Genomic DNA, 144,179 nt, shown 5'->3' with positions numbered 1-144,179 from the left:
ACCTTAGAAATACAGAGGTTTTCCTTAGGTTCACTGCTAACCAGCTCCTTCTCAGGCTGGACTCTGGTGACGTTCTCCCAGAAATCCTCCTTATCAGAGATAGTCGACTCAGTCCCCAAAGACAGCTGTGGATTGAGGTTGTACCGCCTTGAGGTTGGCTCCAGGCATCCAAGAAATCCCTGTGCCTGAATTTTAGCATGGTGGTCCTGCTGAGACCTCATGAACCTTAGAAACAAACAGTCCTTCCCCCAGGTGGGGTGACATTGGCGTGGACCAGAGGCCACGCATCCATTGGACACTGACAGCTCTTCTGTAGCTCATCTGCTTCTCACTTTTAAGATTCTATAGAATCAAGTGTTCAGTACGCTTTTTTGTATTGTAGTGGGACATCCAAGGCAACTGTACTGATGAAACATAATTGCAGGTTTCTGGCTAGGGAGAGCAGAAATGATCCTCTCTTGCAATAAAAGGTGTAGTTATTGTGCGGTTTGCCATCTTTCTGGAATAAGCACCCATGATTGTATGTGTGGTGTTGCAGTCACTCCTTGGAGCATGCATACCGCCGAATGCACAGATTGAACAATGTTATGGGTGGCAGTGGACAGAGCAAGAGTTTTTGAGACCAACATTTGAAGAATATCAGTGACATTTGACCTTGGGCAGGGGACCTATCCCTTTTGAACTTCAGGTTTCTCTCCTCCTTCCCTCCCTCCCTCCCTCCCTCTCTTCCTTCCTTCCTTCCTTCCTTCTATTAATATGTGAATGAGATTAGCAGTAGTAAAGATTAAAAACACTAAGTGTAAAGTATATCTTGCAGCATTTGGCACATAATATAAGAAAACATGGTAGCTATTATTTTTTAAAGTATGAGTTCATGCATCTGTGTTTAAGTTGAATTAAATATGAACAACTCTGGAAATGTGTGACTATCATGATCCAGGTAACAATTTTGTGATTTACTTTAAAAAAAAAGTGATATGGAGGATCAATTTCCATTGGTTACGAAGGATGCTCCCAAGGCTCTTCTCCTGGTGACTTATCAGGAAGTCTTGTGAGGAAATAAAGTAATTCAAATATAAGTTTCACTCCAGCACAACCGTAGAGGCAAATATGTCTATTAAATAAAGCACTTGATGTCTTAAGAAGCTGCCTTTTAGACAGGTTCTTTCTGAACTAACCCCTCTTTGGCCCCAGGCTCTGGTGTGTGTCGCTGGACTTGTGCGGGGCTGAATCTCAAGAGTGAGTGTACAACTGTCACGCACAGTCTGCGTGTGAGCGACAGAGCACTGGCCAATCTTCTGCAGCTGGGAGCAGCAATTAGCCGCTTGGTGAATTAGGGTCTTGTTTACACTGTTGTCCAAGATAATCATTTGCTTGTTTTAACTAAGATGCTCTATCTTCCTCAGAGGCATCAATCCTCATATTTAAATGATAAGTTCTTTAAATCTCACAAATCATGTTTGGGTTTCACAGGAGGAACCCTGTCACAGCCTGTATTTTCTCTCCCTGATTGGGGAATCAAGGCATGAGTTACAGGTATATTTCAAATTATTCTTCAAACAGTTATAAAAACATTATGTGGTCTAGTCCAGCAACTTTTTGGACACAGACCTTTTTTTTTTTTTTTTTTTTTTGCAGTACACGGGCCTCTCACTGTTGTGGCCTCTCCCGTTGCAGAGCACAGACTCCGGACGCGCAGGCTCAGCGGCCATGGCTCACGGGCCCAGCCGCTCCACGGCATGTGGGATCCTCCCAGACCAGGGCATGAACCCATGTCCCCTGCATTGGCAGGCGGACTCTCAACCACTGTGCCACCAGGGAAGCCCAGACCTATTTTTAAAAATGCCTTTTATGTGAACTCGCAGAAAACATCTATATGTACACGTGCACAGACACGTCCCCTCCCCCCAACCCCAGCACACAAACACCTGCACACACAGATGCGAAATTCGAGTTTACAAAATAAGGCATAGCCTTCCCTAGGGTATCGTACTCTAATTCTTAGCTATTCTATTCTAGTGCATCTCATTTCACTCCATTCATTCTGCTCCATTCTATGTTCTGTTTACTTCCTTTACAAAATTCAAGTTATAACCAATGATTTGACTTTCTGATTTACTAACATGTCACAACCTGAAGTTTGAAAAGCATTAATCTACATATAAATTTACTTTGGATTCTATCTGCTCTCCAAGTATTTGCAGAAAGGAGTGCATCTGGCATTACTATGTCTTTTTGCTCTTCGGCTATGTGTGATCACAATACAATGATCCAAATAGGTCCAGATTTACTCTACCGAATAAATGCCAGTTAGTACCCCTTTAAGACAATAATGACCTCTAGTCACTCAGTATGTAGTTATTGATGAGTCAGATAAGTTATTTTGGAGATCATGAGCATGAGTCACTATCTACTATATCCGGTTTTTCCAGAAGAGGGACTTCCTGAACAAAGTGTCTGTGTATTCCTAGGAAATGTTTGCTGGTCTGAGTTGTGTTCTTTATGCAGCCACAGCACACAAAGTCAGGTTTTTTAAAGACATAAGTCTTAAAGACACATTTTAAAATTTTATACCATGAATATAATATAAACAGTTAATATTTTAAACAATTGAAAAATTAATACAGCTTTCCTGGTTAAGATGATTAGAAGACATTTGCAGAGACATTTATCTTTTTTAGAAACCATGGTTAATTTCCTGTTATGTTCCAGATACCTTCGTGGTTCCTGGAGGCCCAGAGATGAGTAAGACATAGCCCCTGTTCTAGAGGCACTAACAGCCTGACTCTCAGATAACTTCAGGACCCTCTGTTAAGTGCTGGAATGGAGATGTGTCCTCTGATGGAGGTCAGTGTGAGCACAGAGGAGGAATAGACCATGGGGAATGGGGACAGAGCTAGGGGACAAGGTGACTTTTGAATCTCATCTTGCTGGTTAATATATAGGTTTAAAGCAGTGATCCTTCACATGTTGTAAAATGAGTTTCTCCTTTGGAGAGTGGAGGTGGCTGGGGTCACCTTCCCCCCATACACACAACTGATGGAGGGGCTTTCTGCTTTATCCCCAAAGCCCTATACCCTTCCAGAGCAGCCCAACCAAGAAACACATGGGTACACAATGACCATGAGGCCTGGATGTGTGAAGTTCGTGTTAGTTCTTGTAACAAAAACATCGGAGAGCTGTTTTGTGACAGGTGTCACAGGTGTGCATTGCACCATCTGCTGGCACTGGAAGAATATGAGAAGCATTGCCAAGGGCCGGATTGAAGTTCTGGCCCTGACAGGCCTTACTGGCATCCTTCACAGGGTTCTCAGGTTATATGGACTTTGACTTCTTTCCCGTTTTGACTGGGTTCAAGGCCAGAGGTGGTTTAATAAATAATATAAGGTATCTCTTCTAAATTAGTGAAGATTCTTTTAAATGTGTACATTTAAATGGTTCTTTTCAGTTTCTCCAGTGGGACACGGGGTGGGGCTAGTATATCCACACACTGAGCAACGAGCAAGATGATCTTTAGACCTGAAAGGGGGGGGCCCAGCCATCAAAGGACCACTTACTGTGTGTTTGCTTGTGACTTCGGCTGCTTATTCTGCTCTAATCCGTCCATTGTGAGCAGTGGAACTCTGCCTCTGCCCCGCCTCCTGCATCCACACCCGAGGTGCGCATCCCCACTTTGACCTTGCTCCTCAGCCTCTTCGAATCATCCTGGCCACCGGCTGTTACCTTTGCCCTCCTGTCTCATCTCTGCTGCCCCATCCTTGGAGAAAGGCCTGGGCTCTCAAGGAGGGCAAGAGGGAAGCTGCTCCCAACTCTTCAGTGTGTGGAGCCACGGGTTCAGATAATGACCGGCTTCATTCTTAAAGTTCACGACTTGGCGAATAATTGTCAGACTCAAAAGGAGAAGTATTTTTAACTCTTGACTGAGGACTTTGAGTAAATATTTCCTTTCTTACTGGGAGGATACTACTTTCTTCATTTCATTGGATGAGAGGATGTTTTCTTCAAAATCATAGATTAGTCTAATCTGTTATCCTTGAAGCTTAGTGAACTACCCGGTAAGGATTCATTTGGAATTCATTGTTTAGCATACTCGCTGAAAAACAGAGAAGGTAAGTCCTTGAAACGCTAAGTTGAATAACTCCTCGTTTTTAGCAGACTGTAAATTTCCTGAAGGCAGGGGCTGGACCATATCAATCTTTGCACGGCTCACTATTCCTAGCAGACTGGATTGTACCTAGTAGGAGCTGAGTAAATAATTGTTTATCCATGTCACTAGCATTAACAGCCCTGATTACACACATGATCACCCACACGGATTGTCTGGACAATTAAAGTGGGGTCCTCCAAGAGACTAAATATTTTACCTAGACTGATTTAAGTACACATCTTCTCAGCCTTGTAAAACATCAAATGCTGAATACAACTTAGTATTCTCATATTGACTCATTGTCATAGTATGAAAATCAGTTATTGAGCTGTGTTTGTGGGAATAACGATTCATGCTGTTACAGCTTCACCTCCCCCCAGGCCTATCCACAAAGAGAAGTGGGGAAGGATGCCACATAAAGAGGGAAAGAGATAAAGTGACTCTGTGGGTTGTCACTGGTAAAGTTTATAGAATGCTGCTCAGCCTATAGGACCACAGTGAAAGCATTAGCTGCTATTATAATTGTTTAGACTGCTCCTTTAGTAGTGTCTTTGAAGTGCTAACGTACTTGCTCTGCATAGGGTAGCACGGGGAAATCAGAACACTTATAAATTTCCTATGGCCAGCTATAAAAATTTTTAAATCAACAATATTCAGTTCTAATTTACCTTATTATGTCCTGCCTATTCCTCCAAAGAGTACTTTAGATAGACAACAATAATAAATGTTTCCTGTGGTGAAAGGCATGGTCAACACTTTCTAACTTGTATAATCTTGGGCAATTTTCTTGGCCTACTGAGTCTCAGTTATCCCATCTGTATAATGGAAACTCTGACAGCTAACTATTAGCGATTCTGACAGAGTAAATGAGATCATGTGTATAAGCCGCTTATCATGATATTTTTAGTGCCTACTGTGTATCAGGCATGGTGTTAGCCGCTGGTGGTCTTGAAATGACATCTAGGAATGTCACTTTCAGAGGTGCCTGCAAGTAGATGTGTGCTAGATTTGAGGTTAGAGGACTGTGTAACCTAATAGTGGCCTCTGAGAATTGGAAGTTAAAAATAGGATCAGATTTTATGTTTAGATGAAAATTCATAACTTTGGGGAGAGTTATAGATTTTTTTTAATTGACCAGAATTAAATATGGGGTCACATAAGAAGCAGTTACTTGGAAGTACAGATTGATATACAAATACACATAGTATGTACAAGTTTCAGTCCCTTTACACGTATTGCAAGATTTGGATCAGTAGTGAGGTGTCCAGGGTTAGAGAAGGTGCATTTTGTTACCACCACGATGCGACTTCAGCCTTCCAGAGGGAAGTCCTGAGGTGTGGCAGGTAGGGTCCCCAGAAGCAGCCTCTGAGATGGAGTTCAGTGTGCAGGAGGTTTACTCAGGATGGTTCTTGGGACCAACACCAAGACAGGGACAGGGAAGGGAGCAGGAGTGGACAGAGGGAGCGGTGAGCCACAGTTGAGGCCTGAGGATGAGATCAGCCTTGGCCAGCTCCGGGGATGCTTGCTCTGCAGCTAGGATGGCCCTGAGTGTCAGCCTCGGCTGGAGATGGCTATGCTTACCTTTCCACGTCAATCACTTATTGGATATGGACTGTCCTAGGAAGCATGTGGCATTGGAGCCTCAGACTCTGAAGTTGAAATAACCCCTCAAGAGGCAACGAGTCCTTCCTTGAAGAGGATTCTGTCTCTACCACCAAGGTTGACCAGAAAGATAAAAAAATGACCACCACAGTGCCCTAGAACAAGTGTATTTTAATGTGTACCCCAGTGTTGTATAAAACTTGTATCACTCCTTGGGAAAAAAAGCCTTAACTAGATATGGGTGAGTTTTTTTCAAAGAAGCTGTGGATCTAAGAGATTTTCAGACCTCTCCCATTCTCCCTGGAAATAATCATCAGTCATCTATGAATCAGAGTCTCTCCCATCTGGACTGAAGCCCCGTTTGGGTGCACAGTACTTCTACGTGATATTATTATATTATTTAATCCCAGAGGAATTTATTATGAAAATCTTTAAAACATGCACAAAAAATAACAATAATTGAGTACCAACCCCCCATGTATGCATCAGGGAGTGAGTGTCCACATTTCCCCTTCTCCTTCCGGAGGGATTTCTAATGCATAAAGCACAGTCTCCCGTGTTCATCTGAAACAGATCCTGACGGGTGTGTCCTCAGAGCAGGGTGAGATTTCACAATGTTTGAAGTCACTAATGTTTCTTAATAGCACTGACGTGAACGCAGTTGGAGTTGTCAGATCCGTGGTTCCGGGAAGCGACCTGCTCACCCCCCCAGATCTTCAAAGCAGTGCCCCGCCAGCCACTCACATTTCCACTGTCCTGCCTCTGCAGCTCAGCTGTGGGAATTAGATTTGGGCCTGGAATGAGGGCTGATGCCTGAGGCTGTCTCAACAACGTTCATGGCACCCAGGAAGCCCACACCGGGAGTCACAGGCCGAGAAAGGTGCATGGAACTCTTGTGCTTCAGTTTTGTAATGCTGTTGTGTGGAGGGGCCTCCTGAAAATTGATGGACACGGAAGTGACCTGCCAGCCTGCTGTGCTCTTGGCAATATTTCAGCCCAATGTAACATCAAAATCAAAATTTCAGTTTAGGAAAGGAGCATCGTAGGGAAGTCGTACAGAGACTATCTAGAGCCAAATCGGGGATCTGATTAGAACCCGTGACCTGAAGATCCAAGACCATTTCTGATTCCCTAGCAAGTTCAAGTCCCCAGGTGGGTCTGCCACGGTGTCCAGGATGAGGCCCCAAGCCTTAGGCTGTGCTGGGCCCGGCTCTGTCCTGAGCGGAGCAGCCCTGGCCTGCCAGGGAGTGAGTCAGCAGTCCCCTCTGCCCCCGCGGATGCAGTGGGGACTTGGTGGCTGTTTGGCCCCAGCGCAGGTGGCAGCGGGGGTGGCGGCGGTTGCATTTCCTCTTTGAGGTGGGGACTCAGCTGTTTCCTTGGTCACGCGCCCCTCCTAAGCGCTTGGAAGAGGCAGGAGGCCAAGAATACAGCTGAGACTTGAGCTGCAGCCAACTCCCAGCAGCTGCTACTCTGTTCTCTGAGCTGGAATCAACTCCAGGCTGCAGTGTGGCCTGATCTGGCATTTGGGGAGGGGCCCGGGAGGGGTGTCACTTGCACATTCTGAGTGACTTAACCCACCTGCTGTTTGTGTGTGTGTGTGTGTGTGTGTGTGTGGCTTAATTTAAGTGACACTTCTCTAATATCCCAGTTACATGAAAAAAAAATGTAGCTCAGTGAAAAAAGGAGAAGGCGTTCACTTTTTGGGGGTCAGTGGATTTGTAGATCTTAAAGGAATGACTTTAAAACATAAAGCTGAGGGTACCATCCTAACTCAGAACGTATGTGTTTAATACAAGCATGTTTTGGTCTACATTTTCGTCTCTATATATGCACAGAAGCAGCTTGACAAGGATATTGCACCAGGAGCAAGAAGTACTGAGTCCTAGTGATTGTGTGGCCTTTACAAAGATAGGTATGTGGTTCTGGACACCAACTTTGTTCTCAGCCTAGGCTGTTTGTTTGTTTGTTTAATATGCTAACTGAAGACAATAAATCTCTCAGATCAAATTATGAGTGTTTTTTGGAGAAGCAAAACAATTAAAGAAAGTGGAAAGTTTTGGGCAAAATGCCAAAAAATCAAATTTTAAAAGTCTACATAACCAAAATGTGTACATAGTTAACACACACACACTCTCTCTCTCTCCTATGTATCTATTTCTTTTTTTCCCCTTTATTTATTTATTTATATTGAAGTATAGTTGATTTACAACGTTGTGTTAGTTTCAGGTGTACAGCAAGGTGATTCAGTTATACACACATACATTTTTTTTCAGATTCTTTTCCCTTGCAGGTTATTACAAAATATTGAGTCTAGTTCCTTGTGCTGTACAGTAGATCCTTGTTGGTTATCTATTTTATATATAATAGTGTGTATTTTTGTATCTGTTTCTACACAGCAATAGTTGATTGGTCTTTAAAATGGCTTAGCATAGAGCTGTTTTATGTAATGTAAGCATATCCATTTGGAGGTAAGAGATCCTACCAAACATTTAGGATTTTGTTACTGCCTATATTTGAGAAACCAGAAAAAAAATTATCTGCGTAAACATCGCATGAGTTCCTGAATCTGTCCTCCTATTTGAAAGCATTGCTGTTGACAAAGAGCCACCTTTAATGAACTCTACCTGCTTTTTTAAGCAATTAATACAAAATCCTCCACAAGTCTGGGTCCTCCAGAGGGTGCGGTGTATTCTAGTCATCTTTGGACCCCCTGTTCCTATCAAGGTGCTTGTTAAAAGTATGTAGAAGAAATGAAAAGGCATTCAGTTTATCCTGTTCATTATGCTTTTGAAAGGAAATATGATGATGATGATGATGGTGTGTGTTGTTGTGGTTTTAAAAATACCCAGATCATCGCTCACCGTGTAACAGCTCCTCTGGTCTTTACCCTTCTTCCCAGACCCTTGGCTCCAACCTGCTCCTCAAAGAAGAGTGGCTGCAGACAGGAGATGTTTAAAAGTGACAAACTTACAGGTGGCTGCTGAGTAAAAGGGGACTACAGATGGTATAGATGGAGAATGCTATAAATGATGACAGATGTCACCCAGGCACCATTCCCTGAATCCAAACCTACAAAGCAGAAGGGAAACACATTTCTTTTAATGAAGTTACAGGGTTTCCCCACAAACAGTCCATTTTCATTGAAAACTTTTGCTTGATTCCTTGTAGAAGCAAGTAAGCTCAGAACCCAATATTCATGTCAATGGCTCCATATAAAAATATCCTTGAATTCTTAAGACATTTAAGTTCAGTCTGACTTGTAATTGTTTTTGACTTTGTTTTTAATGCATTTGAGTTGTTTTGATTTTAATATTTATTCCAAGAATAAAACATTTTATGATAATTTAAATGTTTATCTAACTCGTATTGAGATTCTTTTGGCACTACTAAAATAGTTCTAAAAAATTTTATTAAACAATTTGGTTCATGTGTAGGGTATTTTTCTTTAGTTTTATCTTTGATGTTTATTTATTTATTTTATTTTATTTTATTTTATTTTATTTATTTAGGCTGCACCGGGTCTTGGTTGCGGCACGTGGGATCTTCGTTGAGGCATGTGGGATATTTCATTGTGGTGCGCGGGCTTCTCTCTAGTTGTGGCGTGTGGGTTTTCTCTCTCTAGTTTTGGCATTCAGGCTCCAGAGCACCGGGGCTCTGCAGTTTTTGCGACATGCAGGCTCTCTAGTCGAGGCGCACGAGCTGAGTAGTTGTGGCACGTGGGCTTAGTTGCCCCACCAGGGATTGAACCCACGTCCCCTGCATTGGAAGGTGTGATTCTTTATCACTGGACCACCAGGGAAGTCCCTGACGTTTATTTAAAACATGCCTTTCATAGACTAATTCCTTTCACTGTGCATTTGATTAGATGGACTTATTCTCTACTTTTGGTTTTGTTAACAATTGCATTGTCTTTACTTTCATGTTTTCTAATTGAATGGGTAATTACATGGCAACCAAAAAGGGGTTCACTGTGCAATTAACACTGCAAGTAGCCTATTTGAACTCATTCAGTATTTTTTGGTGTCTTCTCAATCTTTACTTTTTCTGATTGTAAAGCTAAAATAGGTTCATTTGAGAAAATTCAGAAAGACTGGGGTAAGCATGTACCCTCAGATATCCTGTGGTTTCATCCCATGGATTCCAAAGCATCACTTTGGCTGCCTTGGTTACTTATTATCAGGCATGTGGTGATTGTTGTTCTCACTCATTTGAAAGTGTTGGGGTTGAAGTTGAAGTCCTGTGGCCAGTCTGTCAGGATCTGAACTCTAACACCACCTTGTCTTAGAACAAAATCTTAGCTATGATACTTAATGTCTCTGTAGCTGTTTCCTCCATTCAAAAATAGGACATTTGAGGGTGAATCCTTTTATCCTATATTTTTTAATCGAAATAATGTCAGGCACACAGTGAGCATCCAATAGATATATTGAAATTGTTGTCAATCGGCTCTGTTTACATTAGCATTAAACTTTCTTTTTATGTAAAATCTCTAATTGTATGATAGTAAAAGTCATTTTCTTTACAATGTGATTTATGGCAGTGATAATGATAATGAGGAAATAATTGCTAGTTTTGAAGTGGGACCTCAGCGGTTTTGCATTATGACTAGGTACCATAATCTCATGACTTGTTAAATTTATGTATTCATTCACTAATTCATTAAATAAGTACGTCATCAAACCATTACTGAACACCAGATGTTTCCATACAATAAAAGTAAAGATAGTCCCAGTTTTTAAAGAACTTATGTGAGAGTGAGAGAGATAAGAATCTGTTACTTCTCTCTCTCTCTCTCTCTCACAGAAGACTCTACAGATTCTTTCTGAATCTTGACAGTCTTTTTTTCAATGTCCATTGGAAGCTGGGCTCCATTTGGCTTACTTTTTTTTTTTTTTTTTTTTTTTGTGGTACGCAGGCCTCTCACTGTTGTGGCCTCTCCCGTTGCGGAGCACAGGCTCCGGACGCGCAGGCTCAGCGGCCATGGCTCACGGGCCCAGCCGCTCCGCGGCATGTGGGATCTTCCCGGACCGGGGCACGAGCCCGTGTCTCCTGCATCGGCAGGCAGACTCTCAACCACTGTGCCACTAGGGAAGCCCGTAGGTTTTTTTTAAAGTTAATTAAAGGAAAATATCTAATCTGAAATGGGAACTTATAATGCACAAAAACGTAATTTATAATGAAATTTCTCCTAAATAATGCACTCTGAAAACTAACAATGGAACAGGCATCTTGACAGCATATACGTTCTTGAGTAGACACTGATTTTAAAAAGGAGGACCTTTACATACTGATAGTATAGTGGCTGGGTACCAGTAGTGGTGACTGGAGCATCCCTGTACCATCTCTGAATTTGTTTTTATCCATTTGGGGTGAGGAGTAGTCTTAAATATAGAAGTGTTCATTTTTGCCTGAGCATATCTATACTAAAAAAAGGGGGGGGGAAAGAGAACCTAAAAGCCTTTTTTAGGGGTGAAACTGTAAATATTACTTCTAATAAATATTGTGTTTATTGCATTCTTCATATATAGCCCAGATGTGAGTGAGTGAGTGTGTGTGTGTGTGTGTGTGTTTCTGTGTATATGAATGTGTATCTTTAGAGAGGTTAAGATGTGTAGAGACTACACTTCATATAGACCATGGTGAATACAGTATCAATAGCTTATTATTGCTGGTCAGAAAACAGACTTTTGCTCCAGTGTTTATTTAAAGGCTGCAATTGTCTTTCAAAATCCACTAAGAAAACTGCCCCCCAAATTCAGTTATGATGTTTTAAAGAGAAAAGAAAAACAGTGAACAGAAAAAATTTACTCCTAATTTGCATACATAACTTTTGACAAAATAAAATATGTGAAAATGCTGCATCGTAATACGTGTTAAGAGAACGATTCCTAAATTTTCTACCAGTTTTTAAGAATGTTGCCAGGACACAAAATCTGCAGTAAAGCCCAGGCCACTCAATTAGGTTCTGTCTAGAGAAAGCCAGGAAATAAGGGTAGGTTTGGCTTATAACCAGAGCATTTTTTTTTAAACAAAAGTTTTCCAGAATTGACCAACTGAATTCATGTATACACGATACAGCAGGCCAGGAGGATTTAGACAGGCAGCTCTTCTTTTCAGTTTTTCACAGTCTCCTGAAGTTTGGCTTCTTGGTGAGCCAGTGGATGGCCTGTGGAGGGAATAGCTAGTGGTTTCTGTCCCTGTGTCACTCTCCCCTTTCTCCTTCTGGAGTCTCTGAAGTTGAGAAAAATTATGGCCTCACCTGGAATTGGCATCTGCAGGTGTGACCAGGCCCCCCATAGGAATGATCAGGCCACAGAGTTTCCAGCAGAAACACTCCCAGACAAGTTATAAGGAGAGTTTCAGACCAGAAGGGATTTCAAAGACCTGGCATTGTACAAATCACACATGTGTGTTCTCTCTCTGTGTATATATGTATACATATATACACATAGATACACATACATATACACACACACATATATATATTAAATCTTAATATTTAAATTAGGATACTAATAATACCTTTTGAGGGTAAAAGTAATCATATATGTTAACATGCTTAGAATCCATTGGTACTAACAGATTCAGATTACCTTTCTTATCATTATGTACGTGATTTGTGAGGCAACAGGATCCAGTCATGTTCTTTACACATCTTTTTCTTTTCAGTGAAATTACGTAATTGTTTGAAGTGTAGAACCCTTTTTTGTATATACCATACTTCAACAAATACAGAAAAATGCTCTCCTAACATACTATTTCTCTATAATACTGAACCATCCTGTCTTTGCTTAGATGCTAGTAATAATGAGTGAATGACTCTTTTTGTCTTCCTAGTTTTCAGTCTATTTGTGAAAATTAAAATTTGTTTCAGGCTTCATCATGAATTCCTCCAAATATTCCATGTTCTACTTTCACATATTCATTTTGGATGAGTTTTTCTGACCGTTGGGCTGGCCTGCCAGCCTTCCTCCTTTTTTTCTTTCCCCCCTTCCTCCTGCCCTTCCTCCCTTCCTTCCTTCCTTCGTTATGAGTAAAAAAAGTTATGTTTTTTTTCCCCTCTGTATAGTTTTCCCCATGTTTACGACTTGGACTTTTTATTAAGGAGATTGTATCTAACAAAAATGTTTCCACTTCTGAGCATGCCTTGCTATATATTATGATGCAACTATTGACTTCTCTTATCTATGTTTAAAATCTTGAAGGTATCACAGATAAGCCAGTGGCTCAAAAGCTGAATATTACACATTACATAAGACTGACAGATGTTTCATTTCTACAGTAGATCAAATCCTAAATTTGATTCTTTCGCAGATAATCTCAGCCTGGCCATTTCCACATCGGAGGCTTGGAGGTACAGTCTTGCAAACTTTTAAACAGCTGTTGTTTAAAAGTTGTTTTCGTCCGTTTCACTTGTTTTCGTTCTTTGATCTAGCACCAGATTTCCAGCCCCCATTTCAGGAATCCTGTTGTCCTACTGTGTTGCAGGGATACTACATCCCATCTGACTTTTAATTTCAAGGTTGCACCTTAGAGATATCAAAGTGCACGCATTAGCCTCATGTCTTTCTTCCTAAAGTGTCCGTTTAAACTAGGTCCACCCACAGTCCCCTTTTTTTGAAGTCTCTGAAAATCAAGTGTGTTTCAAGGCTATTTTGTTCTAATCATACGACACATGTTCCAAGCTAATAGCCCCTTCCCGACCCTTAGCTTAAGCATTATACACCACACCCCATGAATAGAATGACCCCCAATCTTCAACTTCACCATCAGGAATCCTCAAAGAATTTTTACATACAGCTTAACCCTGTTCTTCCAGTAGTCATGGGACCCTTCAGCCCTGGGATCTCAGGCCCACATCTCTCATCACCTGGGTTGAAACTGACCATGTGTCTCCTGAATTTCATCAGTAATTTCTGCCAGTTCCCTTATATAGATGGTTTGATAACCTGTTTTTTCCCACGACAGGTAACTCTAGCAGGTTCTAATAACTCACAGAGCTTACAGCAGCACATAGTTTTGTAAGATTATCCAAATGTATTAGATATTTTAAAATATAGAGAATTTTAAAAAGCACACACCTGTTTTCCCTGGGCTTCTCTGGATCGAAGGGACTTGTTGGAAGGTTTGAACAGGGAGCATCCCAATAGGAGAGTCCATCAAAGTAGAAGGCATTCACCTGCAAAATACTACAGTCTCAAATGCAACTAACTCTCTAACAGTCCCTTAAAGCAAGAATGTTTTCTTTAAAAAAAAAAGTTTTGAGGTCAGGCTTGAGGCAGGGAGCGGGGGAGAGGTCATGGGTATCTGGCCAAGCTTTTGAGGTACACAGTGGTCATGTGATTGCAGTTGTGACATTGAATGGGGGCACACAGGCCAACTTTAAACGGCAGCCCCTATCTTTCAAGTGACCGACCACAGCTCCCTGTAGGCGACTTTGCAAGCAGGGCATCTCGGGTTTAATCAGCATTGCCGTAGATGGCCCCAGACCTGGGGGAGCACGCACATGCACATTCATATGTCTTAAGTAGGAAATTACCTGCCGGGTGAGTCCTGGGATACCTGGCAAAGAAACAGATTCTGTTCCACCAATGTGTTGTAAGTTTCCTGAAAATGTTTCCCTCCCAGGGATATATCCATTTCTCCTCCCGGCAAATTGGTACAGATTGTGTTATTGCTGTGTGTGAGGCGTTATCCATGGTCCCAGAGACACTGGTCCAAGAGCCCTCTGTCCAGGGAATTTAGAGTCATTCTCCCACCCATGTTTACCACCTGGAATGCTTTAGATGGTTTATATTTAAAGCAGGATCCTAAAACAAGCCAGACCCTTGATGGCTTAGAAGTAAAGGCTTTGAGACACCATATTGCATATTTGCCTTCTTTTCCTAGACATTTGTTCTCCCTGAGTCTCTGTAAGTCCTGTCTCTGAAGCCACAGAGGTTTCACTCCCTGCCTGCTTCCCTTCTCTTCGAGGAAAGGAAGCATCGCAGGAAATGTTTTCCCATCACTTTCTGCAGCACTTGAGGTCCCAAATGCAGACTCTTTTCCTGAAGAGCATTCCTGAACATCCTTTGGTGGTTTTGTTGTTAACTTACTCTCCCACATCTACAATTTAAATAGTCTTTCTAGAGATTTCACTGTGGTGAGGGAAAATTCCAACACCGTGTTGCTAGCCATTAAAACCAAAAACATGCGGATGTCAAATGAATTCATGTATCCTACATTTCAAGTGCCTTTTCTCCCAGGAAGTCTGAGGATAGTAGGAATTATTTATTGAACACTTAGGTTCTTCTCTAGCAAATCTGTTGATCTCAGCCCAGTGGCTTTCTGGTTTTCATGACTGTGTTTGCAGGGGTGTCAGTATGGAATTTTGTGTCGTGCTGTACTAGGCAGCGTAGAGAAAGCGGAAAAACAAAAGAGGAAAAAAGTTCCCCACATTCAAGAAGGGGCAGAGATGGCCGGTAGGATGTAGATGTATTATCCTCCTCTATGTGGGCTGAGCACCATTGCACTGCAGTGGGGGCATGTCATCCTGAGGGGCCAGATGACACAGGTGAGGGGCCTGATGAAGTGAGCACTGGACAAGACTCAATGGAAGAAACTCGATGTAATAACTGAAAAAATGTAGTTTAGAAGGAATGAGAGGCACTACTTCTGTATTTGTTTTTAGTCTGGAAATGTGAGCAAGGCCTAAATGTCTGGCCAGTTTAATTGTAATCATACATTTGTTGGATGCCATCATTTTCATGAAACTCAGACACTATCAAGGCCCTAAAGAAACTCACCTGCATGTGAGTCTTCAGTTCAGGGTTTCCATGCTTTCCTTTTATCTAATGAAAACGTCTCCCCATTGTTTTCTGTCACTTATACCTATTAGTTCCCTTAAGATTGCATTCAAATTAGCCTTTGTGAATAGAAGACTTTGAGGTTGACAGTGGTGTGCATTTTTGTATTGTATGCTTTAGTCCTCTGGATGGGATTGCTTTGCTCTCAAATCCCTTTGTCCGCTGAATTCTCTAGTTGGGTTGTTAGCTGTCCCCGGGGACAAGCACCATCTCTTTCCTTTCTCTAGTGTCCTATCCAAAAGGCCACACAAGTGTAGGTGCTCTCTAGGTAAGCTTGGACTCTTTCTCTGAATGGACTGCCCATTATCACAGATACACAGAGCTCAGTCAGACCAAAGCCCTCTTGAGACCCTGCCATCCAGAAGCATGTCATGGTTTTGCCCTATTAGTGGCTGTTGGGTGTTTTCCCTTAACCTTGCCACAATGGTTAATAGGTCTCTGGATGGTTAGATGCCTTGGCTTTTGGGGGTTGGAGGAAGCAGAAAAAATAGTACAGTGACAACAAGTCCTGCTGTGTGTCAGGCACTGTTCTCAACACTGAGTTAATACAGAGGTAAACTAACCAGGCACAAATCTCCGTCGTTGTGTAGCTTATGTAATAGTGGGGGGAGAATGATTTTTACTACTTGGTTCAAATATTGAGCCTTGTTAAAAAGTGACTTATCTGAGTGTCTAAGATCTGGGGATTTCAGTGATCAAAGTAGCCAATAGCCAGCTGCCCTAACACTAAAGAGACAAGATAAGTAGGCGTGTTGTCTTGCCCACTATAGATTAGCAACAAATAGTGCAGTTGATATGAGGATAAAATGTAATAATCTATGGAAAACACTCATTCCAAAATCACCCATGTGGAAGTAAATACTAAAAACATTTATTGGTGTGGTTGTTGGATCTTGTAGAAAGAGCTTGCTATCAATATAGTAACACAATTATAGCCCAGAGTCACCCGACAGAACTAAAACTCCCTTTGTTCCTGAATCTCCTGAAATTCCCCCTGCTGTACTTGGGATGGCAGCAGACATCCGCTTCTGGTAAATCTCTCTCTCCTGCCTCTCTCCCTCCCTTTTGGGTGTAGAACTCGCCTCCTGCGGTCATAGACCCTTAAGACCCACACTTGAGCTTTTTATTTTGGGGGAACATCCTTCAATTCCTTTGCTCCTCTTGAAAATCCTTCCATACTTCTGCTGTTGTAGGGGGGTGGAAGGGGGTAGAGCTGAGGTCCTGGGTGGGTAATTTAAACTTCTATGTTGATTCACTTTGATTACATTTAGTGATGGTGTTAGCTAGTAATAATTCTGAAGAGGCAACCTTAAGGCGTGAAATATTCACAGGCTGTGGCACCAAGTAACACCCCTTGACGTAAGGGAGAACAAAGACATCGTGGCCGTGAAAACCTCTTATTTTTCCCAGTTTATATATGGATAGAACACGAATCTTATCGTCATTTCAAAAACGGACAGAAGAACAATTTATCGATTTATCTCTGCTTTTACTCATTTTATCTAAACGTCTCTTCCTTCTTTTCTGCAAGAAAGGTTTTAATGACACACACATTTAGCTCACCCTGTGGCACCTATAACTGCCTCACATTTGTTAAGTTTCATTGCTTTTGAAATGACAGATTCTTCTTTCACTTCTTGTAGGAATAAAGGACAAAGAGTTCACATCAGATGCACTGAATAAAATTAGTATTTCTCCCCACCCTTTTTTTTAAGTGCCTTTTCTCTTCATGATGAATTTTTATAGTTTTGAATTCTTTAAGCCAGAGTTGAAAATATGCATTTGTGATAAATCCTTGTTCCATAACAAGGTGTCTCCAGTATACATAACTGAACATAAATAATAGATTATATTCTTGGCATCCAGATTCTCTGAAAGAGGACATCTTAAAATACTGCCTTGAACTGAATTGAACTGAGTTGAGAATACAGAAGTTCTGACGTCTGTGAGATTAATAATGCTCAAGCAAAAGTATCATTTCAATTGATCATCCCCCCTCCCTTCTCTGAAATAGTGTTGTTTGTCCCAGGAAATCATGGTACAGTGATACCGAGGGAAAGATTTAGGATAAGTGTGTAAGTTGGTGAGATTCCTGGAAGATCTAACTATTTAGAAACATTTTTGTTTGAACAGAGTTATATGGTATCATCAGCAACAAGATCCCAGCAGTGTTATTTACTTTCCCGGAAAATTTGTTTTAGTTACACTTGGAATAAAAAAGCAACTTCCCAAGTCGGAGATTCTGGCTCTTTGCTTAAACATTAGGGAGACACTCATTTCTAAATGTTACATGTGTTCTGGCACCAGTAAATTCAAATTCATTGTTCCACATTAAAAAAAAAAAGTATAATGCTTTCTGAAAACCCTGGGCACACTTTATCTGGGAATCTTGCAGGCATGTGATTTTCTCTATGGCTTCTGGAAAGACAGGTACCATGAGTTCTAGAAGTGAAGGAGGAAACTGGGCAGATAACTAGCAGATATCTTGAGGTCATTCTGATGACTATGGCTTATGGGCTTTCAGGAGTTTCAAAGAAAAAGACGAAGCACAATGTCTAGAAACCCACATGTGTCCATAAAATATTAGGGATAAAATCGGGAAAGAAACACACATACCATTATCAGACAAACTGTTCATGAAGTTTCTGGGCAGTATTTGCTGGCTCATGCGACAGGAAGGGCAATAGTGGTCTAAGGAAAAACAATGTGTAGGTGTTTCTTGCAATATCCCGGGAACTAATTGCACAGATTAGATAAGCCTCGTCTATATTTCTAATAGAGCTCCAAGTCACTAGAGGAACACGGAGTTTTAAAAAAAGCTCTGATCCCCAGTTAAAATGACAATGTTTTTTACCCAGTTCTGCCACTATCTGTTTGTGGATCTTCTCCAAGTCACTGGATTTAATATCAGCTAGACTAGCTGATTTCAAGGTTCTTTGCAGGGCTGTGGTTCTCTGGGTACTTTTTTTTTTTTTGAGTTTGCACATGGCTGGAGGTTGGTGATGCTACCCTGTGTATGGCTAAATCATACCTAGACTCTTAACAGATTGAGGTAGGAAACATACGGTGGTGATTAGCCTGCATGGCTTATGAAAGTTGAGGCTATTTTAAAATCCTGGGACTGGTCCCAGGGGTCACCCAGTCAAACCCAAACAAGCCTCAGTGCTTTCTCAGTCTCGGATTGTTTTCTAACATGGTAGCGGGGCCACTGGCCCTGTTCTCTCTGGCATTAATTGTGGTCAGAAAACTCTCCTTATCTGCAATAAAAAAATATGCAGGACTTCCCTGGTGGCGCAGTGGTTGAGAGTCTGCCTGCCGATGCAGGGGACATGGGTTCGTGCCCCGGTCCGGGAAGATCCCACATGCCGCGGAGCGGCTGGGCCCGTGAGCCATGGCCGCTGAGCCTGCGCGTCCAGAGCCTGTGCTCCGCAACGGGAGAGGCCACGACAGTGAGAGGCCCGCGTACCGCAAAAAAAAAAAAACATGCAAAATTACTGAGTCAGTGATGTGACAAAGCTGCTGATCAGCTGCCCCATTACCTGCAGCTCTCTCATTCAGATGATTGACGGCTGATGTTTGTATTGCACTAAGATGCGCCCAGAGTTGTCTTGTGCAGTTAGAAGTGGTTTCTGTTACCTTTTGTGGATGAGGACACATTGGCCAAACATGCACTGATTCTAGTAGAGGTGCAGCAGAAAATTCTCTGCACATCACTGCATCCTAACCTTTTATTCTTGCAGTGTCCACATTGGATGGTTAAATAGCAGAGCTTATCTTGCCAAAGATGAGACTGCTAAGATGATGAGGAGGAGGAGGAGGATGGTCCCATTTATTGGGTACCTGTTTGAATCAGTACAAACCAAGGCAGGTTACATCCACCACACTTGTCTTTCTATGTATGTGTTATCAATACACCAGAAGCATTTTGTAAACTAGGCCAGTTCCTCTCTTGTACTATCATTTTCTGCCTTTGATCTGTTTGTATGTATATTGATTTGTCTATTTTTCATTTATATCATATTCAAGAAGAAAAAAGTTTTTTAGATTCTTTTATTGTGACAAAATATACATAATACAATATTTATCATGTTAGCCATTCTGAAGTGTACAATTAAGTGGCATTAAACTGTGTAACCATCACATCTGTGCCCACAACTTTTTCATCATCCCCAACAAAAACCAATTAAACAACAACTCCTTTCTTCCTTACCTCCAGCTCCTGGTAGCCTCCCTTCTACTTTCTGTCTCTATAAATTTGCCTGTTCTAGGTACTTCATGTAAGCAGAATCATACCATCTTTGCTCTTCTGTGTCTGACTTATTTTACTAAGAATAATATTTTTAAAGTCCATACATGTTGTAACATGTATCAGAATTCCATTCATTTATAAGGCTGAATACTATTCCATTGTATGTATATACCACATTTTGTTTATTCATTCATCTGCTGATGGATACCTTTTGGCCATTGTGAATAATGCTGCCATGAACATTGGTGTACAAATATATGTTCTAGTCCCTGCTTTCCATTCTTTTGGATGTATATTTTGGAGTTGAATTACTGGGTCATATGGTAGTTCTATGTTTAGAAAGGTAGGTTCTTATTTTTTTTCCTAGTGCTAACTTTTGAAGCAACACCAAGTAAGGCCAATTCCTTGTTCTCTGAATATGTTTTAAAATAGCATTAGAAAATAGCTATGTTGTCCTCCCTAAGTCTTCTCTTGTTTAAACTAAAAATTGCAAATTATGCAACTATTTTTTAGAACTCAAATGTAAGATCTTTTGTCCATCCCTGCTACATTTCACTTTATTACTTTCATCAATTAGTTCACTCTATGGGGATATCCAAATATTTATTATGGGACCCAGTACATTATTTACTTCTCCCAAGTTTATGTCTTTCTTTGAAATACACTGAGAAAACATTTAAGAAGTATAAAAGCAGAAGTCATCTTTATTTTCCAGTTCATGAATCATCAAGAAAAGGATGATGAAGATAAAATTGTTTAACCCATCTTTAAAATTTTTCATGTGGATCCATTAGAAGTATTTAACTTTTAGCTTATTTTACTTTTTTGAAAAAAAAAGGATTTTTTGAGATTGTGTTAGAGCATCCTTGCAGGTGGTAGAGATTCCGTAAACAGTTGTTATAAAAGTGAAGAATTGAAACATTGGCCTTTTTCCTTCAGATGTTTTTCCCGAGATCAGACCTTTCTTATTTTTAAAGACACTTGTGATTATTGTGGGGCTGTTCTTATATCTAAAGCTTTGACATCAGTTTTTTCCATTACTGAAGTCTGCCAAATGTTGATGTAGGTTATGTTTGTGTCCAATTTGCTATAATAATAAAGAAGAAAAAGTGATATTCTACGTATGAGCTACTGTATGTTTATAAACTGCCTAGCTATCAAAGTTGAAATAAGAATATTCATGTAAAATACTTCTACCTTTAAACCCCTAGTATGAAAATTCCTTTTCTTAAATATCCTCCTAGGTTCTTCCTCCAAAACAGTTGTCTGATCACTTTGGCATTTGCATGGTGGTTCAAGAATTTTACAGAATGCCTGTGCATTGAGTTGACCAAAAAGAGTTTAATGAAAGGGTAGAACTCCTGGTTGAGTATTTCTTATACATGTATTGAAGAAGACATTTTTCTTTGGAAAGTAAACTTATGTGAAATTCTCTTATTGATGTTTTTCTTTCTTTCTTTCTTTCTTTCTTTCTTTCCTTCCTTCCTTCCTTCCTTTCTTTCTGGCTGCATTTTGGGTCTTTGTTGCTGCGTGCAGGCTTTCTCTAGTTGTGGCGAGCGGGGGCTACTCTTCACTGCAGTGCGCAGGCTTCTCATTCCGGTGGCCTCTCTTGTTGCAGAGCCACTAGGGAAGCCCTCCAATTACTTTTCTTCTCTCTTTTTTTTGTTTTTTAAGTCTTTAAACTTAATCTTACACGTTCAAACTAACTCTTTTTACTTTAACAGAATAACTGCTTTGAGACTAGGATGTGTCTTTGGTTGATAAGGGGTTGCAGCATTTAAATACCTTATGCAGCAAATTGACAGATCACTAATATCACAGTTTGCTAGTGGCTTACATTTGCAGAACTGTGACTAGCTAAAAGAAGAAGGAACAGTGCATAAGGGAAAAACATTTCAATTGTTCAAATAAGTAAATCTTGATTGTGTTGTCTCATCATAAAGTACCTATACTGATTGAGGGTAAAATTAGTCATCCTCTGCTAATTTTGAGTAGAAGGATTGTGACAAAAGTGACTAATAAAGTGGCCCTCCCAACTTGCTAATAGAATTTCATGTCTCATTTTAGATATCCTCTGAGAACTAAATCACTGCTGGAATTTGAATTAAACCCCAAGCTTTCTTTCTCCACATGACAGCCCAGTGATTAATATATGTAACACACACACACACATGTGCACACACAATTAGGACATGCCTATTTTGTTGGTGATGATGAAAGACAGAATATTTGGTCTTTTGCACGGTGGTTCTCTCCTCTCACCCTCTCTTTCTCATCCCCACAAACCCAGTTGCTACTACATGCAACTCTAAAGTCAACCAAAAAAATAAGACACAACATAATCTAAAATGGTCATTATTTTACTCATTTTCCTCACTGTAAATAGCTGACGACACCATTGATCAATTTCCTATAGCTTACTTATTGCCTGCCTTTCCTCAATATCACCCCCTAAACTGTGGTTAAAATATTATTTCCACTGAAAGAACTGCAGTGACTTTTATTTTGTGCATTTGTATAGAGTCTCCTTTTTCTCCCTCCCCACCTCCAACCATAACAATTGACACTTGGCCAGGATATCTATTAACCAAATGTTGGATAAAACATATTTGTTAGACATGATTTTGCTTCTTTGTGAAAAATGGGAGAAATTGGGACAAATGAAGATTAAATAGCAGTGGAAGAGTCAGGTTCGTTTGGGGAACAGAAAGCTGGACAAGGGTTGATTTCCTGGCACTGCTTTCTTAGCAAAGAGAACAGTTTTAATCAGTTACAAAAATATTTGTGATCCATATGTTCCTCCCTGCTCGCTCCCATATGCCCATATTCTCTTTTATCTTGGTGGATGATGACTTTATGATTCAGGGATGCAAGAATAATACCTCGCTGGCTTTAGAGCACAGTGCTATTTCCAAACGTGTCCTGGTAATTACGCACGCACATATATCCAGGCTGTTCATGCTTTGAGATGGTTACGTGAATATCAGTTTGTTCTTTCTTCGTGGAAAGAATTATATCTTGCATCCACCTACTGGGGCTGGAATAAGGCATCTAAGGCTTAGATTTGAAAACTGCATGGCCATTTCACTTGCTGGATTAACCACCACTGTACAAATAGGAGCATCAGGAAAAGGAGACAGGAAGGCTGCGGTGATCGTTGATAACTTCATTTTCTTTGGGAAAAGGAAAACAGAATCCAAAAACCATTTGGTAAATCCATCCATCACGGGTGCCTATTCTAAGACTTGTTAGATATTGAGCTGGTCACTTAAATAGATCCTAATTTTAAGGCATGTTGACTTCTATTTAGTAACAAGTTTTCATTATGTGAAACTGATAAAAATTGAGAAATTAAAATTACTGTTGATGAGCAATGCATTTGATCCCTAAATTCATGTTTCCTTCGCAATAGTTATATAATTTTTAACGACAAAAGAAACACTTTTTACAGCCAAAGTATCCATTTTAATAAGACATAAATAAAGCTAGAAATGATTGACTGTATAAGTGATTGAATTTTCAACAGTTGTTTTCCTCTTACACAACAAATGGTGTCGTAACCCAATAGGCTGTTAATAAAGCTGCGGTAAAATCCGATGAGGAGCCAGCTGTGCTCATGTCAACTTGGGAGGGGGCAGCGACGGGGAGGCAGAGAGGGTTTCTAAACTTCAGAGTAAATAACTGAGATGCATTTAGTGTTTTCAAAGTCGGGTATATGGTGGAACACGTGCACAAGCTGTTGGATTTAGCAGATGTGCGCCAGGGTAGAGTTGCAGCAAAGGGAGAGAGATACAGCTTGGTTTTGGCAAACGTTATTAGGAATCCGTCTCTCTCTTTGCATTCAAGCTGTATTTGCCGCTGCTCCTGTAGGAGTTGTAAGAAAAAGAAAGTACAGGTTATAGCAGGGATTGTTTTCAACAGGCTCAAAGTTTGCAAATCTGTTGAATCCCTCTGACAGTGTTGCTTTGGTTTCAAACAGAATGCCCAGCTGACGGTGGCAGTCCTGATTGGGAGGGGCCAGTAGGTGGCGGGTAAATGATGCTCACACAGCAAAGAGAATATTCGGAATTCTTCTTCTCAGACTGTCAGTGGAGAGGAAAGAGCTCTCTCAACAATACCACCGTGAAAGTTTTCTTTTTTCTTTCTTTGTTTTTTTTCACTTTTATAGCTAATGCCTCATTAAGTCAAAAATCTTTCAGCCTTCTTAGGATAACTTTCAGAAGAAAAGAGTCACAGGAACAGCACTCAAGTAGATTATATTGATCTATAATTAAGACAAAAGCTTTTGTTAAAAACGGAGGCAAGACTTTTGCTCAGAGGTGATCTGGATTGCCATTGAGGCAAACACACAAGCTTGTTTTTTTTTTTTTTAATATAAAGTGCGAGATTTCACTAAAAAAGGTTAAAATTGAAGTGAGTAATCTTCGGTGCATAATGCAATTGTTAATTTTAGCTCGTTGCGTGGGTGCCGCTCTGACTTGAACAGCCGGCTGTAGCCTTCATTAGAGAAGAAGCAGGCAGCTCGGGACAGGTGGAGTGGATCAAGCCGTGAACGTGATTTGCTGGAGGCCGGTCATTAGTGTTAGAAACTCAGTCTTGTTTATTTCGTCCCTCACCCTTACCATGGTTATTGCAATTATTGTGACTGTTGACTTTTCGTCTTTTTTCAGGTGGATGATGTGTCAGGCTGTGTAAGGGAATCGCACGGAGATGGGCGTTTTGAACTGTTAATGGGGACATGGGACTCCCGCTGTCTCTGATCCCTCGTGTGGATTTTCCCGGCGTAGAAGGACAGAAGCCGCTCGTAAGTCACCAAGACCGACAGCAGAAATTCTGCGCAAAAGGTAAAGGGCTATCATCAGATGGCTGTCATCTCATCTGTATATTTTTCTCATTCTATAAATATGCCTGTTTGCATAAAACGGTTCATGAAAGGCAACCAAAACAGACAGGATCTGTATCAGGGATTCATCTGCCTTAGTGTTTGTAAAATTAGAACTCAATTTGTTCTTTTTTTTTTTTTTTTTAAAGCTGGCCACAATCTGTTTTTTATTGAAACCCTCTGGAAAAAAAGTTAGGGCAACAGAAGTCCCATCTCCTCCCCCCCACTCAGTACATTGAGAAACAAACTGTTTGCTACTGGGAAACAGAACTTTTTGTTTGGTTAACTACACACATCCCCGGTGTCACTGAAATACAAGAGATCTGTCAGCTACACTGAATGGATATCCTCAAACCTCCCCAAACATAAGAGCCTTGCTCACCAGGCCCTCACAGACTCCCAAGTACCATCCTTGAGGAAAACTTCCTTTTCCATTCCCACAATCCTTTGTCAAGTGAGCTTGTCCTGTCATGGTAGGTCTTAGCAAATTTGCAACAGATATTACTGCGTTTTAGATTTTTCTCGTGCTTCCTATGTCCAGTTGGAAATAAAGTTACTGAACTAGTAAATGATAAACACTCCAGAGAAACATATCAAGACACTGATTTGTCCAGTAATAGTTACCATTGTAACGACTAGGAGCAGGGCAGTCATTACTTGGGAATTTTTGTGAAAAAACTGACTTTCTAGTCTACAAGGTCTTTCTCTATTTTTCTTTCTCCTTCCTTCATCTTTTCTTCTTTCTTTTCCTCCTTCCTTCTTGTTTTTCTTTAAAAAAAATGGAGGAGGAAGTAAATGCTAAATTATTCAGGAGCCCCCTTTGACAGCACATCAGAAGGGGAAGTGTCAGGGCTTCATGGAAGAAGGGAGAAAAAAGTACTAATAACAGGCTTACACTTTGAAAAGCCATTTCCAGTGTCTGTGTAGTCGTCTCTTGTGAGCCTGGAGCATCGGAGTTCAGTTGTGATAGCTTCTTCTGCAGAATCTCTGCAACATCAGCCACCGACAGGGCTTGGGGAGGGCTTCTGCTTTTAATAATGTCACTGTCACTTTGAAGCCTGAAACTGTTGTCCCTGAAAGGTTTATTTCCAAATTTAGATCCTATATGTATACTGAATTATTACCTCTTACATTGACTTCTGCCCCTTGGAGAGTGTACTGAATCCTTTATACCCAGGAAGGTATGTCTGTGGTTGAAATTTGCAAATGATTTATGAGTCATCTTAGAGATGCTGCAGAACCCAGTACCACCTCCCGACTCAGAAGTGGAGGAAGAGTTGGAGAGATACTCTCCTTTTGCTTCTACTTTGTAGAGGAGCATAGGGACCGGGAGACGTGTGGGACTTTCATGTCTCATTTTAAGATGTATTGACCCACCTTGACAGCAAGGTGCATTCACAAGAGCATGTGTATGTGTTTGGAGGGGCGTGGACAGGGCAACTGAATCTGCCTTTTGTGTTTGTCTTGGGTACTTGATTTGATCTTGTTTTATTCTCCTTTTGTGTAAAATTGTCAGGGAGGCTGGAGTTGCTTATTTGAATTTGAGTACAAAGGGAGAAATTGAATATCTCAAGAATAATGGTCAAGACTTCACCCTGTGCTGACATTACTTTCTGATGTCTTAACCTTGTAGGGTGTCAAATCTTGTTATTTTAATTTGCATCTGGGAGAATGTCTGAGCCAGGAGACCTGAGTCAGACCATAGTGGAGGAAGGCGGGCCTGAGCAGGAGACGGCCACTCCAGAGAATGGCGTGGTTAAATCCGAAAGTCTGGACGAGGAGGAGAAACTGGAATTACAGGTGAGCCTGGAGAAATCCCATTTCTCATACCACTGTGTGCATCCCTTTCTTTCATTTTGAAGATACTCTGAAGGTTTGAGGTTTTTTTTGCTTGTAAAGAGTTTGACTAGTAAAATAAATAGGAAATCCATAAAACGAATCTTCTCCTTTCCCAATTATTAGTCTTCTTTTTTTTTTTTTTCTGACCAAACAGTGCGTTCTGGTCAAAATGCCCTTTGAAATGAAAAAAAAAAAAAAAAATCCGAAGAACATATTTAATGACTGAATTTGCCCACAGCTTCTCCATATTAATTTCCAGATCACCTCAAGGAGTTTGTGGAGGACTTCTCCTGAGGCAGCTTTACACTAGCTGAGTTATAAAGATGGGTTTGTAGTCCATGGAATACAGCTCATGACAGACTAAGAAAAATCAAAGACATGAGCTCTGTTGACCTTCCTGGGAAGGCTAAGCTTCAATTCTTATTAGCAGAAAAGCCTAGAATTCCCAGCCAGAGAGAGAGAGAGAAAGAATGCTCTAGAAGGGGTAGGGGGAAGTTTGGGAGTGATTGACGGTACTGAAAAAGTGTTATGATTAAATACTCATGATTTATGAGAGAAGGAGGTTTGGTAGAAGGAAAACAAACTGTACTTGCAAATAACCTGTATCGATTTTCTCTAAACCAAACTACAAAAGTGTTAACTCTTTTTATGTAAAAAGGGAATAGAGGCTGATAACAGCGTAATGGCCAAAAGCCTTCAAGGCCGGCTTTTCCCCTCCCCAGGAACTGCTGTAAGGAGGGAATGAGAAAAGCTAAATGGTCAAAAGTTTGGGGAAGCAAGAGCTGGGGGAGCCCTCCCTGATGGTTATAATACCTTGTTGATGTTGTTATTGATTTTTCAACTCTGGTGACATCTTTTTCTCTCCTTCTCCCCTGTCCCCTCTCCTGGTTGTTGGTGGACTGTTTGTTTCTTTGTTTGTTTGCTTTATTTTGTTTCTAACATACAGAGGCAACTGGCGGCTCAGAACCAAGAGAGAAGAAAATCCAAGGTAGGGTTCTGGAATTCTACATTGACCTGATATCATGGTTGCATGTGGATTCACATCAGGGTTAGAGGATTTGCCAACGATTCACATGGCTGTATGTGGATCTTGGCTGCACCAGTGCTGCCTGCATTTAATGGGGTCGTGTTGATGTCTCTCTTTCTTTCCCGCTCTATGTGCTTTTTTTTTTTTTTTTTTTTGATGTGGACCATTTTTAAAGTCTTTATTGAATTCTGTTTTATGTTTTGGTTTTTTGGCCACAAGGTATGTGGGATCTTAGCTCCCTGACCAGGGAACGAACCTGCACCCCCTACATTGGAAGGTGAAGACTTAACCACTGGACTGCCAGGGAAGTCCCTCTATAGGCTTTTTAATTAGAGCATTTAGGGTTCACATAGCTGCAGTGTATATATTTGATCCTGGCAGACTTGACAGTGCTTTACAAACAAATAGCTGCTTGTTTTCTTTTCATTTTAAATCAAGTTTGGGGGAAATGTTTTAGTCTGTCTAATTAGTTTCTGCCTTGAAGTAAACAGGTTCTGGTGTTTAGCACACAATCTTCAACTTTTAAAACATCTTCTCAGTCAAATCACTTCCAAACCCAGTTTTAGTAGAAATTAATTTGTGTTGTCTTTTTCTCCTTGTACTTTCGTGAAAAGGCAGCAATTCGTTCTTTGTACGTTTCCAGTGTGATGGGCACAGTTTGCTAGGCATGTTCCTTAAATTCATCCTTCCACATTCTCCTCCACCTGCATCTCCATCAACACAGGGGTCTGATGCTTTAAGCCAGTGTAGACACTGCATCCCCATCAACACAGGGGTGTGATGCTTGGAGCCATTGTAGACAGCACTGAGCAGTGGATTTGAAGCTTGCTTTTAAAACTCTGATTTGAGAATGTCCAGAGAAAGTGGAGATGATTCGACAGCCTGAGGATATTACCTGGGTTTTTTTTCTTTATTTTCCTTTCCTTCTCGTTTCTTTTCCCTTCCCAGTCAGGAGCAGGGAAAGGTAAACTGACTCGCAGCCTTGCTGTCTGTGAAGAATCCTCAGCCAGACCAGGAGGGGAAAGTCTTCAGGACCAGGTATACCCCCTGTCATTATGGATCATTGCATGAACGGGATCTACCTTTGTGTGCATGAGTATTAATTTGGCATTAAATAGTGTTTGGGGGAGCAAAAAACAGTTCAAGAAGGAGAAAGTCTTCTGGCTTCATCCTCTGTTTCTGAGACATTCTATATTAGTTGAACAGTTTGTCACAAAGTATTACATTTGTTTTTTTCCAGACCCTCTGAAAACTGCAAATGGAAAGGAATTCAAAAGAATTTAGATTAAAACTTAAAATGTAAGCACAGTCGTGCTGATATTCCTCAAAGGCTCTCTCTTGATAAAACTGAACCAAATATAGTTCCAAGTATCCCATCTCCTTCCTTATTGGAGATTCTTACCTCCCCAAAATGCACTTGCCTATAAAAACACAAATCTTGGCTTTTATGAAACTTCAGAAATAGTGAATAAGGTGCATTGAGCTTTGGAGACATACTTTTATGGCCTTTGGTGGAGATTTCTCACTACTGGAAAAATTGTCCAGAAATAAATCTGAGATGATGGTGAATTTGAGTTAATATTATTAATACATTGCTGCATATCCTTATACCTATTTTTGCTCCTTATAGCAAGACTATTAAGCTCTAAAATTTCAAATTCCAACAAAACCCTTCTGTGACAAAATGGGAAACTTCACATCATATTTATTTTTGTTTGCCTTTCAGGCATCATATTCATTTTTATAAAAAATGGTCTTGCTGCTAAAAAATTTTCCTTATTTTATCAGAGCCTGAGAGCAGTCAAGACAAGTAAAATGATTTATCTGAGCCCAGAGGAGGAAAAATTGATTAAGATAGCATTATTTTTGTTGGGCCTTGTTTTGCTTTGCTCTTTTTACTTTAATTAAAATAGTCTAAATTCTCCTCATGGGTACAGAGAGCATTGAGCGCACTTTCTTTAAAAGGACCAAAAATAAATTCCTTATGGATTTTGTCCTAAGAGTATTTTTTTTCCCTAGCCTCATTTCCTTAATATGCTGCCCATGTCGTAAGGCATGGTCAGGCTAGCTTTCAGTAGCCATCCCTATGTTTCATACACAGGCTTTATTTTACTTGGGCTCTGAGAAATATGTGGCTTTTGTTCAGCATTTTATTTGTGCTTCTTCTTTTAAGGGAGATTGAAAAGGGGGAATAATGTGAATATCACAGCTTATATTATTCAACATTGATTGATGGCTTGTGATGTAATGCACACAATATATGTTAACTCTGCAGAATGACAGACTCTGGGAGAAGTAATGCCCCAGTGGTCCCCCACTTCTAAGGCCAGGCAGAGGAGGACAGCCTTTATAGATTTCATCTGCTTTTTATCCTATTTGACAAGTACCAGGAGGAAATTTTTTAAGAGATCATCTGTATCATTGTGCCCATCCTGGACCTAAGTCTAGGTTCTCCATACAATTGGTGCAGAGAAATAATGAGGCAAACGGTGCTTTGTTCCTGCTGGTTCCAAGCTGAGTAACTAAGACTAGCTTTGTAGAAATTAGAGCTTGCAAGCCTCTCTTTGGACTGGCTGAGGTGTGGTGGAAGCAGGGGGGCTGATAGACACACAAATAAGCGAGTGGCCGTGCTACTTTTTTTTAGAAAATAAAGAAGCAGACCTTTGAGCTTGAATGCAATGCCTTCATTAGGTACTACCGGCACTTAAACAAAATGTGGGAACTGAATCCCTGAGAACACTGGCCGAAGTATACAGTATACGGATTGTATTGCTTCCCCAATGTTTGTATATTCACAGTATTTGGAAAACTGCCTTCATTTTCCTGCGTGGGAAAAACTCTTGCTACCTGTATTACTTGATCTCAGACCCATAGCTGATGGTTCAGCCTGTCCTTAAGTTAAAGGAGTTTTGCTTTTCTAATGTTATACTATTTACCTATCAGTGTATTACTGCAACTTGAATCATTCTTTTCCTGTTGTTGGATATAAACTTATCCTGTACCGATGTATTTATTAATACTTGTATTTTATTATTGAGCATATCAATAAAAATATTAAAAAAGAACAGATTGTTTTTTACCAACTCTATAGCACTTTTGTGTGTTCTTTCAACACCAGAATGTGTAGAAAAGACAGATATTTTTCTGAGTATGGGATTTGTCAACACACGGCATGAGTTTGTACATTTTTTTTGGTAAATGATGTCCTTTAGCCTGTGCTCTTACATTTATATTTCCAAGCCTCTTTGATTTTAGATTCAAACTTACCGAGGCTGGATGGTTCAATCGGTTTTGAAGAAGCAATGAGACCACTGCCATGGCCTGGTACCATCACTTTCCTCCCCTGATCCACTGTCGAATCGCTTCTTCCCCACTCAGAGCCAGAAATGTTCCAGCTGTTTCCTTAACAAGTGGAAGCAAACCGTAACCCCAAAGTCTGCCTGAATCTTTGCAGACTGAGACATTTCTGTCCCAAGTCCGGTGATAAAAGACCTTACAATCAAATTACACTCAGTTTTACATAATTTGTATATGTCCATCCCGAGGATAAACATGTGGATATCAGGAAACCCAGCTAAGATAAATATTTACCATGAGAAGTTGTTTTATTTCATCCTCTGTATCATGCATCTTTCCAAACATGGTGACTTTTTATTCCAGCCTGGAATACACAATGGAGCCCCTCCCAAAAAAGAAATTTGGCTTTGGAGGACTTTTGTTTTCTGCTTGTTAGATTAGCTAGATTTACCAAGAACCATTAAGAATCCCAGATTGACCATAATTTGAGGATGTAGGGGCATAGTTTAGTCACATGTAGAGGAGCATTAGTTTAGTTATCAGTGAGAAACACTATTAGTCATTGGGATTTTTTTTCCTACATCATAAATGTTAATGTCGCTAGTAGAAGAAAGCTTTCCTATCAAATCATCTCTTACATAAGAGCCAGTGGGCTTAATGTTGGCTCATTTGTCATAGTTTTAATCATAGTGTAGTTTTTTCATAAAACTGAAGAACATAATTTGGCTCATTCTTCTTCAAAACAGTGAACATACTATCAACCAAATGGCTGATATATGAGTTAATACAAAATGATCTGTTTTCAGTGAAAAAATAAATATAAAAGTGGATCCAGTCCCAATACTGTAAATGGTCAACCAAGCATCAGTTCAAGAGAATCTTACATCTTGGAAAGGATTAACTGATGCTAGAATTAAAATAATATTAAATATGTATATATAACTGATGGAAAATATAGTCCTATTTTCTACCTTTTCTAAAAGGCAGTGCTTATTGTAACCATATATTACGATGATTTGTTAATAGCCTTTGTAAACAATGTATGATAATAACCCATACCTAGGATTCCTGCAATTCTATATCTTGAGTTTTCATAGTGATAGAAATCATTATTGATATGGTTCTAAAACAGATTTTTAATTGTAAGTTGGCTGTCATGGCCTTTATTTATGTCTGTTTTCTCTGTAATTATGATTCATAGTATCTGTCTTTCTGTGTTTGTGCCAATTTTTCCTTACAAGGAATTATAGAAAAGAACTGCAGAAGCCTCTTTTTTTTGAGACATAACAGGAGCTGTGATGCAAGCTTATTGATAAAGAAATTTTTTCCTAGGTGTTTAAAAATAAACCTGTAGAGAAAATAAATGTTGTTATCTACGGGAATTTAACTTGCTTATGGTTAATATTCATGAGGCAAAGTTTTAGTACTATATACTTCTCATGACCTTCCATTGACTTCTGAAGTTTAATTCACCTTAAAGGGCAATTATTTTTCTGACAGGTTTAATTTTTTACCATTTAAGAAAAAAAAATCTGCACCTGGCTTTCATTTTCCTGTTCTTAATAATCTCTATGCAAAATGGAAACCAGACAGAGATTCTTAAATCTGGCCCTAAATTATTATATTTTTTCCCCAACAGGAATCAATTCATTTACAGCTTTCCAGTTTTCCCAGCCTGCAAGAGGATGATAAATCTAGGAAAGATGACTCTGAAAGAGAAAAAGAAAAGGATAAAAACAAAGATAAAACCTGTGAAAAACCCAAGATCAGAATGTTATCAAAAGGTGAATGTGAAAATGTTTCCTTAACTTAATTTGGACGCATAAATAGTCACAGAATACATTATAGATTTTACACACATGTCACCTCCCACCAAATTCTGCATATAATTTTATATGTGTACGTATGTGTGTGTGTAAAAGGTGATGTGACCTTGATTTTTTTTTTCTGTTCATGGTGTCATTTTTGTGTATCTAGAAAGGTTATTTTTAGGATCACATATTTCTTTGGATATTCGTTTGGATATCCTATTTTCAATGAGAAGTTTGTACAGGGGAGTGAATATAAATATGTTCTTAATTCAGGTTTATTAGTCCAGTTAACTCAAACTGATGAACAGTAATAGTACCCAGTTTTATATCTTAACTTTCATGTTTATATTAAAAGACAGATAGTGGATTAGCAATTCTCAGTCAATAAGTGGTAAGTGTTGTTATCCCCAAAACACAGATGTATATACCAATGTCAATGGAACACATATTAATATTTTATCTGGCACAGGTAAATTTGGTCTCTGCAACCCATATACTGCTCCATAATGTCTCATTTAAAATATACACACTTCTACTTCAATAAAAATTCTTCCCCAAAAGTTATTCCTTCTAAAACCCCAAATCTACAATCCGGGCTTTTCAAATTGTTGCCTTACATATAATTGTACAAAACTAAAACCAAAAAAAGAGAGAGAGAGAGAGACAAACAAAACTAAGTTGAAATGAAGAATACCATGAATAAATAGCTTGGCAGTAGACTATTTTTTTAAAAAATAACTGAGAGAGCATAGGGCATCTGATCAGTTGAGAAATGACAACTACTTCTCATATTATGCTCTATAACCACATATCTGCCTATAATGATTATCTCTGCTGCTGAATATCTAAAATCGAGGTGTATCCAAGAGTAAAGAAGTACAGCTTCCTAAGATGGCTTTAGAAATTAAGCTTTAGCCAGCATCAAAAGACTTGAAAGACTTGGAAATATTTAGTGCCCTCCTATACTTTGTATTGATTATTATTTAGACAGTCTTATAACAGAACTTTCAGTTTTTGCCTTCTCTGTTTTAAGAGAGAGTTCCATGGTATCTCAAACTCTTGAGAGCTTTCTCTGTGGGTTGGGATTACCCCTCACTGTCACGGGGAGGTCGTGCCCTTGCTGATTGACAGCACAGAATGAACACATGACATTTGACTCCACCCACCCACCCAGACTGTGCCCACTTCCTCTCCTATGACAGTTGGGTCTTTCCACACTGGGAATTTACTGGGTGTTCTCAATCCCCAAATCTAATTTTCATCCTGATGTAATATTACCAGGTTGCTAGTTTTGTAACATGTATCTTTCACACCAATAGCTTCACCTAAAGTTTACCTGAGCAAAAGGGATCGGGAAAGGTTGGGAAAACCTTTTCCACCCCACCTCCCCATCAGCCTTTCTGACAACTCCATCCTGCTATTTGTTTCAGATTGCAGCCAAGAATATACGGATTCTACAGGCATAGACTTACACGAGTTTCTGATTAACACATTAAAGAATAATTCCAGGTAAATTATTAAGTAAACCTCTCATTTCTAGAAGAGTCAAGTAGAATATTACAATCAAACTCATTAATCCAAACACTTCTAAGAAGAGAGTTGTAAAAGGCAGGCTTCTTCTCTGATGTCTTAAACTGTCTCTTGTATTTTCTTTTTTCTGCAAATAGTTTGCATGTTTACTGTTTATAAATAGTCTTAATTCCTGGGTACTTATCCAATGAATAAATTACAGTTTACAAGTTCTGCTTTTCTGGTCACAAAGAGATACTGATTAAGGGGGAAAAATAGAGAATGAGAATCAATGTCAAATAAACCAAATATGCTTCAGTACAGCAATAGAACCAACTACTTAGGCTTAGCTTTGTTCCAGTTTTCCTATCAATTTAAAATATAAAATTTACTTGATGTGTTTTATGGGCCTAATACCTTGCATGCCTTAATTAATATTAAAAACTACAGGAGTTTCAATATTACAAAATACTTAACAAGTGAGATGATAAATAATCTTAAACAGAATGGAATTACAGGTATTTGGACAGAATATTCCAGAGAAGAGTTAGATACTGATTTGTAGCCACATAGATTTAAACAATCTTTTCCATACATATACATGAAATTGTTAAGTCTTTGGGAATGGAAAGTACATAAAGCCTTTTCATTTTAACATTTATTTTGCAGAGACAGGATGATACTCTTGAAAATGGAGCAGGAAATTATTGATTTCATTGGTGACAACAAGTATGTTAAATTGCAATGCCGGTTAATTAATCTGATGTGTCTTAGTTTGGTATTTGGGTTTAATTATTCATTCTGGAAAGATTTAGGGATAGATAAAACATTATTTCATGTGTTTGCTGACTCATTAAATAGAGATGCTATTGGAGTTAGGAGCTATGTGCTGATGGGAATTGTTGCTTGGACCATGTGTGCTCCTGCTTGTTAAATTCCTGACAAAATGGCTATAAACAGGGGGCCACTGATTAGCATAGAGTAGCAGTAACAAGAAGCGACTCTTTTCATTTTTATTACAGTTTTTTAATGGGCGCCAGCTGGCTGTAGTCAGTTATGCCTGGAAATAATTGTACTGCTTTCAGTGTCAACCATGTAATGACATATCTCCAGATAGGCATCTGCAGTCCCGTATTATGTCATGTCATTTGTCCTGTGCCTGGCTCTGTTGATAAGGTATCCTGGACCAAAACAGAACACTTCCCAGTGGACATTAAGTTCTCTGTGGTCTGAGAAATGTGCAACTATAAAACAAAAACACTTATTGTAACTTAATCAATACATCTGTAAGTGGAAAATGTGTCTGGAAATGAGGACATCAAGTGATGCCAGAAATGAAATAAGCTTAATGGTTTGGATGAAAAAGAAATGGTTTTGTGTGCGTACCTCTAAAATGTACTACAGGCCAGAAACGAATATGCTGATTCTGCTGTTTCTTGTATTCCTTTCCAGTAATCATTATAAAAAGTTTCCTCAGATGTCGTCCTATCAGAGGATGCTTGTCCATCGAGTGGCAGCTTACTTTGGGTTGGATCACAACGTGGATCAAACAGGGAAATCTGTCATCATCAACAAAACCAGCAACACAAGAATGTAAGCCCCACCACTATATTTATTTAGCATTTGCTTTTTCTCTTGTGGATTCATTTATAAGAGCAGAGTATAAAATTCAAAGTACATGGCATTTAAAATGTGCAGTGTTATTTATCTCTTGCTCTTATCAACAGTAGTGGCATTTATCTATAGAAGATTATCTGAGGACCAGGAAAGTTGATAAAATTTAGGCCATACTGTGTATTTATTGCCTGATCTTTTACATAACTCGTGAAGCACAATTTTCTTCCTTCCATCAGTAATCCCTGTGATTACATGCAAAACATGGAACGTGTTATGTCAAATATACCTCCAATGAAAAATAACAGACATTTTAAAACAATAATGACACACATAGGATAATTGTCCTTTTCTTTGTTTTTCTGGTTTATAGACATCGATCTTACTGTGATTTTTAGAATAACAAAAAATTCCAAACCTGGAGACAAAAGTTCTGCCTCTAAGACCCAATTCTTTTACTTACTAGCTGTGTGACTTGAAACAAGTCATTTAAAATCTGCCACCTCAGTTTTTTCACCTGTAAAATGAGAGTTTTTGAGCTGGCTAATATCTAAGTTCTAGATCTAAAAGGAGGTTGCTTGTTTGGTTTTGCTCCTTTCAGTAATTGTTTGCTTCTATCTTAATGACTTTTCATGGTGCCACTGAGTCACCAAAAAGCATAAGATGAGTAGTTATTTGCTTTGGTAATTTGTCACTGTCTCTCTTGAACTCATGTCTCCTTTAAGTATAGCACAAACCACTTTCATAGCAAAAATACACATTAAACTCAAAAACTGTCCCTATATAAAGCATTCTCTTAAGACATCTGTGTATTATAATTTCTTTTTTCACAGTGTTTGGTAAATTGTGTAAACTGCCTGGTTTTTAGGAATGCCATGTTGGTGAAGGGAACTTTTGTATCAAGCACAGCAGCATGGTTAAAACATTATTTTCTACACACCGGAGGTTGGGACTTGTTGGGATGGAGATGAGGCTCTTTCTCTGCTCAAGACTCAGTCTGTGTTCAGCAGACTGAGCGTGAAAGTCATAGTGGAGAGAACTCAAACTAGGAGATCTGGGACTGAGGTTGGCTATTATCTCAGGAACACTGAACACTTCACTTCTCTGGGCTTCAAATTACTTATTTATCTGCAGGAGAGTTTGAAATGGATAATGTTTAAAGGCCCTTGGAGCTTCAGAATTCTTGGGTCCTATGGTTGCATTCTACTGTGCTGGCAAAATACATCTTAAAATGTATTAGCTTTCCACTTTATCTGATTGTTGGCACATGGACCTCCTATTCTGAACAGTAGTAGGAGTGAAAGATTACTGTCCTTTAATCCTTTACATCTTCCCTCTCCATCAAATACTCCTGGTTGTTGCTGCTGTTTTTCACTCTCCATTCTGGTTTTTCTTATGACGTTCTGATACTAATGCAGGGACACACTGATTGCAAAATAGGCAAGCAAGTGCCTCTTTCCTTCTAATTTCACCTCTTTCTCAGTAAGGCCATAACAGACACAGAAAAAGCCCATAGGTCAAGTAGATTGGTACAGTTTCAACTAGTAGAGATAGTGCATTTATGTTTAATTCACTGTGATTTTGCAATCGCATCGTCATAAATATTAATACACACGTTTGAGACCTGTTTCCTTCTATGATAGTTTTTGAGAAAATAAACCAGCGTATAAAGGCTCTCGGTAAACTCTGAGTGATGACTCTGAACTTGCTCAGTTTGATGTAGTAGTCGCTACTTATGTATGACTATTTACATTTTAAATTAAGTTAATTAAATTTAAATAAAATTTGAGTGTTAAGATTCAGTTCCTCAGTCAGGCTAGCTGCATTTCAAGTGCACCTGTTAGAGCATATATAGAACATTCCCATTTCTTCAGAAAGTTCTATCGGTCAGCTCTTTTCGAAATCCTTACGATTCTTGCAAGTTTCCTTATACCGCTAAAGGACATAATTTGTCCCTTAAACCTTTTATTTTCTGCCAATGAGCATCATATTTTCATAATATCAGACTTCTTCCCTTCCAAAAGAGCACTAGATTTTCTTTTTCTTTTTTTTTTTTTTAAATGGCCAGTTTCCAATAGACCCCATGTGTTCATGCCTCCAGGAAGAACAGAAGGAGAGTTTATGCAGGGTACACCCTTAGGTATTGCTGCTACAACAAAATGCCCAGGCTGCTAGACATTTTGCCTGGTTCCTGCTCTTGATCCTTACCTCTTGATCCTCACTCTGTGAGTCCTAAATAAAAAGAAATGACCGTATGTCATGGACAATCAAGATATTTTCTGAAGAGCCGAGCTTAATAATCTTTCATCCACAGTTGTCAAGGCCTACTGTCCTATTCCAGACGCCTTTCTGACCGTCCTCGATTTGAGTGGCTCTTGCCAGGGTTGAGATGGGGATGGGGGAGGTTAATATCTTTTAGGACAAGAGAAAAGGATGAATTAAATGTCCTTTTACAAATGTCCTTAACAAGTCACATTTCCAGGACCTGAATCACTTTGGGCAGTTTCAGCAAAGGAGAAAGAAATATTGTTCTGTGGGAAATGATACATTTGATGTTTGAAGTCTGTTGCCATGTTCTCATGGAGTTGAAGTTTGAGTGGGAACATCTCTTCAAGTTCTAGGTGTCTTGCATTTCTTTGACTCTGAAAATTTCAAGAGTTGTGCCATCAGCACAATTGGCATGTGATGGTCGTGGGAACCATATTGATTTAGATATATTATTAGATGAAAATGTTTCCATTTCTATAAAGGAGGGAGGCTGAGACGGAAATTCCTCAGATGGTTCCTTGTGGGTTTTGTGTTTTAGGAATACCTTTTCAATGTGTACAGTTTTATGCTATTCTGAAGCAAATACATTACAAATGCATATTTTAAATGGCACTGCAGCTTGGGAGAAATGCAGAAAAACGTGGATGGAAGATATAAAAATGAACTAGAGGGCTGAGGGAGAGAAAACACTTTCTTACTTAACTTTTAATTTTTCTTTTTCAATGACACTGAGCTGGCATATAAGGTGTTCCTGTGGCGTGGATGCATATCAGCTAGATATTGGCTGGGATTTATTTCCAGAATCCCTGTTTTTCTAGATTGTCAGCAGTTCAAGTAATGATAGAATGTGGCTTGAAAATACTAAGTTTTGCATGGAGAGAAAATAGTTTCACCTGAAGTTCAAAATATTTAAGTCACGACAGCAGACTATGAGGATTATACATACACGTGTGTGTACCACACTCACTTCTAGTATTTTCTCTAATTTCTTCAGATATAATACATCCATCCTTTCATGATGGAAAAAACTTATCTCAGACTTCTCAGTTAGTTAAGTGGTATAATCTCTTATAAGAACATTACCTAATGTTTGTTCAATTGCACTGGGTACTTTACCTCTTATTTAATGTATATTATTTCATTTAATATTAAAAACATAGGGCTTCCCTGGTGGCGCAGTGGTTGAGAGTCCGCCTGCCGATGAAGGGGACACGGGTTCGTGCCCCGATCCCGGAAGATCCCACATGCCGCAGAGCGGCTGGGCCCGCGAGCCATGGCCGCGGAGCCTGTGTGTCCGGAGCCTGTGCTCCGCAACGGGAGAGGCCACAGCAGTGAGAGGCCTGCGTACAGCAAAAAAAAAAAGAACAATTTTCTTAAATAATCTAACTCTCCTTAAAGCAAAAACATCCAAAACATCTTGGGCAAAATCCTCAAGATCTCCGGGATTGGTTGGGATTTTCAACTCTTAAGTCTTTTGTTGTCTGATAAGAAACAGTGATTGAGGGAGAAGATCTTTTTGAAGATTAACTCAGTGGTATCAATAAATAACAGAGACTTCCTACAAAATGCTAGTTCTTGCCAGATTTTCTGTATTTATCACTGCTATAAGATGTGATATTTGGGGGAAAAAAGATGTAGTATTTGGTAGGGGGTGATAGCCATCCAGTGGAAACTTCCTATACTCCATTTCGATCTGTGTTTTCAAGAATGAAAAAGCTACACTTACAGATAATGTCAGTACAGGAGATAAACGTATCCATTGTGTTAATACAAAATTACTGCTCCAGGCAATTCAGTTGTCCAAATGCATGTTTTCATGTCATAGCCACAGGAGCATGGGGTTAAGGATGTAGTAGTCCTGAGAGAGTAGAAAATAAGAATCATGTTCATTTGGGATACGTTCCAAAAAGGTACCTTCTTCTGAGTGAACTGATGCACTTTAGAGACTTCAGCAAAGGAAAGTCACCTTAGCCTGGCACCACTGCATCCTTGTTGAGTCTCAGGGCTAGCCAGAGTGAGAACAGGTGAGTGTATGTCACCTACAACCATCCAGCACATCTGTTGTTCCACGAATTGGATCTGAATGGCTGGGGATGCCTCTCATTAGAATTGACTGCTTTTTGTTGAAATAACGGAGTTTTTGAGCAGAGGCTCACTATGTGGGGTTTTTTTTTTTTTTTCAGCTTTTGTTGGGCTCTCTTTCCCCCGTTTATTGCTAGAAATATGTTTCACTCTCTAGCACTTTAAAATTTTTTCTGTTGACATTCTTTGTTAACTGTCAGATTAGGTGGTGACACCAAATGAGCCCCTTGGAAATCTGGGGCAGAGGTACTAGGGTCTGTGCAATTTGGTAGTGCAAGTGATATTTAGAATGTATTTACTCTCATGTTACCTTTTTGATAAGTATTGAGGATTGAGGCTAAAAGATGAACAGTGCTTTTTAAAAAAATATTTAAATGCTACAAATATATGGGTCTATTTTCTTTATGAGAAGCTTTATTCTCCTCTTTGTTTCTTTTTCTGATCTTCACCTTTTCTCTTTGCTTATTTTTCTACATGTTTAGCCCAAAGCAGCTCATTTTTCTCTTATTAGATAACTTTTACCCCCCCCCCCATTTTCTCCTTCTTGGAGAAAAGATGTATGCTAAGGGTGTATCATTTGGAGACGAGAAACCATCTACTTTCACTAGTATTTTCCAAAGGGCCAAGATCAGTCATAGGCAGAGAAAATCCCACGTGTATCTGAATGTCTTTGCATATGTCAGAATAACCATTTAACTAGCTCCAGATAATTTTCATGTTAAAATGTTGTCATCTCGGGCTTCCCTGGTGGCTCAGTGGTTGAGAGTCCGCCTGCCGATGCAGGGGGCACAGGTTCGTGCCCTGGTCTGGGAAGATCACACATGCCACGGAGCAGCTGGGCCCGTGAGCCATGGCCGCTGAGCCTGCGCGTCCGGAGCCTGTGCTCCGCAATGGGAGAGGCCACAGCAGTGAGAGGCCCGCGTACCACCAAAAAAAAAAAAAAAAAAAAAAATGTTGTCATCTCTTGAATTTTTTTTTGTCTTTCATATCCGCCCACTGTCATTGCCTCCAATCCCCTACTCTAAGAGTGCAAAGCAAGGAAAGGAAATGGCAGATCTACTGCGGAAAGAGGATACAGGCCCCTGCAACCATGAAACAAGAATAGTGGCTCAAAGGCAGAGGTTGGGGGTGACACCTTAAGAGTCCAGTGCTCAAGAGCACAAGGTCCCAATTCCTGAGAAGTGTGGACATGAGTATTGGCCTGGAGTGATGAGCGGAGTATAGTGACTGTGGTAGTTTGCTTGTTTGTTGCAGAAAGGATGATTCACTGAGCTGGCTATTAGGTAAATCACAAGAACTGTAAAACTTGTTCTGGTGCTAAACAAAGCCTCTCTCTAAGTGAAGCAGTTGAGCCCAGTTGACTTTTGCTAAGAATCCCTGAGGTGATGGATGATGACTGCCCTCTGAAAAGGACTGGGGGACTGCCCCCTTCTCAGGGGGCAGACCAGAGAGGAGTGGCCAGCAGCACAGCAGGGTCAGTGGACATCTGTGCTGCTTAGTTTCCTGAAGGGACTCAGGTTGAAGATGGGAGTCATCAGTTCTTGACCCTTAAGCACTCACTCCCTGCAGGTGATGAAGTGTATTTATACCAGAACAAACAAAAAAACCCCATACTTTTCCTCCCACATCTGTTGTATTTCTTTTCCTTTGTCTCGGAATGTGAGTGGCACCAGGAATAAACTGAACAGCATCCTGGTATGATGCTTGCTTACTAATCCTCTGAAGAGGACTAAGCATCACTTTCTTCAAGTGCCTCTTGGAAATCTGTGAGCGGTTGGTTGGCATCCTGTCATTTCTAAACAGGACACATTTACTCTGCACTTTTTATAGGAATAGCATTGAAAAATCATCTGACTTAAAGCCAAAGGTCAGAAACCTATCTAAGAATCACATTACTCTCAGGAAAACTGTGGGATTTTATTTACTGAACAGACAACCTAGTTCTTTAAACAATAGTCCAGCTCAAAGTTAAGACATTTTTTTATTAACATTGGTCAAACTCTGCATCATGTCTCTCAAAATATATTTTCTCATATTATTATTCTCAAATACCTCAGAGAACATGTGTCTATAGATAGACAGACATATATTGTGAGGACAGAAAATAAGTGTGCTGTGTTCCTTTCACAACTTGAAATTATTTATGGGCCTTTGAGTGTTGAACATATAATTTACTGTTTAATTTTGGAATCGAAACATGCACGTACCTTCTATAATGTTAATATCCTTAATATAACTTTTCTTAAAAAGAGCTTTCCCATGCAGTAATAATACTTTCCAAATATCTGTATATCTATCTATCTATCTGTCTAGCTCGCAACATTCTAGGTAGATAAAGCTAGACTGTTTTGCAGAAGAGAAAACTGAGGTTCATGCCTTGATCTTACCTGGTCATTTCACAGAAGATCAAGACTGAAATCCACGGCTACTGCCACTCAGCCATGACTGAGGTTTACGTGGTGTGTAAGTGCAAGCCTGTGTGTATAAATGTATAAAGATGTTATCTGTATCATACAGTTTGGGACAGTTTAGAGGGAGGTTCACTATACATATAAATACTACATATAGTCTTTTCCTATATGTAGAGTAGTTTGGAGGGAACCAGATTACGGTGATTTGGTTCCTTCCATCAACACCTTGGCCTCCTGTAGGGAGAAGAATTAGGCCCAGTTTCTGCAGACTCCCTTTGTTGCTTCTAGATCCACCTTTAGTAGGAGCAGTCATGTTAGCACTCTCCCTGGGGGAAGTTGTAGGGCATACTTGAAGGCCAGAGCCTGGTTGTGTACAATGAATCTTCTTGGTGTATTTTCTGTGTCTTATTAATCTTAAGATTTCTAGAGAACAAATGTATGGACACCAAGGGGGGAAAGTGGTGGGGGAGGGTGGTGGTGGTGGGATGAATTGGGAGATTGGGATTGACATATACACACTAATATGTATAAAATAGATAACTAATAAGAACCTGCTGTATAAAAAATAAATAAAATTCAAAAATTCAAAGAATAAAAATAAAAATGGTCAATAGAATGAACTGCAATTTCAACAAAGAACATATACAAATGACCAAAAAAAAAAAAAAATAGATTTCTGCTAGTGGAGAGGCCATGAGTGTGTCACCATGACTTCAGGAAAGATGGAATTGGGGCATAGAGTAGAAAGAGAAGTTGTAGTCTGTTGGTTGAAGATGTTTGGTTTCCACACTTAAATGCTAGAATGCTGAATTTGTAAGGCGCAGTCTCATTTAAAAGAGAATAAAACGGTATAAAATGACAAGGTGGAAGTGGAAATCATGAAATATGTAAAGAACATAGGACTTTCTTTTTTAAATAAGAGATATCAGTTGTCAGTATCGTAATTGAATATTTCCACGTGTTAAGGGAACAGGGCCACTTAGACTTCTGTAATATGTTTGACTATTAAAATATTTTTGACGAATGTCTTTGACATCAAAATATTTCACCCTGTTGTGCACAGCAACCTTTCATGCATATTGATGACCATCTTTCCATTATTCAGTATGAAATTCAAAGATGTCCCTTTGTGCTCCTCTGCATTTAGCAGAATTGAATTCTTCATTTGTGCGTATGTGAGGGGGAGGGATTAAACTGAACTATTTGGACGAGAAGTAATACATTTGGTTTCAAGAAATGGAAACCAAATGGCAGTGAGAGTAAACCACTGAAAATACTTCTAGATCAAAAAGTTTTTAAAAAATAATAAAGCACCCTCATCTTTTTTTTAAGGTTCAGGTGAAAGAAATCTAACTAAAATTGGAATCAATTGACTAGAAGATAGAGTTTGATGGTCTTACACAGTATTTCACTCAGCCACACTGCCTGTCAATTCATGAGCTCTGTCTAATAAGGAACAATGAAGAGTTAGTTCTAACTTTTGAAAGGCTTGACTGGGGATGCCAAGACAGACTGGAAATGCCAGTACTGCTTACCACACATGCTCAATGAGTGTCACAGTAGACACCTGCTATGAATTGTGGGAAAACACTTTTTTTAAAAACTTAAGAAGAGGAAACTTTTTTTTTTTAATCAAGAAGAAACATTAGGAACTTCCCTGGTGGCGCAGTGGTTAAGAACCCGCCTGCCAATGCAGGGAACACAAGTTCAATCCCTGGTCTGGGAAGATCCCACACACCACGGAGCAACTAAGCCCGTGCACCACAACTACTGAGCCTGCACTCTAGAGCCTGCGAGCCACGACTACTGAGCCCATGCACCACAACTACTGAGCCTGTGCTCTAGAGCCCGTGAGCCACAACCACTGAGCCCACGTGCCACAACTACTGAAGCCCGCACGCCTAGAACCTGTGCTCTGCAACAAGAGAAGCCACCACAATGAGGAACCCATGCACCACAAGGAAGAGTAGCCTCCGCTTGCCACAACTAGAGAAAGCCTGCACACAGCAATGAAGACCCAACACAGCCAAAAATAAATAAATTTTGAAAAAAAAGAAACATTAAATTTGTTTTCTCTGCTTTTTGATAATGATAAAGAGACAGCTAAAAATAATAACTCATGGACTGAAATGTTCCAGGAAAAAAAAATGTAGGCATGTATAATGCGTGGCCATGAGATACATAGTAAACTCTAGTTATCATTAATTTAATAAATACCTTGAACTTTTGAAGCCTTGAGGAGTTTTTCTTAGAGTTACATCCTCATCTTGATACATTAAAAATAATTCATTACCATTTTAAATAAAGGTCCATGATATATTACTTCAGTTCCATTCATTTTATGGCTAGGAAAAAATATTGCTATAATGTTAAATTAGTGGTAAAAAGGATTTTTAAAAGTGCTAATATAATGGTGCATTACCAGTAATTTTTAGTGTAATCACATATAATACTTCAGTAATAAACTACAGTCTGCATGAGTTTAAACCTAAAATTAACTCCTTACCTCTAGGTAATTCTCTATAAAATCAACCTGGAAAAATCTTATTAGGTTTATTTTATTCCTTTTATGCAAACTTCAAATGGTTACTTTCTAACCTTTCAAAATATTTTTGGAAAATCAAGAAGGGATTAGTAATTTGGACTTTTAGTTTCTAATGTTTGGAAACAAATTTAAACAAAATACTTGAAAAGCAGTCATGCAAGATGCAGTTTGCATAATTTATATCAGAGTAACAAATATTGTTGTTCTAAATAATATTTACATTATTGATTCAAACAAGCTCCTTTGACTACTCTTGCTTATGTGATGGATGTATTTTTCCTGCTATAAAAAAAAAAGCACTATGAAGAAACGCAGATGACATTTCAAAAATAATGGTTGAATAGCTCTCTCATGACTATAATGACATTTTAACTCAGAAGTTCCCAAACTAGAAAAGCTAAAATTCCCATGTCCACCTCTTTTCCCAAGATATCCTCAAATGTGAAAAGCTTTTCTTTAATAACACAATTGACTTGAAGCCAAACATAAATCTGATTTTTAAAGATGCTCCTAATGGTCTAAATTTTTTTTTAAGATTTATTTATTATTTATTTATTTATTTTACTTTATTTCCGGCTGCATCGGGTCTTAGTTGTGGCACGCGGGATCTTTCGTTGCGGCACGAGGACCTCTCCCTAGCTGTGGCAGGCGGGTTTTCTCTCGTTTTGGCGGGCAGGCTCCAGGGTACGTGGGCTCTGCAGTTGTGGCACGCGGATTCCAGAGCGTGTGGGCTCTGTAGTTTGCAGCACACAGGCTCTAGTTGAGCCGCGGGAGCTCAGTAGTTGTGGCGCGCGGGTTTAGTTGCCCCACAGCATGTTGGATCTTAGTTCCCAGACCAGGGATCAAACCCGCGTCCCCTGCATCGTAAGGCGGATTCTGGACCACCAGGGAAGTCCCTCTAAATTTGAATTTATGCTCCTACTAACCAAACTCTCTCCTATTCTGTTTTATAATTTAAACATTTGTGACTGTATATCTTACTCAGTGATTCTTTGATCTGTCCCTGAGTTACTGTGATTTATATACAGCTGTGCTAAATTTTCATTCATTCATACATTGAGTCATTTATTCATCCAACCAAATGCCTCCCATATGCCAGGCACGGTTCTAGGCACTAAGGATTCAGTTTTTAAAAAGCAAGGTCCCTGCCCACATGGAACTTGCATTCCATCTCTGGTTACTAGGCTGAAATCTCACTCTAAATGATTTTCTGCCTAAAGAAGAATTTAGTCTGAAGCAAATTCACCTTGTACTCATGAATCCAAAAGTTCACATTCTTAGACCATTTCATTTCTAAATGAACATTTATAGATGATTAACAACAAATAAAAGAAATATATCTGTATATTTAGCAGTCAGCAAATCATTTCATTGACTAGAGTTTATCAGGTTTACAGAGCTTGGGGCTATTAGAAGAGGCTTAATTAGCATCGATACTATCAGCATTTGTACTTAAGTTAATATCCTAATTTTACATGCTACATAAAAAACAATACAACAACATCTAAGTGTTTAAAAATGTTGGGAAGCTTTAAAAAAGCTTTTTTAAAAAAAAATTTGGATATCACTGGATTGTACACCTGTAACTTATATAATATTGTACATTAACTATACGTCAATTAAGAAGAAAGGAAAAAAAACAATATAACATCTAAGTGGTTGAAAATGTTGGGAAGCTTTTAAGAAGCTCCTAAAAAAAGAAAAAAGAAAAAAGAAAAGCTCCTGGAGAATTTTTCTCATTTACAGTGACCTATAGCTATTCACGCTAGTATTGTCAGACCTTATATTGTAATAAGTAATTGAAGTGACCTGTGACTGTGCTCCACCAAAATATATTTAATTTCTCTACTATAGATGACCTGTTCATTATAAAGTGAAAATTTACTCTGTTCTGATGTTAAAATGTCACATTCTCACTTCCAAATTGCTATATTTTATTACATCTTAATTTTGGTGGAAAACGTTTACATTGATATTGAAGATGATATGATGCAGATTTTTTTTTTCTTTATCCTGAGGTGTTAAGGCCCTCCAGCCCACTGAGTACAACAGAAGCAGAGAGAGACTGAATCACTTCTCTGCAAGGATGTGAATAGGCTGTTTGATGCCTGTGGCTTAGTGGGTGAATCTATAAACTGGAGTCAAAAGATTTAGCAAGGGATGGTTTCTTTATCTGTAAAAGAGGCAAAAAATATTTGCTTTTCCTACATCAAAGTTTTTTTGCAAGGATTGAGTAAGATAATGATATCACTTTGCAGAAATTATATACAATTCTAGAAGCTATAACTGGTATTATTTCAGTTTTCTGGTTTTGTCTGCTCCCAATTATTATTATACTTTATGTATGTGCGTTTAAGGAAACAATGCTTCTCATCAAGATTTGAATTATACAGTTAAACTGCTCCTTTGTTTTCAAAGTGCTGTTTGCTTATTTTGGAGCTAATGATGAGATTCCCTTAATTACTGGTCACCTTAATTGCTGGCCATATTAAACAATAGATGCTGTGACATGGCTTCCCAATGACTGGATACATACTGAACCCAGGGGACTTCAGAGTAATACATCAGACATGAGAGACACTTTAATGACAGCCGTAAATTACAACTGCTTCTAAACTGGGGAATGAACATTTTAGCACTTCCTCTGGGATGAACCCAAGCCCAAGTCATTCATTGAGTTCTTTGGTGTGCAGTGATGCCTGTGGGAAATTAACAGGGAAGTGGAGCCCTTTCCTGTAATAATACAAAATGATTAAGAGAACCTTAAAAAAATCAATTGACTAATTAATAGTGTATAACTGCTTGGAGCATTTTCCCCATGCTAATCAGACATTAAGTTGTTTAAACTAAATATCTCCAGTTTCCCCTATTACTGAACTGATTTATAAGACATGGTCAAGGATGTCAGAGTCTACTGGAGCCAGATTGCAGAGCATTTGTCATTAAAGAAAGATGGAAGTAATTCGTAGATGGTTCTCTCTCACTATAGATTCAGAAGGCTCTTGAAAGGGAAGATATAATAGGAAGATATAATAGAAAGTGTTCTCCTAGTTTCCAGACATTGGTGAATTAATGTGGTAATCCCATATTCTAAGCATGTATAGTTGCTTGAGAATATGGGCAGGGACTTGATTGAATTCAGGAGTGATGGAGGTCAAGATAACTACAGAAAGCATCTATACACTATATATTTTCAGGCCTTTAAAATTTTTTTTAACTTCAGCCATGGTGAACAGCATGCAGCAAACAAGACTCCGAATTCCAAACAACCAAAGGTATTCAAACAACACCTGTGAAGTGACATATTATTACCTACCTGTATATTGCCAGCAGTTCTAGTATCAAAACCACGTGTACACTTTTTTTTAAAGTTCAATGCCACTGTGCGGGGGGCGGGGGGAAACACTAAGAAATAACTTTAAACAGGGGGAAAAACTTTTTTTATTGATATGTTTTACTTTGCTGGCAGACCAGAGCAAAGGTTTTGTGAACATTTAAAAGATGAAAAAGGTGAAGAATCCCAGAAGCGGTTTATCTTGAAGCGAGATAACTCTAGTATTGATAAAGAAGACACTCAGGTTGGTTCTCAAGTTTGAGAGTGGCTGACGTTGTTGTTTTTGAAGGTGGGCTGCCTGATGTTCTTGTCATTCTGTTGTCCCCGCTCCCCCTCCCAAATCTCCCCTGCCTCTGAAACGACTGTCCCCCCCCCAACCTCCTGCCCCCCTCCCCCCTGCCTCCCTCTTTGGCATTCAATGGGTAGCAAAACACCATATCCTGGTTGCTTCAGCGATGGCTCTGTGTTGGGCTGCATGGGTGGTGCTTGACGCAGGCTCTGCTGCATGTCTTGGGGGGTTGGGATGCCGCAGGCTCCGAGCTGATGGGAAGAGCTTTGTCAGTTGCATTTCCAGGTGTCTGTGTAACTCTGGCAGTCGTTCCCCTCCCTACAGCTTTATCCTTCCGTTGTGCACACATTGAGCTGGATTGTCAATACGGACCGCTGATCAACTGATGTAGCTGTAAACAACAAACCTTGTTATGGTGAGGCCAGGTGGATTTTGCAAACTCTCCTAAAATAAGTCTTCACAACAAAGAATTGAGTTCAGGTTTTAGTCCCCCACCCCTTCCCCTTCCCATGTTTTATCGTCCATGTCAGTTGTCTGCTTGTTTTGCACGAACTGGAGCAGAACTTCCTCCTTACGTGTTTTTTGCCTGTGACAAAACATTACATTGTTCTAGAGTAGCCTTACTCATGGGACCTCAACAAGGCTAGAGAGACTTTTCTATGGATGGGTGGATGGAGGGGGTGGGATCCAGGGTGATGAAGAAGAAAACTAAGTAAATGGCAAAAGAAAACAAAATTTTAATGATAAGAGGAACAGTAGAAAGTCATATAAATGTCATTACAGTTACCCTTTATGTCTCTGACAATCAAATAGATTTTTTTTTTGGCAATGACTTTGCTTTAGAATGCTGAAAGGTAAGACAATCTGCGTCTCACTCAAGTTATTATTTTAATTACCCACAGTGAGTCACCGTGAGCCAGTGTGTGCATCTCTGACGCACTTTTAAAAAAAAAAAAAAAACCCGTTCGTCATTTGTATCTCGTTTCCTGCCACCACCATCAAACCACACCATGGCTCGAGTTGACTCTGGAACATGTGCCCGTGTCCTGTACTTAGTGGGTGTTTGTTGAATGGATGGATGGACGTGGTTAGTGCAGGGCGTTTGGGGAGGAACGGCAGGAATGAGATGGGAGGGCAGTAGAGACACAGGAAGTGGCTCAGAGGGAAGAACAGCAGTCCTCATGCTGGGTTCTTTGAATTGTTAGATTTCTTGACATTGACCTTAATCAGCAGACAAGCTTTTTGAATTTAGTTCCTCTTTTTATCCCAGACGCAATTCACAGAATAAGTCACTGAGTGAATAAAAATACAAGTTAGGATGCAGAGCAATAGCATCCACATCTTCCATTCTGCCTGTTCCCTTCTTTACCGCCTTGCTCTGTTTCTCCGGTCCCCAAGTTTTCAAAGGCATTTCTTCTCTTAGCCGTCTTGAACTAGCAACTTCCTCTTTTCTCACCACCATTCTGCCTCCTTTTGGGGAGTCAAAATCACACAGGTTTGCTAAGGAGACGAAGCGCATGACTCATGACCCATCACGTAGCCAACTGACTGAATACCTGAGGCACATTCAGGAACTGACACTCCAGAAACTCCCATGCTACTTGCATCCAGCAAGGGAGCAAGCAGGAGTAACAAGCATCCCCTGCCGCCATTGCATGGCACACACACCACACACGTACCCCACCATGGCTTCCTTAGGGACCAGAGGGAGTAAGACTTTTCACGCCCCATTTGCTTAAGTGAACATTTATTATTCTCAGCTGAAAGTTTTTCTTAACTGCAGATTTCCAACAGCTCAACTTGGATAACCCTCCTGATTTCTTTTTTCTGTTCAGCAAAACAGAATGCATCCATTTAGAGATGACAGACGAAGTAAATCAATTGAAGAGAGAGAAGAGGAATATCAGAGAGTGAGGGAGAGAATATTTGCACACGATGTGAGTAGTTGTTTTCATTGCCTCTTGAGTGCGGTCCTTCCGTCAGCAGCAAGGCAGCCTCGTTCCCCAGACAGGGAGCTGGCAGGGTCGAGGGAAGCTGGAGGCAGGGAACAAACCGAAGGGCAGCAAACTAGAGGTGTTTCTGGAAGAGGACCTGCTTCAGGGAAGTGATGGAGGAGGGGCCGAGGGTTTGCATGTGTTCTCTAGGGTATGACCTGTGGGGAAATAGAGATACCATTTTGGTCAATGAAACAGTCTGTAAGTACAGAGAGAGGTTGCCAGATTTGCAGAAATCCCTTCACGTTCACATTAGCCAGCAGATACCACACGGTTGTCTTTTTAAGACCAACATTGTACACAGGAAAGAATTACAGAAAAGAAAGAAGAGTCGTTGATCCTACACACACACACACACACACACACACACACACAGAATTTTCTGCAATCTTAGCAAGTATGGACATTTTAGTATATCAAAGTTAAATAGTGATATTCATCCCCCCCACCCCATTTTCAGATCAAATTAGTTCTGTGAAAAATTTTCAAGGGTATAGTCAGAAAACAATTTCTATTGTTCAAATCCCAAAGAAGATGTGGTTGGGTTTTTTTTTTTTTATCCTTTTCCTCAGTGTGGCCAAAATTAAATGCAATTAAATTAAATACAAATTAAAAGGTTTTAAAAAACTGGATTTAAATGCAATGAAATGAAAAGGACAAGCTATTGCCATAGGTTTTCCCTTCCATGAACTCATCTGGCACCCTCCTAAAATGCTGTGGCCTCTTCCCTCTGCAGAGGTACAGCCATGAGCACCTTTGTGTAGACTCTCTGCTGCCAACACCTCTGACGTTACTAAGTCAGGTGGAGCGTCTGATCTCCTGTGTGATTTGCTCCTGGAGGTTCTTACAAAGCCAGCCTAGCATGGAGGGGGACTGCTCTCCCTCGAGGTGTTAAGCCCAAGCCAGTCTCCCTGATCTCTAGATCCTCTGTGCCTTTCTTAAAACACAATTTTCAGTTGAATAATCTGGCCCAGAGCTTGGGAATTAGAGGAGTGTGAGAGAAGGAGATGGAGGTAGCCATAGTTGGCTGATGTCCAGGTACAATTCTAGAAGATTCTAGAAAATTCTTTTATCATGGTCAGAATTATTGAGGGTGCATAGGACAGCAAGACACATGGTAGACCTTTCCTTATGTTTGCTGGATACAAGAATGCAGTAATGAGAGGATCTTTTCTAGTCATGATACTATAATGATGCCAACTGTGGACTGGAGGTAGAATGTTCCTGTCTGATGACCTTCAAGAAGAGAAATATTTCTGAAGGCTAGTTTATTTTCTATTTTCTCTCTCTCTTTCTCTCTCTCTCTTACATACACACACACACACACACACACACACATTTTCCCTCTTAGTCTGGTTCTGGCAAGTCATATAGTTTATGAATGAGTTGTTACATTGATAAACAAATACTTATCACCCACATAATATACAAGCAACATTATTCTTTTTTTTTCTTGCCAAAGCTGTGCCACATTGCCAGACACTCAAGAGCCAGGTGACAGTAAGTAACGTCACTGATGCATGCCTATGATGGGGGTGACACTTGCCCTGCTGTACTTTGTGTATTCTCGTGTCCATAGGGAGGTCGTCGAAGGGAGAAGGGATCAGTGTGACTCCCTTTACACATTGCATTTCCTCACATCCATCTTAAGGAGAGTATTCGTAAGCGACCTGGGTTCCAGGCTAAAGATTGGAGGCAAGGGTTCCTGTTTAAAGCCTCTATGGCCACATGCTGTATTAACTTTTTTTAACAAGTAAAAGCAGACTTAAATGTGAGAAAGCTTAAATGCAAAGCTATTGTCATAGCCTTTTTATTCCATGAAATCAGTCAGCAGCCTTCTCTACAATGCTGTGGCTGCTTCTCCCTATGGGAGTGGAGGCATGAGCTCCTTTGATAGGCTCTCACACCTGGTGACCAGCACTTCTGGCTGTACTGATTCAGGTGGGAAACTGCCTGTTTCTGACACTGCTTTTCACTTGATCTCCTAGGGCAGTAGTTTTTTAATCGGCATGCTGTACCCAGAGCGTACTCGTAAAGGGCTTCAGAGATCAAATAAAATCCCTGATATTACCTGCAAAATATTATGTTTGTGAGCATATGTGCATTTTTCTAAGGATAAGCTCTCTAGTGTTTATCATATTCTTATAAGTTTTCATGATGCTTAAATGAGCCACTAAGAGCCACTTTCCTAGAGGGAAAACAAAATGTCTTTCTCCCTAGTCTGATAGCTCTTATAGAGAAAATGCAGTCATACCACTAGTGTTCTCTGTTTTAGCTACTAATATCCCCAAATTTGGCAGCTTAAAAAACAAACAAACAAAAATCTACTTCTCTCACAGTTTCCATGGGTCAGGAGTCTGGGAGCGGCTTAGCTGAGTGATTCTGACTCAAGGCTTTTCATGAGGTTACAGTCAAGCTGTCAGCTAGGGCTGTACTCACCTGAAGGCTTGGTGAAGTGGTTATGTGCTTCCAAATTCACTCGAGTATCACCAGGCCTTAGTTCTTTGCTGGCTGTAAGCTGGAGATCTCAGTTCCCACATAGTGATGTGGGCTTCTCCATAGACTGACAGGTGTCTTCAGAGTGGCAACTAGCTTCCCCCAGAGCAAGTGATCTGAGAGGGAAAGAAAGAATCCCAATTGGAAGCCACAGTCATTTATAACCTGATCCTGGAAGTGACCTACCTTCCCTTCTTCTGTATTCTCTTGACACACAGACCAGCCCTGGTGCATGTGGGAGGTGCCACACAAGGCAGGGGTCACTGGGCGCCACCCTGTATTAACAGGATAACACAAACTCAAGGACATAACAGCAATATGAACTTTCTCGAATATATATAGTAACATAAAGACAGGACCCTTTAGGGGACCTTCACCTATTCAATTCCAGATTCCCAGATGATCATTACTGCTGCCCAAATTGTCGAGGTTCACAACATAATAATTAAAGTATATTAACTCAGTTGTAAAACAAATACAAAGAATCCAGCATAAGGAAATTAAGTTACAGGCATCTAATCTTTTTTTTTAGCTGGTCTTTAATTTAGCATCTTCATAATTTAAAAACAGAGATAATATAATCAGCTTCCTTTGCCAATTATTAAGCAGTGGAGTAGTTCAAACAGGTTCAAATATCGATATACTTAAGTAGGATTTTTTTTTTCTACTTGAAGTTACAATAGAGATTTATAGAAAAATACTTCCTGGTATTTACGCTTTAGCAAAATCCAGATTTTTTTTAAAATTAGAAGGGTTCTTGAATATTTTACAAATGTATCTTGGTTTCTAAGGGTGTGTGTGTGTGTCTGTGCGCGTGCTTTTGTACGTAGGTGCACAATCAATATATGCAGATTACTTCAGGGTTTTCTAGAAAAAGTTTTTCAAATTTAGTTTGAGAATTTTGGTATCTTGAAATAAGACCAATTTATCTATTATTTGGGAACTAAAATGTTGTTACTTAGAGCACACAACAATTTAGTTATCAAATAATAAATGTACTTTTGTAGTCAGAAATACTTGAAATATAGCTCTTCTTTCCTTTGGCAAGAATTTCAACTTGTTTTATGATTAATCCTATGCAGTGTTGTTCCTTTTAGGAAGGTTAAGTTGATAAAGCAATATATTTGAGAGAGACCTGTTTTGCCTGTAGGGTGATTTCTGAAGGGTATGTATAAATAGGGATTTGGGGAGGACCTAATCTTTGGTCTCCTTTGCATGTGCTGGGATTCTTCAGGGAGAGCTGATGATGAGGTTATGAGGCACCACCTGGCTTGGGGGTGGCACGTGGAAGAGAATTCTGTAAACCATCGGCAAAAATGTTTTCCTCCTTTAAAAAAAAAGACCTTTATTTACATCTGAGGATGCATATACCTGACAGCTCTGAATGCTGGGCTTAATTACTGTGACAATTTTATCTTTCTCTGCTATTAAAATTTGTAAGTTATTAATGCTACTTTACACACACACACACACACACACACACACACACATATTTTCATCAGTTACTGAATCGTAGCCCATAACTGTCTCTTGTCTTATTTATGAAAATGTGGTAGATGGATGATGAGATGATTTTTTAGGACCTTTCCACAAAAATCAGGCAGATGCTGTGGAGGTAGGTTTTGGGGAACATCATCTTTGACTTGCAAGTAACTTATTTTTTAATTCAAAGAGTTTTGGGCTGCTTCTCTTTCCCCCAAATGCTATAGATTAATGAGTCTGAAGAGGTCAGCATGTCTTTGATCAACTCCTTCAAAGAAGTAATTGAGTCTCAGTTATTCAGTACCAACCGGAACATCCTAAATGTAATTGACCTCTTTTCAACCTCAACAGATGAGAAATAACAAAGTATTAAATTCATCATGGATATCTGACACAATCTCACTTTTTTCACATACCAGGACTTGGCTCAAACTTGACTCAAACCGGTAGGGAAACCAAACTAAAGGAAATAAAGACAATGGGATATTTAGCTTACTTTAAAGAGATCCTCATAGGAATAATGTCAAGGGCACATCATCTGTATTTGTTTCCTTTTATAAAACTAAATGTCAAATTTTTTAAAAAATATTTTTCTGAAAAGCTTTTTTCTTAGTTGGCTGTTTTTGCCTTTTGTTTAATAAAATTTTTGCACACTTGATCTTCGGGATGCATGTTAAATGCACAGAGGTTAAAACAGAAATGGTTCTAGAGATGCCCCCATTAAAATGCTCAGGCCACTGAGAAAAACATTTATGCCCAATCTAGCCCTTTGGCTTAGTGGAAGGAAATGATTTCTCCAGTAAAATGTAGAAAGAAACCAATATCCTGCTGGCATCTCTGAGCAGTGGTTACATTAGCAGCATTTTTAATTCAAAAATTCGGTAGTAAAAGGTCATTATTATTTCTTTAGTTTTATTTTATCTTAAAATCGACCTATTAAGTCTCTATTTATCCCTTTAGCCAGGTGACTTATTCATCATTTAGAAAATCCACACGTATAATATAGTGTCTATATTTACATTTACAAACTTAGTACTTTGAACATGGTTTTATATTAGTTCCTAAACACAGTCGTATTTTAGGACTGTTGCACCATATTTTGTTTAGACTTCTGTTTCTCTGTTTGTTAAAATTTAATTTAATTTACCTTTCCCGAGCACATAATGATAATGGAATTTTATCTTCCCTAAGCTGTATATTAAACCCAAGATAGCAGAGAAATGTGTGCTAGGGAATGCAAGCTAAGAAGAAAGTCACTGGGTTTTTTGTGTGAAAAACTAAGATATATTAGATGGAGCTTGATATTCTTTCCCGATTAACTTCATTTTATTCTCACTTGTTTTCTGAGCACCCCGCTGCCCCCGCCAACTCCCCGCCAAGATTGTTTGATAGCATCTCTTCAGTTTGAGAGTCTTGCAGGTCATCTGTTTATGTTGTGAGAGTTTATCGTTGCCAGGTCATAATTTCAGGATTGTGGCTTTACAGATCTCCCATCCTCAGGTGGATCGTGCCAAATTTGCACGCTCTGCCTTGATCTGAACTTGTCCTTTTGGCTCCTGACGGCGGCTGCATCTCGGCAGCCCTAGAGGAAACCACTAGCTCAGAACCTGATGCTTACAGGTTTCTCCAGCAGTTTCATTCACAACATCTCTCTTCTGACCTTGGCGCTACACAGGCTAAATCTGTTTGAAACCTGGAGACACCATGACGGAAAAGAGCTGCATGAGAATGGTTTACACTTCTAACTCTAACCGTTTTTTTTCTTTTTAATTTCCATGTTTTCTGAAAATGGTACATATTTTTCTTAATTCTTTTCCTCTTGGAGGGGAAAAGTAGTTTGAAAAGCAGGCAAGGATTTGGGCCCCCTCAGCATATCCAGAACATCTGATACAATGCTTTTTTTTTATTTTTCAGTCAGTTTGCTCCCAGGAAAGCCTTTTTGTGGAAAACAGGTAAAATGAAATTTGCTTTTTCATGTCTTTAGAGGAACAAAGTCTGTCATGTGTCTTGTTTTTCATAGATATACATATGCCATATATAAGTGTGTGCTTGAATATATGTATAAATAAATACATATATCTATGTGTACACACGTATATATGCACACATATATGTTATTTAGCATGTCTAAAAGCTATTTAACTTGGGGGAAAAATTCCCTCCGTTACTTCCAAACATAAGTTTCAACAGTTTCCTCATTTAAAGTCTCAACTTCTGGTCCTTCCAAAGGTATAATTCTGTTGCCTTCCCCAGGCATTAAAAAGTATAAATGTTGAGACAGGAACTTGCAGTTTCATTGGCTTATTGAATAGGCTGCTGAAAGTACTTGTGTATTTGGTGTTAATGGCCACTTCCTGTGCCCTATCGTTATATGTAGCTACACAGATGATAATTTGAATAGTGTTGTTTTATATTTCTCATTCTAAATAATCTCTCAGTCTTCATAAAAGGCTGAACTTGGAAAACTTATCTAAACCAATCTAGATTTATCAGTGTACCTGGCTGGGTATTAGTAGAGAAGGTGGTGGTTATGACATGAATGTGTTAAAACATTTATACAAAGTCTTGAGTATAAGAGCAGAAGTTCTCAAATTTAGCATGTGCCTTTTAAAAATAGTTGTAAACTGATATAGATATTAAAATGCTCCATTGATTTAATTGCACCTTTTCAAGGGGAATTAAGGAATTCCTCATTAGCTGTACTGATCACATTAAAATGCATCACAGTGAGCAACTTGGATTGGAAATATGGTAGCCATTAAAAGAGTGGTGGTTAATTTCATTTCAGGTGTTGGCTTAATGGGTATCCCTATAAAATCGATTAAAATGGAGGCTATTTGATTAAATTCCAGTACTTAGAGAAAAGTTAAACTGGGCATTCAAGAGGATTGGTTTAAAAAATGCCCTCATTCATAGTAGCAGTTAGAAAACGTCAAGTAACTACCCTCAACTGAATAACCTCTTGTAGAAGAAGGGATGAAAGTAGTGAACAGGTCTTTACAAGGCATCCAAAAGCATCCTCAAAAACCCATACAGTTTTCAACAAGTATTCCTTTTTTACAGTAAATTAAGAATCCGTGAGCTTTAACATCGTAGGGATGTTAAAGCAATCCAAAATTCTATATCCAGAATTGAATTTGGATGTTGGATGCAACATTTGGATGTTGAAGCAATCCAAAATTCTATATCCTTACCCAAAGAATAAAGTGAGCATTTAGAATTCAGTTTAGTAGAACATGTCATTCCCTAGTCTTCTAGCCAATCATTTTCCCTACTTACTCCCTAACCTTAGTCATATACTTGTGTTTTGTATGAAAAGACTGCTAGTGCACTTGTGTCCCTAATATTCAAATTGGATTATATTCATCAATACAATAATTTGTCACAAATATGCATTGCATATGTGAAGAAGTATTGATGGTCTGCAAAAGCAAAATTCTGAATAGATCCCTACAAAAACAAATATATTTCTTTGATACCTGCCTTTGGAAGGCATGTTTCACTATGCCCCAAAAATAAAGAATAACTAATATTACCCAAAGAAAAAAATCGCAACTGATATATTTAATTAGTTAAATGTCTATTATATCTATATCCATTTCTTTGATTCTCCCCTCCTCTTCCATTCCATCTGTTTCTTCTTCCCTTCCTTCTCCCTATCTAGCATCAGTACTTTATCCTAGGGTAGGGAAAAATCAGGCTGCCATTAATTTATTAGGGCAAAACTCTACATCTTGAAAATAAACCGTAGCATATAGGGTTGATTTGCAAGACAGGTGTGCCATAGTTGAGTACACATCCATTTAACATAGGGCATTTAGTACCCTTAGATTTTATATCATAAAAATCATGTTTTTCATTTCCAGTAGGCTCTTGGAAGACAGTAACATATGCAGTGAGACCTATAAGAAAAGACAGCTCTTTCGGTTGGTATGGTTTACTTTTTTAAAACTGTTTTCAGATGATGTGGTGGAATCAATGTTAAATATAAGTGTATTAGTGTAAAATATCTCTGTTCATGAAATAAAATATGTTTGGTTATCTCTTTGTAAAGCTTGTTACTGAGCTAGTGTTGAAGCCATATGGGGTCCTGTGAGATACAGGACTGGGAAACCAAATGCTTTGTCTACAGTCCTTTAGGGTTCTTCCTCTGATTTTCTGGGGTTTTTTCCTCCAGGACTAACTTTGACAGCACACTGATTTCACATTCCCAAATCAACTTTGGTGAATTACACTGAGTTAAAATTTCTCTTATAGCTTGCAATTGTGTATACGTTCCCAGCACTGGAAAACAAATCAATGATAACTCTATTTGAGTAGTTGATTTTTAGCCACTACTATCCATCATAATATTTCAAACAATATTTTTTCAAGCACAGATTTTATTTCTAAAGAAAGATATGGGATTGTTTCCAATTATAATGAACTACTTAAATCAAGATCTGTGTGGGATAAGGAGAATAGATTTTATATATATATATAAAATATATATATATAATATGTATAAAGTTTTATACTAGGCTAGAGAGTGCCATGAAAGCAGAGGTACTATACCCGCTCTCTCATTATTTTTTTAATTAAAAAAATTTTTTATCTCATTATTTTATTAAATGTGTCTCTACCATCCATTATAGGGCAATGGATACACAGTGCTATATATATTTTATATGTATATGTGTATATATATATATATATATATATATATATATATATATATATTCAATACCTAATACATATATTTATCTAATATATATATTTAACATGCTAGTGCTTTTATGAATATTAGGATTCATCTCTGTTGTAGGAAAGGCAAAACAAACAAACCAACAAAACTTCTTGACCACTGAGAAAAAAGGAAATACCCAAAAGTAAATGAATTCTGTGCTTAGAACATACCTTTTTGCTGTAAATCTGAACTTATGACCTCATCCTTAGAAAAGTTAGAGCAATTTCTTTTCTTTTTACACTTTGGCAGAAACAAAAAAAAAAAACCAGGATCTATTTTTTTAACTTCCTTTACTTTTCTAGGCTGAACTATGCATCTAATACCTTCCTCTTGTATCATTAGACAGTTTATTTTCACACTTGAAGATTAAGAAAATAACCTTGCATTTTTTCCCTTGAAAGCCCAGAGAAGGACTAGAATGTATCTGTGCTCATGCAGTCATACACCATGACCTGGCTTGTTTAGACCAGTATAGATAAAATGTGGGTTCTTGACCCCTAGAGGCATTTAGTTTTACATAGCCCCAGATCTGGTCCCTAGCCAGAGCTACTGTCTAGTGAAGTCAACCATTCCAGATACAGATGCTATAACCCACCAAAATTACCAAGCACAGAAACTCAGGAATATGACTTAGCACAAAGCCATCCAGACACTGATAAAAGCAGTTCAAAATGTACATCATACCTAACTTGGTAAAAAAAAAAAAAAAAAAAAAAAAGTGTCACAGTCAGACATGAAGGACAATAAAAGTTATCAGTTATGTTAATTAGCACAGAAGCAGAACTTAGAGTATGTGCTTTATGACTACTCTGGGGTCAAATTCTAGTTATGTACAAGAGGGCCAACGCCTCTTGATGGCCAGATATTCATTATCATTGTCTTCCTGGTTTCCAATAGAAGAAGACTAGGACTGGGCTTGTTAGGAAGTATAGGAAGGCACTTGTGGATATGATACCTATGATTCCACACCCAGATAGATATGAAATTCAGTTCTGGACCTTACCTTGCCAGTGTTAAGGTGAATGATTGCTGCTTTAGAAACACATTAAAATGCACTTAGGAATAGTGGTGGACACCTCCTTTGCAGAGAAAGGCTTAGCCACTCTGGCATTTAGAGGAAGTCTAAATTCCTCCCAAGGAGGTGCAGAGTTGATAATTGAAGCAGACTTTAGTGATGATCGCCTCCATATGGAGAATGGCCTTCTGATGCATCCTGTATGCTGAGGACCACTCCAAATCTTTTCCTATAATAAATATTCTGCATTATCTACAGGGAAGATTATTGTCACACCCTTGGTACATTCATGGTTGCTAAATAATGATTTAGTCAGGCTTCGTCAAGGGTGGGTCAAATTAATCAGAATTATATGAGGAAAGAATGAAGCTGAATTTGGAGATTTAAAGGGAAACAATCAGGAATAGAGCACCTTGAAAGGGCTGGTTTTTCTCCACCCAGTCTCCTCTGGGGGCTGTTTGAATTTCATAGGTGTTTAAGAACTAAAGTCACCTGGCCCTTGGTGAGTGTCTGATACTTCCTATTCACAAACTAGTCTTTTTTTAAAATAGCCCTTGTTTCTAAAACCAGCCATCTCTGAGGCACAGAATACACAGAGAATGTTTGTAAGAAAACATTAAGAGAGGACAGCAGGGCGCTGAGTACATTTTGTTTTGTGAATTTTCTGTTGCATTTCCTCCCCTCACTGTACAAAGTCTTTATCACAGACTAGCTGTTTCATCTTTATTATCTCCTGGATCCATTGACCTTCTTAAGTTTTCATAAAATGAAAGAAAACGTTTAGTAAGTAAAGTTGAAGCAAAACCTAAAATTTTCTGTATACCTTCTGTACAGTTTGGTGGGTGAGTGTTTTAATCAGATATGTATACTTCTAGCATCTCAACAGCCCATGATTGTCTTTAGAAGAATATTAATAAAACTGCTGTTCACCACTGTGATCAAGATTTCTATCACATTGCACAGTGATATGAAATTAGGGGTTATATCTATTGCCCATGGTTGTTGTCCCCTTTGCTTATTCATAATCCTTGAGAATCTTAGAATATTTTGATGATCCATTATTTCCAAACTGCAGAAAAGCCTTTGAAAAATAGTAACCAAGTCACTCTTGAAGCAGGTGGAAACCAATGAAAATGCAAATTTCATCAACTTTCTCTATAAAATACATGCAGTTGTGCACACTGCTTAGAAATACTCTGTAGTCTTCAAACATGACTTTTGGCTATTGGATCTCTTCCCATAAGTTCAATCTTTTTCTATTTGAATTTTGAACAAATGTGTCATTTCATCTATGGAGCTATTTTGTTATTCCCATTGATCTCCTTGGAAAGTTTCGTGTCAGTGTAGTGTTTGCGCTGTTGTTATTATCACGAATTTTTCTATGTGAAAAGTATTAAAGGGCTCTTTCCTCTGCCCGTGAAGGTTAAACTCACTGGGCAAAATTCTCACCAAAGGTTGACAGAGGAATTCCTGTGATTTCTGTGCTGTCTGCCAAAGCCTTAATGAATCATAAAGTTAGCAGCTAAATTAGTAAATGGCTTCTTTGAAACTGTGTATTTTACCATGGTCCAATTACTTAATGCTAAAGGGAAAGATGAAACTCTTTTTCGGTGGGAGTTGCTTTTAGGATCATTTAACATCATAATTGCTTTCAAACACGGATTCATTGTTGATTTGGGTCAGGAGAATTTACCTTCCTCTCTCCTCTCCACAAGAGAAGTTACCAATTATATCTTATATCCTATTTTTCTTGTTGTTTCCCCTTCACTGGCAGAGGGACCATGTGACGTTTCTAGGTTTGGTTTTCCGTTTGTAGCATGAGTGTTTGTGTGACGTGTTACCTGTCTCTGTGTACATCAACAAGGTGTCTGTGCACTGTTTGTGAGGCGACAGGTGTCATGGAAAGGGTTGACCAGAAGGGTCTTGTGTAGACGGTTCTTACAAGAAGGGTCCCGCTCTGTGTCCGTTCTGCTTTTGGAATCTAATGCTGTGCCGTGCATCTTTCTGGTGGCCACGCTCCAGGGGCAACAGAGACAGCTCGGGGAGAACATCTGGAAGTCGGCAGAGCAGCTCGGAGAATGAACTCAAGTGGTCCGACCACCAAAGAGCCTGGAGCAGCACAGATTCTGACAGCTCCAACCGCAATCTCAAACCTGCCATGACCAAGACGGCGAGCTTTGGGGGCATCACGGTGCTGACCAGGGGTGACAGCACATCCAGTAGCAGGAGTACCGGGAAGCTGTCCAAAGCAGGTAGTTAGTACTGAATGGGTTTATGTCCCATGGTAGTTTCCTCTGATTCCACCCAAGCTGTGCGGTCAGTGCTCTCACTGACTTCCCTGAACTAAAGATAATGATGTGAATGATATTAATCACTGAGACAGCAAAAAAGTCAGAAGGTGCAATTTAAATAACAATACTGCCTCTTGCGAGCTGTGTGCCTGGGTCCAATTATTAACCTCTCTAATCTTCAATTTCCTTATCTATAAAGTGTGGGTGATAATAGAATGTTACTGTAACTCCCCTCAGTAGACTATTGTAAGTTTAAATTTGACCATTTATATAAAATCAGTTACCAAGGCACCTGCACAAGGCAGCTATTTAACCAAGGTTAGCTATTTTTAAAAATTCAATATTATGATTTATTCCTTAAAGATATGGAATAGGATAAGGAAAGAGAGCCTCGGAAATTTTCAAGTTTCCAAGTAGCTAGGTGCATGCATCTTCTTTTTTCCCGTTTTCATCTTGTAAGTGAATAGTGATCTTTTGACATAGGTAGTTGGAGTTTGCATTCATACTGGTGCATTCATAGCCTGCATGTGCAGTGAGTGGGAGTCCAGGGCCCCGAGGGGGAATGAATGCTGAATGGACAACGCCAAGCAGAGGTTAAACACGGGCAGTCCTCCACTGTGAATACTTTCCCAACCAAGCTTCTCACTAACGCTGGGGAGCCTCTTTGTGAAATCTCAGCTCATTATGCTAATGGTTTAACATAATTATGTTGTTGACAAGTGCTTCCTAAGAAATTATCTTGTGTTTTCCTACATAGGCAGAAAATTAATAGCATCTAGTCTCAGCCACTACTTTATGTATACATCCTGCTTCTTGGAAAGACTCAGGTGGGCTCGCACTGCCTTCTGTCATTTTTATTCACCAATTGGAGAATTCTTGATTTCTTCCTCTAATTAATTGCTCTTATATCCCACTATTGCAGCAACTGAAGTCAAGAAAATCCACTGTGGTACACTTGAGTTCCTGTAAACTAAGAAAGGTTAAAGGGTTTTAAATCTCCTTCAAACGCAGAAACCAAGTACCTTAAATGGTGCACTTAAAAATTCCAGCACACCCAAAGAGCTCTTAAGATTTTTAAATTAATCGACCTTCTCCACACACCAACCACCAATCATCTCCAAAGCAAAGCTCTTTGGAAACATTTAAAACACTTCAAGAATGCTAAAATGCCATGTTCTTTGAAGAATGATTAGAAATTGTAAGTGCTTCAGACATTTTTTTTTTCTTTTATCTAAGTGTCTCCATTTGAAAGCCTGTCAAGGTACAGGAATGGCAAGGAAAAAAATGAAAGGGGATCAAGATAGGATGTCAAAACAAACTTACAATCTCCCAAGATGGTTTTATGAAGCCAAGCTGTCAATTTTGCTGTCATGGAGCTTCAGAACCACACAAGTTTCTGATTTTTTACTTTATTGTTCACAGTGGAATGGCAAACTTTTTTTGACCTTTTAGAAACTAAGTCTGGAGTTGTGACGTTTAAGTTATTCTTCTCCTCCTCTAATTCTAGCTTCAAATAGTTAATAATGAGACTCTTTCCAGGTGGGAAACATGTTTTGCTACATTTGGGGAAAAACATATTAACTGAAGTCAGAATGCACAAGCACATCCTCTTGAGATCTGGGCTGTATTTCCCTTATTGTATCCCCTGCACTGAGCACTGCAGTGGTCACCTATCAGGGGTCCAGTGCAGGCGTGTGGAGACAGCTGATTTCATCACATCCTCATTGGGAAGAGGACTTGAATGGCGATTGCACCGCGACCCCAGCTGTTTCTTGGTAGTGGCGATGGGGTTGTGAGATAAGTGTGTGTGATATCTATTTCTTTCCACACTGGCCACACCATGTTGGGTTTTTTGTTTGTTTGGTTGGTTGGGTTTTTAAATCTAATTTTTATTTTATATTGGGGTATAGTTGATTTACAATGTTGTGTTAGTTTCAGGTGTACAGCAAAGTGGTTCAGTTATACATATAACTGAATTCTTTTTCAGATTCTTTTCCCATATAGGTTATTACAGAGTGTTGAGTAGAGTCCCCTGTGCTATACAGTAGGTCCTTGTTGATTATCGATTTTATATATATTAGTGTGTATCTGTTAATCCCAACCTCCTGATTTATCCCTCCCCACCCTTCCCTCTTTGGGAACCATAAGTTTGTTTTCAAAGTCTGTGAGTCTGTTTCTGTTTTGTAAATAAGTTCACTTGTATTGTTTTTATAGATTCCACATATAAGTGATATCATATGGTATTTGTCTTTCTCTTTCTGACTTACTTCACTTAGTATGATAATCTCTAGGTCCATCCATGTTGCTGCAGATGGCATTATTTCAATCTTTTTATGGCTGAGTCTTATACCATCGTATATGTGTACCACATCGTCTTTATCCGTTCATCTGTCGATGGACATTTAGGTTGCTTCCATGTCTTGGCTATTGTAAATAGTGCTGCCATGAACGTGGGGTTGAGAAATAAGTGTGTGATATCTGTTTCTTTCCACACTGGCCACACCATGTTGTTTTACTGGCATCCTTCCATCTTGATGTCCAGAGCAGGGCTTCTCGACTTTAGCTGCATCAGACTCACAAGAAGAATTTGTTCAAGCACGATGGCTTCTCTACAAACCAAGCTTGAGAAACAACTGCTCTGGAGAAGTAAGATAGCCTTCCGTTTTGTTTTCACCATTTTACATGGCCTGGCATCTTGTTTTCTGGAGGCAAGAGTATCCTTGTTGTTGTTACCTTCCAGGTCTGTGCCCTGGGGTATTTCTGGAGCCCGTGCAAGATGCCTCATCTTTCCATCACTTCCTCTTCTCTGTGTTTATTTTCGTCACTACACTAATGCATCCTGGATATTCTTTTTCCCTCGTAATTTCAGAAGCTTTTGGTTATTCTACTGAACTCTGACACTTGGATCTGGAAACATTTTCTCAAACTCAGGAGAAAAAAATACTCATGGTTCAGGGTCCCTGTAAAAGAAAAATTGTATCTGATGAGTTAAAGAGGCAGGAAGACTTTACCCAGAACTAATTCAATAGAGGTCAAGACTGTTGCAGTAGGGGAGAGAAACTAAACTCAACCCCACTGAAACAAAGGCAGGAGAGTCTGTAAGTGAGCTAGAGGGCCTTAAATAGGTGATTGGTCAATTTGATTAGACCACCTGTGTTTGCTAATTGGTGCTGACACTTGCAGAGAAAGGCACCGTTTTTCATAAGGACTTCACTTCAAAGGGACAGCTCCCAAGTCCTTAATAAAGACCTTCCCCGGTTGTAAAACTGATAAAAGGCTGGGAGAAGATTTGCATCTACAAAGCACCCAGCTGATCTTCCTGTGCTATGCTGCTGCTTCCCACTAGCTGTCTATTTTACATTTGGTAGTGTATATATGTCCATGCCACTCTCTCACTTTGTCATAGCTTACCCTTCCCCCTCCCCATATCTTCAAGTCCATTTTCTAGTGGGTGTGTGTCTTTATTCCCATCTTACCCCTAGCTTCTTCATGACATTTTTTTTCTTAGATTCCATACATATGTGTTAGCATACGGTATTTGTCCTCTTTCTGACTTCCTTCACTCTATATGACAGACTCTAGGTCCATCCACCTCACTACAAATAACTCAATTTCGTTTCTTTTTATGGCTGAGTAATATTCCATTGTATATATGTGCCACATCTTCTTTATCCATTCATCCGATGATGGACACTTAGCTTGTTTCCATCTCTGGGCTATTGTAAATAGGGCTGCTATAAACATTTTAGTACATGACTGTTTTTGAATTATGGTTTTCTCAGGGTATATGCCCAGTAGTGGGATTGCTGGGTCATATGGTAGTTCTATTTGTAGTTTTTTAAGGAACCTCCATACTGTTCTCCATAGTGGCTGTATCAATTTACATTCCCATCAACAGTGCAAGAGTGTTCCCTTTTCTCCACAACCTCTCCAGCATTTATTGTTTATAGATTTTTTGTTGATGGCCATTCTGACCGGTGTGAGATGATATCTCATTGTAATTTGGATTTGCATTTCTCTAATGATTAATGATGTTGAGCATTCTTTCATGTGTTTGTTGGCAATCTGTATATCTTCTTTGGATAAATGTCTGTTTAGGTCTTCTGCCCACTTTTGGATTGGGTTGTTTGTTTTTTTGTTATTGAGCTGCATGAGCTGCTTGTAAATTTTGGAGATTAATCCTTTGTCAGTTGCTTCATTTGCAAATATTTTCTCCCACTCTGAGGGTTGTCTTTTGGTCTTGTTTATGGTTTCCTTTGCTGTGCAAAAGCTTTCAAGTTTCATTAGGTCCCATTTGTTTATTTTTGTTTTTATTTCCATTTCTCTAGGAGGTGGGTCAAAAAGTATCTTGCTGTGATTTATGTCATAGAGCGTTCTGCCTATGTTTTCCTCTAAGAGTTTGATAGTATCTGGCCTTACATTTAGGTCTTTAATCCATTTTGAGTTTATTTTTGTGTATGGAGTTAGGGAGTGTTCTAATTTCATAATTTACATTTACCTGTCCAGTTTTCCCAGCACCACTTATTGAAGAGGCTGTCTTTTCTCCACTGTATATCCTTGCCTCCTTTATCAAAGATAAGGTGACCGGGCTTCCCTGGTGGCGCAGTGGTTGAGAGTCCGCCTGCCAATGCAGGGGACACGGGTTCGTGCCCCAGTCCAGGAAGATCCCACATGCTGCGGAGCGGCTGGGCCCGTGAGCCATGGCCGCTGAGCCTGCGCGTCTGGAGTCTGTGCTCCACAACAGGAGAGGCCACAGCAGTGAGAGGCCCACGTACCACAAAAAAAAAAAAAAAAAAAAAGATAAGGTGACCATATGTGCATGGGTTTACCTCTGGTCTTTCTATCCTGTTCCATTGATCTATATTTCTGTTTTTGTGCCAGTACCATACTGTCTTGATTACTGTAGCTTTGTAGGATAGTCTGAAGTCAGGGAGCCTGATTCCTCCAGCTCCATTTTTCATTCTCAAGATTGTTTTGGCTATTTGGGTCTTTTGTGTTTCCGTACAAATTGTGAAATTTGTTGTTCTAGTCCTGTGAAAAATGCCAGTGGTAGTTTGATAGGGATTGCATTGAATCTGTAGATTGCTTGGGGTAGTAGAGTCATTTTCACAATGTTAATTCTTCCAATCCAAGAACATGGTATATCTCTCCATCTATTTGTATCATCTTTAATTTCTTTCATCAGTGTCTTATAATTTTCTGCATACAGGTCTTCTGTCTCCTTAGGTGGGTTTATTCCTAGATATTTTATTCTTTTTGTTGCAATGGTAAATGGGAGTGTTTTCCTAATTTCACTTTCAGATTTTTCATCATTAGTGTATAAGAATGCCAGAGATTTCTGTTCGTTAATTTTGTATCCCGCTACTTTACCAAATTCATTGATTAGCTCTAATAGTTTTCTGGTAGCATCTTTAGGATTCTCTATGTATAGTATCATGTCATCTGCAAACAGAGACAGCTTTACTTCTTCTTTTCCGATTTGGATTCCTTTTATTTCCTTTTCTTCTCTGATTGCTGTGGCTAAAACTTCCAAAACTATGTTGAATAAGAGTGGTGAGAGTGAGCAACCTTGTCTTGTTCCTGATCTTAGTGGAAATGGTTTCAGTTTTTCACCATTGAGGACGATGTTGGCTGTGGGTTTGTCATATATGTCCTTTATTATGTTGAGGAAAGTTCCCTCTATGCCTCCTTTCTGCAGGGTTTTTATCATAAATGGGTGTTGAATTTTGTCGAAAGCTTTCTCTGCATCTAATGAGGAGCAGAGATGCACTAAGAAAAGGGAGGTAAAGGCCCTGTAATCAGAAAGAAACCTATTTAAAGTATAGTTAAGCTGAGGGGAACTTCAAGGGCATCATCCTCACCTCTACTCATCATTTAGTCTGGTGGCTTATATTTTACAAAAGAAGACATTGAGGTCTAAAGAAGATGTCACTTCCTGAAGGAAATACAACTAGTTCTGGAAGAACTGGAACCAAAACTCAGGGTGCTCCCTCCCTGGCAAGTGAATGCTTATTCCGTCCTCCAAGGGAATCTTTCCCTGCCCTTTCCTTTCTGCCCCATCCCTTTCCTGGATTTCCATTTTGCTTTGACTTATGATCTCTTTTCCAGTCTCTTCCCATTTTTCCCTTTTCCTATGTCCCTCTTGAGGGTTCACCTGTGGCTTTCACCCAGCCACCCTGGTGTCTTCGGTCTACACCTCCCACCAGCTGCCCCTCAGGGTCCAGCTTCAATTTCTGAGCATCCCATTGTGAGTAGCATTGAATTTCTGTGCAGTATCTCCTAGAACTTGGCATAGGCCTGGTCAGGGCCCTGGTCTTACCTGGTTCTTGCTGGAATGACTTTAGGGTAAACACATGACCTGCAGGCTTCAAGGTTGGTCCCTGAAGTTGCATTGCCTGGGTTTGAACTCAGACTCCTCCAAGCGCTAACTGCACTTGGGAAATTTACTTAATGTCTCTGAGGATCAGCTCTCATCTGCAAAATGAGGTTGCTATGAAAAGTAGATTAGATAATTCGTATAGCGTGATTAACACTGTGTTTGTCACATAGACATACTATTTAAATATTTGCCATTGCTGTCACTAAGTCCCTAAAAAAAGGAAGCACAAACCACTCTTAGCACCCAAAGTAGTAAAGTTCTCAAATATTAATTATTTTTTTAAATCTGTGAACACTTCTAATCCTGTGCCTTTTATCACCATTGGTAGCCGCCATTTTTGATCAAGAATTTCAGTAATGCTGGCTACGTGTCGAATACTGCTTTACCTGATTCTATGTGATGGATGTTTAGAAGCTGGTCAGAGCTGGTTATATGCCAGCCTGGCTGCAGGGTGATTGCTGAGCCATCCCTCCAGGGAGGTCTGACTGCCTCCATCTTTGCAAGTGTTGAGAGTTTAAGCCAAATTTACTTTTCCTTCTTCCCTTCTTTTAACCTGTGGGATCAAATCATTTCCATTATCTTTACCTTGTCTCCTCATTATTCCTGTTGAAGCTGCTGCTTTTTCTCAGCCAGTAGAAGGAAATATTGTCAATCAGTGATGAATGGCCATCTTCCAAAAGCCAAAATGAAGTCATCTTTTGGATTTTGTTGACGCACGTTAGTCTCTGTGTATCGATCTCCACCACCAGCACACGTGCCCAGGATGGTGCTAGATGCCTTGTTAGCCCCGACTTTTTCTTACTGTCTAACCCCTCAGCCTGGATGTGGGCTGAGTCAGTTGTATATGAGCTTCATCGTCAGGGGTCAGGAAGTGTTATTGTATTATTACTGTTCTTGCTGTTGTTGTTGATGCTGCTAAGTGTCAAACTTGGACTGTAGCATCAAATCATGGGCACAAGTCCACAAACGCACGCTACAGTTTGCACTGGGGCAGTGGCTGCAGGATCAGACGTGTCAGCCATGTGGTCTCAAAACTACTCTTAGTATTTCCACATTTCCTTTTATCCTTCATTTTTCTGCCCATACATTATTCAGAACCCCATCAGCATTAGTTAGATGGAGCATCCTGAATTAATCTGAAACTTTATCATTCTGAATAATAAAGTCATGGAAAAAGCAGAGAAGATTCCCACCCGAGAACACTGGTGGCAGTCGGTGTTGGGTCATGGTTAAATCTAGATCCGTCTGCCTGGATCACATCCCAGCTCTGTCACTGTCTACCTGTATGAGCTGGCTTGAGTTAGCTGCCTTTTCTGTGCTTCCATTTCCCTATCTATCTAGGCAGTATAGTCCTTATAATTACAGTGTTTATCAGGTACCCACATGTACTAAATGCTCAGTAAATATCACTGTCCTTCTTCTCAAAAATTACCACACTCTCCAATGGCCCCTCTTCTCTGCAATCACATGTTGTATTCCTCTCATGTATTTAAGAACTTGAAAAAGAGTAGGTACATGTATATGTGTAACTGAATCACTTGCTGTACACCTGAAACTAACACAACATTGTTAATCAACTATACTCCAATATAGAATAAAAAATTTTTCAATAAAAATAAAACAAAAAGGTCTTCAGTTTACCATAATTTAGAACTCCATATTCTCATTAAAGATGACAAATCACTTACTATTCCTTTAATCACTTATTAGTACTGGAATAAGTTAGGGCTGTAGAGTTGAAATTCATATGTCAGCCACACTTTTTATTATTAAAAATGCTGAGAATTTTAGAAGGAACATAACAAAAACAGATAGTAGAACTAAAAGCCATATCATTTCAAAGATAAACTTCATCACATGTTATTTTGTTACTTACATTCTTTCCAGTATCCACTGTACAGAATATTTTTCCTCTTTATGTTTTGCAGAAAGATAATTTATAAGGCATTATACTAAACATCACTTTGAAAAAATGGTTTAATAAAAGAACCTGTGTTCAGGAAAAAAAAAGGTCTTCAGTTTAAGGGCACATTTTAAAATCTTCTAAACAATCTTAACTATTCCTTATATGTGTTAACCTTTAATGACACAGAATAATGCTTTTTTTTTTTTGTGGTACACGGGCCTCTCACCGTTGCGGCCTCTCCCGTCGCGGAGCACAGGCTCCAGACGCGCAGGCCCAGCAGCCGTGGCTCACGGGCCCAGCCGCTCCGCGGCACGTGGGATCCCCCCCAGACCGGGGCACGAACCCGCGTCCCCTGCACCGGCAGGCGGACTCCCAACCACTGCGCCACCAGGGAAGCCCGAATAATGCATTTTTAATGACATAAATCAATAATGTGGGCTAATAGTTTTTAAAGTTTCTTATACTCCATTCTTGCAACCTATGATATCACTCAATCCATCTGTTAGTTTGAATTCACAGATACAGAAATTTTGCTCAGTGCATTTTCTCTCTGAGGCTCTGGTTAATATTCAGACCCCAGAACAGCCACAGTAAAGGGTGAGGGTGCTGGAGCTGCTTGGCTCTGGTTGTAGTGAAGAGTGGCTGGTGCCTAATGGACGTGGGCTATAGCTTTTCTTGTCCACACTGGAGGGAAAGGGAGATGATTAGGGCTGGATTCCATCTTGGGAGCTTCTGCACACTGACCCAGTTACTTACATATTTGAGAAATCTACAGTCCACAAATCTCCCCATGATTCTACTCTTCTGTGTCATGTGAAGGATGCTCAGTCAATATCATGACAGCCAAGCCCTCCTTGGTTCACCTCTTGGTCATATTAACAAGACTTCTGTGCGTATGGGAGGTACAGTGCAGCTCTTAAGCATTTCTAATAGGAATAAGCGAGTTCTTCTACTCACATTTGAGGGAAAAGATCGTTTCTGACCATGACCCTTCAAAACGCAGCTTTACGGATGTTGGAGAACCAGTACTTTAGAACCATCTGCGTGACCACAGACTCCTCCTTAAACTGCAGTCTCTTTAACCTCCATCCCAGTCATTTTAGTGTCGTAACTCCAGCTCAGTGAGACATTTCCACTTCATTAGTTTCTCAGGGAGATGGGAGTTTTCAGGCCCTGAGTTCCCAGCTTTATGGAACCATTTACCAATTCATCACCCTAGTGGCATGTGAGAAGCCGGAAAGAGAGAGCTCATTCTTAATCTCTCTTTTCCTAGGAATCTGACACATCTGAAAAATATGCAGCAAATATTTCAATCAAATGTGGGAGGGGCATTAGTTAATCTCATGCTGCAGTGCTCACCTCAAATTCTTTAGTGATGGATTCTTTACACTAAGTAGTGGTTTCTCTCCTCTCCTCCATGTGGAATGATTTGTTGATTTGTGTCTCTCCGGTAGGTTCTGAGTCCTCCAGCAGTGCAGGCTCGTCAGGATCGCTGTCGCGTACCCATCCACCTCTCCAGAGCACACCACTGGTCTCGGGCGTGGCAGCCACTTCTCCCGGCTGCGTGACCTACCCAGAGAATGGGATGGGAGGCCAGGTCGCTCACAGCAGCACCAGCTACATCCTCCTTCCACTCGAAGCTGCCACAGGCATCCCACCCGGAAGCATCCTTCTTAACCCACATACAGGTTCGTTCATTACCTCTGCTTTGGCTGAGACATTAATATCAGAGGTTTATTCTTGTGTGTGAGCTTATAAATTTGCTAGCAAGTGTTCTGAAAATTCCTGGTGCATGGATTGTTGTGTAGGGTCTTGATTTAGGAAGAGCAGATCTATAGAGAGCTGGAATCTATATCTCTGTATCGCTATCAATATTGGTATGTAAGTCAAAATACAGATACTTCCCAGAAATATCCACTTTTCTCTCTGTCCTCTCTTCCTTGAGCACGGTGTCTCTCACGTATTCCCAGGAGCTAAGATCAGAAACCACAGAGTGATGAATTGGGATGTACTAATTGAAAATTGATGTTTCTCAGACCAAATCCATGGTTAGCTTGTTGTTGTGTCAAAAGTATTTTTGCATCCAAGATATTTCAGGAACTTGAGATCTCGATTGGAGCACATAGCAGATTCTTCACTACAGAAATTGACTTCCCACCTTAGAACTCCCTGCAACTCCCACTGGGGAATAAGGAACAGCAGTGGCAAGAGAATACAGAGGGCAAGTTCTTATGTATTTTAGGGATTTTAGGATTAGACTGGTTTTGGTGGGGTTTGGAAAATTGGTAGCTTCATGACTATTGTTTCTTTCATGATGAATGGCCATTTTTTTACTTTTTTTAAACTGAGGTATAGTTTTACAATATTATATAAGTTACAGGTGTACAATATGGTGATTCACAATTTTTAAAGGTTATGCTCCATTTATACTTATTGTAAAATATTGGCTATATTCCCCGTGTTGTACAGTATATCCTTGTGGTTTGTTTTATACCTAACAGTTTGTACATCTTATGTTTTTTACTTTTTAAATTTCTCTTGTGGTCAGTTAACTTCCACACTAATTTCAGAGGACCCAGAGCTTTGGGCAAATAGACTGATGAACACCTGCTTCATGGGGGAAACTTCTCAACCAGAGGCAATTTTTCCACGCCTCCAAGGCCATTTGGCAATATCTGCAGATATTTTGATTATCATGACCTAGGGAGGAGGGGCTGCTACTGGCATCTAAGAAGGTAGAGACCAGAGATGCTACTAAACATCTTATAATGCACAAAACAGCCCCTGACACAGGAAGATTATCCAGCCCAATATGTTAGTCGTGCCAGGGCTGGTAAACCCTGGGTTAGAAGGCTTGATTTGACAAGTCACTTCTCTAGAAACCATTGAAAGAGATTGAAAAAAAAAAAAGAATTTTCTCAAAATATATCTGAGGTTTGGTTTAGATTACTTAAAAATGCAACGCTGGATGAGAATCTCATAAAAGTGATCTGGCTCAATCTTCTCACATGTCTAGTGCTGCTAATAATTAGGAAATTCAGAGAAGCATGAGCATGACAGTAAAACAGTTACTTGAATAATTGCCACATTTTCATGAAAACATATGGCACATTCTTAAGGAATGGTGTTTGATTGAGACATTTTGAAAATGCCATAAGTTTGAGGGAAAAGGAGGCATAATCATTTTATTGAAAACCATTTGAAAGCTTTCAGATTAGATACTTCTAAGGAGAATATTAGATATCTGGATCAGTGTAAGCACTATAAAGGAAATGAAAGGAAAACCAGCATCATATTCATTACTCTGGGCACAGATCAAAGTATGATCTGACTCTGTCAGCTTTAATTCTTTCACTTTTAATTGAGATGGAAGGTTTGTAGACAAGAGTAGCCACTAAGCATAGTTTTGAGTGGTATGTTTTAACCAAATTGCAGAGTATTTTGGGAAAGCTCAAAAGAGTATTTTTTAGGGTACAGCACAGGAATATGATTTGTAATGATAGCGTGGATGTGCGTGTGTATGTGTATATTATCATCTATAATCTTGTTTATAGAAAAGGAAAGAATGTGCTCTTGGTGCCAAGTCCCAATTACAAATTGGAATGAGTAATTTGGAGCTGTTATTAAAATTTATCCTTGGCAAAAGGATCCTAACTAAAGAAAAGGATCCAGTAATACTGTTGAACAACAGAGTTTCCCTACACACATCTCTGATCTGACAAATGCTAGACATGAAACTATCCCTCGACCAGGAGGAAGATGTACTGTTCTATTCTGTGATTGAGTGGTGGGATGTAAGGTGAATTGTGATGTTTCTTTTTTCCCAGAATGTGTTTATTTTTGTCAATTAAAAATATGCGTGGGGGGACTTCCCTGGTGACGCAGTGGTTAAGAATCCGCCTGCCAATGCAGGGGACACGGGTTCAATCCCTGGTCCAGGAAGATCCCACATGCCGAGGAGCAACTAAGCCCGTGCGCCACAAGTACAGAAACCCGCGTGCATAGAGCCCGTGCACCGCAGTAGGAGAAGCCACCACAATAAGAAGCCCACGCACTGCAACGAAGAGTAGCCCCCGCTCACTGCAACCAGAGAAAGCCTGCAGGCAGCAACAAAGACCCAATGCAGCCATAAATTAATTAATTAATTAATATTTTTTAAAAATGAACAGGAGTTCCCTGGTGGTCCAGTGGTTAGGACTTAAGGCTTTCACTGCCGTGGCTCCAGGTTCAATCCCTTGTCAGGGATCTAAGATCCTGCAAGTCATGTGGCATGACCAAAAAAACCACATATATATATATATATATATATATATATATATGAATGTACGTATACATCTATCACGTATCATATATATGTGTGTATATGTGTATCTGTGGTGAGTCGTGTGCATGTCTGTCTATCAGGCTATCTGATCACTTATTTGACTCTACTACTGAAACTGGAAATTTGTCTCCTTTGGGCTGGAACTCATCTTTCTCTGGCATTGCTGTGTCCCCCTAGAATCCACACCTCTTACCTTTTCCTAAATACCCTCTGCCAAATATGTGGTAGGAACACTTTCGTATAAGCAACCCAGAGCATATGACTACTTTGCTTCTTATGTGAATTGCCCTTGGATCCATTTCCCTGTTACCAGCACATTCATGAGCTTGTGGGGAGGAACCATACTTGGTTATATTTTTGGCCTCCCTAGAGTGGATAACAAAGGTCCTCAACAATTACATATATATATACATATATTTTGTTTTGTTTTGTTTTGTTTTTTGTTTTGTTCTTTTCTTTCGGTACGCGGGCCTCTCACTGTTGTGGCCTCTCCCGCTGCGGAGCACAGGCTCCGGACGCACAGGCTCAGCAGCCATGGCTCACGGGCCCAGCTGCTCCACGGCATGTGGGATCTTCCCGGACCAGGGCACGAACCCGTATCTCCTGCATCAGCAGGTGGACTCTCAACCACTGGGCCACCAGGAAAGCCCTACATATTTTTGAAACAATATCTACTATTCATCATATATGCTAATGTGGATAATAGAGCAGTTTTTCATCCAATGTCATATATTTGAGAATGTCCCTCATGTGTAAAACGATGATTGATAAAATATGTCTTAAGCAATAATAAGACAAGCAATGATTTTAAATACTAAGGTGCCTGCCAGTCATTTGTCTATTAAATGAAACAAAAATGAAACTTCCTTTGTCAGCACAATTGACCGGGCTCTTACTAGGAACTGAATATTTGGCAGCTGAAACCCACCCACCCACATACATTCTTGTGGTTCCCCAGATACAACCAGGACTTTTTATTTCTTCTGGCTTTAGACTCAGCTCCCATTTGGCCCATTTCTAACTCCGAACCTGCGTTGGCTGTTGTTTCTTTGCTTTGCAGGCATCTGGATGAGGGAGTCAAAGGCTCTTTCTCAAAGTTATCCCTGGACCACATCTTCATCCTTGCCAGGCAAGCCTGGGTTTGACTCTTGAGAATGATCTTCTTCCAACCGTCTTGGACTCAGCCTCCTTTTGGAAATTTCTAGCTGAAAGCTCATCTTTGGCTATTTTCTTCCAACTCAGTGCTATCCAGAGATGTCAACAGGTGTTGGCATCCCTCAAGTCCTCATTAGTGCCGTGTGTGTTGTTTTGCCATTTTGCTTTGCTTTCATCTGGCAGGAGTCCAGGAGCATGAGATGGAAGAACACGCCATCTGCAGGGACTTGACTTTGAGCCACCTTTGAGGTCTGGTCTCTTTCAGATGCTCCTGATGGGCTTCCATAACACTATGCTGTTTTTGTTTTTCACAAGACTTCTAGAATCGATTTATCCAAACTGCTTCCACCTTTCGATTAAATGCACCATGAAGTTTTTGTGTGCTGTCTAGAAACGTATCTTTGCAAGTCCTGAATCAGTCTTTGCTTATCCATAATCATCAGCTCCTTAATCATTTGATTGCTCACCTTCTAAGGACTAGGAAAGGAAAATATTTTTCCCATCATCCCCTCCCTTTCTTTTTAAATAATACCCTTCTGCCGGGTACATGGTAGCAGTGCTTTGGTATTGGAAACCAAGAGCATATGATTACTTTGCTTCTCGTGTGAACTGCCCTTGGATTCATTTCCTTATTACCAGCACATTGGTAAGCTCTTTGTGAGGAGGAGTCCTACTTAGTTTCTCGTTTTTGTTTTGCATCCCTGGAATGGATAACAAAGCTTTAGTCACCATGCAGGGGCTCGATCATTATATATTAGTAACATAATGTCTGCTGCACATTACACACATTGATGTGAGTAGTGGAGACGTTTTTCACCTAAAGTTAGGTATTTGAGGGCGACGGACGCTCTGCATTCAATCCTTTTCTCTGCCCTGGCTCAGCTCGCCACACTGGCTTACCTCTGTCACTACACTCTCTTTACCTGCTAACACCCATTCCAAGGCCTGCTGGACACGCTTCGGCAGTTCTGACATGAAAACCTCTGCTAAGCGGAATAGTCCTAGAGCCAGTGAGTCTTTCTCTTTTGATTTTCAGCCACTGTCATTCAAACTAATTGCCTGGATTCAGTCGTAATTGCATCTGGATTGGTAAACAAGGTAGAATACCGAGAAGCCACCGTAGCCCGACTTGAAAACCAATAGTCAGTCATCCCGGCCTTCTTAGAAAATTGTTTTTGGTCTCTTCCCTGGCATCCATCTGACTTCTTTCATTTTCCTCAGTTCTCTCCACCATTCCTTGGTGAGCATAAGAATCAACCTTTTATACTACCTTCTCTTTCTAGAAGAACCTGCCATCTCTCTCTACCCAAGTGATTTCTTAGTACTTTTCACATGCGGTTATTTAGAAATATTTCTTTCTTCTGGTCCATAGCACAATAATAATATTTTAAACAGAGGATCTAAAATTTATTGAAAATGGCATCTGAATATTTTGCTGTTATATTTTCACCCTAAATATGGTCAGTTTTTCACACTTCCTTAATTCTCACTGGGGTAAATCAAAAGTCACGGACATAGTAAAGAGCGTTTTCTTCTTAGTTTTCCATCCGTGTGTGTGTGTGTGTGTGTGAGAGAGCTTAGAGTGAGGTTGGCTTTGAAATGATTTTGTGTGAAGTTGCTGTGACAATTTTTTTTAAATGTTAGGTACCTAAAATTTTCCTCTTCCCTATTAAGATACAAAAAAGGAGGAGACAAGTAAGGATTAGAACCCCAAATGGGCTACTAGATTTTTGTAAATTGACCTGTTTTTTCATCCTTTCCCAAATTGCTGGGTTTTGCAGGGAAAAAAAAAATGGGTTGCAGATTTTAAATTCAGAAGAGTTATTTTGGAAAAAAGAACAATAATTTAAAACAATAAAATATAGCTAAAATTAGGTAACAGTGATAGGAAAACAAGTGCTTATGAAGAACATTTAAAAAAAAAACAAAAACCTCTAAATTTAGTCATTGTTCTCTGACTAAAATTCTGTCACATTTGCTTTTCCATCACATCGTGTTGTGATTGGTTATGAAACTGTTGTTAGAACTCCTGTGGTTCTGGCAGGTATGTTCATGAATATGCAGCATGTAAGGTTACTTGTTGTATACATACACACATACATATGTATATAAATATTTGGGAGGGTACTGAAAATTTGGGGAATGCTAAAGCTTTCATGTCAGTTCCTAACTGAGCTGCAATCAAGTCCACTGCTCTTTCGCTGTAAGCACTTTGCCCATCTTTTCCCCCATATTCTGATTCTTCTTTATTTACTGGGGGTGATTCCACCTTGAAACATGGCTCCCACCTCTCCTAACTTCTCATGTGTTGATGAATAGTTTTCAGTTACAATTGGATTTTTTTCATGGTACCTCATTGTACCATGTACTCATTAAGCAAACTTGGATAATTCACTTAAGTTGTGTGGTATGATGGGAGGTGAATGGACCAGGGCCATTTCCTGGGTGTCTCACTGACTGCTTTGTGTATTTCTGGGCCCTCCAAACTTTGATTGTCTTGTCTCTAAAGTGGAATGAGATTGCACACCTGTGGGGCTCTTGGAAGAGAAGACCATGGATGTAAGGTGCCTGTCGCTGCGCCTTCCATATTGGAAATCCATTTCTTCTCTCCCTTACCTCCTTTCTCTCTCTTTCATTTGCTGCCCTTGTTCCTGTAATCTTCCTGGTGGGCCTTCATTTCCTCTTCTGAAACATAGGGAGATGATACCTACCTTCCTCAGAGGCCCAGTGAGGTTCCAGTGATATTGTTTTGTAAACCATAAAATACTCCTCAAATAGTAGGAACAATAACAGTGAACCAAGCCATTATCTCAGAAGGCAAAATAATGTATATTTGCTCTGCCATGACAAGATGATTCTGTGATGGGTTTATTATGCATTCACCTTCAGAATCTCTGTCCCCTCCCCTGTGTACTCCTGCTTGCGTCTATTTAGAGAAGCGAGTGAATGCATGTGGTATATCCTGGTTGTATATATATTTGTGGAACTGATAATGATTCTAAGTGGGTGACCAGCCCAGTGGAAGCAAAACAAATATATTGGTAAATAATGTGTAACTGAATGTCGCCAGAGCCGTATAAACGGAAAGCAGCCCTTATATCTCAGTGTAAGTTATCTCGCTGGTAGCTGTGAGGTTCAGGGCAGCAAGACACAGGACTTGGTGAAGATTGCTTCTCCACAGGCCTTCTGCACTGGGTGCCACTATACAGATGCACTTAGCTTTGGCAAATTGCCTTGAAGGTGATGGATTCATTTGCGGCTTCTTTAAATTGCTGTGGGCTTACGCTGTTACCTCGCTCAGCCTGATGGGTCATAAACAGTCAAGTCTTCACACTGGCAAAGGCTCCAGTGTCCTGGACTTCCCCTGCCCCATTGCTTTAGGTTCCATTTTTGAGTATCTGTCAGAGTGGTTCTTTGTGCCAAAGGAGAGCTTGAGAAGTTTACCTTGACCAAGGTGCGATTCCACTGCAGGCCAGCCCTTCGTGAATCCCGATGGAACCCCCGCCATATACAACCCCCCCACCAGCCAGCAGCCCCTGCGAAGCGCGATGGTGGCGCAGCCCCAGCAGCAGCCCCAGCAGCAGCCCTCCCCGCGGCCCCAGCAGCAGGCCCAGCCACCCCAGACGCAAATGGCAAGCCCACTGGTCACTCAGGTAAGAGCTGGTGGGAAGGCAGGGAGGGGGAAGTGCTCGGAGATGCAGACTGCACCAGCCTCAGCAATGTGGTGCATCAGGAGGAGGCGATATTTTCCATGGGTGCCAGCCCCATCCACTCAACTCCATAATAAAACCTGGCAGCCTACAGCCCTTGGTTGCAGGTTGACAGGACTTCAGCTGGATCCTTAAGCTTAGGTAGAGATGAGGGCCCCGTCCAGTGACTTGCATGGTGAGGCATGGTACTTGGGGAAATGAATGACAAGTCTTGTCTTAGATCTAGATGCTGCTTTTATGTGTCAAGGAGTCTGTACTGTCTTGGGGACTGAACTCAAGCCCATCCAGGACATTGTGTCACCTTGCTCACCCATTCCTAATGCAGATCAGGTGGCCTGGCTGCTCATTTGTCCCTTGGAGAGACATAGGGCTGTCCTCCTTTTCTAGGGCAACACATGGAAATGTTCAGAAACCTGAAGTGTTCCAGGCAGGTTGCCAGGGTGAACCTCTTTTTTTTTGGCCACAGTGGGCGGCATGCAGGGATTTTTGGCTCCTGGGCCTGCAGTGGAAGCACAGAGTCTTAACCACTGGACGGCCAGGGAAGTCCCCTGAACCTCATTTTTTTTGTTTGTTTTTTCTTACTTTTTAGTACTTGGACTATATTTTTAGACCCAGGGATCTGACCACCAACAACAACATGAAAAGTATCACAATAACTTCTTTTTTTTTAATTGAATGAAAGATTCTTTAAGTTCTATAGTGCTTTACAATTTTCAAAAGTTTCACACACAGGACTTCATATCTGAGCAGCAAGCCTCCCTCAAGGCTGGCTGGTGCTGGTCTGCCTGCTTTGGCTTCCTGTTGGTGGCTGGTGCCCCTGTCTCAAGTGCACTGAACCAGGAGGACGTATGAGGGGGACGGTGGTGTGCTTCAGATGCGATTGCCTTCCGGTGGGATTTCAACCCCCAGTACTTCCCTGTTACCTGACCAGCTTTTTCTTTCCTCCAGTCTGTCCAGGGGCTGCAGCCTTCCTCCCAGTCAGTGCAATACCCAGCTGTGTCTTTTCCTTCCCAGCATCTCCTGCCCGTGTCTCCGACGCCGCAGTTCCCCATGGTACTGTATCATGTGGGGATGACTTTTCACCTGGGAGAGCACATTCACTGGTTTTACTACTTTCTTGTGCAGGGCAGGCTGACGCTGGGTGGGTGCCCTGGGCTGACTGTAAGGGGGGAGGTGGTGTGTGAATGCCTCATTCTCCAAAATAATGCTTTCCTTTCTGTCATCTGTCCCATGTTTAGTGCCTCTGCAGTGGTACCCTTTTAAGAGTTTGCGAGCTAAGCGGGAATTGAATGTCCTCAGAGTTACATGTCAGGAACAGAGAGACACATGAACTTGGTGTGAGGGTTGGGAAATATCTTCAAAGTCAATATCCAGATGGTAACCGACATCACCCTGTGCTCCTGATACAGGTGTTCCCCTAGAATCCCAGTCCTCCAACAGCCTCTCATTTCTCCTCAATGTACTAGGTCCTTTTGGACAACAAGAGTGAGCATTGTCCCTGATCATCAGGCCAGGCCAGTGACTACATACTCCTTAACATGCAAATGAAACCATGACACTGATGACACCACTTCTGGCTCGATTTTTGTGGCAGCCATGGGCAACACAAGTCCTTCTGCGTCCTCCAGAAGGCAGAGCCTATGGTTACTGCTGGTAGACCAGATGACCCTCCAGGACAGAGCCCCAAATCCTTCTTGTCTCAGTGCCATCCTGAGGATCCCAAGCCCTCAGTGAACACAATAATAATTTGTTTCCACTGAAAGAGGGAGATACGGGTCAAACTGTTTGCCATCTCTAATCCTCAAGATAATTAAAATCTGTCTTCTCTTGTTATGTTCTTTTGGTGTTCTGAACAGAGAATTCCTTTTGTTTATTTTTTCCAAATTGTTCTCCCTCCGTCTCCCATAAGGACAAGCCTGTGTCCTATGTCTGCCGCTCCCATTCCGCAGCCACTCTTGCTGACGCCCAGGTTTCTCTCCATGACTTGCAGAGAGAGGATGTGACCACGCAGTTTGGCCAGATGAACTTGAGCCGGCAGTCCTCGGGAGAGACTCCCGAGCCCCCAGCCGGCCCTGTCTACACACCGTCCCTCCTGCCGCAGCCCACCCAGCAGCCAAGCTACGTCATCGCCTCCACAGGCCAGCAGCTCCCAACGGGGAGCTTCTCGGGCTCTGGCCCTCCCATCTCCCAGCAAGTCCTCCAGCCCCCTCCCTCGCCCCAGGGATTTGTGCAACAGCCTCCACCCACACAGGTAAGTGTGCTTTTTCTCACACCTGTGACCCAGAGCTGGTTGCTGGTGCATCTTGACCTCTGTTTCCATGTAGAACATCACCAGCTCAACTCATCTCGCTCTTCTGGTCCATACTGATATTCCCAGCCTACAGGACCCGGTCTGTCACAATCATCAGTTGTGTGAAGTCTTGGGGGCTCATAAAGTAAGTTTAATGACACAGACCCGTGTCCCTGGTACCAGGGGAAGTGGCCCATTTTCCAGACTGCTGGTGCAGAGGCAATGGGAGAGCATTGCCCTCCAGCAGGATGTCAGCTCACTGGGGTGATTGCCCAGGGAGGGAAAGCCTCGGGGAAGGAAGGGGAAGGCCAGCTCCTGGGGGACTTTCATCTCTCTTGCTGCTGCTCTGGAAATGTGTTGTTTCCTTTCTTATCCATTCATAAGCATTTCCTGGAGCTTTTCTGGGGCTCCTCTCTGAATATAAAGGAGGAAGCTAAGCCCCATCCACTGTCCTCTCCACTCCCCTGGGGAGCGGGGCTCCTGCACATGCTCACAGGTAGCCATTAATCATATTTAATTGACTTGAGCATGTAAGACACCACAGATCACTGATTTTTACTGTCTTCTCAAAGACTGATGATGTGTTACTCTTCACCACCAAACATCTCTGGGGCTCTGCTGGGTATCCCTTGCAGAATATTGCAAGTGATTACTGTCAAGATGTAAAATGCACAGAAGCGTTTTCTGGTCCATTTTCAAGGCACGCATATCCCAAGCAAATTCCATCCTAATTATGAAATATTGCATTGGATGAGCTGTTTAAAGTACAGCGTCACCTTCGTATCACTTGTGGTGTGGCACTGCCTTAACATCTTGAATAAATTATTTTCTTTTCCAGCCATGCAAAATCCTCCACCATGAAATGATTTTCACCCAGTTGTTCATTTTATTTTGAGTGATAATTAATAGTCCATCTTTAGTTGCTTTCTCTGTAATGTAGTAGTGTTGCTGGTAGGGTTTAAGGTGATGTTAAAAATAAGTTCAAGTTACAGGAGAAAGGGCCTTATTGATATATTAATTATTTTACTAATAAATGTTTACTTTAATTATCAGGGAAAAATATTTTAACTCTTTTAGCCTAAATAGCATCTAAGTGTCACCCTTTTCTGATGTCAAAGAGAAGAGTTGGCAGAATATTTAATTGAAGACTTTTTTTTAAAAAATGCCCTTCCTTGATTGAAGGAATTTCAATAATTAGTGCACTACAAGAGCAAAGACAACTCAGAGCTTTGGTGTGTCTGCAACAGAAATGCTTTCATTCCCTCTCCAACAGATTTAAAAATAGAAAGAGGGACGGAAGAAAAAAAGAAAGGGAAACAGATTCTCATGAGCAGTCTGGACATCTGTGAACTTCTTTGTAAAAGAACCACAGATAAAGGTATAGGATATAAGCCACAGTGATTGTCAATTTAGTAAACATTTTAAAACTCAGTTACTCAATTATGTATAGTGTTGAAAAGAACATTTGAGATACAGTCCATGGGCATATATGGAAATACGTTATGTTTATGCAGAAAATGACCTATTTAATAACCTTAAAGATCAGTCTTGTCTGATTTGGGTGAATGCTTTCTGAATGCCCACTGGAAGGGTGAAGCAAAAATGTATGGACAAGGCAAAGAGGGAAAATAAAATAGCCATAAAATTCACAGTTCTCAAACAGGTGGCTCCTAATGTTATTCTAAGCAGATAATCCTTGCAGGCTGTGTACTGGCACACCTCTGCTTACACTTTAAAGAAGCTGATAGAAGAAAAGTCAGAGACCTGTAAATAAAAAAAGTAATTTATTAATAAGAAAACAGGGCTTCCCTGGTGGTGCAGTGGCTAAGAATCCACCTGCCAGTGCAGGGGACACGGGTTCGAGCCCTGGTCCAAGAAGATCCCACATGACGGGGAGCAACTAAGCCTGGGCACCGCAACTACTGAGCCTGCACTCTAGAGCCTGTGAGCCACAACTACTGAAGCCCGCACGCCTAGAGCCCATGCTCAACAAGAGAAGCCACCACAATGAGAAGCCCGCGCACCACAAGGAAGAGTAGCCCCCGCTCGCCACAACTAGAGAAAGCCCACGTGCAGCAATGAAGACCTATCGCAGCCCAAAATAAATAAATAAATTTCTAAAAAGTAAGAAAACAGCCTTAATATAAATGACCCGAGGCAGGCAAGGAAGTCTTTCCAGGTCAGGAGACATTTGATTTGAATCTTATTGGAAGTAATTAGAGTATTTTCAATCATTCTTAGTCATTAGAAAGTGACAGAAGGTGACATGAACAATATTTTTAACATATGTCCCTTTTAAAACTGAACATCCATTTTTTGGGATACCAGCTATGTGCCAATCACTCTGAAAAGTGCTTTGCTGGGCCTCCCCATGTTTCATAATTTCATCCTCTGATTCTTTTAGGCTGGAGATCAGCAGATTTCATGACCTCCCTGTGTTTCCATTAGCAAAACAATTCAAGTTAATGATCATATTTAAAACTACCGTAAAAATGTGTTGTTGTTGTAGATGACTGTTTCATTCACTCGTTTCATTTAAAAAGCACAAAATTCAGCACCTTAAGACAATCACCATTGTATTGTTCACAGCCAGGTCGGCAATTTGAGCAGGACTTGGCAGCGATGGCTTGCCTCTGCACCACATGTGGCTTGACTGGGCCTGGAAGATCCCAGGTGGCCTGACTTACATGCTGCAGTGTTGGGGTCTTGGCTGGGCTGCCTCTGTTCTCCACACGGCCTCTTTCTCCAGCTGGGTAGCCTGGACTTATCCTGGTGGCTGGGTTCTCTCCTGAAGGAGTGGAAGCTGCAAGTCTTCTTAAGGATCAGGCTTACAAGTCTCAGAAGTCATCATTTCTGTCTCATGGCATTGGTCAAAGCAAGACAGAGCCAGCTCAGATTCATGGCTTTCGGGAGTAGATTTCACCTTTTCATGGGAGGAGTAATGCACACACACACATGGAGGCATGGTGGCCGTCTCTGCAATCTACTGTACTCACATTATGTCATAAGATGACAATATTTTACGTTTCAAAATGTTACTCCATTTACGGCTCTCATTTCTTGCCATTGTTCCCTTTCTTCCACAGATGCCTGTATATTATTATCCACCTGGTCAGTACCCTACCTCAACCACGCAGCAGTACCGGCCCATAGCCTCTGTTCAGTTCAGTGCTCCGAGGGGCCAGCAGATGCCACAGACAGCACAGCAAGCAGGTACTTGGAATCCGTTTCCCATTTTCTCCTCCAACCCAGTTATTTTGCACATAAATCTCTCAGCTGTCCTCTTTGGATGAGTATCCAAGCTTGGCAATTTAAATCAGCTCATTTCCCTTCCGCAGAGAAGATAAAGGAACATTTGATTAACTCCGTGTGGAAAAGTGACAGGTCCAAGGAGGAGAAGCCCATGTCACGCCAGCATCCCTAGCATCCCCAACATTCCTAGCATGCATGTGAAACACGGTCTCCGTAAATGACTTGAGGATCCTCTTAGTTTTTCTGAAAGCAGAGAGCCAGCTACATCCCTATCTTCCTAGTTCATACTTTTCCCCCCTTTTCAACCTAAAGAGACTTTCCCCCTGTTCCTAAGACTAGGGCACCACATTAGGTTGTTTCTGTAGCATCCTAGAAAGCAGCGTTTTGAGAAGAAGGCCACTGACACTGCAGCCTGTGTCCCGACGGAACTCAGACCCTGGCTTATGGTCTGGAGGGCCACAGCCTCCTGCGGCAGCCACTGTGCAGTGGGAAGGGGGGCCGAGGCACTGTCCGAGAGTGAGTAGCAGGTCTCACAGTGAACCGGTCTCTTTCCCTACTGTGTCACACTCCCGATGGGATGCCGCGACCCCGACGGCAGCAGGAAGCCGGCAGGCCTCAGTGACCTGTGCTAGGGAGACGTTTGTGTCCTTTCTGCTGCCCACACGGCAGAGAAAACTGCTGATGGTCCTGCTGAAGACCGCCTGGCTGGGGCACCCTGCCTTCCGTGAGTAGGGCAGCATGTTAGAGCCCACACTCCCATCTGCCACCCAGTTTCTGCACTGGATGTATGTATGTGCATCTGTAATGTGTACAGTATGCCTGTGTGATATCTACAGGAAATGGACAGTTTTTATACGTTATGACAAAAAGCACCATCCTTGCCAAGGATGAATACCAATCCCCACTAGAATACTCATGCTGATGCTGTTGGCATTTTGTCACCTTGGAGGGGTCATTTAATTCCTCCGTGTTGGGGGTAGCTGTATATTCTTTAGTTCATCTCATGGCTTAAAGTCTGTGGGAGAAGAAGGAGACACATATAGCAGCCAACCAGACTATGTCTTATTTTCAACACTGTATCAGTTTGGGGAAGAATCTATTTTGAACTCTGAATTGGCTTTACACTTTTACAGTAATGAGAGCATTAAAGGATTTCTAATTATTAGTTACTTTAAGACAAGCATTTGGCCATATTTTCTCTGTTGGAAAATGGTATTATCTCTATCATTCTGGTGGTAACTGTGCTATCAATTTAGATATAGACTCTAATGACGTGTTGTTTGCATTCTTGAACCGTCTTTTTTTTTTTTCCTGCTCATGTTATCAAAGAGTTAATTTATAATCTTCTAGCTGTTGGTCCAGAGGCTATAGCAAAGTTTTCCTTTTGGTTGCCACTGCCTTTAGAAGAAGAAAGATGCCAATATCTAATTATAATGATTTTTTTAAAATTTAGTTTAGTGCCACTGTTTGAGAGTTTTCTGAAGGATATTTCAGTCTTGTGTTAGGGTATAGTTCACATACAGGAATGCAGGTCCAGACGTGCGGGATCCCACTATCCTGTGAACTCTGGGTCTGTGTGAGGTGCTGAGGAAGTTGGATGAATATGTTAACTGGGCAACAGAATAAGGTTTAGAACAAGCCTCGGGCTCCCCACTGATTCTTCCCCGCTACCTTCACTGATGCATGTCAACCCAAGGGAGAATCCACGTGACCTTTCTTACTCTTTTTAAAACACTGTAGGGGAATTTGGGGATGCAGAAACCACCCTCTCCATCTTGGGGAGACCTAACTGGTGGCTTTTGAGACAACCCAGTGGCTCTGACTTGTCCCATGCCCCACATCACCAGGGAACTGCCACCCTGAGGCAAGTTAATGACACGTAATTAGAAGAAAGCATTCTAAGTCAGTATCTTGCTCAAAATAGCAGCCGGTGCTTCAGGTGTCAAGGAAGTGAGTGGCAGCTAATGTGCCTGTGAGGGTGGGGAGCTGAGAAATGCAAAATGATACATGCACAGTATCTTCCCTGAGAGTGATGACATCAGCATACACATGTAGACCCTTGTGCTCCTAGTGTGGTGGCCATCACAGCTGACATCAGGCCTAAAATCCCCCTGTGGTTTCCACCTCTGCTGAATTTACTGAGTGTTTGGGAAGGCAGATCGTGTCCCCACATCTCACTGAGAATCACCTCTGCCAATAAAATCCAAGGAACACAGCTTGGCGATGGCTCTGTGACGGTAGAAGGGGGCTCTGGGCCCTACAGCTGGGAAGCTTTTCACTGAGCTTAGTGACACCATCAGCAACTTCCCAAAGGGACATACATAGAGGAGTTATCTGGGGGAACAACTCCATGTCCATGGACTATCTCATAGAGGAAAGAGCCTCTTAAGCCTGTGTGTTAACCAATGTATCATAATGACATAAACATACTTACTAGTTTTGCCTTTATTTCCTGGCATGGATGATCCTATAGAACTTAACATGCTGTAACTAAACCAGCATGTTACAGAGGTAGATAACATTTAATTAATTATTCAAGTACACAGGGTGGCTTAATAGCAGAACACATTGAGAGCCTGGACTTTTGTCTCCCGGCTTACATGGGCTTCCATGTTATTTTGCAGAGCTGGTCAGTAACAAACGGCAGAGAGCAGCTGAGACATTTGTGCACAAATCACACATTGGGAAGGAAAAAAATAGCGTTCCTTTTACATCATGTCTCCAACCCCAAATTCCCTTTTCAGTTTGACTTAAAAGTGTGCTCTCTCTCTCTCTCTCTTTCTCTCTCTCTCTACATATATATGTATATAGCTTCATTCTTTGTTCTCCAAGATCTTGGACATGTCCTAAAAACAACAAAAATGAACTTGTAAAGTCCCATATACTTTCCTAAATGGGCATTTGGGAATGAATAAATCCTAATTTTGGTGTTAGAATAATACTGGTTTCATAAAATAAATTAGGAAGTGTTTCCTCCTCTTCTATTTTTTGTGTGAAATTGTGTAAAATTGGTGCTAAATCTTCTTTAAATGTTTGGTAGAATTCTCCAGTGAAACTGTCTGGGCCTGGGGATTTGCAGAAGCAGAAATTTTTTTTACTTTTTATTTGAAGATAATGTGTGCAGCTTTTTAAATATGAATTCATTATGGTTATAAGACTATTCAGATTATCCATTTCATCTTTGCTGAGTTTTGGTAGTTTGTGGTCATTGAGGAATTGGCCCACTTCTTCTAAGTTGTTGAGTTTATGAGTATAAAGTTGTCAGTAGTATTCCTCTATTATCCTTTTAATAGATACAGGATATGTTGTGATATCCTGTTCTATCTTGATATTGGTAATTTTAACTTTTCTTTTATTTTCATAAATCTTGCTATATTTATCAATTTTTATTGATCTTTGCAAAGAGCTACCTCTTTGTTTCACTGATTTTCTCTATTGTTTTATTGTTTCAATTTTATTGATTTCTCCTCTTGTCTTTATTATTTTCTCCCTTCTGCTCATTTTAGTTTTATTTTGCTCTACTTTTTGTAGTTTTTTGAGGTAGGAAGTTGGGTTATTGAGTTAAGACCTTTTCTCTTTTCTAATATAAGAATTTTGTGCTTTGTTTCCTTCTCAGCCCTGCTTTAGCTGTGTCCCACATATTTGTATATGCCATATTTTGATACATGTTTATATATTTTTTCTTTTATTTGAGATTTTTCTCTTTGACCGGTGGATTTTTTAGAGGTATGTTGTTTAATGTGCAAGTGTTTGGAGATTTTCCTGTTGTATTTCTATTATTGATCCTAGGCTGATTCCATTATTCTCAGAAAACATACTCTGTATGATTTCAATTCTTATAAAATTGTTGCAGTTGGTTTTATGGCCCAGGATATGGTCTATCTTGGTGAATGTTCCTTTGAGCACTTGAAAAAAATGGGTATTCCGCTGTTGTTAGGTGGAATGTTCTATACATGTCAATCAAATCCTGTTAGTTTATTTTGCTGTTAAGATCATCTGTAATTTTGCTGATTTCCTGTTTACTCATTCTGGCAGTTGCTGAGAGGTGGATATTCGTGACTCAAACTATAAGACTTCCTAAAGTCCTGAAATGAATCTCAAGATAAAGGTTGCCCCCGTATCCCTGAAGTCCAAGGATCAAGGGGAGACTGTAGCTATTTGGAGCATATTGGTTCCTTTCCCAAATAAACAAGAAATGCTTCATTCCCTAAAAGAAGCTAGAAACATTCCATAGAAGTGGTCTGGAAGGTAAAAGCCCTCTGACCAGTGAAGTTTGGGTAAGGTCTTCCTATAAGCTGCTGTCCATGTCTCTCACATGCCAGGCTTTCAGCCCTGTTGCTTAACGGCAGTAATACTACTTTAGGTTTGGGTAGAAAAATCATGTAGGTGACTGTTTACAACAGACAGTCCATCAGTTTTGCTTTCCTAATAGAGCAGATGTTTCTGTATTCTTGAATATAATGAAAATAGAACAACAGGAAGAGAACATGGATGGCTTCAGAGCAGAGCAGGAAGGGGGGAAAACATGAAACTTGCATGAGCCTTAGATTAGATTATAACTGCAGTAGATCATTTGATGTAGATTCTGAAAACTGTGGGGATGCCTCTCACCTCTGCTTTTCTAACATCCCATTCCTCTCCCACCTTCCCCCACTCCCAACCATCTGCCGAATGATTCATTTTTGGTAAAAACCAATTTCATAGAGCGTTTTCCAGGACAATGTTTTACTTTTCAAATCATAGTTTAAAAGGAAGCCATGAAAAGGAAATCTTAAAAATGCATCGTATTGCAAAACTCCATGCAGCTTTTGTGGGGTTCTGCACGCCTATTTACTTCTGCTCAGCTCAGTTCTCTGGATTGGGTCCATGAGGCTCCAACCTGCCTGGTGATGGTAGAGTTGGAATCTCTTACAGGAGGCAGTGGTGGAGGTCTTCAGAAGTTTTTGAACTTTACTCACTCTTTTCACTTGTATTTAAGATAAACCTCACTTGGACTTTCTCTTACGCTCTGCTCATCAGGCATCATGATATTTAAATAGTGGAAATAGAAATGGAAGGTAAACACTCAGTTTTGCTAAATGAGGAAACTGAGGAAGGTCAGCCTCCTACCCGATGTGAAGTCTTTCTCATCAGAGCCAGAAATGGGACTTCTGCTACTTCAGTCTTTACAGATTTAGTAACAGATGCAGCTCTCAGACACTCAGCAGGGTTATTCAGGCTGACTGAGTCTGACTTGTGAGATTTTGCCCTTGACTATATGAACTCAGAACCAACTAGCACGTGCAGGTGGTAAGGAGGGCACATGAACAGGAGTAAAAATAACATCCAGATAACTCGGAGCAGTGTTATCATCCCTCCCCATTCATAGGAGAAAAACTGGAGCTTCCCCACCTCTTAGGGCATCATCTCTCCCTGCCCTGAAAGAGAAGCTGGAAATAAACCTTGCAGCAGGCCTCTTAGTGTCCAGTTAATCAGAGTGAAGAATGATGGATGCAGATAAAGAAGGTTGCAATTTATTTAAAATATATGTAAATAAAATTTATACAAGAAGAATGGTGAGGGCAGAGGAAACCAGGTGAGGGAGTAGAGATCCTGTTTGTTTTATTTTGCTAACTAATGACAGGATAACAGTAGAATCCAGGAATCTGTTGGGGACACTCTGACCTTTAGGATATAGATTTCATTGATCCAAACCTCCGTTCTATCTAGGAAGAAAACTATTTATATGTAGAAAGTTCTTCAGTGAAGAAGGTAGGATTCAAGGGGGTCAGCCTGTCAGAAATACAAATGATGTAATAGGCCATTCGATTTTTCTGTTCTTCTCCAGAACAAAAATCCAAAATATCTTCTACTCTTTAGTTAGAGCAATTCAACTCCCTGTAGCTCCTTCCACACACAAATCAACTCTAGGTCTCTGAAGATTCCTTAACTAGATTTTGTAAATGCAATATCTGCCCCCTCATCCATTTTCGATATTTGGGGGAGGGTGACTGTAGACAGTGTGCCTCAAACTTTCAGGTATATACATAGCACCTAGGATCCTGTTCACATGTGTATTTTGATGCAGTAGTTCTGGGTGACTCCTGAGATTCTGCATTTCGAGCACACTCCCAGGTGATGCTGATATTACTGCTCTACCATCTTGCGAGCAATGTAGTAGATGGTACATTTTTAACCACGGCTATCTTGTAGACCAGCTACTGACAAGAGAAAGGACCTACCGAGATTCACTTTTTGATTCAACATTATTTATATCTCAGGCATAAATCTAATACTTCATGGTCAGCATATATGATCTTATGAATTATAGCTAGTGAGTATTTAGAATAAACAGGTTAAAGCTTACAAATGCAAATCTTGAGACAGAAGATAAATAGAGCATGATTCTACTACATAGCAGGTACTCATAGGTGCTGAAAGAATGAATGATATGTGTGCCTATTTTATGGAGCATGTGCTTATGAGTGAGAGAGCGGAGAATGTGGGAAAGTTTAAAACGTTAAATGAAAACCTGTCAGCCCTCGAATTTAAATATCAAAAAGAGCAAATTAATTAAATGTTATGAAATCAAGTAAAAGACAGCCTAACCAACCAATCCATGTTAACAAACGAATATACACATTTTTTTCAAAGTTCAAACACCCAAGGACTATGTCACAGATCCACATTCAGGGATATAGTATGTTTGGATTTTCATATGCTTAGCAATTTGGGAATTTCTATACATTTAAAGTAATGAGGAGCTTCTCTGGTGGTGCAGTGGTTAAGAATCCGCCTGCCAATGCAGGGGACGCAGGTTCGAGCCCTGGTCCGGGAAGATCCCACATGCCGCGGAGCAACTAAGCCCATGTGGCACAACTACTGAGCCTGCGCTCTAGAGCCCTTGATCCACAACTACTGAGCCTGCGTGCCACAACTACTGAAGCCCGCACGCCTAGAGCCCACACTCCGCAACGAGAGAAGCCACCACAATGAGAAGCCCGCGCACTGCAACGAAGAGTAGCGCCCGCTCACCGCAACTAGAGGAAGACCCAACTCAGCCAAAAAAATAATAAAGTAATGATACTTCCATCAAAACTCATTTTATGTGACTAGTTTTTTTGTTTGTTTGGTTGTTTTTTTTTGTGTGTGGCTGCATTGGGTCTTCATTGCTGCGCGCAGGCTTTCTCTAGTTGCGGCAAGCGGGGACTACTCTTTGTTGCGGTGCACGGGCTTCTCATTGCTGTGGCTTACCTTGTTGTGGAGCTCAGGCCCTAGCTTTCCTTTAATCATTTTAGTTGCCTTCTGAATGCACAATGATGGAATGGATTGGGTGGCATTCCTGGCAGGAAGACAGAATTATCTGTGACCCGTGTATATTTGAAAAAGGACAAAAGCCTCTGTTCCTGATAGGAAAAGCAACGTCTTAGCTTTTTATTTCTTTTAGGAGTAATATTTTTTGTTGCAATAGAATGTTGTTCATATTAACAGCTCCTAGTGAGAAAGAGGATTGCTGCTTCTTCACTGTTGCTCTGAAACACATTTGGGATGGGGCAGAATGTACCTTAATGGAGTCTATAAATTTATCTAATCAGTGCAGTTGAGTAAACTTGACAGTGAATTCTGTATTTTTAGCCTGACTTATTAAGCAGTCATTGTCAATGTAATTGAGAGGGATTTTATCTTCAAAAACCTTTTCTCTGTCTTTGTTCTTAGGATGATATTCTTCACCTTGACTTCTTTCCCTCTTAGGATTGGCTCAGATGAGGAGAGGGAGCATCAGAGATCAGAGATAAAGAAAGAATGTGGTACACCAGTGTGACCAATAAGAGATGTTCATTTATAGACAGTGGGATCTTCTCTTTTTATCTTAAAGTACCTTCCCAAATTTGATGATTTTTTTTAAAAGAACTATTTGCCTAATTACCCTGCATATAATTTCCATACATTTTAATATTTTAAATCCCATTAATCTCTATTTTTTTTAGTTTGAGAAAGAATATATAATTGATAATCACTCAGAGAAGCGATGCAAAGTTTTTTACACTTGACAACTCTAAGGAAGTGATTGCACTTTGGATGTCTGCATTATTATGTTCCTAAAAGCAGAGGGGGTAAATTATCAAAGAGTTACAGGAGGATTTAATTGTCTGATTTCTGTTAACATCAGTGGAAGTCACATGGATAAATCCTGCGGAACACGCTGTCCTGAAAATATTGGTCTGGAAAAGGTTTCTATGGAAATGTTCATGTGTTTCTTTCATTAATTGGTCTAATTATTCCATTTACAGAAATGGGAATGAGAAGTATTAAGCTGGGATTATGAGAAAGGTTAACACTGTTAGGAGCATTGATAGGAATTATGCTATTTTTAGGTCTGAAAATCTTACAGGTTCCCAAAACAATATAGATGGCCAGGTCCCTCTGTCTCCTAGGAGGTTATGGTAAAAGAATTTATTCAACGTGTTTGAAATCGTTAGTTTAACACTTTGCATTTTATATACCTTTGGTGTTAATATACTCATTTGTTATGCAGTTAAGTGCTACGGGATGGTTAGGATTTCTGCTTTTCTGTAAAGATAGGAAGTAAGACATCATAGCATTATCTGTTTTCTTTTTTCTTTTTTTAAAAATCTGTTTCCTTTGTCTTACGCAACAGAAAATGGAAAGCATAGCTTGTAAGGTGGCAAGAAAAGCATACAAATACATGTGTTTTTGAAAACTCTTAACATCTTTCCTAAGAGAGATATAATTGTCCTAAGAGAGAATCTGAATGCATTAGAAAAATCCAAAGAACCCAAACTGCTTGTTCCAAAGTGTCAGTTACCTGATTGTTTAACCAAAGTAAATTAAGAGAAGTTAAGATGTTTTGTGCCATATGTAGTCTTGACCCTCCCTTTTTGTGTTCTGCTCTTTTTATGTCTTGTGAATTCGTTGCCAACAATTTCTGCCGTCAGCTGTCACCTAGATCTATGGATGACCTCATTTTTCAGCCCTACTTTTCTTTAGAAACATTTTTTTTAATTCCTCAAGGTCTCTATTTCCTCCCCATCCCCAAATCTGTTTTCTTATTTTATTTTCTATCTTTAATTCTTAACTCTACACAATTTCCCTCCCTCTCTCTCTCCCTCTCTCGTTTGTTTTCCTTTTTCTTTCTCCTTATATTAAATAAGATTTTCACTCCAAACTCTGGGTGCTTGGTGCCTTTCATCTCATGTGTTCATTGTCTGCATTTTCCCCTTTATTTTTTTTTAAAGTTTTCATTGAATTTGTTACAGTGTTGCTTCTGCTTTTATGTTTTGGTTTTTTGGCCACCAGGCATGTGGGCTCTTACCTCCTCCACCAGGGATTCAACCTGCACCCCCTGCATTGGGAGGCAAAGTGTTAACCACTGGACCGCCAGGGAAGTCCCTTCCCCTTTATTTTAATTTATCAATCTCATTTCTTTCCACCCTACACATCCCTCTCCATTAAGAGATAAGACACTGCATTCTTTCAGAGACATTCACAATCTAGCATTCAAATGATTAAGAAGAATGTTCTAGATTTTCCCAACCTTCTGGAAGCAGAGCATGGAAAGTACTACGCTATTTTTTGTCCCCGTTGCTGTCCCTAAAGCCAGCATCAAGTTAGCCCTCAGGGTTTGACTCCACTTAGAAATCTGTGGTGATAAAACAGTGAAGAGCATCTTGAATTATGTTATTTTTTTCTTGCTTCCCAGATTCCAAGCTGCCATGGTATCTACAGAAAAAATGATTAGGCTGGTATTTAAATTTGTCATTTCCAATGGGTTTACTATTGCTTAAAATTATTGATTCTTTTTTCTAACTTTGAATTGAAAACAGTGTGCAGATCACTAAATTCAAAGGACACTACCTCCAAGTAAGTAGCCGTGAAATATGTTCCTTTCTTTTTTCCACTGTCTTCAGATGTGACCATTTTCTGTAGGGACACCAATATCAATTCAGCTAAGCCAATCAGCATGGATGTACTTTATTCACGACATCCTAGTTTGCCTCTTCCCTGGACCAGCAGCACAAGAACAAAATTTTAATCACCCCCTCCAGCTCTGAAATGCCACTGGCCCTTCTGTCCAAACGATGGCACATGAACATGATAGTTCTGGGTCCAGACAGCAACCCAGGAAGGCTGCGGGATTGTAGGAGCCTCGAAAGTTAATATAATTCTCAAAGAAGCACAGTGGCTCCCATACCATCTTTAAAGTAGGTGGAGGTCGCATGCTTACATGTAGGGTCACTAGTTCAGTTGTTACAGCCTGATTCCACGGCAGAGGCATTTTTGCACAGCTGTTCATTGGAAGAGCAACATGCAATAGGCTTCACACTCATGTTCTTCTTGTTCAGATCCTTGAAGAGGCCACAGCCCCACTGTGTGGTTTCATCCAGGTGCACTTCACAGTTGTCAGCCCATCTTCCCTGGCTGTAGCCAGGATTTTGATGCCCTTCCAGGACCGTCACCAATCCCTAATTGCCCACTGACATCTTCTCCCTGATTCCCACACCATTTCCTTGAAGGCACCTAGAGACTCATTAAAATTTTATTTTTAACGTTTTCTCAGATGCTCTTACTCTGTCATTTTTTGTTTTTGTTTTTGAAGTAGATCCAACACCATTGCACTTTTTATGAGCCATTGTGGGTCATAACTGTTTGAGAACAAAAAATAAATGGCAGAAAGAGGAGTTAGAATAGAGCCCCCAAAATGCAAGATACTGCAGTGGAGTACACATTTCGAGGGATTGTAAGAATACGCAGTAGGCTATGTCAAACTAGCTCCAAGTGGGTTTGTGTGTATTTCTTTCCCAAGGAAAACAGTTTATAGATAAATGTCACTCTAAGTACTCATCTTTGCATGGATGGTGTTAACCAGACTGTGGGGTATTACATGATAGAGGTCAGAGGGCTTGAGATACTCTTTAGTGAATTTTGATGAACACCTTGATTTCCCCAGTTGAGACCAACTAGATCTATCTTGGAGGAAAGGCTCAGTTTTTACTGGGGAGATGAGTCAAAGAGAACAATCCAAGGCCAAAAAAAAAGAGAGTAAATCTCCTGCCTAGCTGAAAATTGTGGCAATTTTCAGTCCTAATGTAGTAATTTTTGTCATTTTATTTAGAATATGAAACTTTTTATAAGTTGTGAAAACAACACAGTACTTACAGGGAAGGAATTTTTTAAAAATTCATTTATTTTTGGCTGCGTTGGGTCTTCGTTGTTGCACGTGGGCTTTCTCTAGTTGCGGTGAGTGGGGGCTACTCTTCATTGATGTGGGCAGGCTTCTCATTGCTGTGGCTTCTCTTGTTGAGGAGCGTGGGCTCTAGGCGTGTGGGCTTCAGTAGTTGTGTCGCATGGGCTTAATTGCTCCGCGGCATGTGGGATCTTCCCAGACCAGGGCTCGAACCCATGTCTCCTGCATTGGCAGGTGGATTCTTAACCACTGCGCCACCAGGGAAGCCCAGAATGTTTTGAAAAACACAAAAACTCCATGCTAACAGAACAATGATTTTTTTTGCCTTTTTTTTTCTGCGTTTGAGCTTATATATATGCATGTTATAGGCACATAATCATAGATCATGCCACTTTCTTATTAATACAACATTTTTATTTATTGAAAACACCTTATTATTTTATACATGCATGTAAACTGATTCTCATAACAGTTCTGAACACTATATTTCTATGCAAAACTGTATTTGCAGGTGACATGCATGTTTAAATAAAAAAATTCAAGACAGTCTACAAAACAGCTACTAGAACTAATAAGTGAGTTAAACAATGTTGCAGAATACAAGGACACAATACAGGAATTAATTCTATTTGTATATACTGGCAGCAAACAAATGGAAAATTTTAAAATGTAATTGTAATAATATGTGGCATAATTTTAATAGCAATAATGAATCACCCTGCTCCCAACCTTGTAGGTCCAACCTTGCCTCAGTCATTCAGAACTACTTAGGAGAACCCCAAACACTCGGAAATATCTCGCACAGTAACAGCAGTTTACAACATGGAATGTTTCCCAGAGCAGCCCTTGCCCTCCTGGATTCCTGTTTAATAAGAACGTACATGTGGTGGCAGAACAAAAGCTTTCAAATCTTTCATTTATCTATCTTCTTCAACGTCCATATCCCAGGACTATTTCATAACAGACTGTTGTTATTGGCTTCGCTTGTTCTCTCCCCAAACAGGGAGGAATGCACAGAAAGTTCAGGGTATTTCTCTGCCTTCTGTCAAGCACTCATGCCTTTTTAATTTCCCATTGTTAAAGCGACAAAATTCAAGGAGCTCATACTCTTTGGGTTGGAGTCTACCTCAAGAGTCTCTGGGAATGTGCCACACAGAGGAGAAGGTTTCCTTGGCAACAGGAATGTGGGGGAAAAAACATGGAAACATTTGCTCCCTCCGTCCTTCCCTGGGGCTCCTCAGCACTGCTGTTTGTCAGGCATAAAAACTACACTTGTCCTCGCTGTCAGTTCATTTAGCCATTGACCCCACTACCAACCACTTGCTCTGTTTTCCCATTCATGAAAATAGCTCATCTGTGAAATGGACACTGTTTCATTATTGCCTTTAGCTGGTCTTTTCTAGACATCCAAATAGAGAAAGGGAAATTGGGTTTTTAAGAAGTGTGTGTGTGTGTACGTGTATGAATGTGATTGTCCAAATAAACTGAATTTAAATGACTGAGTGGTAGCACTTATTTTTACATTTATTTTCAGTTCTGAAATTTGCATAATAGACATTTTCCAAACTCTGGCAGGATGTAATGGCATATTTTGTGACTAATGTGAAAATTAATGTATTAATTTGGCAGAACTTAACGACATACTTTCTAGGTATGCTTCTAAATAAGCCCCCAAGAGCTCAAAATGTTTTTCTCCCCCTCTTAAAAATGGCAAGACAAATATAGGCATGTGAATTTATAGACAGGTGAATCTAGGAAGTCCGATTCCAGGGACATGATTCAGCAAGTATGGGAATCAGCTGATGTGATTTTCAGTCCTAAGCTCTCACTATGCTGCAGGAAATCAATAAACCTGTATCAGTCTGGATGCAAAACTCAACCTCTTCCTAACCCACTTCATCCCTCTTATCTGTATTTTTTCCTTCCTCAGAACAATGATAGAGAATATGCATATATAGTTGTTGATTTCTAAATCATTCTGCTGCTGAGTTTGTCAGCTATTGAAGGATATTTAGTGTGCTGTAGGCTTTTGCTTCTTTTACCGGGTAATTGAACCACCTGTTCAACTTGGAACTTAAGGAATTTAAGAGTTTGCCAAGAGATTTAGTGTCTCTTATTCAGAAACAAGTCTTCAGCGCAAGTAGCAAAAATAAGAGGGTTAGTATGTGTGTGTGTGATAAAGAACTGGCATTTATTTCTCACCCCTCTGGAGGCTGGAAGTCCAAGGTCAGGTTGTTGGCAGGTTGGTTTCTTCTGAAGCCTCTCTCCTTGCAGAAATCTGTCCATTCTTTCTAAAGTGAAGAATTGAAAAAAGATACTAAGTGCAGAAAATCAGTGTGTTTTGCCAAAGCGTTCTTATAATGCTGTCAACAAGCACTAGCACGTTGGATTGTTTCACCCACCACTGGCTAAAATTAACCAGAACAAAAACAGGGATCCTGTGTTGCTTCCCATTTTGAGTTACTCTAATGTTGCAGGAACTACCTTATCCCTTCAGGACCTAGATGGCATATATTAAACATCACATTGTACCTGTGTGTGTTTATAAATGGAGATTTAAAACCTAAAAGGGCATGCCAGGTTTATTCAAGAGGCTGCGAAACAGAGTAAAAAGACACCAAAAGCTTTCTCTCTTTTTCTTTTTCCCCCCTTTGTTGTTGTTTGTTGTTGGTTTGTGGTGACAGCAACTGACTATAAATTATGTGAGTCAGTAATTCCAGCTCTCAGCATCCCGCCAGCTCTCTTCCTGTTCCAGCTCACACTGGTGGCCCCGAGGGTCCGCAGGATTGTCGGGAAGAGCGGCTACTTGAATCCTGTACATTTGCCTGGTGGTGACAGCCAGCACTTGTACAATGACACCTGCCATCTGGCTCTTTCTGCTAGATTTGCAGCAGAAGCCTCTGTAGGGTGGAGGGGATGTGAGAGTCTCCAGGCAAACCAGAACCTCTGTGAAATCACTGCAGATGGCTTTATTTTGGGAACTAACAGGTGTGGAAGTCGAAGCAGGAAGTAGAAAAATAAATCAGCTGGGAGTTTGATGTCTGCTGGTCTTCAAGGGGCTTGAGATAAATTTCATTGATTTATTAGGACAATATTATGTACCTGGAAAAATTTGGAAGCAATTTGAAACTTTAAAGACCCCATCACGGAACTGTGGCTACTATACTCATCTTCAGGAAAGGTGGTGATGTGATAGAAATTTGCCATTGGAAAAATGCACTTTCATCACTCCTAAATCACTGTTTCTCAAGAGGTGTTCCATCGGCATTAGGCTGGGGAGGGGAGCTTATAAAAAATGCAGATAACTGGATTTTCCTGAATTGTTGACGGCTAGGCACCACCTCTCCCCAAGGAGTACTCTCTTTTTGTAGGGAAGGTGCATTTCTTCAGTCTCTTTAAAAGCTTTTTTTGATTTTAACTAAGTGCAATTTATTCTAATGCTCACACAGATCAGCTTTTCCAAACTGCATTCTCAAGCAACTAATGTGCCATTAATCTTTTTTTTTTCTTAACACCTTTACTGGAGTATAATTGCTTTACAATGCTGCGTTAGTTTCTGCTGTATAACAAAGTGAATCAGCTATATGTACACATATATCCCCATATCCCCTCCCTCTTGTGTCTCCCTCCCACCCTCCCTATCCCACCCCTCTAGGTGGTCACAAAGCACCGAGCTGATCTCCCTGTGCTATGCGGCTGCTTTCCACTAGCTGTTTTACATTTGGTAGTGTGTATATGTCAATGCTACTCTCTCACTTCATCCCAGCTTACCCTTCCCCCTCCCCGTGTCCTCAAGTCTGTTCTCTACGTCTGTGTCTTTATTCCTGTCCTGCCCCTAGGTTCTTCAGAACCTTTTTTTTTTTTTTAGATTCCATATATATGTATTAGCATACGGTATTTGTCTTTCTCTTTCTGACTTACTTCACCCTGTATGACAGACTCTAGGTCCATCCACCTCACTACAAATAACTCAGTTTCGTTTCTTTTTATGGCTGAGTAATATTCCATTGTATATATGTGCCACATCTTCTTTATCCATTCATCTGTCAATGGACACTTAGGTTGTTTCCATGTCCTTGTGCCATTAATCTTTAAGAACCACTGCCCTAAAGCTAATCTACTTTGAGAATTCCTCTGATGTTTATTTCCTTCTCTATGTTCTAAAGAATCCTTATGGGCAGGAATACCATCGGGTTCAAATTGGCGGCAAATTTCCATCCACATCTCCAAGGATGTCTTTGTTGTCAAGACTACTGTCTGATGCAGCAAATGTTTGTTTTTTCTGTATTTCGGGATGTGTTCGGAGGTGATTAAGACGAAGAGGTGGCAGAGTGGTTAGGGTAGGCAAAGGTACATTAAAAATGTGACCAGCAGTTTTTGACTGCTTATAAGGCAAAGCTACTTATAAACGACTCACGTGACCTCTGTGCCTTCATGGGTGTTTCCTCTCTATATAGTAACAGGATACAGTTATACAGTCACCGGTCACAGGAGCCCAGGGACTTGCTATTGGAGAATACTTCCTCCTGTACCACCTCCTCCTCTCTGTGCCTTGATGCCCATGGAGCTGTCCCATCGAGTCTGTCAGCAAAGTTGGCGTTCTAGTCTGTTTCTAAAGAGCATATTTTAATCTTCTCTGAGGGAAAACTTGTCTGAGTGGCATTAAGAACCAATGTGATTTTTTTATTATTAAATGGTGGAAAGTGGGAGCTAAAATACCGTGGATTTCCAGTATGTGGAGACCGGAAAGATTAGCACTAATGCTGATCAGTAGTGCTGACACTACTGACATCACCAGTGATGTGAATGACCAAAAAGTTTGTTCAGGTGTATCGTGAGTTCTGCTTGTACAGGTTTAATTTCCAGGTGGTTTTGTAATCAGGCATTTATTTATTCAGCAAATGTTTATTGAGCCCCTGATAGGACCAGGCAGGAATCCAGTGATATTTGGAGACACAGACCTGGTGTCATCTCACACTCAGGCCATTTGCACCACCCACCCACGAATCTTCTCAAACCTGTTGTGATTTTACAACATGTTTAAATAACAAAGAGCTTCCTCCAGACACAGAGCCCTCAACATCAAAATCAAAAACTATGATACCTGCACACACACAGAGACACACTCACATACCACACATACACACATATGGAATAGATCATTATTCTTACAAATTAAACTTACACATAATTTTTTTTCCAAAAATCAGTTGTTATTCCTTCACATATATTTTAAACTAAAATTACAGAGAATCAACTATATGCCAGTATAAAATAAAAATTAAAATAAATGAATAAATAAAATTACAGAGATACTCTGTCATGGAAAATATTCTTATTTGTGTTGATAGCCAAGGTAGACTATCCTTTGAACACTGTAAAAAATGATATTTGTGATGCTAATAAGGAGATGCTGATACTATTTCTCAGTGTTTACTTATTTACTCTTTCACATTCAGTGTTGGCAACAGGCACTGCCTATGTGCACATATGTGATACTATTCACATGTGATACACAGGTGAGATACTATTCGGTTATTAGTATATTTGAACCCTCAGTCTGAGACTTTTAGCTCCTCATATATGTTCTCTCATCATAATATCTACTTACTTCTGATAAAGAATAGATTCATGAAGGCTGAAGGGCTGGGGAAAGAAAGCATCCTTGACCTCTTACTGCCAGTTGAGACCAATCGTGTCAATATAAACCTCACATAGCAGGCACACAATCAATCTTTTTTGAATGAATGAACAGATGGCAACATTTTCTAAAACAATAAGACCAAATGTTGAAGATGGTTCTGAGTGTCTAATTTAACCCCAATTTAAAGACCTGCATATGTTGAGGTTTTGTGAAGTCTTAATTCAGCATTGTATTGATGGCCAGAAGTTCAGAACCAGAATTGGCCTCTGGAGCCAAGAAAACTATAAAGCAGCATCATTTCCCAGGATCACTTGGTTCTAGTGAGGAGGGGTCATTTCCCCTCTGTCCCTCAGTGACTTCTTTTACTAAATGTTATAGATTCTAATGCTTAGACAGACCAGGTTCTCTGAAATATCTTTGAAATAGCCACTGGAGAAGTGAATCAGAGGCCTCAGTAGCAGACACAAATACAGAGCCAAACAATTAGATGTGGTAGAGAAAAACCCCAGGGACATAGTTCTAAGGTTACTGGTGCTGTATGTCTTTTTAAGGCTGTGATTACACAGCTAGGGGTGGGGAAACCTATCAAAAGTTCTCTAATATAATTAACTGACATACTTTGGTTGTATGAACATCCCAGTGATTCTGATTGAGTTCTCCCACTTGCGTCATTCCTGCCCCATGTAACCAGGATCTTAGTGGAAGGTGGGATGCTGGCATAGCCTCAGGACAACTCATCAGAGAGTCAGCACCATAGTGTGACTTGAAATCCCGTGGAGGAAATCCTGCCCAGCACCACTGGTTGTACATCTGATAAAGTTCTTTAAAAGTCTTGACGTACGTGTAGCATCCACCTGCCTCTCATTGACGTGCCACGTGAAGGGTGAGGAGGTGGGTAATGGCTGCCTCCCCCCACCATGCTTTTCCATCTGTGAAGGAAGAGAGCTATTTCCTAATCCCATGGAACCATGTGGAGCTTGTCCAATCACCAGCATGGTAACCCAGCAGTTCTAACCTGGCAATCACAAGTCCTTTAGGGATCACCCTAAAATCTAATACATTTTACAGAAGTGAATATAGCATATTGATCTTGAGTTTGAAGTCATAACTGACATCAGTGGAAATGTAGAGGCCTAGGTAGGGGCTACCCCCAGTCCAAGTATAGAAATCATGTGCTAAGTAGTATCCTTTCCAAATCTTTCATCACCTTCTAATATTTGTGGAAACATTCAGAAATAGTTCATCAACAGTAAAATTTTGTCAATGACTATTGTGTAGTCCAAATAGGATTTTCAGAAGGGGTTAAATTGCTACTGATGACTAAAATAAAAAGGTACATTTTTAAAAAAATTAACTTGTTTTAGGCAATTAAATGTTAGTGTCCATTCTTGTCCCATGAAAGACTATGGTGAACCTTTTAACCTTTATTGGTAAGCTAAAACAAATAAGGTTGATGAAAAAGAATAGTTTCAATCCCCGTGAAACCTCTTAGGCATACTTGTCAAGAAAAATTAGAGCTGTTTTACATGCATATTTTTGCATGATAAATAAGAGCATTTTTAGGAATATTTATTTTTAATATTGTGGCTTTGATTTTAAAAGCCGACGCTTGCACTAGAAATGTAACAGTTGTAACCAGCGTACAGTGGTGTGGCAACAGATTCTAGCAGTTTTTTTCCTCCATGTATTCTGTTTTGTTTTCTATTCCAGGGCTGATATACACTCCCAGTTTTCTAGGTTAAATGTGGTTCTTTCGGTGCTTTCCTCCATGCATCCTTTGGGGAGGTAGCAAAGCAGGCCACAGTGGGTAGAAGTCAAGAACTGATCTCAGAAAGTGTCACACCTTCATCCCTAACTCCAGGTGACTGTCTCAAGCACAGTTTTCTTTGGTCACGAAAGAGGTCAGTAGGAGCACAGAACTACTGGGCAAAAAAGGGACCTTAGATAACATTTGGGGTGGGGGGGGCTTTAGTTTTCTGTTTGCATATACATGCATTTTGGTTTTCTAAATGGTTGCAGAGAGACAAATGTAAGTCTACCACTTTTACTAAAATATTACAGTTCTCTTGTTTGTATGTGAAAGATCAAAATCCATATACATATATACATAGTTACAGAGTCTAGAGTGGATTTTTTTAACTACTTATTGAGTTGTGGCAAGGAGTTTAACACTCATTATTTCCAAAACCTCTTCACTTCTCAGGATCTGAAGTAATTCTCTTTGTTCTATTGGCTGAATACAAAGCCACAGCATCAGAATTAAAATCATGAGAAATGCATTATTGTCTCATGTATGTACTATTGGTGAAGGGCAAGGAAAATTCTGCTTAGGTGAGTTAAAAAAAAAGAAAAGAAAAGAAAATTATCCTTTTAAGCCATTGAACTAAAATTTTGGATAGAAATTTTGCAGAAGTAATTTCACTTTCTCACCTGACAAAACAGTATACACTGAACATAGCATTGTTCTCACCCTAAATATCCCAAGACTACACTTCTTTTTGCTGATTTTTGTCTGTCAAAATGTCAAATTCTGAGCAGGATTGCCTCGGCCCCATTTTTTTTTCTTCTCCTCTGACTTGGGTTGAGAGAGTGGTAACAAGGCTTGTTAGAGACATGTCTGAGATTGATTCTGAGTGATAGCTAAGAGCTTAGCTAAGAACAAAAAGCCTGGGGTTTAGTACAGAAATGCTGTAACAAGTAGTTAACTGGGTCCACTCTTTTGCCCTGGGTCCTTCCATTTATTGCCTAAGTGAAGCATCAGTGCACTGAAAATCAATCACCAGTCCTTCTCGTTAGTTAGGCATAGCTGGGATGCAATTTTGCATGCTTTCTAGACAAGGAACAAAGCTCAGCCATTCCAAGAAACAGAGGTGACATGAAAATGGAAATGAAAGTAAAGTGCTTTCAATGCTTATTCAATTAATTGAGTGTTAAGTAGTTTCTTCCTACTGAGATCAAAAATGGGAAGGATGGAAAAAAAATGGGAAAGATGGAAAAGATAAAAATTAGTCCTTTAAAATAGATCAGTCTAAATAATTGTTACACATAAGTAATTTGTCCTACATAATGGAATGGTTAGTAATAAGAAGTTAGATTACCTGGCTTCAAATCTCTGCCATTTATAGCTGTGTGACCTTGGACAAATTAACCATTCTGCCTTGGTGTTCTCATCTGTAAAGTGAAGGGAATCCTAGCACTAGCTCATCAATCATTAATGCAGTAATTAGAGGAGACTGCTTAAATTGTGGGAACTAAGTGCTTGATACACAGATCACAGTGACTGATGAGTCATGTAGCTCTGGGTACCTCATTGAGCCTATGGAAGAAATGGGCACTGATTCTGAAGACTTTCTGTCCTAAGGTACCTCTTTTCTATGTAGGGGGAATATCTAATATCCAGTGCAGTGATCTTCCATTAGGAATTTAGCTTTCTAGATTTTAAATGCTTGTCACACAGCTGGAGTCATGTTTTCATTCTTTAAAGAGGAAACTGGGCATTTTGGATTCTTTGGTAAAATATAGGTACATGGCTCTGCCAAGTTTAATTCTGGAATCAACTGATAAACCCCCACCAGTTATAGTTTTAATGGCACCCAGTCCTAAGCAATGTTGAATGCAGTATGGGGGTGCCAGTCTCTTTACTGATAAAAAGACAAGAGAAGCTTCGTTATTACAAAACAGAAACACTCTCACAAAATACAACAATGAGGCACTAATTTGTTTCTTTGCCCACCTTAGATGCCACTGTATGTGAGAGATTATCATGGAAAACACATCTTGCTATAATTTGGAGCCTTTAGGCATTTGATGTGCCAACTGCCTTCACTTGGATCTGGTCTGTAATTTATCATTGGAGTGTCCTACCTTGCTCAAATGCACCCTTTGTGGGCAGAGGCAAAGCTAATATACTTTCCAAGTGTATTTGAATTGCTTCAATAAATCACAGCTGCCACTGTAAGCAGCTTTATCATTTGCCAGAACAATAAGTTATCTTCATGCTTTATAGACGCAGTGCTCTCCAAGACTTTTATTTGTGTAAATTGTAATGCATCATAACCCATTTCCTAAAATGAAATTAGGAAGCCACATATATATATATATATATATATGTTTTTTTTAAGATGCAAGGAAGTATTCCAAGGAACTCGTTTAGGCTCATCAAGAAATGGGGAAATTTTTATCCTGCTTATTTTATAGTAGCAATTTATTTCTTCATTATTACTGTAATGATGTGGGCATTAAATGCTTGCAATTGGGGTTAAACTTCATTTAGCTCTTTACTGCTCCAGTGTCTCAGTAGAACCAGTCCACAGAGAAATAGGACTGAGCACAAATGGTTCCCGTTGGATCAGCCAGGCACAAGTTGGAGAAACCTGATATTTCATAAATATTTGTTTCTATTGACAGCTCTATTAGCAGTCATTCCAATAAATCAGGCTGTAGAATCAAATTTTTGCCCATAGTGATCTTTGGGACTGACTTCCAGTTTCCTCTTTATTTCACAATGACCAAACCCGAATTCAAACCTGATTTGAACCTGTTAGACGCCTGAGAGGGAAGTGTATTACATAACAATATTATGCCTGAAGATCCCAATGAGGAAAACATAACCTAATTTTAATACTACTTCAGGATTCTAATCAACATGATGAACAATAAAATGTGCTCTTTTTTATTGGCTTGACTGAATAACTGCTAAATACTTATAAGCTTATTTGCCATCACTTCTTCCATGATAAGAAAATACTTTTGTTCATAATTGCCTCAGTAGCTCACTCCAAGCAGAGAAAACAATGTTTGTCAAGAAGCCAGGTTTCATAATTAGAAACTGATTTATTTGTTTCAAAGCCAAGTGTTTTCCCATGCATATTACAATATTTGGATTAGCTTTAATTTTTTCTGTCTTTATTACCAAGAGGGGACTTATACATCCTGACATGGAATTTTAGATTTTGCCATCCATCTCTCGAGTTTACAACGCTGTTTATTTTTATATCAAACTGCCCAATAGCTATTATTAAGAGCGTCATAAACCCCTCCTTTTTGCGTGATTACAGGATCTTTAAACCAGTGTTTTCCAACCTATCAGTAGTGGTCCCATCCTGCCCCGTAAGCAGAACTCCCTGCCCACCAGTTCTCAATCATCAGTGTCCAAGTCAGCACCAGTTCTCCCAACATCTGCAGTTTATTCAAGATGCATCCCCATGACTCTCATCTTCTCATTACTTCCATTCCCTTACATGGTTTCTGGCTCCACCAGCCACCTCCTTGTCTTTCTGATGCCAAACCCTGGCAAACCCACCCCAACTCCGGGCTCATACCCTGCTAGATGACCATGCATTCCTGTGGGGGGGGGCGGGGGTGGGGGGGGTAAAGGATGGGGAGGATGGAGGTAGAGATGGGACTCAGATTTAAGCAGGTAGAACTTTGCCTCTCTCCTTCCTATTTCTTCCTTTTTCCCAGGCCCTCACCACATTGCCTTCTTTCTTTTTTTTTTTTTTGAAATTTTGAATTTTATTTATTTTTTTATACAGCAGGTTCTTACTAGTCATCAATTTTATAAACATCAGTGTATACAAGTCAAAACCAATCTCCCAATTCATCTGACCACCACCACCACCCCCTGTCAGTTTCCCCCATTGATGTCCATACATTTGTTCTCTACATGTGTCTCAATTTCTGCCCTGCAAACTGGTTCATCTGTACAATTTTTCTAGATTCCACATATATATATATGCGTTAATATATGTTTTTCTCTTTCTGACTTACTTCACTCTGTATGACAGTCTATAGATCCATCCACGTCTCTACAAATGACCCAATATCATTCCTATTTATAGCTGAGTAATATTCCATTGTATATATGTATCACATCTTCTTTATCCATTCATCTGTCAATGGGCATTTACGTTGCTTCCATGACCTGGCTATTGTAAAGAGTGCTGCAGTGAACATTGGAGTGCATGTGTCTTTTTGAATTATGGTTTTCTCTGGGTATATGCCCAGTAGTGGGATAGCTGGGTCATATGGTAATTCTATTTTTAGTTTTTTAAGGAACCTCCATACTGTTCTCCATAGTGGCTGTATCAATTTACATTCCCACCAACAGTACAAGAGGGTTCCCTTTTCTCCACACCGTCTCCAGCATTTGTTGTTTGTAGATTTTCTGATGATGGCCATTCTGATTGGTGGGAGGTGATACCTCATTGTAGTTTTGATTTTCATTTCTCTAATAATTAGTGATGTTGAGCACCTTTTCATATGCTTCTTGGCCATCTGTATGTTTTCTTTGGAGAAATGTCTATTTAGGTCTCCTGCCCATTTTTGGATTGGGTTGTTTGTATCTTTAATATAGAGCTGCATAAGCTGTTTATATATTTTGGAGATGAATCCTTTGGCAGTTGATTCATTTGCAAATATTTTCTCCAGTTCTGAGGGTTGTCTTTTCGTCTTCTTTGTAGTTTCCTTTGCTTTGCACAAGCTTTTAAGTTTCAATAGGACCCATTTGTTTATTTTTGTTTTTATTTCCATTACTCTAGGAGGTGGATCATAAAAGATCTTGCTGTGATTTATGTCAAAGAGTGTTCTTCCTATGTTTCCTTCTAAGAGTTTAATAGTGTCTGGTCTTACGTTTAGGTCTCTAATCCATTTTGAGTTTATTTTTGTGTATGGTGTTAAGGAATGTTCTAATTTCATTCCTTTACATGGAGCTGTCCAGTTTTCCCAGCACCACTTATTGAAGAGACTGTCTTTTCTCCATTGTATATCCTTGCCTCCTTTGTCATAGATTAGTTGACCATAGGTGCATGGGTTTATCTCTGGGCTTTCTACCCTGTTCCATTGATCTATATTTCTGTTTTTGTGCCAGTACCATACTGTCTTCATTACTGTAGCTTTGTAGTATAGCCTGAAGTCAGGGAGTCTGATTCCTCAAGCTCCGTTTTTTTCCCTCAAGAATGCTTGGGCTATTAGGGGTCTTTTGTGTCTCCATACAAATTTCAAGATTTTTCGTTCTACTTCTGTAAAAAATGCCATTGGTAATTTGATAGGGATTGCATTGAATCTGTAGATTGTTTTGGGTAGTAGAGTCATTTTCACAATATTGATTCTTCCAATCCAAGAACATGGTATATCTCTCCATCTGTTGGTATCATCTTTAATTTCTTTCATCAGTGTCTTATAGTTTTCAGCATACAGGTCTTTGTCTCCCTAGGTAGGTTTATTCCTAGGTATTTTATTCTTTTTGTTGCAATGGTAAATGGGAGTGTTTCCTTAACTTCTCTTTCAGATTTTTCATCATTAGTGTATAGGAATGCAAGAGATTTCTGTGCATTAATTTTGTATCCTGCAACTTTACCAAATTCATTGATTAGCTCTAGTAGTTTTCTGGTGGCATCTTCAGGATTCCCTATGTATAGTATCATGTCATCTGCAAACAGTAACAGTTTTACTTCTTCTTTTTCAAGTTTTATTCCTTTTATTTCTTTTTCTTCTCTGATTGCCATGGCTAGGACTACCAAAATTATGTTGAATAATGGTGGCAAGAGTGGACATCCTTGTCTTGCTCCTGATCTTAGAGGAAATGCTTTCAGTTTTTCACCATTGAGAATGATGTTTGCTGTGGGCTTGTCGTATATGGCCTTTATTATATTGAGGTAGGTTCCCTCTATGCCCACTTTCTGGACAGTTTTTTGTTTGTTTGTTTTTTTGTGGTACACGGGCCTCTCACTGTTGTGGCCTCTCCCGTTAAGGAGCACAGGCTCCAGGGCCTCCCTGGTGGCGCAGTGGTTGAGAGTCCGCCTGCCGATGCAGGGGATACGGGTTCGTGCCCCGGTCTGGGAGGATCCCATGTGCCGCGGAGCGGCTAGGCCCGTGAGCCATGGCCGCTGGGCCTGCGCATCCGGAGCCTGTGCTCCGCAACGGGAGAGGCCACAACAGTGAGAGGCCCGCATACCGCAAAAAGAAAAAAAAAAAAAAAAAAAAAAAAAAAAAAAAAAAAGGAGCACAGGCTCCAGACACACAGGCTCAGCGGCCATGGCTCACAGGCCCAGCCATTCTGCAGCATGTGGGATCCTCCCGGACCAGGGCACGAACCCACGTCCCCTGCATCAGCAGGCGGACTCTCAACCACTGCACCACCAGGGAAGCCCTCTGGACAGTTTTTATCATAAATGGGTGTTGAATTTTGTCGAAAGCTTTTTCTGCATCTATTGAGATGATCATATGGTTTTTATTATTCAGTTTGTTAATATGGTGTATCACATTGATTGTTTTGCGAATATTGAAGAATCCTTGCATCCCTGGGATAAATCCCACCTGATCATGGTGTATGATCCTTTTAATGTGTTGTTGGATTCTGTTTGCTAGTATATTGTTGAGGATTTTTGCATATATATTCATCAGTGATATTGGTCTGTAATTTTCTTTTTTTGTAGTATCTCTCAGATTTTGGTATCAGGGTGATGGTGGCCTCATAGAATGAGTTTGGGAGTGTTCCTTCCTCTGCAATTTTTTGGAAGAGTTTGAGAAGGGTGGGTGTTAGCTCTTCTCTAAATGTTTGTTAGAATTTACCCGTGAAGCCATCTGGTCCTGGACTTTTGTTTGTTGGAAGATTTTCAATCACAGTTTCAATTTCATTATTTGTGATTGGTCTGTTCAAATTTTCTATTTCTTCCTGGTTCAGTCTTGGAAGGTGATACCTTTCTAAGAATTTGTCCATTTCTTCCAGATTGTCCATTTTATTGGCATAGAGTTGCTTGTAGTAGTCTCTTACGATGCTTTGTATTTCTGCGGTGTCTGTTGTAACTTCTCGTTTTTCATTTCTAATTTTATGATTTGAGTTCTCTCCCTCTTTTTCTTGATGAGTCTGGCTAATGGTTTATCAATTTTGTTTATCTTCTTAAAGAACCAGCTTTTAGTTTTATTGATCTTTGCTGTTGTTTTCTTTGTTTCTATTTCATTTATTTCTGCTCTGATCTTTCTTTCTTTCCTTCTGCTAACTTTGGGTTTTGTTTGTTCTTCTCTCTCTAGTTCCTTTAAGTGTAAGGTTAGATTGTTTATTGGAGATATTTCTTGCTTCTTGAGGTAGGTTTGTATTGCTATAAACTTCTCTCTTAGAACTGCTTTTGCTCCATCCCACATGTTTAGGATTGTCGTGTTTTCATTGTCATTTGTCTCTAGGTATTTTTTGATCTCCTCTTTGATTTCTTCAGTGATCTCTTGGTTATTTAGTAGTGTATTGTTTAGCCTCCATGTGTTTGTGTTTTTTATATTTCTTTCCTGTAATTGATTTTTAATCTCATAGCGTTGTGGTCAGAAAAGATGCTTGATATGATTTCAATTTTCTTAAATTTACTGAGTCTGGATTTGTGACCCAAGATGTGATCTATCCTGGAGAATGTTCTGTGCACACTTGACAAGAAAGTGTAACCTACTGTTTTTGGATGGAATGTCCTATAAATATCAATTAAATCTATCTGATCTGTTGTGTCATTTAAAGCTTGTGTTTCCTTATTAGTTTTCTGTTTGGATGATCTGTCCATTGATGTAAGTGAGGTGTTAAAATCCCCCACTCTTATTGTATTACTGTCGATTTCCTCTTTTATAGCGGTCAGCAGTTGCCTTACATATTGAGGTGCTCCTGTGTTGGGTGCATATATATTATAATTGTTATATCTTCTTCTTGGATTGATCCCTTGATCATTATGTAGTGTCCTTCCTTGTCTCTTGTAACATTCTTTCCTTCTTTTATTTTCTTTTATTTTTTTTGCAGTACGCGGGCCTCTCACTGTTGTGGCCTCTCCCATTGTGGAGCACAGGCTCCGGACACGCAGGCTCAGCGGCCATGCTTACGGGCCCAGCCGCTCCAGGGCACATGGGATCTTCCCGGACCGGGGCACGAACCCATGTCCCCTGCATCAGCAGGCAGACTCTCAACCACTGCGCCACCAGGGAAGCCCTATTTTAAAGTCTGTTTTATCTGATATGAGTATTGCTACTCCAGCTTGCTTTTGATTTCCATTTGCATGGAATATCTTTTTCCATCCCCTCACTTTCAGTTTGTATGTGTCCCTAGATCAGAAGTGGGTCTCTTGGAGACAGCATATATATGGGTCTTGTTTTTGTATCCATTCAGCGAGCCTATGTCTTTTGGTTGGAGCATTTAATCCATTCACATTTAAGGTAATTATCGGTATGTATGTTCCTATTACCATTTTCTTCATTGTAATGGGTGTGTTTTTATTTTTTTTTTATTTTTTATTTATTTATTTATTTTTTTTTTGCTGTACGCGGGCCTCTCACTGTTGTGGCCTCTCCCGTTGCGGAGCACAGGCTCCGGACGCACAGGCTCAGCGGCCATGGCTCACGGGCCCAGCTGCTCCACGGCATATGGGATCCTCCCAGACCGGGGCACGAACCCGTATCCCCTGCATTGGCAGGCGGACTCTCAACCACTGCGCCACCAGGGAGGCCCATGGGTGTGTTTTTGTAGGTCCTTTTCTTCTCTTGTGTTTCCCACTTAGAGAAGTTCCTTTAGCATTTGTTGTAGAGCTGGTTTGGTGGTGCTGAATTCTCTTAGCTTTTGCTCATCTGTAAAGCTTTTGATTTCTCCGTCGAATCTGAATGAGATCCTTGCCGGGTAGAGTAATCTTGGCTGTAGGTTCTTCCCTTTCATCACTTTAAATATATCACGCCACTCCCTTCTAGCTTGTAGAGTTTCTGCTGAGAAATCAGCTGTTAACCTTATGGGAGTTCCCTTGTATGTTTTTTGTCGTTTTTCCCTTCTTGCTTTCAATAATTTTTCTTGTCTTTAATTTTTGTCAATTTGATTACTATGTGTCTCGGCATGGTTCTCCTTGGGTTTATCCTGCCTGGGACTCTCTGTACTTCCTGGACTTGGGTGGCTGTTTCCTTTCCCGTGTTAGGGAATTTTTCGACTATATTCTCTTCAAATATTTTCTCAGGTCCTTTCTCTCTCTTCTCCTTCTGGGACCCCTATAATGCAAATGTTGTTCTGTTTAATGTTGTCCAAGAGGTCTCTTATGCTGTCTTCATTTCAGTGAATTCCACCATTCTGTCTTCCAGGTCACTTATCTGTTCTTCTGCCTTAGTTATTCTGCTATTGATTCCTTCTAGTGTATTTTTCATTTCAGTTATTGTATTGTTCATCTCTGTGTGTTTGTTCTTTAATTCTTCTAGGTCATTGTTAAACATTTCTTTCATCTTCTCGATCTTTGCCTCCATTCTTTTTCCGAGGTCCTGGATCATCTTCACTATCATTATTCTGAATTCTTTTTCTGGAAGGTTGCCTATCTCCACTTCATTTAGTTGTTTTTCTGGGGTTTTGTCTTGTACCTTCATCTGGTACATAGCCCTCTGCTTTTTCATCTTGTCTATCTTTCTGGGAATGTGGTTTTTGTTCCACAGGCTGCAGGATAGTAGTTCCTCTTGCTTCTGCTGTCTGCCCTCTGGTGGATGAGGCTATCTAAGAGGCTTGTGCAAGTCTCCTGATGGGAGGGACTGCTGGTGGGTAGAGCTGGGTGTTGCTCTGGTGGGCAGAGCTCAGTAAAACTTTAATCCACTTGTCTGCTGATGGGTGGGGCTGTGTTCCCTCCCTGTTGGTTGTTTGGCCTAAGGTGACCCAACACTGGAGCCTACCCAGACTCTTTGGTGGGGCTAATGGCGGACTCTGGGAGGGCTCATGCCAAGGAGTACTTCCCAGAACTTCTGCTGCCAGTGTCCTTGTCTTCACGGTGAGCCACAGCCACCCCTCCCCTGCCTCTGCAGGAGACCCTCCAACACTAGCATGTAGGTCTGTTTCAGTCTCCTATGAAGTCACCGCTCCTTCCCCTGGGTCCCGATGCGCACACTACTTTGTGTGTACCCTTCAAGAGTGGAGTCTCTGTTTCCCCCAGTCCTGTCGAAGTCCTGTAATCAAATCCCGCTAGCTTTCAAAGTCTGATTCTCTAGGAATTCCTTCTCCCGTTGCTGGACCCCCAGGTTGAGAAGCCTGACGTGGGGCTCAGAACCTTCACTCCAGTGCGTGGACTTCTGTGGTATAAGTTCTCCAGTTTGTTCTCCAGTTTGTGAGTCACCCATCCAGCAGTTATGGGATTTGATTTTATTGTGATTGTGCCCCTCCTACCGTCTCATTGTGGCTTCTCCTTTGTCTTTGGATGTGGGGTATCTTTTTTGGTGAGTTCCAGTGTCTTCCTACCGATGATCGTGCAGCAGTTAGTTGTGATTCCAGTGCTCTTCCAAGAGGGTGTGAGAGCATAGCCTTCTAGTCTGCCATCTTGAACAAATCTCTCCTGCCTTCTCTCTTTGAATCCATGGAAGGGAGCTAATTTCCTGTTCCCCAGAATAAATTCAGTTGGCAAATCCTGCTCCCAACAGTTTAAGTGGAAAGAGAACTATAATTTTTGGAAAAGCTGCTCATTTTCACCAAACACGGGGCAATGGCTAACACTGAGATTTTAATGATTCCTCTTCTAGAAAACCAGTTATTTATGGGACTATCACTATTTTATAAATACCCATTTAAAAAAGAAAAACAACTGATAGTTGCTATTTATATCATTAATTTTAATAGTATATCTTTGGAAGAAAAGAGCTATACAATAAAATATAGTATGCCATCATAGATGATTGTTTAGAAAGTTAATTGGTAACACTTCTATATAAAATCCCATTCAAATATTTGCTTTTTATTTTAAAAATCTCCATTTGAGCATGTTGAGTTTTACATTTTTTCAAGTGCTGAATTGAGCATGACTCACTCTCGTTTATCTATCTCTTCACCAAAAGGCTGCCTGTGTCCTTTTCTAAATTATTGCAGTGTTACAGTATTATTACTATAATTATTTTATCATTAAATGCTTGTGATTTATTATCATATTGCCATTGTGTTCTTTAAATCCTGGCACGATATTTTTCAATATCCTGAGTTCACTGTCTAGGCATAGTTTATTAAATAATGTTTATGGATGTTATGTTTATGAATGTTATGGAAATGAGAAAGGGCTAGAATAAAGGAATTTCTCCTTGGGGGTTTCAACCTGTGTTAAGCCAAGGTGGAAGGTTAAGGGAATGATTATTGAGAATCCATGAAGAAATGATGCATTCTCTGTCTCTCTCTGTCTCTCTCTCTCTCTGTCTCTCTCTCTCTCGTTCTATTGAGTTGGTCAAAAAGTTCATTCGGGTTTTCCCATAAGATGGTACAGAAAAACCCGAATGAACTTTTTGGCCAACCCAATATATGCTTATATATCTATATTTTGAGAGAGTAAAAATTAGCCCAGGCTGAGAAAGTAAAACTGCACAGCCATTCATTCGGCTGGAATAACAGACACAGAGAACAGCAGGGGCAACATTAACAGAATATGTGTCTCCTAAGGACAGGGAAGTCTAGAGTCCCAATAACCCCCTTATGTGAGTGACTGCTGCCCGCTTATTCACGTAGAAATCTTGTCCTCTTACATTATGGACTATGTAAAGTTACATCAGTGAAGAATAAAACTTCCCACTCCCACCTGGAAGACCTAAGTCACTGTAACATAGAGAAGCAGCCTTGATTTACAACCCATGTGCAGGGGTTCAGACAGACGCTTCTGGACACAGCATTTCACATCTATCCTAACCTTGTGGTTAAGAGAAAGGAGACAGGACCCTAGGTCCACTGTGCAGTCCAGAGAGGGGGATGTTAACTTCTTACACAGCTCTGCTTTGCTTTAAACCGATTAAAACTGCTTCACTTAAATGCTGTCTAAACTCCCTATGAGACCTATGTTTTCCTCTGTCCTTTGTTGGTAAGACGCCCTGAAGTTCCTCTGTTGTGTGGCCTCCCTCATCGCAACGGGTAATAATTTATCAAATTACAGATTCTTGGTAGTTTTAGGCTGACTGTGCTAAGACAATCTCTATCCATCGACCCAGACCCCTTTGATGATAATTTGGGGCAAATTTTCTTTGCGCCTGCCTAGAAAAGTATACATTCCTGTAGCCAAAGCAATGCTGACTTGCCAAGAAACAGGAAAGGCAATTGATATGGAAACATCATGGGAGTAGAGGTATTGCTTGGAAAAACATGTGGTCATTTGGTTTAAAAACTCACAAAAGTTTCCCCCTAACTGCAAAAATAAAAATTGTACAACTCTGCAGGAGTGTGGTGGTATGGAAACCACTAAGGAGAGGTTTCACAATCCAGGGGACTCACTACTTAAATTTGTGGTGTTGTCACAGTTCATGGAACCCATTGCACCCGTGTAAACATAAAGGCAGCTGGAAAGCTTCTCAACCACAGCATTCATTGACTGCCAAATGCTCATCTGAAATGTACTTCTTTTTTGTTGTCTCTGGGATTAAAACCAAACCTGTTTTATATGATGTTCTTCTCAGCCTAACCCCAAATTGGCCTTCTAAATTCTCTTAAAGAAGGAATGCCCTTAGTCTTCTGGATGTCTCAGATGACTCCTTTTACTCGTTGCTTTTCTTTTCACCAGCTTGGTGTAGGAAAGAGTGGCTGGGTCTTACCAACAGTAGTTTCTTTAAGGGTGTATGTTAGTAAGATTAATAACTGGTTCTGAGTCTTGGGAGTCATGTTTTTATAGCTCAAGCTGCCTCTACTGTTGGAATGGTGGCCTTTCATCTCCATGACTTGGGGACAGAGCATTAGGAAGTAGCATGTGGTTCTTTTTACCACAAACAGCATTGACTGTTTGTGGTGAAACAGTTCTTGCCACGGTTTTAGAAGTTTCTTAAAGAATGGCCCCAGCCCTCAGAACACGAACTATTTGATTATGAGTTTTCACAGGTGGGCAGTGACTCTACCAACTTCCCTTGATGCCACATCATTTTTGAGCCTGGTAGATAGCCTACAGAAGAATTAAACATAAAATGTTAACATCACAAACAGTAGACTGCTGAGTCTTCCCATGCCATGATTCTTTATACCCTAATAGGCAGTTTGTGTCATTCAGGTAATTTACTTGACAATGGGAAGGTTCTGTGGAGGAATCACTGCTGTAATATATTATTTCCGTCAGCAGATGGTTGTGTGGTGTGGCAAATAGAACTAATCATCAATAAAGACCAAGGGTTTTCAAAGAGAGCAGGAGAGTGTCTGTCAATATTGGCAAAACGTGAAGGTCCTGAATTGTTGGAACTGGAAGAATTGTCCAGCACTCTTCATTCTTCACCTATGGGGTGTGGTGAGTTACGTGCTGTGCTCAAAGCCAGTGTTCATCTGTGTGTGACCTGACCCTCCATTGGGAGAGAATTACTTTTCTCTTACTTTTGTTGGAAACTGCCTGTGCCTTGGAGCTAGAGTCACACTTAGCCAGGTGGGAAGTCAGAAGAGCTAAGGACCACAGTGTTTCCCAGTCTCCTTGCCCACATGCACGTTGGTGTCCGTCGTCACCGGTTTTACTTGTTGGCCTCTGGGTTCTACTCTTTCGAAACAAGATGTCTGGGTGGAAAGTTACATAACATCAAGGCTTAATGCTGTTTTATCTATCAACTTTCATTTAACGATAACAATACATTTATTAAGCATCTGCTGCGTGCAGGAGTTTTAACTGCATGGAGAGTATGGGGTAAGTAAGCAAAGTGGGAACCATGTAACAAAGATAAATAATAACATAGAAGCAGTCTCTTAAGGGGACTTCAGTCAAGAGGAAGAAAAGTGACTCTTAAAATCATTGCATAGTCATATACATTAGCAAAATATTTTTAAAGGCCTTTTGGACTATATTCAAATCAAGAAGGTTTTTTTGGTCTGTTTATTTTCTCCCAAAAAATATTGATGTAAACTGATCTGAACAGACTGACCTTAACAGACTCCATGAAAACCCAACTCACATTAGGCAAAAAAAATTTTTGTAAACAAACCTAATATCAGATTTGGTTCAGGTTCAATATTATCTTTTCAAGTAGCAAATGTAGCTCTTCTTTGAATCCATCAAAGTTCTAATTTTGGTTGCAGCTGGTTATTGCACCCAGTGAGAAATGTAACCTTTGATGAATTTGGCAAGTTGAATTTGAAGCATTTGGAGGCATCTGTTGAAGTATCCAATGTCCATATCAGCTATTCCTGGAAGTGGGATAAAAAGAAAGGGTATTTAAATAGGAAACATCTTCCAGAGCTTCAAAAGTTTGTGACAGAATACTTATTTACTAAATTGTCTTCCATAAAGCAATCCTGTTTAAATATTAGAATGTTAGAAGAGCTCTTAAACAGATCCAATTTAGCTCAGGGTCCTAGCTTGACAGTCATATTCATGGTGAGGAAACCAAGGCCAAGGGTGGTTAAGTCACTTGCTCAGAGCCATACAATGGAGTAAAAGTCGAGAGCTGAAGTTCAGGTTTCCATACAACTGGTCAGTGATCAGCACAGCCAACCTTGTTTCAGAGATCAGGATGTTTTCTGCATCCAGACGTGAGGCCGTGGCCTCCTGGGTGGTTCCTACAGTCTCAGTCTCACCAGCACATTTCAGTCTTGCCTTTCTCAAAGCCAGCCTGTTTTCTTTCCAGTCCAGTGGATTTACCTCTACTAGATATAATCCTTCTCTTTTTTTATTCTATTTATTTTGGGCAATCATCTGCGTGGTGATCACAGATTTCCTAGCTGCAGATAAATTAAAGGGCTTTGGATGCCCGAGAACAGCTGCACAGGCTTCGGCTGGGTTAATGCATTGATAGAGTTCAGCCCTGCAGTGCAGGGTGTGAGCTGGAACCTGGCTCAGCTGCTTTTCTTTCTGGAAGGGCATCTCTGTAGCAAAGCCTTGCAGTAGATTACAATTATTTTTGCCTACAGCCACTGTTCCTCACAGATATTTTACTTTTTATGGAAATGAGAAAGGAAGGATTTTATACTTTTAAAAGACGGCTTTCTTAGCCATATCTTCAGCATAAGCCTTGAGTTTCTTTTTATTCAGGGACTCGAAACTGTGTCTTGAAAAATAAGTAGAAAGTGTATCATCTTGAGGGTAAAGCATCTTATTAGAGTGTGATGCCTTTTGGGCAAACCCTGGGGGGTGGCGTACTCTTGGCAGCAAGTGAATTTCTAACTTCACATCATTTTTAAAGCTATAAATTAAAGCAACTTGAGTGTTTTCTCTCTATATTCCAGACAGTGTGCTTAGGGGTGTATTACTACTTAATCCTCACTCCAATCCTGTGAGATTGATGTCATCAATTGTGTCACCTCCCCCGCTTTCCAGATGATGGAAATAGAGGTTTGGCAAGGGGAAGTAACTGCCCTAGGAGACACAAGGAGTCTGTCACCCAAGGTGGGGTCTTTACTGTAATATATACTGCCTCCTGTGATTTGACAGCTGTGCCTACAAAATAGAACAGTAATCATCTTTGCTTTCTCCCAAAGAAATGTTTTTACTGGTCTTCGGATGAGATATTTGCATCCACTGAGACATCATTAGGTGTGTGGTCCTGGGTATTAGATATCAAATAGCGGTTCTTTCACACCTAGGGAAAGCAGTTGTAATCATCTATTTTTAAACTGCTCAGCTATGTCCTTCATCATGATCTTGTTAGTAATGCTAGGCTGCTCAGGAGTTATCAGTCATGAAATTTCATCATATAAGCTTTCCAGGGGCTCTCACTTGCTGAAACACCAACTCTCCTTAATTAAAATTTTATTCTCAAGAGAAACAGCTCTATGTGTTTTTTTTTTTTGGTGAGTTAATAATGAAACTAATGATCATGGTTGGCTGCGTCTTTGGCTACATCTATTGAAATATGACATCTGTAGTCTTGGGTTCCCCGGCAGCATTATGAAGACACACTGTCAGCTAAGCAGATGCTTTGGGGAGAGGTTCTGCCCACTCCATTTCAATCGAACCCTTTTGGAAGATAGTGTCTGTGTCCTGCCTTTGCTCGTAGACAGTTTTATTGATGGGGAGGTACAAAAGCCTAACAGCCCAGCAGGGTGTTTTTATTTTAATGTGGCTGAGGTAGGATGGAGAATGTCCCCCCAAAATGTGCTTACCAATTTAATAACAGATTAGAAAGGATTTCCCTAAGGACAAGCAATTTTTTTAAAAAACATGGCTGGAAATTTTACTAAAGGAGAAACATTTTATTTTTTTTATTTTATTGAAGTATAGTTGATTTACAATGTTGTGTTAATTTCTGCTGTACAGCAAAGTGATTCAGTTATATATATATATATATTTTTTTTTTCCATATTCTTTTCCATTGTGGTTTATCACAGGATATTGAATATAGAGTTCCCTGTACTACACAGTAGGACCTTGTTTATCCATTCTATATATACTAGTTTGCATCTGCTAATCCCAAACTCCCAATTCCTCCCCCCACTCCCCTTTTCCCCCTTGGCAACCACAAGTCTTTTCTCTATGTCTGTGAGTCTGTTTCTGTTTCCTAGATATGTGCATTTGTGTAGTATTTTAGATTCCACAAATAAGTGATAATCATATGGTAATTGTCTTTCTCTTTCTGACTTACTTCACTTAGTATGATGATCTATAGCTGCATCCATGTTGCTGCAAATGGCATTATTTCATTCTTTTTATGGCTGAGTAATATTCCATTGTATGTATATACCACATCGTCTTCACCGATTCATCTGTTGATGGACATTTAGGTTGCTTCCACGTCTTGAGTATTGTAAATAGTGCTGCTGTGAACATTGGGGTGTGTGTATCTTTTCGAATTATAGTTTTGTCCAGATATATGCTCAGGAAAGGGATTGCCTGATCATCGAGTAGGTGTATTTTCAGTTTTTTAAGGAACCTCCGTACTGTTTTCCATAGTAGCTGCACCAATTTACATTCCCACCACCAGTATAGGAGGGTGGAGCATCCTACATCTGTTGGTAGTCTCTCTTGGATTAGTCATAGATGCCTGGACTTGTCTAAGACACTGAATTGCTCTTCATCAATGCAGATTTATTTCTTGTGAATTCCTCAAGCCCCCTCTTCCACTCCTATCTTCCACTCCTTTTTAATAGTTAGGATCTTGCTGGAAGAGTGTATTGAGAAGTTGACTGCTCTGAATCATGTTTGTTACATTTGAATGATTGATAAAGAATGAGAAGTGCTCATTTCTCCCACTAGATCAGGAGTTTTAAATTCTGGGTTTTGTGACTGGGTTTCTGGAGTTCCTGAAACCAGTGGAATTTTATGTAAAATGTTTTTTGTATGTGCCCAGGTAAAACTGACTAGAAAACGGGTTCAAGACTCTCAGTAAATTATCAGTGTGATCCATAATCCTCGGTAACTGTTAAATGTCAGTGCCCTTGATCGATAAACTTCCCAGAGGTGCTATTGTTTTGTTGCCTCCCTTTCAAAGGTTAGTGAGGAAATGAAGCAGCAGTTCCCAAACTGTGGACATTAGGGCTTCTGTAAGTTTCTGCTGTTAGAAACAGCAGATATGTCAATCTGAAGAAGATTAATACATCAAATTATCATAAGCATCCCCCATCTCCCACCCTCCCCCCAACAAAAGGAATTCAGCAGATGCGCTCTGAGTGGGAGGAGAGCTCAGATGAGAGAGCTGCCATGACTCAGTCACTCATTCTTTTTGGCACTGTTTTGAACCCAGTAATCTGCCAAACTGATTTAAATAGTTTCAATTTGAAGCTATACATTGTTTAGCTTATATGCATAACAGAACAGGAAGAGAGAGAACAGCCAATGTTGCAATGCAAGATATGCAGAGTACAAAAAGAGTGACATTTCTCTAAATTCATATCATAAAAATCTTCACTCAATTCCTAAAAAACTATATTTATGTATACATATACATATATGCATATGCATACACATGCAGACACATATATATGTATATATGTGTGTAAATGTGTACCGTATATGTATATACCTATATATAGTAAATGCAAAATTTCTCATCTGAACCCATACTGATTTGAGAGTGAAAAGGAAGGCTATTAATAATTACACTAGAGTAACTGGCATTAGTAGACACATGTGGTCACCTTATATATAAATGCAGTATTTGCTCAGTTATTAAAAAAACAAAACAGTTTTAGAAGTGAGGGAGTTAGATTTTAATCTTAATTTTGTGCCCCTTTGGACAATATGTATTAAATAAAAACTGATGATTAGAAATAAATAAATACATGCCAAAGTTTAAGAGAGGGAAATAATGACATTTATATCTAATTTGGTTTTTTGTTTGGGAAGGATAAAGGATGTCTATAATCTACAATGTGTTTTTTGTTGATAAGGGCTTGCAGTGAGCAGCAGGAATCCTTTTATCTCATCTCATCAATTAGAAACAAAACACAAAAATTATCAAAATGAGTCAGTTGATTTTTTTTAACATCGTTATTGGAGTATAATTGCTTTACAATGGTGTGTTAGTTTCTGCTTTATAGCAAAGTGAATCAGCTATACATATACATATATCTCCATATCTCTTTCCTCTTGCGTCTCCCTCCCACTCTCCCTATGCTACCCCTCTAGGTGGTCACAAAGCACCGAGCTGATCTCCCTGTGCTATGCAGCTGCTTCCCACTAGCTATCTATTTTACATTTGGTAGTGTATATATGTCCATGCCACTCTCTCACTTTGTCACAGCTTACCCTTCCCCCTCCCCATATCCTCAAGTCCATTCTCAAGTAGGTCTGTGTCTTTATTCCCATCTTACCCCTAGTTTCTTTATGATCCTTTTTTTTTTCTTAGATTCCATATATATGTGTTAGCATACAGTATTTGTTTTTCTCTTTCTGACTTACTTCACTCTGTATGACAAGACTCTAGGTCCATCCACCTCACTACAAATAACTCAATTTCGTTTGTGTTTATGGCTGAGTAATATTCCATTGTATATATGTGCCACATCTTCTTTATCCATTCATCCGATCATGGACACTTAGGTTGCTTCCATCTCCTGGCTATTGTAAATAGAGCTGCAATGAACATTTTGGTACATGACTCGCTTTGAATTATGGTTTTCTCAGGGTATATGCCCAATAGTGGGATTGCTGGGTCATATGGTAGTTCTATTTGTAGTTTTTAAGGAACCTCCATACTGTTCTCCATAGTGGCTGTACCAATTCACATTCCCACCAACACTGCAAGAGTGTTCCCTTTTCTCCACACCTGCTCCAGCATTTATTGTTTCTAGATTTTTTGGTGATGGCCACTCTGACCTGTGTGAGATGATATCTCATTGTAGTTTTGATTTGCATTTCTCTAATGATTAATGATGTTGAGCATTCTTTCATGTGTTTGTTGGCAATCTGTATATCTTCTTTGGAGAAATGTCTATTTAGGCCTTCTGCCCATTTTTGGATTGGGTTGTTTTTTTGTTATTGAGCTGCATGAGCTGCTTGTAAATTTTGGAGATTAACCCTTTGTCATTTGCAAATATTTTCTCCCATTCTGAGGGTTGTCTTTTGGTCTTGTTTATGCTTTCCTTTGCTGTGCAAAAGCTTTTAAGTTTCATTAGGTCCCATGTGTTTATTTTTGTTTTTATTTTCATTTCTCTAGGAGGTGGGTCAAAAAGGATCTTGGTGTGATTTATGTCATAGAGTGTTCTGCCTATGTTCTCCTCTAAGAGTTTGATAGTGTCTGGCCTTATACTTAGGGCTTTAATCCATTTTGAGCTTATTTTTGTGTATGGTGTTAGGGAGTGTTCTAATCTCATACTTTTACATGTAGCTGTCCAGTTTTCCCAGCACCACTTATTCAAGAGGCTGTCTTTTCTCCACTGTATATTCTTGCGTCCTTTATCAAAGACAAGGTGACCATATGTGCGTGGGTTTATCTCTGGGCTTTCTATCCTGTTCCATTGATCTATATTTCTGGTTTTGTGCCAGTACCATACTGTCTTGATTACTGTAGCTTGTAGTATAGTCTGAAGTCAGGGCGCCTGATTCCTCCAGCTCCATTTTTCGTTCTCAAGATTGCTTTGGCTATTCGGGGTCTTTTGTGTTTCCATACAAATTGTGAAATTTTTTGTTCTAGTTCTGTGAAAAATGCCAGTGGTAGTTTGATAGGGATTGCTTTGAATCTGTAGATTGCTTTGGGTAGTAGAGTCATTTTCACAATGTTGATTCTTCCAATCCAAGAACATGGTATATCTCTCCATCTATTTGTATCATCTTAAATTCCTTTCATCAGTGTCTTATAATTTTCTGCATACAGGTCTTTTGTCTCCTTCGGTAGGTTTATTCCTAGATATTTTATTCTTTTTGTTGCAATGGTAAATGGGAGTGTTTTCCTAATTTCACTTTCAGATTTTTCATCATTAGTGTACAGGAATGCCAGAGATTTCTGTGCATGAATTTTGTATCCTGCTACTTTACCAAATTCATTGATTAGCTCTAGTAGTTTTCTGGTAGCATCTTTAGGATTCTCTATGTATAGTATCATGTCATCTGCAAACAGTGACAGCTTTACTTCTTCTTTTCCAATTTGGATTCCTTTTATTTCTTTTTCTTCTCTGATTGCTGTGGCTAAAACTTCCAAAACTATGTTGAATAAGAGTGGTGAGAGTGGGCAACCTTGTCTTGTTCCTGATCTCAGTGGAAATGGTTTCAGTTTTTCACCATTGAGGACGATGTTGGCTGTGGGTTTGTCAAATATGGCCTTTATTATGTTGAGGAAAGTTCCCTCTATGCCTACTTTCTGCAGGGTTTTTATCATAAATGGGTGTTGAATTTTGTCGAAAGCTTTCTCTGCATCTATTGAGATGATCATATGGTTTTTCTCCTTCAATTTGTTAATATGGTGTATCACATTGATTGATTTGCGTATATTGAAGAATCCTTGCATTCCTGGAATAAACCCCACTTGATCATGGTGTATGATCCTTTTAATGTGCTGTTGGGTTCTGTTTGCTACTATTTTGTTGAGGATTTTTGCATCTGTTTTCATCAGTGATATTGGCCTGTACTTTGCATAAATGTAACATTTCGAAACATCAAAAAGCATTTTAAAAATCTGTTTTGGCACTTTAACATACCTTTAACTTAAATGCCCATTTTAGTATTCATTTGGTTCCCAAGCTGAATATTTTGAAAGATATTTATTCACAAATCATGATTTTTTTCCCTCACATAGTTAAATAGAAAACAAATGAAACATCACGTGTCATTTGTTAAATGGGAAGAAGTAAAATTGGTCCAGATATATCATGAATATTATTAAATATTGCATTTGAAAGAATACTGTGGTATAATCAATAATATATTCATTGAAAATATACTTTTTTCCTAAAAACTGCTTGCTTAATCATCTTGCATAAAAAAATAGTATAGAATGGTTAGGTTAGAAATATTCCTAAAGTGGAAGATTCTCTGTCCCTCTGCAAGGATCTCAGGGGTTCTTGGTGCTAGGAAGCATCGTAATAGTCTAAGGAGTTAGGAGATGGGCCCCCAGTGAGAGCAGCTGGCGGGGGGAAGTGGAGGAGGGGTCACCGCTTTGTATCTTATCTTTGATGTGATGAGAGGGGGCTCCATTCATTAATTAAGTCACCAAAAAAAAGATGGAAAGGCACGTGCTTGAACCCAGATTTCCCCCAGTCTTCCTTTTGCTCTGAGACAGCTTTAGATTAGGACACAAGAGAAGAGGGAAACCTGGTCTGTTTCTTATATAGGAACAAAAGGAAGCCCCACATTTCTCTGAGTCTTTGGGGATAAACATGGAGCAGAGCCTCTAAACAAAGGATAGGCAGCACCCTGGCTGTCTTAAAGTTACAGCCTAGAAACCGGTGCTGCGCCAGTGCTTGGAGTCTGGACGCACAGGCCTTGGCAAATGATTCCCACCTGCACACAGCCTCCCCAGGTATGATTAGCTTGCCTCTTCCACTCCCTGCTATACTGAGTGCTTTGCCTACCTTCACGTTCAGAGCAGCTTCTGCTGCTTTTTGCTACTAGAGATTACACTTTCCTCATAAACCCAGGTCAGAAAAGCACATTCATTGCAGCGCCCATGGTCATGTCCAGGTGACTGTGTCTTGGCTCATAGGAAATTTGGGGTAGTGAAGCCTGAATGAACATTGTGAGCTAGATGGGGCAGTTCCAGGAACTTTTTTTGGCATTTGGAGTCCTTCCTGGTACTAGCAACACCCAGTTTGTTCTTCATGTAAGGTACAATTCTGCAGGGAGTGAAAATACTTTCACTTTACATAGCATCATTTGGTGAAGACAAATGCCAATTACCATGCAGTCAATGCCGTGTCTGAGGACGTGTGACTCATATCTACTTGATCTTCATAAAAGCCCTGGGAAGTCGGAAATTAATAGGCAAGCAAGACAAAGCTCAAGGATAATAGATAACTTCCCAGTCACGGAGCCAGTGGGTGGAAGACTTAGCAATCAGCCTCTTGTCTGTCTGATTACGGAGCCTGTGATTTTTCTATTAGGAAGCAGAAACTCAGATTTAACACCAGAAGGCTAATTTGAAGTCTCATTTAAGTATTCTTTTACAGTATTTCATCTTGCTGATAATTCCTTTAAATATCTGAAACAATTATGGCTAAATGTATTAAACTTGAGATTAATATATAGCAGAACATTTTCTAAGCCAAATAAATATGCTTGGGGAATGCGGGGATCAGTTAAGGTCATTGTGGAAATAAACTAGACCCTCCTTTTTTCTTTTTCATTTTCTCCCGAAATATCCTTTGCCTATTGTTATCCACTTGATCTCAGCCATCTGGTTCTGCAGCCAGCAAAGGAAAATGTCAAATTCAACAAAATGAGTAGTACTGCTTGAGTTGAATCATAATTTAACTTTTTTTCTCTACCCTACAGGATATTTAAACAGTAACATAACTTAATAGTACTTCCTAAGTTATTATCAATTCCCTACAAACAATGCCATTTCCTCAAAATGGAAAGGCAAGCATTAGGGCTGAGAGTCAAATATTCTGCCCTAATAGCCAATGACATCTAAATTTGAGAGTTAACATTTACTTAATTGCTGAAGCAGTCATGCTAAGTGCATAGTCTGACACATCATCAGGTGTTAAAAAAAGATAATTTCCGAGGGGGAAAAAAAATATCTATAAAACCAAGAGACAGTACTCTGCTAAAATTATCATCCACCTCTCCCTAAAGTCTTCATTTGATCAGGTTGGCACAGTGGCTTGGGGAATACCGCTTGACATAGGAGTGTATTCCTTGTGCTTTTTTTTTTTTTTTTTTTTTTGCAGTACACGGGCCTCTCACTGTTGTGGCCTCTCCCATTGCAGAGCACAGGCTCTGGACGTGCAGGCTCAGGGGCCATGGCTCACAAGCCCAGCCGCTCCGTGGCATGTGGGATCTTCCCGGACCGGGGCACGAACCCGTGTCCCCTGCATCGGCAGGCGGACTCTCAACCACTGTGCCACCAGGGAAGCCCTCCTTGTACTCTTTGAAGGGAAGGGGTGTGCTGGTTATTCTGTTTGCTTCTCCTCTCATCACATAGCCATTCTGCATCCTTCTGTTAGCTTCCTTTGTCCTATGGCTTCCAGGTGGGTTTTGCTAATGGAAGGCATCAAGAGGGCAGAGGAAGAGGGAGATCAGCCTCTTCAGCTCCTTCCTCCCTTGCAGTGCAGTTGGTTCTCCAGGTGGCCCCTAGGCTCTTACTGGCTTCTGGTAACACTGGCTCCTCCCCTGAGACCTACAGGCTGAAGGGAGAGAACGGTCCTTCCTGTTGTTAGGCTCTGGGTGCCTCCCTCGCCTGTTGGTCACATAACTTGCCTGCTCATTTGACAATAATCTCTTTATTAACACCTCTTCAGATGAATCATTGGAGCGCAATTCTGTTGCCTGCCAGGACCCTGAGCTGGAGGTGGGAAGAAATTAGTAGATACCCCTGACTTAATTCTGGTTCTTCTAGGCTGCATGGCCCTAAACAATCTACCTGGATTCCTTGTGCTTCATTTTCATTGTCTGTAAAATGACAGTCATAACGGCACCAGCTCCACAACTGCTTAACTCAGTAAGGCATAGGCCATAAACGTTACTATTAGCTTGGATGAAGAAAGGGGAACAAATGCTTGTTCTCCTGGTTTGAGTTAATGCAAGCATGGTCCGTATTAACCCAATATATGACCTCCTGGGAATGTTGCCTGTTGGTAAAATAACTGCTAATATCTGTACCTAAACATCGAGATAGAGTCAGGCTGATAGTTTCAAAAGAGATGGTTTGATTCTGGTTTTTGCAACTCATGATATGTTCCTTGAATCTCCAAACTTTTTTCTTTTTCCCTAATGCCCTACTGTGGGTTATCTTAGAAAAGTCTGTTGGTAGCTGCTAGAAACAAGCTTGGTGAACTCCAGTTCACATACACAAGTTATATTCTCCAAACTCTTAGTAATAACATGATAACAGCAACAGAGCCGACGCATGTGTGCCTAGGAAACAAAACTATGCCTAGTAGTCCAGTCTGTCTTATTTGGAGGAAGCAGTATATAGCATGTATGCCAGCAAAGGGACTAACAGGAAAATGGGATTTAGTCCCCAGTTTATGAGAAATTCTGTGTGCGATCCTGTGCCTTCTTAGCCCTCTAAACCCCAGCTTCATCACCCAGAGCTTGTTGGGCCAGGAGATCTCCGATCCATTGTTCCCACTCAGGTTGAAGGACTTCAGGCTTGGGGGGCACCAAGAAGAGATTTAGAAAAGCAAGGAATTCCAGCCGTATGCTGTAGGAGGGAAAGTAGGTGAGGTCCAGGTTTCTTGCTTGCCTTTTTTTTAGGCCAAATGAAGGTCGAGACACAGTCACAAGGGAACATAACCACGGGTTAGCAAACTCACAGTTATGTCCCAAAGACACGAGGCTACAGAAATCTGGTTTGTTTTCCTAGATGCCTCACCAAGTGCTAGCAGATAGGTTTGAGAAGGAAGGCCAAACAGTGTCTCCAATGGGTCTTCCTTCCCTCTCCCGCTCCCTTTTTCAGCTCCTTCCCGCATCTTCTCCTGTCCTTTTTTGGACCTCTCCCTATGCCTATCCCAGTAGCATCAGGTGGAAGTGGAAAACGGTGCTGCACCCTCTTGATTTGCTGCTGGAAGGAACTTCTTTTCCAGAGGCAAAGGGGCTAAGAGAAAACATTTGGCAACAGGTCGTCTTTGTCTTTATGCTACTGTGATGGTGATAAATTGTTTCCCTTTGGCCATGCCTCACGCATGGGCAGGGCTGGGGGCTCTCTATTCTGAGTGCATTTGCTTCTTCATTCTTTTCCTTGAGGTTTTTGTTTGTTGGCTTATTTTCTGTAATGTGGCATGGTAAGAGTCGTTTAGGGTGAATGCAATGAGGACGGTTTTTTATCAACATCATTGATAAAATGTTCTTGAGACACTGCATGTAGAATACGGGGCTAGGCCCAGATGTATAAGATACGCGTCCTCTTTTAGAGGATTATAATCTACCTGGGAAGCAGGACCTAAATCAGTAATAAAATTTAATTCAAGTTCATACAAGGTGGAAAGTGCAAAGAGCAGGGGCAGGGCAGTCACATACCTTGGTCATTGCCAGGCGCTCGGTCCCTGGGATTTGTCTTACAAGAGGTGCATCTTGGACCATCCTAACACCCCTTGAGAAAGGATGGTCCCCATTTTACAGATAAGGAAAATGAAATCAGAGAGGAGAGATGGCCCCCCACAGGATGTGATGTGCCAGATTCCATCACCCACTCTACCAAGGGAAAACTAAGTGGGTTAAACGATAGGAATTCAAGGAATTCAAGTATTTATTGAGACCCAAGGTCCAGCAGTGATTCCCAAAGGGTGGTCCCCAGACCACTGGCATCAGCATCCCATGGGCACTTGTCAGGAAGGCACATTCTCAGGCCCCACCCAAACCTACTGAATCAGAACCTCTGGGGGTTGGAGCCCAGCAATATGTGTGTTTTAACTTGGTCACTTTAACCAAGTTATTCAGAGACAGGAAAATGTTGAAAACCATTGAGCAGGGAAAAGAGTTCCAGCTGGGTGGGGAAGCAGGCACTCAAACATGGAGACAAGATGATGAGGCCGGACTAAGTGGCAAACCTTGAGAATCCAAAGCTCCAAGAAGGCAGCATACACACCTTGCTGGGAAGGACGGCCCTCGTTTCGCACACTCTCAGCACAGCCTGGTGTCCTGCCACAGACAGAACCTGAGGCCTTCGCTGGTTCTCTTAGACCCAGCGTATTTGCATCATCTCATTACATTGAAATCAGCAGGCAACAAAGGTTGTGACTATCTTAAAATGCTCATGCTCTATTTGGGTGCTTATAAAGCATTTAACCATGATGAAATATGAGTTTTACGCTTGCAGGCCTTGGGTGGAAGACCATTTGTCCCTCAAGTTTATTTTCACTCTTAATTATTGTGAAATAGGATTTAAGTGTGGACCATATACTCTGATTCCAGCTAAAAAGATAAGCACATTTGTATTTGTGTGGACAAGCCTGTAGATTTCTAATTGTTGTCTCAACCCAGATAAAAGCAACACTTTTAAATAACAGTTCCCCACATGGTGAGATTAAAGATTGTTCTTATTGCTGTTAACAAGGATAATCATGGGGTGATTATGTAGATGAACAGAATGTATCTCTTTATTGTTGCTTAGAGTTGTGACATCATCTGGTGCCCAGCAGCTTTACTTTGGGGCCATCTGTCGGGAAACTGATAAAGAGACAGCGAACAAGGGAATCAGGAGTTATGTCCCCTGAACCCTATGATGAGAACTTTACAAATGTTTATCCCCATATTTTCTCCTTGGAAAACATTAGTTATGGGTAGAATACGTACATTTATACCAAGTTCAGTTGTGGGTTTTTTGTTTTTGTTTTTGAGCTATACATTATATAATTTAGAATCACTCACTCTTTGGTTGTAATAAAATGTAAGCAAGTTGACATTTAAACTTTTTTGGCATCTTGAGATTGAAAATGGAATGATGTGTCTACTGGACTTCAAGGAAAAATCGGAAGAAACTAAATCCTGAAATCAATTAGAGCTTGGCATTTTGCATATATGTGTTCAAAGGATGTGTGTCCACAATGTACCAGAAAACATCATGCTGGTGCTTCAGTTTCTTCACAGTCCAGTGTACATCTCAGTGTACATATAGTGTACAGTCCAGTGTACAGTAGTGTACAGTCCAGGGTACATTCCAGTATATAGTGTACAGTCCAGGGTATATTCCAGTGTATAGTGTACAGTCCAGTGCATATCACGTGTACAGTGTACATCTCGTGTGCAGTCCAAGGGCACATCTGGTGTACAGCCCAAGTGCAATCTGGTGTACAGTCCAGTGTACATCTGTGCACATCTGGTGTGCAGTCCAAAGGCACATCTGTGCACATCTGGTGTACAGTCCAGTGTATGTCCAGTGTACCATCCACTGTACAGCCCAGTGTACACCCAGGGTACGTTGTGTACCATCCAGGGTACATTCCAGTGTATGTCCAATGTACAGTCCAGTGTACAGCCCAGTGTACATCCAGTGTACATCCTAATGTATAGTCCAGTGTCTGTGCCTGTCTTCTCCATGTTCATAAAATCGTATGAATGGCTTTTACAGTCATTCTTACAAGAAATGTCAAAGAACAAATAGTCAATAGGTTTGAAGAAGGAAGGATAAAAGGAACAAAATTTAAATGAACTGAAAATTGGATTGCTTGACATTGAATTCAAGTCAGTGGTGTACCAGAGCTCTCTTGTTCTGGCCCACACGAGCAACATTCAAAACATCAGGAATTTTGCCAGCTGACTGTTAAGCCCTTTATAGCTTGAAATTGGCCACAGTGGGAATAGTTACACCAGGGAAATCAGCAAGCACTACAAATCAGGGCTTTTGTTTAGCAGAGAGTTCGTGTTCTAGTGGACACGTGGACAACTGACATTCATTGACTATGGTACAAACTCATCCAACATGTGATGCCACTAAAACTCCTAGATGCCAGTGTCTGGCAGTTCACATGCTAAGTATTTCCCCAGTGTGTCCCTTCTCTGTCATCCTACCATCTCTGCCTGAGCTCCTGTCTCTACTGTCTCTGCCCTAGATTATTGCTTTTGCCTCCCAGCAGACTCTACCAGTGGAACAATGTTATTGTTAAATCTACCACTAGAATAAAGTTTAGTTAAGAACCCTGCCAGTCTGGAATTGAAGAAAAGAAGATAGTTATCTTTGACTATTGGGAAAAATAACATATAACACTTTCCTATATAAACAGAGCACTTTTGATTGACTCTAAAGTAAGTGGTTTTGGTTTTTTATGTTTTTTTCTGTTTTGATGTGGGTTTCTACAGATTGAATCTATGAACATAGAACTTACTTTCAAAATAGTTTGGCCAGGGACTTCCCTGATGGTCCAGTGGTTGGGACTTCACCTTCCAATGCAGTGGGTGCAGGTTCGATCCCTGGTTGGGGAGCTAAGATCCCACATGCCTCCTGGCCAAAAAACCAAAACAAAAAACAGAAGCAATATTGTGACAAATTCAATAAAGACTTTAAAAATGGTTCACATCAAAAAAATCTTTAAAAAAAATAGTTGGCCAGGGCTAGGTTACAGTCTGTAGCTATGTGACAGTGACAGTAATATGATCACAATGGTATTGACCCCATGACTTTTGTGTGTGTGTGTGTGTGGTACGCGGGCCTCTCACTGTTGTGACCTCTCCCGTTGCAGAGCACAGGCTCCGGACATGCAGGCTCAGTGGCCATGGCCCACGGGCCTAGCCGCTACACGGCATGTGGGATCTTCCCGGACCGGGGCGCGAACCCATGTCCCCCGCATCAGCAGGCGGACTCTCAACCACTGCGCCACCAGGGAAGCCCAACCCCATGACTTTTGACCTCACGATTGTCCTGTTCTGGCCAGCTGATCAAAAGCAATTCGTCAGTGAAAATATCCACCAGAGGGAATGCTACTGTGGGGATTAGTGTTAGATTAGACCCATCTTTGTCTTGACTTTGCCCCGAGCTTAGTCTGGGGAAAAAACTCCTCCAAGTTGCCTCAGCAACAATTCGCTGTCACCCAGCCTGGTGTGAGCACATCCGTAATTAACACTGGTAGATGTGCAGAAACGCAAGAATGCCGCATTATCTTCTAAGCCACATGGCCTCATTAAGAAAGTAAAATGTTTGTGAGGCTCATGCAGGTTTTCTCCCTCTGGGCTGTGGAAGCTCTCTGGCTGTCAGCACAGCACTCAGGGCCAGGAAAGTTCAGAGAATTACTTCAATAATATGACAGCCTCGTCCTTTTAAAATGGAATTCAGTGCCGGCTTCCCTCAGAGGCATTCATTGAAATTCCATGCATGAGCCATTCCTGTAGTCACTTAACAATGTCTCTCATGTTTGCCCTGATTTAACAAAAAAAAGAAAGAGAGAAAGAAAACCAACTTTGTAGTTGCGATAACATGGATCTGGATGGTCTAATTACAGTGAAGAGGCCCTGAGCTTGCAGTAATAGGATGGTTCATCTGATGTGTACGGCCATTAGAAAATGACCCACGCGTGGACGTTCAAGGGGGACAGTAAAGAGGCTTTTAAGAATTACACTCTGTGCAGCAGGAAAGCTAATGAGCAAAAGAGCAAGTCAGAAGAAAAACTACTGCTTCAGGAAGCGTAGTTCCACTTACGGCCTGTGACAGCTTTCCTCAAGTTCATTAGGATGGACTGGGCTTCCCTCTGTTCCCATGCAGCCTCCCCATGGCTCATTCTGCATCTTGTTTTTAAGGAATGAAACCACTGAATAATAAATGGTGAGGAAGAGAAAGGGGATGGATGCAGAGACTGCCAGTACATAAGATGAAGGCAGACACACAAAGATGAAAGAAGTCATAGTAGGCTTCAAGAGCCCAAAAAAAAAGCAATTTTTTATACTCCTCTTTTTGACTTTTTTATGCTATTTTACTTCATATATTAAGAAGAAAACAGTATCTTATTATGATGTCCAGGCTAGATATTTTTATCCTATATCTTAATTTTGGGACACGTTTGAAGAAAAGTGTCTTTGGATGCAGTCTGTACGGCTTTCTTGTTTTAAAAGTCCTACATGGGGTTTCCACATAATTTGGGAGGTTGACATAGAGGCAAAATGCTTCAAAAGATACACACCTTGGGCTTCCCTGGTGGCGCAGTGGTTGAGAGTCTGCCTGCCGATGCAGGGGAAACGGGTTAGTGCCCCGGTCCGGGAGGATCCCACATGCAGCAGAGCGGCTGGGCCCGTGAGCCATGGCCGCTGAGCCTGCGCGTCCGGAGCCTGTGCTCTGCAACGGGAGAGGCCACGGCAGTGAGAGGCCCGCGTACCGCCAAAAAAAAAAAAAAAGATACACACCTTGCTTTTCAAAGTTGACCCCCCCCCTTCACCTACACTGTCACACCAGGGAGTCAGCACCTAGGAGTAAGAGTGGGACAGTGTCTGTAAAGGCCAGTGAAATCAGATGCCTCCTTAGTCCCAGAGGACCCCCTGGTTCTGGGAGGCCTCAACGTCAGTGGAACTGTCGAGGGCATCTTCCACTCTGCCTGAGGTGGGCGAGGGGCTATCAGTACCCCAAATCCACTTTCTGAAGCATAAGGTGGTAGTTCCTCTTTCAGGAAACCATAGCGATATCATGATACCATAGGATACATCTGTTCCCCCTACTCAAGCCTACCTTGAGCACCAAGGTGCTGTAGGTAGATGAACCCAGAAAGGACCCTTGTCTTAAAAGACAGTGCCTTCATAACGAAGTAAAACTGGGGAACAAATCCATAGTATTCATAGAGTTAGAACACTTGACGAGAGCAGTCTATAGACTCCGAAAGTACAGCCGCCTCTAAGTGGCCTGGGGGATTTTGATTTCTCTGACATCCTAGGCTGTTTCGCAGAGTTTCTGTGTCTCTTCTTTCTCTTACCCACTTTTATCTTTTAAATACTACAGATACTATTTTTGTTTCCAAAGGTCAAGTGACTTTCCTAGGGCCAGCAAGTTGCCTGGTGCAGTCAAATAACAGAACTGATGTTACACTTAACATGCAAATAAGTTATTTTTACCTTATATTTTGAGAAAGCAATCCAGAGTAAATATACAGAGTCTTCAAAGATTGTGAGGAGAGGCGTTATTTGAAACGGTCTTAGTAATTGAAAACTGTAGTTTCCACTGATTAGAAACTAATTAAGTAAATGAAGGGACTAGAATCCATTTGACCCTACTCCAACCTGACTGCCTGTCTAGTATCCCAGTATCTGAGTAACAAACCTTTAAAACGTTATTATGTGGTCTGAGTTGATTTTGCCGGGCAATTATGCTTTACCTTTGATTTTTTTTCCTTTGATATCAGCAAGATCTTGTTCAACAGACTATGGATTATAACTCTTGTCCTCTTTACTTAATTAACTATTGAGAAAACAATTAATGCAATGAATAGCCATTGAGTACCTGCCATGCTAAGGGGATTTATGTTAAGCTCTGAAAGTTGGAAGAATGTAAAATAAATAGTACTACAATTTAGGGAGTAAAAGCAGGGATGCCCAAGTGAGAAAACCACAACTTAAATTCTAGCTTTCCCTCCTACTAGCTGTCTGACCCTGACAATGTCTACATCTAAGTCACAGTTGTCTCTTTTGCAAAAGGAGTTTAATAACACTGCCTCCCGGGATTCTTGTGACAATAAAGTGAAAGTGCTTAATTTACTGCTTGGATCAGAGTAAGTGATCAACAAATATAGCTTGTTAGCTCCTTTAAAATGGAAAATCTTTAAAGAAGGTGAAAGTGTAGAGGAATTGATAGGAAACCAAGAAACCGAACCAGGCAGATATTAGGCAGTGGTGTGTGCAATGCATGACCTATAAAAATTCGGCAAAGGGACAAGCCAGCCCTGGATAAGCATTTTTTTTCTTTTTCATAGTCTTCACCAGCCGTGCCACAACTGAACTACTGTAATTCCATCTCAATACCATGTACAAAGAACAGAATTTGAATTCAGAATCAGCTAGCGGGTTCCTTAGAAACCTGGAGAAGTGTGTGTATGTTGGTTCATCCAAGATAAGTCATATTTTCTGTTAAGCAGATTATTAACTTTAATCATTTGAAAAGGCATTCTACCATATTAAGAATACTTAATAAACCCAACAGGAAAATTACACTGCTTGGGTGGGTTTGGGGAGGTGATGAGAACTGTCTAGCTTCTCAATTACTTTGCTCTGTAGATATTTGCCCTCTTAACTACACCCTTCCTCGTCGTCAACCTTTATAACCAACAACAGCCAGGGAATCAAAACCCTGAAAATACAGGTTATGACTTTGTCATTCATTCATTTCCAAAATGTCGGTTCTGTAACAGTGTATTCCAATAAGAGTTAAAAGAATGTCCGTCACAATCATGCAATTTATAATTCCCAAATTGTAATCCCAATTAACATTCTGATTTTTCATAAATATGCTACATCCAGCGAAATGTTTCCTTGACAGAATATTAATGAATTATCCTCTGACTACAAATAGTATTCAATAACTGCTGTATTTTAGTCAACACAATATTAAATTTTCAGAGTTGTAAGCTCCAGACATCTTAAATGTTTTAACTCCTCCGTCTTCGTGGAGGGCACTCATTTATTTGCCAGGAGGCATGTGTCCTTTCCTAACCTTTTTACCTTCAGAAAATAAATGATGCATGTGACTTGAAAACTGAATTATTATCAACTGAAAAAGGAATAATAAAAATAACCCATGTCTTTATGATCACCATAGCAAGCCTACAGGGCAGTTACTTTTGCTATTTCTGTTTTGTCAGATGCATCCTATCTACTAATCCTCAATAAATATGAAAAACTGATCATCTCACAGCTAAGAATTGACAAACTGGAACACATTTCTCATTTGAATAGACGAGATAAGCAGGTTGCCACCAGCCAGCGCCACCACCTCTGCCTTCAGGCGAGCTGTGTCCCCGGTAGACCCTGTTAGTTCGTGCTTAGGTCACTGCTATCACATTTCTATTTGTCTATTCCTGGACCAGAGCTCAGATTCACATTCCAAATAGCCTCCTGTCTCAAGGACCATTCTGTGGCCTACCTTCTGTAGCATCATGTAAAGAAATGGAGCCCTCCAATTAAACCATTCCAGGTGTAAATTTCTTGCCTGGAGAGCGAATTGAGAAATGAATGGGGTTCATGAATATAAATTGGGCTCTCCTTACACTTAAGTTTTCATTTGGAAATTGTATGGCATGATTCGCTCCCCACATAAATCTTTATTTGTGTGTTTACCGTGGGAATCCCAGTGCACAGCTGGTAGCCCATTGCTATGCATGACTGAATATTAAAGTTCACAAATCATCAGGCAGAGGGGGGCTTGGGGAGGGTGACATCGCAGTGTCCCTGCATCTGTGTGCTCAACAAAGATGAATCACACCCTCCCAGGCTGTGCACCCTTACTGGGACGAGGCCACCCAACCTCACTCTTTTTCTCTCCTTGAATATTATTTGACAGTTGCTTCCCCTTTCTACCAAGACATTCTGTTTTCTGTATGTCTTAACAGCTCTGTTATCATCAGACTTATTTTTCCTTTCACCCAATTTTGGTTTATAGAACTGATGTAATAAATGAATCTTTCATAGGCCACCTCAATTTATTTTTGAACAGACTCTGTGAAACAGAGTCATTTTGAAGATGACTCGGTGAAAGGATGGAATGATTCAATAAACAAATACATCATCTTTAGATGCAAGGCCACTGGACCTCTCCTGCCCTCCCCTCTCCCCTCCTTCCCTCTCCTCTTTTTGTTTACAAAAAAGCCGTGTGTATTCTGCAACAGGACCACTGAGGCCAACTGGGCTTTCACCAGAAGACCAAATATAAGTCAGACTTTTAGAAGACATTTCTCTCATTTTCAACCTGTACTTTGAATCTTCAGCCAGAAATAAGGCACCATTACATGGACTTGGAAGTGTGTTCACATTGCCTGCTCTTTGTTATAGAACTAGGAAATGGTAAGGAAGGCTGCGGTCATGAATTTTCTATAGTCGTGCCAAGTTATTTTTTTAACATATACAACAATTCACGTGACAGTGAATTTGACGTGGCTAGGAGTAATGTCATAATAATAGTAAAACAGCAACAGAATTATTTTAGGGCCAACGGGTATATGAATAAGAGTGGAAGATCTAGACAATGGGAAATCATAGAAAACAGTTTTTTACAATTAATGTTTAATTTCTCTCTGCATATGAGGCATTCTGGGAGGTAGTAAGGGCCATGATATGACAAAGTCACATTTCTTGTTCCCCAGTCTGATGATTTTTCCATACTGTATAAACTGCAAACACTTTGCCATATTGTATAAACCCTCTGAGCTGAGGTTACTGGTATCAGTTAAGACCCGCAAAGCATATGTAAGGGAGGCTTTGACTGTGTTACCACCGACACAATGTAACTGGAGGAAAGGTGGTCAGGACGCTTAATTACATTCTTAATATGCGGTGTCTTTGCAAGAATGTAGAATAACCTAGTAAGGAAAACCACTATGACAGTGGAGTAGGGAGAGTAATGTGAACATGAAAAAAATGGGACACATAAAGGAGGTCAAAGGATGACTTTCCAGATTACACACCTGCTCCACTTACCAATCGATGCAGGCACAGTCCAGGCCTCCCAACTCGGCTCATCCCCAAGTTTGCTCTCTCGGGTGTTCCAAACTGACCACACCTTATTTCCATCTCCTTAGATGAATAGAGTTTATCTCTAACTCAGTGACTATTTGTAAGACACGTTTCCACAGTATTTCTAAGATGAGTGAAAACACATTTTTGCAGAGCAAAGGACAGCGAAGTACTGTCTGTTTAAACTTACATTATAGGACTTCCCTGGTGGTGCAGTGGTTGAGAATCTGCCTGCCAATGCAGGGGACATGGGTTCGATCCCTGGTCTGGGAAGATCCCACATGCCACGGAGCAGCTAGGCCCGTGAGCCACAACTACTAAGCCTGCGCGTCTGGAGCCTGTGCTCCACAAGAGAGACCGCGATAGTGAGAGGCCCGCGCACCGCGATGAAGAGTGGTCCCCACTTGCCGCAACTAGAGAAAGCCCTCGCACAGAAATGAAGACCCAACACAGCCATAAATAAACAAACAAACAATTCCCTTAAAAATTCCCTTAAAATTTTTTAAAATTACATTATAGTCTTTATGTAATTTTACCCTTTCTCAGTTAAAACTCTCACATGTACTCAAAACAAGGTCTATTTATAAACAATGTGGATTGATTAGGAATCTTTTACCCTTAGTTTCAATTTTTTAAACCTGGTTGTAAAACTTAGTGTCTGCGTTAAGAAAATCTAGGATTGTAAAGACTTTCTCACAGGGAATTGTATTAAGACAGCAGTTCCACTGATTTCCAGGCACTCGGTACAGTTAATAGTATGAGCTCTGGAAGGACCTTATTTTACAGCATGAAGTAAATGTTTTATTTCTCTATCACCATGTCATCTTCACCTACATCACAACTTTCTTCCCAATATTTGTAAGAACAATTCACAGCCTTCTTTTAAGAATGCATTTTAAACCACATCTTGTAGTAGGGATTAAGATAATTAGAATAAATCCTGGTCCACTTAAAAAAGAAGGAAAAGAAAACCTACCAACTGATCCATCCAGAAGGTCATAAACACATACCTTCTTTACATGTTGTACTCTGCATTATCTATGATATGTACATGATCCCTCATGGGAGTGTTTTGCCAGAACGTTTCCTTGGGAGCTAGCGGTGGCACAGAATGAAAGCGTGACACACCTGCTGTTGTTGCCTTTTGTCTAAGTCAATGAACGCTGAATTATGTAGAGTAGGGAGTCATTCTGTTCACTAGGGTATGGAAAACAGAATGCATCCTAAGTTAACAAGATGTTTGGTGACCTCTGTGTGAAGTGAGGTGATGCAGAAAAGCGAGAGGGTAAGAGAATGAATCAAATTAATTCGGAAAAAAACTTGATAATGTGTGACTTCTCCAAATATCATTGAAACCAAAGCAAAAGATAAATCTGAAAGGTTTCATTTACAGCAGTCAACCGATGTCAATACAGGTTCCCGTCTTTGCACCATGAAGAATTTACCACTGTCACAACCTGCTGATTGGACCACTCTTATGGATGGAAGTATCAGTGAATTTTTTGGAGTCATACCCTTGTCCACCCCAAGAAGCAAAACATGCGTTATTAGGAAATACACACTCCTGATACAGAGATTGAAAGGTCTGCAGGTTGCCTGGTGAAGAGGCGCTCTCATCCCGTACAATATCATCATTGTTCTTGGTACAACCAGTTCAAAAGGTGTTCTTTCTTCACAGGTTACCAGCCGCTCTTGTCTGGTCAACAGGGGTTCCAAGGCCTCATGGGGGTGCAGCAGCCGCCTCAGAGTCAGGGCATGATGAGCAGCCACCAGGGAACTCCAGTGCAAAGCGTGATGCTCTCCTACCCAACCGTGTCTAATTATCAGGTGCATATCAGTAACTTGGAAAATTGTGTTTTATAAAGCAGAACTTGCCTAAGTACAGGCTGTGGGTATGTCCCCACATCGGCTGGTTGGCTGGGTGGTAGGTGCTAGGCCCAGCCAGTGCTGAGGGCTGATTTTGAGTCAAGATTATAATAGACAAGCAGAAAATGGGAACTGTATACTTCTGTAACTACTGTGGCTTTTGAATGCCCTGCTAAGTGTGCTTCCATATAGACTTTCTATTCATGGAAGAAAATCCTTTAAAGTTCTATTCATGAAGACCTTCGGGCATTCTGTTGAAATTGTACTTACTGGGAGAAAGTCTTCACAGCAAATTTTCATTTGTTTTTGGTCACACCCAAAGAAACTTCATTTCACCACAAATTTATCTTATAAGGGATTTTTAAATGGCATCTCAAGATTCATTTAAAGGGCATTTATTGGACCTGACAGCTGCATTTTCCAGACTAAACCCACACTGGGTATTTAAAAAGTGTCATGCCCCCTTCTGTAATGTATATCCTGAAATACCCTGGCAGGGGGTAGTGAAGAGTTGGCGAAATACTTTAATCATTAAATTTAGCTGCACCAGGTACTTCTAGCCCTGGAGAACTTATCCTCAGTCCTCCTGCCCTGACAATCCTTGTTCACACTGCATCAGTTTCTACCTCCAACTGGATAGGAGATGTTTCCTAAGGCTGCAGGTTGAGAGTGAGCTGGTGTTCCTGGGACAGAATCCCCTTTTACTGTCGATGGCTCCAGACCACTTGGTGTAAAACCGGAATGGGAGTGTGGCTTTTCAAAACGGAGAGAAATCCGGAGTGGGAGGTCCAGATGGCAGTCCCCGGAAGGCCAGGAGAGAGGAAGGAAGGAGGCTCAGAACTAACATCTTCTGAGCATGTACTTCTAGCCAGATGTGTCCCGAGAGCTGTACACTCCTGCAGTCCTTTCAGGGGCACTTTGAAGGAGGTTACATTATGCAGATGGACTCAGAGAATCAGAGAGGTTAAGTGACTTGCCCAATGTGAAACAGCTGATAAAAGGGAGAGCTGGGATTCCAACCTAAAAGCCTGACTGTTTTTGATGACACCACTGTAGCTCATGGGACACCCCAAAATACCCTCTTCATACAGGCTTCTGTCTTGTGTCTTCCTACAGGTGCCAATGACCCAGGGTTCTCAAGGACTGCCCCAGCAGTCATACCAACAGCCAATCATGCTACCTAACCAGGCAGGCCAAGGGTCCCTCCCAGCCACTGGAATGCCTGTGTACTGTAACGTCACACCGCCAACCCCTCAGAACAACCTTAGGCTGATGGGCCCTCACTGTCCCTCCAGCACTGTCCCCGTGATGTCAGCCAGCTGCAGGACCAACTGTGCCAGTATGAGCAATGCTGGGTGGCAGGTCAAGTTCTGAGCACTCTGGCCACGGTACATGTCTTCAGATACTACTCATGGCCTTTTAAGGGAGGAGGAGCAAGGTGCGAAAACTCACTGAGGACTTAAGTATTCACTCAACACCCAAATGACTGCTGCTGGTATTCTGTAAAAAACAAAACAAACAAACAAAAAAAAACAAAGACTAATCCACACATTAGCTCGTTAATGGTGCATATTTCCGTCATGTCTGCTAGGTATGCCTTTCTAGCTTAGCTAGTGACATGAATTCATCAAGGTAAGATTTTCTCCTACCACTGAATACCACTGTGTAGATGATAATATCCCTAATTTGGATTATTAGTTTTGTACTTTGTGTTGACTTTGTGATGCTAAAAGTATTTAAAAATTATATACTAAAATCACATTGTACCAAAGCTGTAATGGAAAAGAATTGATGAATGGAAGGAATAATTTATATACACTATAGAGTTTTCTTTTTCTAATGGATATATACTGTATTGTAGTGTTTAATCAAAATAAAACTATTTGACCTTATGGAGGAAGGTCATGTTTTTACCACCAGTTTGCTTCACTCTCTGTTCCAATATATGTTGGCTTATGTGTCACTGTTATCCCTTTTGAGCACTAGTTCATGAATAATGCACAGAAAAGATGTTCCAGGTGTTTGTAGATGAACTGGCATCACCTTGGTAGGCAAACACTAAACCAACTGTAGTTTCTTGTCATGAATACTACAGGGGTCCTGAAAATCAGGCGACATCCATCTCATCTGTTTACTGACTTCACATTTTTGAAATGTGTACCTTGCTTTTAGTTTTAGGCCCATTGAATGCATGTAGCTATACTTCACCAACTAGGAAAACCTGAGTATCCTTGGTAACAACAGCTCTACACCAAACTCTATACCAAACCCTGATCCACCTCCATTCAAATTCCATCACCTACCTGGAAAACAAGATATCTTTGCTTAGAGGGAGATTAAAAGAGGCACAGTCTAATTTAACCCATTATACCAGGTCACACAATGTCACGTACCACTAATATTGACAGTAGGTCAGTATCTCTAAGGTGCTGTTTGTCCCAATAATTTAAAACAAGGCAAAATATTTCAATTTGTTTACAAATACTCAGAACATTCACCAAAAAAAAGAAAGAAAATTAGAAGAAGGCTGTTCCTGTCTAATCCCAAAATGTTTAACTCCCTATAGATTCTGCAGGTAAGACTGATTTATTTTATGACAACCTTTGAAAAATAATATCAGAACCCTGTATACCATCTTTGGCCCTTCCAGGGGATATTTAATGAGGGACTAAAACCCCACAGCTTTCACTTTGCTACGGCAGTACAATGACTAACAGTTTTGTATTTTATACTCTCTAACTAAAAACCATTATTACCAATGAGAAGGATTTGGAAAGTATATCTGGATAATTACCATTGTTTTTCATATTATCACATTCTCTATATTAGATTTTTCCATGTTCATGTTGTTTAGCTGGAGATAGAGTTAGGCAGCTAGTTAAAAACTCAACCGACCAGATTACCATTCCTTAATTTTACACTATTGTTTTATTTTTCCTTTAAAGGGGATTTTTTACACATACTATCATTAGTTTTATTCCTTGTGAAAAGTCTGTCCCATTTCCCCAAATCTCAGACTACTGATTTCTTTTTTTTTTTTTTTTTTTTGCTGTACGCGGGCCTCTCACTGCTGTGGCCTCTCCCGTTGCGGAGCACAGGCTCCGGACGCGCAGGCCCAGGGGCCATGGCTCGCGGGCCCAGCCG

At 40.3% G+C, this 144,179-nt stretch overlaps 1 protein-coding gene across 1 annotated transcript; it reads left to right on the top strand.

Annotated features, from left to right (window-relative positions):
- Positions 1-24,622: 24,622 nt before the first annotated feature.
- On the top strand, positions 24,623-142,918 carry ARPP21 (cAMP regulated phosphoprotein 21). Its single transcript, XM_082637802.1, has 20 exons — positions 24,623-24,687; positions 26,359-26,525; positions 27,511-27,552; positions 28,540-28,629; positions 32,528-32,672; positions 34,130-34,208; positions 34,878-34,937; positions 35,661-35,801; positions 48,598-48,706; positions 50,587-50,688; positions 56,638-56,675; positions 58,590-58,649; positions 62,487-62,716; positions 72,495-72,728; positions 79,991-80,172; positions 81,178-81,282; positions 82,220-82,480; positions 85,606-85,732; positions 140,848-140,996; positions 142,152-142,918. The coding sequence occupies exons 2-20, from the start codon at positions 26,397-26,399 to the stop codon at positions 142,407-142,409; spliced, it is 2,541 nt and encodes an 846-aa protein (XP_082493928.1). The 5' UTR covers positions 24,623-24,687; positions 26,359-26,396; the 3' UTR covers positions 142,410-142,918.
- Positions 142,919-144,179: the final 1,261 nt, after the last annotated feature.

This window comes from Mesoplodon mirus, assembly GCF_964341445.2.
Source record: "Mesoplodon mirus genome assembly, chromosome: 12".
Classification (NCBI taxonomy): domain Eukaryota; kingdom Metazoa; phylum Chordata; class Mammalia; order Artiodactyla; family Ziphiidae; genus Mesoplodon; species Mesoplodon mirus.
This window is presented reverse-complemented; position numbering and strand designations above follow the sequence as displayed.

Bases quoted from the DNA above. Each gene is read 5' to 3' on its own strand.
- ARPP21 (XM_082637802.1), top strand. From the start codon at position 26,397: ATGTCTGAGCCAGGAGACCTGAGTCAGACCATAGTGGAGGAAGGCGGG. The intron at 32,673-34,129 runs GTGAATGTGAAA...TATTTGTTTCAG, and splicing joins GATCAGAATGTTATCAAAAG to ATTGCAGCCAAGAATATACG. The intron at 85,733-140,847 runs GTACTTGGAATC...CTTTCTTCACAG, and splicing joins ACAGACAGCACAGCAAGCAG to GTTACCAGCCGCTCTTGTCT.